This window comes from Monodelphis domestica, chromosome 3, assembly GCF_027887165.1.
Source record: "Monodelphis domestica isolate mMonDom1 chromosome 3, mMonDom1.pri, whole genome shotgun sequence".
In the NCBI taxonomy this organism is placed as follows: Eukaryota; Metazoa; Chordata; class Mammalia; order Didelphimorphia; family Didelphidae; genus Monodelphis; species Monodelphis domestica.
The window spans coordinates 303243767-303372723 of NC_077229.1; the positions used below are offsets into that span (position 1 = coordinate 303243767).

General features: G+C 34.9%; 2 protein-coding genes and 1 long non-coding RNA gene across 10 annotated transcripts; 1 reads left to right on the plus strand and 2 right to left on the minus strand.

The window, feature by feature from the left end:
* Positions 1-30820: 30820 nt before the first annotated feature.
* TMEM68 (transmembrane protein 68) lies at positions 30821-59860 on the minus strand. 8 transcript variants are annotated; one of them, XM_056823924.1, is made up of 10 exons: positions 59722-59810; positions 59304-59412; positions 58718-58837; positions 57259-57315; positions 53800-54195; positions 44096-44263; positions 40496-40689; positions 35575-35635; positions 34988-35127; positions 30821-32459 (listed from the first exon to the last, which is right to left on the minus strand). In XM_056823924.1, exons 5-10 carry the CDS (start codon positions 54122-54124, stop codon positions 32355-32357), a joined length of 993 nt encoding a protein of 330 aa, XP_056679902.1. In that variant the 5' UTR covers positions 54125-54195; positions 57259-57315; positions 58718-58837; positions 59304-59412; positions 59722-59810; the 3' UTR covers positions 30821-32354. The 8 variants fall into 8 exon arrangements, with proteins under 8 accessions (XP_056679902.1, XP_007487175.1, XP_007487173.1 ...); XM_007487113.3 differs by lacking the exon at positions 59304-59412 and having other exon boundaries at positions 59722-59860; XM_007487111.3 differs by lacking the exon at positions 58718-58837.
* A 336-nt stretch (positions 59861-60196) lies between these two features.
* On the plus strand, positions 60197-118639 carry TGS1 (trimethylguanosine synthase 1). The gene is made up of 13 exons (XM_007487118.3): positions 60197-60330; positions 66545-66612; positions 68867-69033; positions 69829-70651; positions 72593-72710; positions 75120-75206; positions 85751-85925; positions 87888-88200; positions 88498-88653; positions 92242-92385; positions 95711-95927; positions 97965-98043; positions 117905-118639. The coding sequence occupies exons 1-13, from the start codon at positions 60227-60229 to the stop codon at positions 118061-118063; spliced, it is 2610 nt and encodes an 869-aa protein (XP_007487180.1). The 5' UTR covers positions 60197-60226; the 3' UTR covers positions 118064-118639.
* On the minus strand, positions 63229-91821 carry LOC130458408 (uncharacterized). The gene is made up of 3 exons (XR_008917719.1): positions 91389-91821; positions 84344-84413; positions 63229-63630 (listed from the first exon to the last, which is right to left on the minus strand). It is a non-coding gene; the product is annotated as an uncharacterized LOC130458408 (long non-coding RNA).
* Positions 118640-128957: the final 10318 nt, after the last annotated feature.

The following is a 128957-nucleotide window of genomic DNA, read 5'->3' on the forward strand; positions in this document are numbered from 1 at the left end:
AACAGCTTCAGAGCTCAGAAAAAAATAACTGAATGCTGATTAAGGTTCTTACAAGGTTTATATAGTTTTCAACTATATTGGAAAAACAGAGAAATCTCCTTTGTTTTACAGCCCTAGGTAGGTTGAATCTCACACATTAACCAAGGAAAGGAGAAATAAGGTTAGTGTTGAACTTAAGGAAATTATTTTTCCAGGCTAGACTAAGTGAGCTTTAGACTTAACTATGCGATAGCTGAGATGGAAGGTTTACATGTCAAAAGAAAACGATGATGTTGAAGCAAGTTCAGATACTAACACAAATGAAGCAAATCAAATTACTTTATGAAGCCTAGTCTCTCTTTTGGCTTCTTATCTCAGGAAAGTCTGAGGGTCTTGACTAAGTTTTAATATCCTATGAGATATGTTCAGTCAGCCAAATGACCTCCTAAACAGAAGTATCCCTGAATCCCAGGGAATAAAGTATAATAAAAAAATGTAAAATTTCTTATGACACCAATATCTTTTTTAAAAAAGCATTTTTTATTATTCTATTCATTATGTAACCTCAACTTTCCCTTCTAGCTGAGAACTCAATAGGAAGAAAATTAAAGTTAGGAACATAAATTAAAATGTTAACATAATGGTCATAAAAACTTCTGGGAGAAAAGCATCGGTAAATACTTTCTGGTTTCATAAGTCTATACAACAGTTGTAACTTCTACTGAAATTCTAAAGCATAAATCATTATTTAGATTTGCCTAAATATATAATAAAAATGTATTTTGCAGCACAGAACAGTCAAACCTACTCTATATCAACTCTAAGAAAAGTCACAATTTGAAATGTCTTATCCGGAAGAACAAAATTCATCCATCTTACAGATTCCATATCACTCAGGCAGAAACCTCCTCCCTGCTTCTCACACCAATAAAAAAGAAACTCAATACAATTCAACAATTCAAACAAATATTTATTGAACATTTACTATGTTAGGACCTGGGGATATGATGCCTAAAAAGAACACAATCTCTCTTGTCAAGGACCTTATAAGCTAATAGCAGGAATTCTGCATATACAAAAATAAGTATATTACAGGGCTAAGTAAAATAGAGAGGTCCAGAAAAAAATGTTTTTTAAATTAAATTTTATCTTTATATTTATTCCAATAACAAAATTACACATAAGTTTTCCAAAGTTACATGATTCATGTTGTCTCCCTCACCACTCCTGGAGCTGACAAGTATTTCAACTGAGTCATATGTGTGTTATCACTCAAAATGTATTTCCAAATTATTCATTTTTGAAAGAGAATAATCTTGTGAAACTAAAATCCCAAATATACCCAACCATCTACCCAAATAAACAAGTGAAAAATCATATGCTTTGATCTGCATTCCTACTCCAATAGTCCTTTCTCTGGAGGCGGATAACATTCTTTTTCATAAGTCCCTCAAAATTGTCCTGGATCATTGTGTGCTGTTGGTAGCGAAGTCTATCACATTTGATCATCCCAAAATACCAAAAAAAAAAAAAATACTTTGAAGGAGGGAAATATTGCTTCCATCTGAGAAAGCATCATGGATAGTAGGTTATCTCCACTAGAAGAGAGTTCTTTCCATCCCCTCTCCCCTGTGCAAATTAGGTTAATTCTTTTCCTAAAAGCCAAGGAAACTTTCACCCAAGACTTGACTGACCCAGAGAGCTAAGGCTCAAGTTGTTTAGATATATAAGGAACTTCCTGGTAGCTTTCAGCTATATTGATTGTGACTCCTTTTCACGTAAAGGCATAAAAAATTCCTGAGTGGTATATCTTTTCTAAGTTAGGTAAATGTTGTGATGGTCTCACAATAGCAGTAGTCTTCTTCCTCATGACATGTGGCATTATAGGAAGTGTGAAAGAAAGACTTTTACAACAGACAACAAAAGCATGAATATCAGTGATTGCAGCAGGATTCAAAAGGAAAGTATGGCTGTTAGAGATAAAAGACTGAAGAACTGATGAGATTTTGCAATTAATATTGGACATATCAAGTAGAGTACAAATTTGACCTTGACTCTTGACTCCACTCCTTTTTGCCACAGTAATGGAAATGGCATATATTGTGTTTTCAGTTATTAGCTCTCCAGAGCAACTATACTTTTATAATTAGCAAGACATCTAAAATATAGACTTTTGTGGCTGAAGATGACATGTCAATTATGAAGACTCTCAGCAGCTGGTGGCCCAGTGAATAGAAAAGTGGACCTGGAGTCATGAAGACCTGATTTCAAATCTAGCCTCATTTATTAGCTGTATGATCCTTGGACAAATCATTTGATCTCTTTCTGCAAAATGGGGACAATTAATAGCACCTGCCTGACCTTAAAGTGTTGTATAAATTCCCATCATTATCTATATTTTTAAAAATATCAGAAACAGAATTTTCAAATCTATCCTAAACCTTTTAATTAGTTTGCAAAAGCAACCGGTTGCTATCGGCTTTACTAGCTTCATTTTATAAAAATCTTTATATAACTGGTAGTTGGTAGATTGAAAATTGTATCAGGTCCACCAATGTACTGCTTCTATTTGTATCCCTGCATCTTTGTGAAGTATCTTTTTTAACCTGTGAAAACTATTCAAATGAAATGTTGAAAACAAAACAAACACCCATAGATTATGCTACAAAGTGTTAAATCAAGACTTTGAAAGATAAAGAAGCATATTAAATCACCTTACTCTTATATAGAGTATGTATGTATCTGTATATATCTGTATCTGTATAAATGCATGTATCAGTATAACTATATTTATATAGCTGCATAAATATATTCATTCATATATTTAAATATCTAAAACATTTCTACATATAGATATTGGTTTTATTACATGTAAGTATACAAATATACATGCACATATGTAGTTAAATTGTTAGTGAAGGTTAAAAAAGGCTTATATTATTAAAGAAATGAAATAAAATTATATCATAAAATATTTCATCACTATCTCATTTTTAATTTCAATTTTTCTTTTATTACATATTAAGATATGTATATAGCTTAGAGATAACTATACATTCTTCAAGTGCATGAATTCAAACATTTCTTAGTGATAGGATATGTGAAAAAAAAAAGTTTGGAGATTATAGACATCTGTCCTCTACACAAGGATGTTGGGAAACAGGTTCCCAGTTCTTTGAGGAGCAACCATGACATTTTCCTGGAGCTCCCTCTGCTGTAGGATGAACAGTATAACTCCCAGGACCAATATGCGATTCCTCAGTTCCTGTTTCATTATCCAATAAGACCAGGTTAATGGAAGGTAGCAACTAATGATGGTTAAATACAGATAAGTAAACATCCCAAAGTTTAACGACCATCCATACCACAGGCAGCATTTTGTTCCTGGCGAATCTCCACACCTCACAAGTTTTTGTGTTTTCTAGTCTCATTTATCAGCTAATATTCCCTGAATCTTCAGATTTTAATATTGCCTTTGATTGTTTGATTCATTTCAATTTAATTAAATGATTATGATGACATGCTGGGCATGGCATATTAGGCATAGAATTGGATCTTGTAAGAATAAACCATTTAACTTACATTGTTAAATATAAACCATTAATATTTCATAAGCTGTAAAAAATAGTAATAATTTTAAGGTGCATTCCTCTAAAAAGCTCAAAAATCACTTAAATGACAATAAATTTCTGTGTGAACTGTGTCTTTTGTCAAAGAACTAAGTGCTAAATTGCTAAAAAAAATAGTTAGATTCTCTACATTTGAATGGAAATGTATATACTGTGTTTTCCAAGAGAGGGGAAAAAACAATCTAAAATGCCATGCCTTCAGAAGAGATATTATATGGGTACTTCTTATTTTGGGTTTATTAGTAATGTCATCAATAACCAAGAAGATTTTTACTTCTCACCAACCAACACAGGGGCTCTTTATCTGATCACTCATAGCAGTGACTATATTATAATCTTGTTGAGATACTTAATGAGATCCATTCATAACTGTCTTCCTCTAGTAGAAAGAAGACTAAATTAACCATCTCTGGTTTAATCTTTAGGAAATTAACTCTTCACTCTGAACTATATTTTCTCAAAAAATAGAAAGTGTTCTCTAAAATGAACTGATCCTCATAATAAAGGCTAATTGTATTATTCATAAATAAAGAAGAACCACACTATGATTACATATATGTATATTTGCATATGTATACATGCACACATACAAATAATATTCCTTAAAACATAGCTATATTCAATGTTAAAAACTTGTATGTGCTGGTAAAGAAATAGCTTTTCATTTGTATTTTTCAACCTATTCATCTCATTTTTCACACTGAAGAAGTGCCTGAATACCTGGTAAGGTGTTTGGTGTGTAAAATACCACTAAATGTGAGGTTTAGCTTTTAAGTGTTCACACTCTAACCCACCCCAACCTCTTTCTCTCCTACCAGTTTGGGAAGAATAAGAAGATATTCAAGAAGGTGGCAGGAGTGGGGAGAAAATGTTTCCTTCCCCCAGTAGGCTTTTTTTTTTGAAACCAGATTTTATTGATATTTTTATTTTTACATCATCTTCATTTCCAAATACATGTGGCTACATGCCTATATAAATATGTATATTTGTATAGGTATGTGTGTCCCAGAGAGCTTTACCTTGTAATAAAAAATGAAAACAATGAGAGGGGAAAAAAAGAATTTCTCTAAAACTAACCAGTCACAGCCAATATTATCTGAAGTGTTTCACACCTACTTCTATAAAGAAGGAATAGCCATTTCTCATTTCCCAGGTAACCCTAATCTATAACAGCAGTGTATCACTTTTTTTTTTTTGGAAGAAGGAAGGGGGAAGATAGGTTTAGTCCTTCCATTTCTATTATGGTAGTTATTATGTATGTTGTTTTCCTGGTTCTGATTACAGTAAGACCTCTTTTATGTGACCAGTATATTTGAAGATCCTTTGAGTAAGTTGAAAATCATGTAAAGCCTATTAGTTAAAAAAGTATTTCTCATACAAACATATCTAGGAATTTTATGACTTTTCTTAGATTTTTCAGACTCAGCGGCATCATTACTCTTGTACTTGGAAGCCACTATTAATAATGAAGTAGTGTTAATAAACAAAGAGAAATGCTGCACAACTCTGGACAATGACTGATATGAGAGCCAATATTTAGCAAAAAATAATGTAATGACTTATGCTAACTTTCCTCAGAGAAAGAATGAAAATGATTAGGTGAAATTCTGTGAGACTTTACATTGGAAAAATTAAACAGAGTTAGCGAATAATGACAAAATTTTATTTTATTTATTTTTCTGCCTTGGTTTTTTATTGCTGATCACATACATCTGAATTCACGTGTTGAATTTACATAAAATGAGGTCCTACTATACTTTATTTTGCAGCAGAAGTTTAAAGGGAAATATAGTTGTATATTTTAATATTCTGATGAGCTATTGATGAGATCATCAATATGGGTATTCCTTCCAATCAAATTTATAGCAATATATTATACCTCTGCATCAAGTTTGCTTCTTGTTCACATCATCCCATAACCACACCACAGGAATTCCATCCAATTTGCTGGAGATCCTTTCTCAAATTTTCTTGGCATTGTGAATATGTTTCTTCATGACTCCAGGAAAACTTCTTACTTGTTGTAAGGGGCAAGAAGAGCAAGAAGAATGAAGAAAAACAAGTGAAAACCATTTCAGGGTCACTTTATCAGGTATTACTGTATATAATAACTATGTTTAGAGAACATCATTTGACCAGTGATGTATTCAAACCTATAATAACTAGTTACATTGAAATGGGTTTCTGCTTTGCTTACAAATGATATAATTAACCTTTGTAACTGAGGCTGATTTGGTAATAATATAGCCCAGTAGTCTATATATCTTGGAAGGAGGAAATGGAATAGAATTGAGATATAATTGACAGAGGAAGACAACATGGTACAGTAAAAAGAGTACTTAGCTTTTGCTATGAACTTGAAGTCTTGGGGGTCTATGTACAACATCCAACCTTGCTATTGTTATTCAGTCATTTTTGAGTCAGAGATATTGGAGTGGTTTTCCATTTCTTCCTCAGCTCATTTTATAGATGAGAAAACTGAAGAAACTAGAGTTGAGTGAATTGCCCAGGGTCACAAAACTAATAAGGGTCTGAGGTCAGACTTGAACTTAGGAACCTTACTCCAGGCCAATAATTTCACTGGTTCTTAGTTTCCATATTTGTAAAATGAAGTAGTTCAGCTACCTAAACTTGGATAACTCTTGCTCATATATATATTAGGAACTCAATATATCCAAAACAATATTCTTCTTATCCCTTATGCCTGTCAGTTTCCCTAATTTTTCAACATACCAGCTGTCAAACAGTTATCCTTCATTCTTTCCAAGGTATCTAGCCCATCTTATTTCTCATTTCTTTATAACTTTGGGGACATTCTTTATACCACTTCTTCATAATTTCTTATTTATAATGTTTTGCAGTTTGTTCATCCTCTTCAGGGGCCCAAGTACCCTTTGGGTAAGAGTCAATTTCAATTCCTCTGAGTCTAGTATAGAGCTCATTTTCAGTCTTTTAAAAATTGGCACTTCTGGGGATGGAACCAAGATGATGGAGTGAACTAGAGCTGTCACCATGAGAATCTTCTCTGACTAAGATTAAACTATCACCACAAAACAAATACAGGAGTGAAAAAACCAACAAGGAGACAGAGTGAAACAACTTTCAAGAAAAGAAAAACCCAAAAGGTAGGCAGAGAACATCTGTGGCACTGGGGTGAGATGGCAGCAGGGTCCACAAGAGGCTGTAGCAAGGAGGGAAGAGCAAACCATCCCCCACCCCCACCCCACATCTGCTGTCACAGATTCAGAACCTAATCCCAAGCCAATATTCAGATTCTAAGATCCTGCCTGGGCAAATAGTAGTACAAGATAGCCCACACCCCTTGAAATTTCAAACTTGTGGAGAAGTCTTAGTCCAGAGTAGTCTGGGCTGAAGTGGGACCAGAGCAAAGCAAGGAATCCCAGTATGGACTTGAGATGAGGACATAGTTCACACTTTGGGATAAGGACACACTTCACAGAGGTGCTCCACCACATCTTGTTGTCCAAAACTAAGGGTGGACTTGAGGAAAGGACAATCAAGGATTGAATTAAATACACAGTGAGACCAAAAAATTGAGATCAAAAGCTTATGCCCAAATCTGAGGCAAGACCTTCAGCCACCAGCACCTCAAGGGTCAGTTGAATCAGCAGGGAGAAGTGGTCCTCAGACTATCATATCAGGTTCCAAGAACTGAAACTGGTAAAAAATCCAGAAAATAAACTAAAAATAGCATTAAAGAAGGACTAACATTTAAGAGGGTAGCCCAACTTCCCAGAAAACAGAGCCTACCTATAACTAGATAGAAAAAATAAGCAAACAACAAAAAATGTACCTAACCCTAAAGAATTTTTTATGGAGACAAAGAGCAAGATACAGACACAGAAGCAGACAGTGAAAGCAAAGCAAAATACACCCAAAGTCCAAAAGAAAAATACGGATTGGACACAGATTCTGGAAGAGCTCGAAAAATACTTCAAAAAGGGGGCAGCTGGGTAGCTCAGTGGATTGAGAGCCAAGCCAAGAGACGGGAGGTCCTAGGTTCAAATCTAGCCTCAGACACTTCCCAGCTGTGTGACCCTGGGCAAGTCACTTGACCCCCACTGCCTAACCCTTATCATTCTTCTGCCTTGGAACCAATACACAATATTGACTCCAAGATGGAAGGTAGGGTTTTTTAAAAAATACTTCAAAAACCAATTAAGAGAGGCAGAGGAAAAGTGATGCAAGAAGAAATGAAAATGAAGCAAGAAAAAAGAAAAATGATGCACAGAAAAAAATTGGCATCCCTAAGATTTTATACCCTCTATTTTTCTTGCTTGATAATATATTTTCCATGAAAAAGGTCTTGACCAAAGACACATATAAAATTCAGTGGAATTGTGCATCATATATGGGAGGGGGGTTGGGGAGGGGTGGAAAAGAACATGATTTTTTTAATCCTGGAAAAATGCTCTAAATTAATCAATTAAATAAATTTTTAAAAAGAAATAAAAAATAAAATCAGAAATATATATATATATTTTCCATGCATTATCTAGTCAGATTTTAGTTTTAATTCTCATCTAGTCTCATTCAAGTTAAGGAAAGAAGGATTTTCATTCCAATTCAACAAGTAAATATTTAATTGGGCAACTAGATGGCACAGTGGATAGATAAAGGCTGAACCTAGAGTCAGGAAGATCTTCCTGACTTCAAATCCAGTCTCAGACATGTACTAATAGTATGCTGCTGGGCAAATCGCTTAACCCTGTTTGCCTCAGTTTCTCATATGTAAAATGAGCTGGAAAAGGAAATGGCAAACCACTCCAGTTTTTTAAAAATATGATTAACACTTAATTGTGCAAATATGCCATAATGAATATAGAACCAGCCTTTGAATCAAGCAAGAAGACTTCAGTTCAAGCTTTGCCTCTAATACATGCAATTTGTGTGACTATGAGCAAATTACTTAAACCTTCCATAAGTCATTCAGTTCTCTAGACTAATGGTCTTCAGTGTGAGGGTCACACTCAGGAGTTTTGGCACAGTCCCAAGGGTTGGGTGATTGCACAATTGGGGGTAGAATGATAACCTTAGCCAAATCCAGACACCCATAGCAGAAGTTGTACAGGTACCATTAGAAAGCAGATTCATTTTTCTTTTTTTTAACTGATAGGATACATCATTTTTTAAAATTTAAAGACTCTTCTAGGCTATAAATTAAGCCTGAAAATTAAAGGTGACTTACTAATATGCATGCTCTCACACCTTTCCAGAACCAAAAGTACTGATATAACCACAAATCCCAACTCCCCAACCTCCATACCCCAAATGAGCTGGTTACTGGAGATAGAAAGTAAAACATTCCCTACCTTCAAGAATTTTTCTACTGGCCAGGACTTTAACTCACCATCTTCTCATTTCTTTGAGATTCAATTAATTTGGTTCCCTAGGAAAGCTAAAATGATAATTAGGAATAATCATTCATTCTTCCATTTCCACTGAAGGAAGAATTACATTGTAGCATGATTTCAGCTAGATGTAAAAGAAAGTAAAGGTATAGTGGGAGTCCTTTCGAGTTTGTTTATTACCCTCATTCAGTGTCTGGACTCTCAGTCTAACAGGACCACAAATTTGACTATCTACCTCTACAAGTATATTGCGCCTTACTTAAATCTTTCACACTATCCAAACTCAAAAAAAAAAAAACTGATTTCTAAAGCAGAACTCCAATTTACACATTTATATTGGGATATTCCTTTCTAGTGACAAGACACAGTACATCTTTAAGGCTATCTTTCTCACTGCAAATTCATCAGGAAAGTCAAACTAAAGATAAGAAAATGAATTGGTGAACTAGATTCAGAGAAAAGGAATTGAATGCTCTTTAAGTGACATTTCACATAAAATATGGAAAACTCAGTAAGTTTTTAAAGCAGAAGCTTGCTTTGACACTTCAAGAATGGGTTCTCAGATGGTAGATAAAGACTATGATTTCCCAGTGTAGCTTTCCTTGAATTCTGCATAATGCTGAACTAAAATTAGAAATGCCTTTAGAAATCTTTTGCAAAGTAAACTAACAAGTTGCTGGAACAAATGTGGCAAAACAAAATGCAACAAGTTATTATGCTACAATGCAACACAGAGGTTAACTTGTCCCCAATAGGTATAACCTAAACCCTTTTGATTTGATAAAGTATTTATTCATAGCTGGTGAGTATAACTTAGAAGATCTAACTAAAGAAATAATTTCATTCAAAAGGTAAATAATTATTCATATTAATTGACTTTACAAATTGGGAAGCATATTCCACAGAGTTCTCCAGTATTGTAATAGAAAACATCCTATGCAAATTCCAAATGGAAGAGCAAGTGTCTATAGAGGCCTTCCAGGTGCACCTATTTCTGAATAAGGTTGCATTACATAAATCAAATTATTGAATACTATAGAGTTCCCTCAATGGGATTCATGACCCAAAAGAGATTAGACTTAAAACCTCTATAGGAAAATCACAAAGAATGAAGTATTACAGTTTGATAGGCCGCTCATTGAACTAATATTACAATCCATATATATATGGATTGTAATATCTTTTATCTTTTAAATCAAATATCTTTTAAAATAGTACTAACTGTTCTTAAATGGATCTGTGATCTCACTGATTCAGGAATTCCTTCCAACAGTGTAGATCACAACCTATCCATGTACACTATCCAGGGCTACTTTTGTTGATACTTTCCTAAAAGTTCACCCAGAATTTCCACCCAATATGCTACATACATATATATATATATATATATATATATATATATATATATATATAGGACAGATACTATAAAGTGACCAAGAGGCGGGCTCCAGAGTTGAGTAGAAGAATGCGTGCAGGTTGGATCATGTTGGGAAAATTATGCAAGATTTCCAATGATCCCAACAACCCATAACAGAAAAAGTCATCTTTTTAATACTGGTAGCTGAGAATCATAGATATTAAGAATTGTTAAAGAACCAAAATTGCCAACAAGTCAAACAAGCAGCATATTTGGAGGATAAGTAGGCAGCATCCCATTACCAACAATGATATGCACACAAACAGACCCAAAGGATACCTTTTTTTTCAGAAGTATATAATTAAAAAGGAGGAGGGTAAGCATAGAGAGCAAGTTATTATATGAGGACTGGTCATGGTGCTAGTCCACACCACATAATGCTACAAGACTTAGAAGAAGGTCTCCTGAGCATTGAGAAGATCCTAATTAAGGAATTCATGACAGTTAATGAACAAGAACAACAAAGAATGATGTGAATTGGTTGTGATCTTTCACATCAGAGGGCACATCCAAGACAATATTGGAGTCACAGATTCATTTAAGAATTAAAGCATTTGTTTAAAAAATATGCCAATTCATTTTAAAATACCAACCATTTGGATATAGTGGTTAATAAGCTAAAACTAGTCCAAAAACCTGTCTAGATTTTTAAAAATATTATCCATAATTTTAATATACAAGTGTTTTTTCATTTAAGGTTCAGAGAAAACAAATTCTTTAATAAAAACATTTTATGACTTTCAGGTAAAAAGTAGCCCCATGGTGGGACACAAAAGCTTTCCTCTAGAACCCTAGAAAAGTCCTTATATATTTCTTGCCTAAAGAACCCACAGCTGACCTTCAGATAGATTCACTTTGATCAAACTGTCCTGAGTTTTTTCCAGAGTGTAATAGCCAATAACAACTAGACTTAGATGAACCAAAAAAATATCATTACAAAAACACTTTAGGGAAAATAATATTTCCTATAAATCAAATCTAAGAATTATTCATTTTTATTGGTTGACTCTGCTACTATGGAATAAGGCTGGGAAAAGATGTTCTGTATGTTGACATGTGCCTAACTAAATAGATTTCATAAAAAGATGCATGATGAATTACATTTGGAAATGAATCTGATACTGAGCAGCTGTTCCCCTCAAATGTGAAAAACTAAACATTTGAAAGGAGAAATTGAACTAGTTAGACTTTTTGAGTATTAGAGGACACATAGCATTGGAATAAACCATATTGTGAAGTTGAAGGAGGATCTTTGGTGTAATATTATGGATACTACATCAATTAAGAGAAATACTCCTTTAGGGGAAAAGAAAAATACCTTGATTACTGCAAACATATCTAAGGCATTATACAGCCAAATATCTTTTAAAATAGTACTAACTGTTCTTAAATGGATCTGTGATCTCACTGATTCAGGAATTCCTTCCAACAGGGTAGATCACAACCTATCCATGTACACTATCCAGGGCTACTTTTGTTGATACTTTCCTAAAAGTTCACCCAGAATTTCCACCCAATATGCTACATAATAGATATCCCTCCCCATGAACCATTAACCTACCATTTTTTCCTTTTTGGCAAATTTGGCTTCATTCATCTCCACCTAAAATTATCTTATTTTCATGCTAAGAAGGTGTTGAAAATCAGAGAATAAAAGGTATCATTGTTCAGGGCAGAACTAGATTTCTACCAAAAATTCAAGTAATTAGACTGACTGATAATAAGAACTTTATTATAATTTGCATAATGAAATGATGAACCGGAAGATCACATAAAAACCTGGGAAGACTTATGTGAAGTGATACAAAGTGAAGTAAGCAGAACCAAGACAATGTGCTAGACTGATGATCAACGGTGAATGACTTAACTATTATCCAGTAGTGCAAGGATCCAAGACAATGCCAACTTACTCATGATGGAAAAGGTTATCCATTGCCATAGAAGGAAATAAATGCAGATGAAGCATACCATTTTCCACTTTTTTTCTTCATGAGTTTTTTTCTTAGATAAGCAATATATCTATCTTCTTTCACAACATGATGAACTTGGAAATATGTATTACATGAGAGCACATGAAAAACCCATATGATATTTCCTGCCATCTCAGGAAAGGAGAACAAGGGATAGGGAGGGAAAGAATGTGTATTGCAAAATGCCAGAAAATTATTATTAAAGTTGTGTCTACATGAAAAAATAAAATAAGCATAAAATTTAAAATTTGCATACTACTTTATAGTTTCTGAAATACTTTTCCCAAACTATTTCAGTTGATTCTCAAATAAATCAAGGTTTTAGATAACCAGTTTTAAGTTGTTCCCAAAAAGGGATGCATGCTTTGAAATTTAAGATGTGTCAATGAAAAAGATGGCTTCTTCAGAAGCAATAGGAATATGTATTTTCAGCATCTATTTGGTTTTAGGGAATATATATTTTTAAAATATTTCTAGAATACACTCACCATAAAATTAATATTAAAATTGAACTATTAAATAATTTTAAATGATATAGATGTTTTTGTATTGTATACTTCTACACGTTAAAGAAAATTCTTGCTTGCTTGCTGCCTTACCCCACATTAAATACTGCTTCTCTAACTCTATATAGTATCCAAATCTCAAGAAACATTAAGACAAAACGAGAAAGACTATTCTCAGGATTCAACATTACACTGGCTATGTGTATGGGAATCATATGCCCTGGTAAAAGTAATTTGAAAGCCTTTGACAAGGGAATAAGGTTTTATTTTTACCTCTATAAGCTCTAGTTTCTATGGCATCTAATTCTTCTGCCTTACACATTTCACTGAGAAGCCTTTGTCTCTTTATTGACTACCTAATCTTGGCAATAGCCTGTTTTGTGCCAAAGATAAGTAAAGATCCTAAGAGGGAAGAAAAGTAATAGGCTATTCCTTCCTAGAGTAATCCTTGTCTTTCTTATTTAGTTCTTTTCAGAACGAGCATTAGTCTTGATTTTGATAAGATAATATCTACATAGTTAATTTAGAAAGCCCAAGGTTCCTTCTTGGTATATAGATCTTTCTGGCAGGTGGGCTAATCTGTATGACACTACCTATAAATTGAGTGAGTACTATATTGAGTATAAGAATTTACAAATAGGATAGGATAGGATAGGATTACAAATATGATAGGATGAGGGAATAGGGGAGGGAATTAACATTTATATAGTACTTGCTATGTGCCTGCCACTGTGATAGGCACTTTACAATCACTTAATTCTTATAACAACCCTTCAAGGTCAGTGTATTATTATCCCCATTTTATAGTTGATGAAACTGAGGCAAAAAGTGGTTAAGAGACTCACCATGGTGTAATAGGGGTATTTGGGGATGGGATGGGATTAAATGAAGTTCTTTGGGCCAGTAACAAAGGTTTTACACTGTGAGTCAAAGGGCAGGCTTGCCCAGGCCAGAGCCTGGTCTAGGGTCCCACCCACAGACCAATCAGTCACAGATTAGACAAAAGTTGTAATTTATTCTTTAAGAGAGGATTGGAAGGAAAAGGGAATTACTGTCTCTATTTTTCTAGCTAATGACCCCAGGAACTACACAATGCAAAAAGGATCTTCATAGAGTTGTTGGACTACTCTTATCACCCTCTCCTCTCTCACCTAAAAATCCCAAACCCTAGAACTAGCTATCCTATACTAACCCAAACCTCTTTTGATTGTTACTAGAGGTATTGGTCTGTGGAAGATTAGACAGGGACCCAAGGGGAAAGGTCCCAAATCCAGAGGGATTCAGACCTCCCACTCACTGACAGCTACAGATGACTGGATGTTGTTTCAGACTAAATTCAGGTTCAAAGATCTTCCGAGGGAAACACAGGTATCAACAGCAAGGACAGGTACAGAAACTCCACCAAGTATTTGGCAGCAAATCGTTCCAGGTGCTTGTAGTCAGCAAAACCCCAGAGAGACTCCCAGCTCCTGAGTTCTCAGCTCAACCCTTCCTTTTTAACATTCCAGAATCTTTTCCATGCATCTGTCCTCTGCAGACCATCATCTCTCACTATAACCTCTCTTCCTTGTAACAGTTCCCCCTTTGCACAAAGTCAAAATAGTGTTGAAAACAATGTTTTGGCAATTGTGCATCAACAAACCTAAATTCTTACCCAAAATAATAAACAGCCTACACTCACTTATCTTAGCCTATCTAACACTACCTTACTCTAGGGGTTTAAACTAAGAAAAGGAAAAGGAATGTATAATAAACAGTTAAAAGATCAAAACACAAAGCAAACATTTGCAAAAGCAAAACAAGCAAGAAAAAAACATTAAAATAGAAATACAAACACAAAACCTCATGTAAAACAATAAAGTCATAAAATACTATACTTTTAAACTAATACAGAAAAGAATCCTATCAAAACTATTGTAATATGTAAAATAGAAAACAGAAAACAGAAAAATTACAATGAACACAACATAGCATAAGGTTTTACAAAAAAGTCAAACCAATCCATCACAACTTACTTAAGCAATATACATTCAAACTAGATGAAAATTCAAAACAATCTTTTTCTAAACTACTTTATTATCATTATTATAATACAAAACTGAAACTGCTACATAAAACTGTGCATCGAACTATCCTATCTAAAGAACTTAATATCAAATATAAACTACATACATAATCTTATATATATGTACATGCTTTGCATGTATACACAGATATACTTTATACACATTACACATAAAGATATACATGTATGTACAAACACTAAAATTTTCAACCCCATGATGCATACTATTGACAGGTATTTATATATCTATCTACATGTTTATGTGGCATGCAATGTGTAATATGTTGCAATGTATTTCACTACCCTATCTTAACCTGTCAATCCTAAACTCTAATCTATCTAAATACATTCCCATATGCTTTCTAATATCATAAAAACAGAACATCTGAAATCAGACATGCTATCTTAATGTGATCTCATAAAAACTAACCTGTCTAGCTATGCTACTACTATTCTAACCTATCCAAAATCTAAATAGTATCCATTTATCTACATGGACACTCATATATAACTAAATCCTATTACTAGCAGTGAATCAATGTATCCTAACCATGTTTATGTTTATGTTGCATGCAAAAATACTTACCAAAACTTCAGATCCTCCATCTTCTCATGTTGTCTGATGAAATCTCTTCTCCAAAGTACATGGCAATAATATGTAATGTTTACTGCATTCTAATATGAAAATATGTTATGTTACATGACCCAAAATCTTACAAACATTTGTCCATGAATCACCTGATCCTCTTCACTGAAAATTCTTCTTTAAAGTCTCTATGTGTTTCTCCTCTGTGAATCATTCACTTTCTGCATGATCTCCCCTGTTGTCTCTAGATTCTCCTCTTCCACAGGAATCCTCCTGTCCTTACTGATCTTTATGACTGAAGATTCAATTTGACTGATGTATCTCTCAGCTTTCTGCTTCACAGTTATTCACCAACTCTTCTCCATTTCCTGTAATTTCTCCTTTTTCTACCTCCACTATTTCCACACTTTCATCATTAATTCTATGAGCTAATTTTACATGAGAACAATGGAACCAAGAATCTCTTCCTAATACTTTCAGTGATGAAGGTGAAATTAACACAATACTATAAGGATCAAACCAACTTTCTCATGTAGCCCATGTTTGGGCAAAATTTTTCATATATGACAGATCACCTGGCTGAAAATCAAGGAGAGAATAATCCAGTGGACAAGATTGGATCAAAACTCCCATATCATGCAATTCTCTGTCTTTGTTTTAAAGCAACTAAATATGAAACAATTTGACAATCTCCCCCCAAGAGAGAGAAGTAGACAGTCTTTCAAGTTTTACCCTGCAAAGGAGCATGACCAAATAGCATTTCATAAGATGATACATGCAAAACTGCTCTAGGTCTTTTATTCAGGAAAAACAAAGCTATGGGAAGAATATCTGTCCATTTTAAATGAGTTTCAGCACAAATCTTCCCCACCATAATCTTGAGTTCCCTGTTCAAACGTTTCACCTGACCTGAACTTTGTGAATGGTCAGGAACATGAAACTTGGGTGTTAGTCCCAGATACTCAAAAACTCTTTTCAAAATGTCTTGAGTAAAGTGAGACTGTCTCTCTGAGTCTATGGTAATTGGAACACCAAATCTGCAGACCACCATCTCTTATTATAACCCCCGCTTCCATATAACAATGGTCATACAACCAGTACCAGGCCAGATTGGAATTCAGGTCTTTCTGATTCCCAGCCCACACTATTCCCCAAAACTCCCTAGCTGCCCCAAATGAACATGTGAAGGTTCTGTATGATGAAATGGAATGATCACAAGTGAGAAACTCAAGAGACAGTCTTCAAAGATAATAGAATATAACTGTAAACTATAATATAAAACAGTATTCTGGAGGGAAGGAATAAACAACAGAATAATAAGATGGGCTGATAAAGAAGTGATTGTTATCTCATTTGATTTACAGGATTACATTTTGTGATAGAGGCTGGCACTAGAGAAAAAGTGCCAGACTGAAGAATATGTGAAATTGATCACCTCAATGTGGGAGGAGCCACAGGAGTGAATTTCCTGAGAAGAGAAGACTCTGGCTGGAGAGCAGTGAGGGTCTCTCCATCTGGAGATGTCAAAGAGAGAAGGTGGATAAAGACTTTCTCCTGAGGAAAAGGGTTTAGATAGAGACAGAGAATCCTTTTCCCACTTTCCTTTTCCCATTCTTCTCTGCCTGTTATTCCTTTGTATTACCCTGATTGAGTTAACATTAAAAGTTATCTGTTCCACCCCCCCAAAAAAAATGCACTGTTCTTTCTGAGGACAAAACCCAGAGGAGACTTACATATTTCCCCATATGAGATATTGTACGGACAGCCAGTATGGATACGAAGGACTGCTAAATCATCTTATCTTTCCATGCTGGGAGGGGAATGCCAGTTACACACCTATCTGACACAGATACAAAATAGGCTGGAAGAATTGAGAAGGCTGTGACTACTAGTGCAAAGGTCCCACTAGATTTCTCATTACATAGCATAAGACCAGGGGACAAAGTATATGTAAAAAATTTTGCCAAAGACAAACCCACAGAGCCCAGATGGATTGGTCCATATGATGTAGCTCTCACCACTCCTACATCGATCAAAGTAGTAGGAAAAGATTCTTGGCTTCACGCATCTCATGTTAAACATCACCATGCCCATGATAACACACCAAAAGACAACATAATGGAAGCCCAAGGATCCATTCAAACACAGACACTCCAAAAACAGCCCTTGATAAATAAACATGGAACCCATGAATCCAACAAAATTACATAAGAAGAAATAGAGATACTCAACAGAGACAGTGAAACCAAAATAGAATAATGCCCAAGAAAGATAGTATAAATGTGGGTTAGTTAGATCAGGGAGGATTAGAGTAGCCTGTGAAACACAGGAGAAGCGATTCCTTGTGGAACCTTGGAGTTTGTTTAGGGGGATTTAGAAGCCCTTAGAATTATTAAACCTATATATGAATTTCAATCTCAAGCCTAGAATAAAATATTATTAACCTCTACAATCAACCACATAGGAATAGAATAATTGCTTTACTATCACACATTAGTAAAGATACCTACATTCATTACATTAAAAAAAATCTCACTTGCAATCATGAGGATGGCACAAACAACTTATATAAAGTTTCACTGACATGCATCAAAATATTCACTCTTACATGCATGCACATGTTAATCTTACACACACTCATGATCCTGTTGTTCTGGATACCTGAGATCATCTTTCAAGGTGAGACAACAGGCAAGTATGTATACTGTAAAGGAGAAGGCACCCCGGACCTGTGACAAACTTCAAGCAATACCAAAGGATGGAAGATACACGGACAACTGTAAAGAACTTTGAATCAAAGACATTATGGGAAATGAACTTCGGGGAAATGGGTCACACAAGATTAATCGCCAATCACATTAACTTCACATATAAGGAAGTGCATCCACATATACATTGAAATAAATATGCATCCACCACGACATATTTTGAACACCAACAAATTTCACATTGATATTAGGGGCTGTGCCATAAATAAGGACAACCCATAAATTGTATATCTGTAAATAGATCTCTACTACCTGAAGTTATATATGTATATATGTGTTTAAATAACATGTGACATATGTAAATGTATACAAATAGTAGACATATATATATATATATATATAACATAATAATGATCTAATCCACTAATATAGATAGAAAGAAGAGTTAAAATACTAACCGTCAATAGACAGGGACAGAGTAGTTTAGGGTGAAAAAGGAAATATTGTAACTAGAGAAGTAACATAGGGACAGAATAAATCAGATTTCATTAGATATAAATTTATATATATATATATATATATATATATATATATACCTATAAATGATATGAATTGTTACATTGGAATTAGCATTATATAAGGCATAGGATAGTTCAATTTTACTTAAGATTTAAATTTTATGTTGATTGCAATAGGAATGACTTTTATATTAAGAAATTGTTATGTTGTAAAATACATAATCCTAACCCTCTTCCCACAACTCAGTCTTAGCATAAAATAGGAATTTAGATTAGCAAACAGACAGATTAGGATAAGATTGGTTTGGGGGAAGGGGAAGGTTAGATGGGAACAATAAGTAGCATAGATAGATTAGAATAGAGATAGATAGAATAGATAGAGAAAAGAAGATAAGTAACTGGTGTGGGCCAGGGTGGCACCACAGGAACAACAGGAAATGGAGGATTTGTGATAGAGGCTGGCACTAGAGAAAAATTGCCAAACTGAAGAGTAAGTGAAATTGATCACATTGATGGGGGAGGGGACGCAGGAGTGAGATTCTGAGGAGAGAAGACTCTGGTGGGAGAACAGTAAGGGTCTCTCCATCTTGAGACATGGAAGAGAGAAGGTGGATAAAGACTTTCTCCTGAGGGTTACCCATTTTTCCTGCTGGTGACTGGAAATCTTTCCACCCAACACTTCCCAATTGAAGGGACTTACTGAAGAGAAACCTGAACAGACTTTACCTCAGCTCCTATTGCCCAGGGGTAAGTCAACCTGACTTTCTCTCAGGGGGGTTCAGGCTGCCAAGGCCTGAGTTCCCCCCAAAACTCTAGGAGGGAGGAAAAGGGTTTAGATAGAGACAGGGACCTCCTTTTCCCACTTTCCTTTTCCCATTCTTTCCTGCCCATTATTCTGTTTGTATTACCTGATTGAGTTAACATTAAAGTTATCTGTTCCCCAAGCTAAGTATGAGTGAATGGATCAAGGGGAGACCTTTTGGTCTTGAGTAGCAGAGGGGGAACAAGAAGGACAAGAGCAAATTGGGGAGAGCAGCTTTAGCTATGGAGGGAAGGCAGAAGGGGGAAAATCTTCAATACCCCCTCTCCTCTCTCTGAGCAAACCCTAACGGGGTTTAGATAGATCTGCTATCTCCCCTGAACCCCACTTTGTGGAAGGGGGCTCTTTTCTCTTTCCCCCTCTCATACCATGGTACAAACCTCCTGTTAGGGGTACATCCCTTCCTTTCCTTTTTTAAAAAAAATTTTTAAACACCTGAGAGGTAGGTGCTATTATATCCCTATTTACAGTTCTCAGGTAGAGGTTAAATGACTTTCCCAGAACTGCTAAATAAGTGTTCCTGACAAAAAGTCAAGTACTCTATCTACCTTCCCAGGTCAAAAAGGAAAAAAAAAAGTTTTCATGTGTGGTATGAATTGTATTGCTGATTATGTTGATCTCTTGCTCATCAATATCCATTAGCAAAACATTAAGGTTGTATTGGCAAAGAACTGGAAATTAAGGGGATGCCTATTAACAGTGGAATAGTTGAACAAGTTGTGGTATATGACTGTGATGAAATATTATTGTGCTACAAAAAAATGGGGAAGGGGATTATTTCAGAAAAACTTGGGAAGACTTATATGAACTAGTGCTAAGGAAAATAAACAGAGCCAGGAGAACATTGTACACAATAACAATAAAATTGTAATGATTATGAACTGTGAAAAATTTAGCTACTCTGATCAATATAATGATTCAAGACAATTCCAAAGGACTCATAATGAAAAGAGCTGTCTACCTCCAGAAAACTGATGGACTCTGAGTACAAACTAAAGCATAATTTTTTACTCTTTTTCTTGCTTTTTTTTTTGCAACATGCCTAATATGGAAATGTGTTTTGCATGACTTTACATGTACAACATCATATTGCTTGCCTTTTCTTTTTTACTTTAAAAGATAATTGATTTATTAGCAAGGAAATAAAAATAATTTATATTTATTTATAGAGATTAAAATAAAAATTATAATTTTGGATTGGCATCTAAGATGTCTTTTTATTTTTGTTGTTTAAATAATTATTTTATTTTTCCCCAATTATATTTCCCCCTCACAAAATTTTTAACATTCATTTTTTTTTGTTTTGAACTCCAAATCCCCTCCCTTTTTCTGACCCTTTCACCTTCCTGTCCTCCCTTCCCTTCTTCCTTACTGATATAGTGAGCAATATGATATAGATTTCACATGTACAATCATGCAAAACATTTTTATATTAGTCATTTTGTGGAAGAGATCTCAGATGAAAAAAGAAAGAAAATGAAATATAATATGTTTCAGTCTGCATTCAAACTATCAATTTTTTCTGGAAGGGCAGATGGCATTTTTTATCATTAGTCTCAAGAACTGTCTTGGATCACTGCATTGCTGAGAATAACCACATCATTCACTGTTGTTCATCAAGAAATATTGCTTTTAGTGAATACAATGTTCTTTTAGTTCTGCTTACTTCACCTTGCATTAGTTCCTGTAAGTCTTTCCAGACTTTTCCAAAATCATTCCTGCTTGTCATTTCTGATAGCACAATAGTATTCCATCATTATCACATACTACAGCTTGTTTAGCCATTCCCGAAATGGTGGACCACACCTCAATTTTTGCTTCTTTCCTACCACAAAAACAGCTGAAATAAATATTTTTGTAAAAACAGGTCCCCCCACCCCTTTTTTTTACCTCTTCCGGATACAGACCTAGTAATAGTATTGATGGATCAAAAGCTATGTACTCTATTAGAATCCTTTGAGCATAGTTCTAAATTGCTCTCCAGAATGGCTGGATCAGATTGCTACTCCACCACCAGTAAATATTAGTGCCCCAATTTTCCCATATTCCCTCCAGCATTTATCATTTTCCTTCTGTCACATGAGTCAACCTGATAGGTGAGGTAGCACCTTGGTTATTTTCATTTGAATTTCTCTAATCAAAAGTGAGTTAAAACATTTTTAGGACCATAGACAACTTTGATTTCTTCATCTGAAAACTGCCTATTCATCTCTATTGCCCATTTATCAATTGGAGAATGATTTTTATTTTTATAAATGTGACTTAGTTCTCTACATATTTAAAAAATTAGTCCTTTATCAGATACTTGCTACTGCTTGTTTTTTTCAATGAGTGGTGTAGGAACTACACAGAAGGATAGAATTTGGAATGCAAAAATTTTTAAATGAATGTTTCAAAAAAAGAATTATTAGACTATGGGAAATGAATTTTTAGATGTATGTGTAATTGTCACATACCTATGTATGTGTTATTTTTCTATAGATTTATAAGTTTAAATATAAAGGGAGAGAGGTCTAGAGTACCAATAGGGCAAATGTCACTAACATCATCCTTAATCCCCTTAATCCCCTTGTTGCCCTTTAGAATGTCTCAAGATAATTTACAAGGACTGGCCCATACAAGGAAAAAGATCCAGTATCTTAGAGAAAATTCCAGCAGGTGGCAGCAGCAGCTTAGTACTGAAGAAGTACAGCAGCCCATGATAGCAGCAACAGGATCAGAGATGTATGCAACCCTAGCAGGAATTGTCTTTCCTACCAACAGTTTGGTAATCTATGAGTAACCGTAGCTATTTGATGTAGGGGGTATATTCTGTTATTTACTTTGCTATTTCTTCCTAATTAAAAACTTTAGCATGAGATTTAGGGTTCTTGGTATAAAATGTACTGGATAGGAATTTTTTTTTAAATTTTGATAATGATTACTTAAAATTTTACTTTAAAAACTGCTGTAAAATATTTGAAATGGGGAGATGATGTAATCTTTTTTCATACAACTCCTTCCCCCAATCAAAAGCAACAACAACAAACAACCTATCAAAAATGTTTCGTCAAACAAACAAAAATTGTTGCCGTTATCCAACAATGTTTCTGTAGTTGAATTCATTACCTTACTGTCAGGGATCAGGGAACATGTCTAATCATGAGTCCTCCACAGTCATGGTTTGCCATTGTGAGGAAATGAACTCTCAAGACTTTCTCAGATAGTATCAAATCTATCAAAGGGATATTAGAAAGGGGAGCAGTCACTATGGCTTCATAAAAACAGGTCACGCTAGATAGATAGATAGATAGATAGATAGATAGATAGATAGATAGATAGATAGATAGATAGATAGATAGATAGATAGATAGATACAAACATACATACATACATAGACAGATAAGATAGATAGATATGAAAAGATGAACAGCTGTGTACTATATAATTCAGACAGATTCAGGACTGATTGAATGGTTGGTTCCAGAGACTATTCATTAATAATTTGATGCAAATTTGAAACTGTCTTTGGCAGAACACTCAAGGTGTCTGTCCTAGCCTTGTATTAATTAACAATTGAATCAATAATCCTATTAAAGGCATAAGTGAAAAAAAGTATAAACCTAGGTTTGGGGGATGAGAAATCACTCTTTGGTAAAAATTGTTGGGACAACTGGAAAGTAGTTTTGCAAAACCAAGTATAGACCAATTATGATTCACTAAGAGAAGATCAAAATGGATAAATGACCTAGACAAAAAAAGTAAATTAGATTAGAGGACATGCCACCTATCAGATCTATGGATAGATTTTATGAGTCAACATAAGATGGAGAGCATTGCAAAATGAATAATTTTGAGTGCATTTAACTGAAAAGATTTTGCACAAATAAAATAAATACTGCCAAGTTAATAAAGAAAATTGTGTGTGTGTGTGGGGGGGGGGGATTTATAGACAATTTCTCAGGTAGATGTCTCATATCTAAAAAACATAGAAAACTTCATCAAAATTTGTAAGAACCACTCCCCCCATTAATAAGTGAGCAAAAGATAGGAACAATTTTTGGATAAAGAAGTTAACCACATTTATGGTAAATGGAAAAATGTTCTAAATCAATATTGATTAGAGAAATGCAAATCAAAACAATTCTGGGAGAAAATGACAAAAGATCAAACTGCCAAAAGTTGGAGAGGATTTGGAAAAATGGGGTCACTAAAATGGTGGGGCTTTGAACTGAACTAAACATTTTTGAGAGCAATTCAGAACTACACCCAGAGTTATAAAACTGTGCATGAACTCAGTAATGCCATTGCATTACTGTATCTCCTGTATCTCCAGGAGATAAGGGGAAAAAGAAAAGAAACTATATGCATACTTGCCTGTCGTCTCACCTTGAAAGATGATCTCAGGTATCCGGAACAACAGGATCATGCATGTGTGTAAGATTAACATGTGCGTGCATGTAAGAGTGAATATTTGGATGCATGTGAGTGAAACTATACAGGATGTTTGTGCTGTCCTCATGATTGCAAGTGAGACTTTTTTTATGTAATGAATGTAGGTAACTTTCTTAATGTGTGATAGTAAGATAATTATTCTATTCCTATGTGGTTGATTGTAGAGGTTAATGATATTTTAGTCTAGGCTTGAGATTGAAATTCGTATATAGGTTTAATAATTCTAAGGGATTCTAAATCCACCCAAATGAAATCCCAGATTCCACAAGGAACTGCTTCTCCTGTGTTTCACAGGCTACACTAATCCTCCCTGATCTACCTAACCCAAATATATACTATCAATCTTGGACTTATTCAATAACTTTTGTTTGAGTAAGATGTTCTAATAGCATCTTGGATGTTTTTCATTTACATTTACTAGGGTTCATGGACTTGTGTCAGGTTGTTTTTTTTTTTCAGCCAGGGCTTGTAATTATGGCTTAGGGGTTTTCCCAATTTGATTAAAGTTTCCTAGTGGATCATGTGTCAGATCTTATGCCTAGTACCAGTCTGGGGTCTTATAAGGTTTTGTGTTGTTTGCTACCCTATAGAATTCAAACCAGTCCTGGTACCAAATTCTCTATCATATTACTTCCAATTCAGTGTCACTGTCCCCTAAGTCATATTTCTTATGAAATTCTTCAAAACTACTGACTCCTGTAATATACAGTATTTCCTCTACTGATAAAGAGTTTCCTGTGTTTTCAATTGCTGAATCAGAATCAGAAAAGCTTGTTTGTTCTGAATTCAGGTGTTAGCTATGCCAATTTGTGTCCCATTCATCTAAATCTTTGTGAACTTTATCATAGAGCTTGATGTACTCAGAGGGTTCCTGTTCTTCATCACTTTTCTGTTCAACTATTATTGTACCATTTGGTACTATATCATCTGGGTCTGAGTCTGACTCTTGGTCACTGATTTCTGTACTCTCCAGGTCTTTCATTAGCTTTTGTTTAGTGACCAGTTGTAATTCTGTGTCAGGTGTTGTTAACCCAGGTTTTGGGTCTTGGTCTGACCCTATTTTAGTGATTTCTATATTTCCCAATTCTTTTTCGATTTATTGCCCAGTATATGCTCTAATTCTGTGTTCTGTGATGACAAATTTAATTCTTGTGGGTTTACTGCTTCCTTCATATCTGCTATTATGTTACTGGAGTGCATAGGTTCTACCATATCTTTTGGATCAGATTCTAGTGTTTCTACTCCCTCTTGTGAATCTGTTGACATAGAAACCATTCCCTCTATGGTGGTATCTTCTGCAAATGACTTCAATACAGATTCACTTGCCCCTATATCAGTGAGAGGTTGGTGCTTTTGTTCTCCCACTTCTGTCTCAAGATATGGTTCTGGAGTTTCCTGTAAATTAGCTATTATGGTATTTACATGCACAGATTTCCTATTATCATCTTTACTTTCCTGTCACAGGGTTTGTAATACACTTGTATAACTAGTAGGTGTATCAGGTTTTGTAGATGTCATAGTGCAATCTACCATCCCCTCTTCAGTTATTCCACCCTTATTCAATGCACTATTATTAACTAGCTCTGTATCACTTTGGACAACTGCTGTCTATGAGCTAACAGCTTGCTCAGAGGAAAGATTTGGGTTTGTATTAATTTCAGTTTGAGAACTGCATGGATGAGGTTTCACTATCAAAGACTCTACTGTTGTTTTGCAGTCTCTGGTTCAGGGAATATAAAGTCACTGGAAGTTTGATATTGATCTGTGCTAAACCAATCCCCAGGACTGGTATCTTTGAGCGTTATAGGATTTCTTGGGTAAAAGTCTTTGGCTTTTGGATTTAAGTTAGTTCTCCTCTCAATTTCCTTTCTTTCTCCTCTTAGATGTACAAATGTATCAGCTCCAAAGTCTCTTGCAACAATGTCTTGTTTAGCTATCTAGTCAGAATGGTCTAGATACTTAAGTTGCCATTTGAAAGATTTACTAGCCCCATTTGATCGTCCACTGCCTAGATCCATTCTGCAAGTTAAAAAATTTTCCAAAAAGGATTAAATCTGTGCCTTGCTTTTCTCCATGCAGTTTTGTGCCCATGTATTGTGAACCATAAATGTCATGTTTCATGTCTGCCATTATCTGAGCAATTTCACTCTCCATCTCAATTATAGCTTTCTGTTTTGTACTTAAGTTGCTTCCCTTGGCATCTTGCCCAAGTATCTGTTTCTCCACAACTAAAATTTAAAAATTTTCATTTTCCTTTCTACTATCTCCCTTTTTACCCTTTATGCTTATGCCCTCATGTTTTCTCCCTGGAGTACCCTCCATATTCATCTCTTTTTTACTAGATAATGCTAGGGCCTGGCATCATGTGGTATAATATTTATTTCTCGCTACAACTTCTGAATAACAGGGTTTTGCTCCAGAAGCTATTGCTGCTTCCATGGATTTCAGGTATGGGATCTCCTGTTCTTTAAATCTGCAGTGAGAGCAATACTGCTTGCTATTAGAGTCCTGTCTCCCATAGTTTTTCTTATGATGTACTTTTCCCTGATAATATGCATTTTGACCTTTCCCATCTCTCTTAATTTGGACCTGTTCATAGCTATGTTCCATTGGGCAGTTTCTTAATATGTGTCCTTGATGAGAACACAAAAAGCAAGGCCTGGTATCCCTTTGCACCCTCTGTTGACTTTGGGGTGTCTGCTATACTGTGTGGTTTGTCTGTTAAATGTCTTAATTATAGCCAGGTTTTTAACCTCCTCTAATTCTTTCTGCCTTAATATTTCAGAGGTCTCTTGGAGCTTTTTCTTTAGATCATTCTTTTATTTCTTGATCTACTTTGTTATCATGAAGATAGGTGGTGATATCTCTAACTTCATTAAGTGAGATGGTGTCAAACTCAGGGAAATAGTTTCTGAAGAAATCCCTCGAGTGCTTATCACAGTCTTTGAAAAATTGTCTCCTCACGTGTACTTCTGCATCTTTTGAATCAGGACGAAAACCTAACAGTCCCTCAGTTTTTTCAATAAGATGATTGATAATTTTTTTCTTGGGATAATCTGTCAAATTTTCCCCATGTATTGGGTCTTTCTGACAATTGCTTCATTCCCTGCAATAGATCCTCACAGCATTTTCTTACATAAGCCATTGATATTGGATTAAAAAAATCCAGATCTTCAAAAACTTCTGGCCAGCTCGTGAGTGAAGAATCTTTTCTAGTTTGCTCAATAAAATTTTTATGTTCCTGGGGTGTAAAAAGTTCAGATAAAAGAATTTCTACATCCTCAAAATCTGGTTCAAAGAGGCGAAATGCTCTCTTTAGTTCTTTACTTGTGAGATGAGGCTCTAATAAAAATTTAGGCATATGGTTACATAAAGACTCTAAGTAGGGGGCAGCTGGGTAGCTCAGTGGATTGAGAACCAGGCCTAGAGACGGGAGGTCCTAGGTTCAAATCCGGCCTCAGCCACTTCCTAGCTGTGCGACCCTGGGCAAGTCACTTGACCCCCATTGCCTAGCCCTTACTACTCTTCTGCCTTGGAGCCAATACACAGTATTGACTCCAAGACGGAAGGTAAGGGTGTAAAAAAAAAAAACAGACTCTAAGTCATGGGTGGTGAATGACTTATGAACCTTTGCATGTTAAGATGCCAGAGTTATCAATGACCTTAGCTATATCACGCAAAGGCATAATCTTTTGAGCCTTTGATGCATTTGCAAGATAGTTAGCAGATGCATTAATTGGTGCCTGTATGTTATTGGCAAGGTCATTTCCCCCTACTGCACCTAATGGTGTCCCAGTATTAGTAACTACATTGTCCTTATTAGTCTGTCTTGTCATGTCCCCAGTCTCCTCGTCGGTTCCCTTACCCATGCTTTGTTTTCTCTGCACATAATCCTGGCACATCTCAATTATAATAGGGATCTGACCAAGCAATGTCTCTAATCTATTATCAATGACTAGAGCATGCACGGTTTTCTTTGGGAAGATCAAGTTGGCAACAGCTTTGATATTCTTTAAGATGTTAGTTACTACCAAAGACAGAACATAGACTTTGAGTATGATTTGCCAGAGGTAATTTACATCTAGATAATTCATTGGTAACTGTGTCCATCCCATAATCATGTTGGTTCATGTCTCTAGAACATTGTCTATCATCCCTGCCACTGTATTATAAATGGTACAGTAGCTCCAATACATGGCAATTATTCCTAGCACAGTCAACCAAAGAATTAGTTGTAGCATGTCCCCCATTAGATGTTTTCTAGGCTCTAATTGCCAGGAGTTAACAGTTAGAAAATGGTTGTTGTCCCCACAAGCTTTGCTTCTAGCTAGATAGTAGTTTCCCTTTTACAATAGACTCAGTTTCGTAACTGACCAGAGTGGCACTTGGTAACTGACTTGTTCTCCCCCCCCCCCACCCCCCCCCAAGGAATCAAGGTGTTTTTGATCCTGTGTGGAAACTGCTAGGCAGAGTCAGTGACAAAGGCTGCTCGCCTCAGGAGTTGTAATTGACAACTGAAAGTTGATGGCAGTTGGTGACAGTCACTAAAGCTTTTTTTTTTTTTAAATAAATGGGGTCATTTTAAATCTGGGTGCCAACTGTCTTTAAAAAATAGAGGGAAGAGGGGAAGGGATGTACCCCCAAGGGAGGTTTGGGCCTGGGTACAGAGAGGGGGAAAGAGAGAGGAGAATCTCCTCAAAAAGCAGGGTTCAGGGAAGACAGCAGATGTAACAGGTTGGCTCAGAGAGAGGAGAGGGGGTTTAAAGATTGTCCCCCTTCTGCCTTCCCTCCTTAAAGCTGCTCTCCTCAATTCGCTCTTATCCCTCTTGTCCCCCCTCCACTCTTTGAGACCGAAGGGTCTCCCCTTGATCCGTTCACTCACACTCAGCTTGGGGAACAGATAACTTTTAATGTTAACTCAATCAGGTAATACAAAGGAAGAATGGGCAGGGAAGAATGGGAAAAGTAAAGTGGGGAAAGGGGGTCCCTGTCTCTGTCTAAACCCTTTTCCTCCCTCCTCGAGTTTGGGGGGAACTCAGGCCTTGGCAGCCTGAGCCCTCTGAGATAGTCAGGTTGACTCACCTCTGGGCAACAGGAGTTGAGGTAAAGTCTGCTCAGGTTTCTCCTCAGAAAGTCCCTTCAGTTGGGAAGTGTTGGGGGAAAGATTTCCAGTCACCAGCAGGAAAAATGGATAACCCTCAGGAGAAAGTCTTTATCTACCTTCTCTCTTCAAGGTCTCAAGATGGAGAGACCCTATCTGCTCTCCTCACCAGTCTTCTCCCCTCCGGATTCCACTCCTGGGGCCCTTCCCCCACCGAGGTGATCAATTTCACATACTCTTCAGTCTGGCACTTTTTCTCTAGTGCCAGCCTCTATCACAGATAAGGGGAAAAGGAAAAGAAGCTGTATGTTCCAAAATATTTATCGCAACTCTCTTTGTGGTGGCAAAGAACTAGAAAGTGAGGTGATGGCCCATGAATTGGGGAATGGATAAGCAAATTATGGTATATGGTTATGATGGAATACTACTATACCATAAGAAATGATGAACAGACTAGTTTAAGAAAAAAAAACTTGGAAAGAACTACAGGAGATAATGAACAGAAAAATGAGTAGAACCAAGAGAACATCTAACACAATTACAGATTTAATACCTGGAAGAATAAATTGTAAATGCTATCTCCAAGGAGTGAAATGAAAGATGAAAACATGAAAGATAACTTATGAACATGTTTGCCTCCAAGATAATGCCTTCTGTGATGGGGTGGAAGAGGGGGGTACTGCTCTGCTAAAAATCTATTTAAATTTCATCTACCTTATTCTCCTGATAATTATTTATAGGGCAATTAAAAGATTACAGGGCACCATATACCTATGATCAACTGTGATAGACTTAGCTCCTCTCAGCATACAATGATCCAGGACAATTATGAAGGACATCAAAAAGAATGCTATCCATCTCCAGAGAAAGAATTGTTGCTGTCAGAATGCAGATGAAAACATACGATTTTTCATTTGTTTATTTGGGTTTATGTTTTGGGGTTTTGATTTTATAAGATTACTCACTTACAAAAATGAATAATATGGAAATGCTTTGCATGATAATACATATATAACCTAGAAAAATAAATAAAAATAAAAAATAAATTAGGACAATCTATAATTCTAGTCACAATTGGAAGAAATATAAAAATGGCAGATATGTAAGGTAAAAATGGCATACAATAGCTTCATCTATATTCATGTTGGCAAACCTATGGCATGTATGCTGGAGGGGGCTGCTCCTCTCCCCCTTTCCATAGGCTCCTAAGGACATTTCTCCCATCACCCATCACTCTGCCTAGTGGTCCAGTGGAAGAGCTTCCTCCCTCCCTGTCTGGGGCAAGGTGAAAGGCTCACAAACAGAGTGAGGGTGGTAGTTTGGGCACCTAGTCTCTAAATAGTTCACCATCACTGATCTACATGATGGAAGAGCATTTTCTTTTTTGTCTTAAAGCACACACACACACAAATCCCACCATCTTTCTCATCTTTACTAAAAATATTCATTTAATTGCAAACCAAAAAATATTTGAGAATGGGCCAGACTTGCTTCATAATTGAATGTGACATAAAAGCCATTAGTAAAGAGTTTTTTTTTTCTGAAATTAAAGATATATTTTTATCATATAGCAATAGTGTGTTTGTTACCATTTTGATTAAAGCTGCTAACACAAAGGAAAAAATTAATGATTATAAATATTGAATATAAAAATGAGAATAAGATTATAATAATGTTCAAACCCCTATTGTAAACACAATGTCATGAGAGTAAAAACACTTGTAATTTCAGCTTTATTTTTAAATTGGCTTCTTTTTATGTACAATACATAGGACATAAATAGAGACTTGCATATAAAATCTATACAAATTAGAAGTACACTTAACACCTAAAAAGAAGTTATACTGCACTTGATTTTTGATACTTTTATTTAAATACTTTTTAAATTATGTTTTCAAGGAGACCAGAAATCTAGATTCTGATTTTTTTTGGAGTGCATTGATTATTCAAGTATGATCTGTCCAAACTATAAAGCATTTTATTGCTTACATATTAAAAACAAATAAGCCCTATAATTGTGCGAAGACAGATATTGTTAGTTCTATCTTAACCTATCTAAAACTGACCTCTAAATTTACAAAATTGCACCTGATTGTGATTTTTCTATTATGCTATTAAAGACCCTGTTACAGGGTTGACCTATTGTACAACACATCATATGCTGTGTGTTTCTGTGACTTTAAAAGAAATATAATAAATACTAAAAGGTAATACTTAGAAAAAGCTTAGATTTCCCAATTTCCTTTTTCATTTATTTAAAGAACACCACTACATTTAAATTTTTTTTTGATTGGCAACTTGGACTTCATGCCTAGAGAATTTATTTAAACAGTCATACTGAAACTGAGAATTAGCTTGTTAGATAGATACAGGAATGAATAAGTTAATTTATTTCATGTTCTACAGTAATTACAGAACACAAATATAGCACTTCAGAAGAATTAATTATTCTTAACTATGTCCTTATATAGAAAAAGTATTATGTCCATGTTCAAAATGGAAAAACTGAGGCACTGAAAAATTAAGGACTTGCCCAAAGTCACATAGTGAATCAGAGATAAAGAAGTATGTCTATAACTATAACTATAATGTCTATAACTTCAGTACCTGTATTTAGATCAAGAGACAATACTGCCTCTCAAAATTAGCTGAGTGCAATAGAAATGTGGAAATTAAAAACATAGCTTTCCTTATTCAGTCTTTCCAATTGTGTCTGACTCTATGACTCCAATTGGATTTTGTGTGGCAAAGATACTGGAGTGATTTGCCATTTCCTTCTCCAGCTCAATCTTCAAATGAGGAAATTGAAGCAAACAGGGCAAAGGACCTCACCCAGGGTCACAAAGCTAGTAAATGTCTGAGGCTACATTTGAACTCAGGTCCTCCTGACTCCAAGCCCAGAATTCTATCCACTGTGCCACCTAGCTGCCATACTTAGATATCTTAGGAAAGTTCATTTCATCAAATTCATTAAACTTAATTTTAATAATCCATGTATTTTTCAATGCCTTATTAGTGATTTATCAATAAGAGTATTACTATGTTTTGAATTACTGAACATTTGAAAAATTGTTTACAGTATGAATTTGACACTAAGTGCAAAAATAAGGTTAAAACAACACAATTTCTAACAAACAGATCTTGTGAAAAATGGTTTTTTAACATGATTTTTAAAACAACTATAGCAACTTATAAAATTTAGCAAATAGCATGATGGATTCAAACATATATTAGTGTATTTTTAAAATTCTAGTTGACCTCTTGTTTTTTATGAAAACGTTCCAACAGAGCACTCATGATGTTTCCAGGTATTCTTTGGTGTCTATCTATCAGTTCTTGAACTGCATTCTTTGTCTATTAAGAAAACAAAGGTAGTTATTTTTACAGTTCTTTATATACATCATATAATATGCCTTCATGAGAAAATCTGTACCAATTACTTTCTTTATAAGTATTTACAAAGAACAGTTTTTAAAAATAACTAGAAAAAATATTTTAAAGTGATACAGAAATTTCTAGTTAGCAAATGAAAGGGAAAATGTCTTTTTAAACCATGAATACATTCCAAAGCATTTTAATTTAATTTAATATCACACTCTAATTTTCTCTATAGATAGACTCCTGAGATGAAAATTTCATCTTGCTTCAAAATACAAGGAACACTTGAAATGACCTGACATTTTGCCTTATTATCTCTAATTCTCGACTACTTAATGGAAATTTTAAGAGTGGCATGCCTTCATTAAGTTATGGGTGAATTAAAATGTATGACCCGCATGACAAGAAAACAGATTATCTTCCAAAATCATTTGCTTCACATTAATTTCATAAAATTCAAGAAAATATGAATGGCACAACTCAATATATCTAAGATATAATCCAGTAGTTCATAAACATTAAATGAGTATCTGATGTTTAACCACTCAGCAAACATCAACATTTCCCAAGAGTGAATGAATCAACTCACTCATTCTTTTAAAACTGGAAATATACACTTTTTTCAAACCAATTTAACAAAAATTTATCAAGTACCTAATTATGTGCAATGGGCTCCCCAAAAAGGCTCTGCTAGCTTTCGAGCAAGGGAATAATATGGTCAGATATATATCTTCGGAGAGACTCTCCCAGAGGCTGTCCAACTTAAGGGTTAAGAGAGGGGATGAACTGAGAATCAGCAATGATCACAGAAAAGGGAGTGCTTGGAGAAGTGTCTTACTACTACTAGAAACTACAAACAATTCCTACTATTAGGACAATGAACTCCTTACTCCTACAGCTAGTGAGATAACTCACTAGCACTTAGTGTTTTAAGGCTGGCAAAGTCCCTTAAAAACAATATCTCATCTTTATCCTGCCAGCAATGTTAGGAGATAGATGTCATTAATGTACCTATATGAGAGACAAGGAAACTGAGGCAGAAAGAGGTTAAGTGATCTGCCCAGAGTCATATAGATATAAGTGTCTGCATCTGGATATGAGCTCATATTATCCTGACTCCAGGCCTCACTAGAAATGGAATAAGTAGCTAGATAACATCTCTCTCCTCCCTTTCTCTGAAAAATTAAAAAAAAAAAAGATTACCTCCATTTCATGTTTCCATTTCCTTATTATTCACTTTTTCATTAGTCCCTTGTAATTTGTTCTGTTCAAAGGCATAACCCTCTCCTAGGACCCTCTCACACCCCTAAAATCTGGCCTCCTTTTCCACTGACTGGACCCCTTTATCTCCCTGACAATCATGCTGCTTCCTCCACTTTTCCTAAGTAAATAAAAATGTTTGGGAGGGGGCAAGAAAAATAAGCCCTAAGTATATTTCAACGAGGACATAGGATGCCATATGGTCCTATGAAGGGAAAGGAAAAGGAATTCAGGGGAAATTTCTTGACAAGTGGGCTTCCTATATGATTAAATTCACTGACAAATCCACTGTCAAACTTAGAAATAATATTCTTCATTTTGGTTTTCTACCTCCTTACAACTCTATCATTTTTCTTTCCCTTAAAATTTGACTTTTGATTCTCACTCTAACCAAAATAGCTCTTTTAGAAGTTACCAAAGATTTCTTAACATGTTAATTCCAATTTTTTTTTAGTTATTATCCTTGCCCTCGCTGCAATTTTTGACACTTGGCCAAGAGAAAGAATCTAGGTGGTAATAGTATTTGGTGGAGTGGGTGGCAGTAGTGGTGGTGATGGTAGAAGGAAGGCTCCTTCTAGTCCTAAATCTTAACCTTTCTTTCATACCACATTCTTCATAAACTTCAAATTTCAGTCAGCTCTTACCCAAACATGATATTCCATCTTCCCTCCATGCATTCACACAAGCCATCACCTATGTCTAGAATGCACTGTCTCCTCATCTTTATCTTTCAGATTCCTTTATCCTCATTTAGGCTTAGTTTAAGTGTCACCTCCTTTATGAAATCTTCCCTGATTCCCCAAATTACTAAGAGTGTGTCCCTCCTTACTCTAATTATTTGTGTGTATGGTTTCTTTCTTCAGTATAAGCTCCTAAAGATCAGGGGTTATTTTGTTTTGTCTTTGTAGTCCCAATGCTTAAATGAATCTAGTGAATCACAGACACTCTAAACAATTTTTTGTTAAGCTGAACTAAGGAAGAGTTTCTCAAATTGTTCATTTGTCCTAACATTATTTAGTAAAGCCAGTTTCTTCAAATGTTCTTTTCTAAAAATAACAAATTCAAATTAGCCCATGTATTTTTTCCTAAGCAATTTAATGATATGGAATTCTTTTTCTATTGTAAATAAATCATTTTTCTAGAATGGGAAGAGAAAAACTGTGCCATTTTCCTTTTACATAAGCAATATAAAATAGGAAATGAAGAATAGATGTTCTGAAATATTAAAATAAAACGTGAATTACCTTCTCAGCTAGTTGTTCTGCTGTCACCTTTGGATCATATGGAATGGGATCACCTAAATAAGTGCGTAATTTAACTGGAAAGCCTCCATATATTGGGGCAAATGGATACCGGAATTTTTCATAAAGCCATCTGAATAACCCTGTTTTAAAGTAAACATAAATATTATTTACAAATCACCCTTCTAATTGTCCAGATGAACATAACTTTCTTAATTGCTAAAAATGGAATCAATGCTTTCAATTCTCATATAAAACAAATACACATACATGTCTATAGATATAGGTGTATACCAACACATATGCACACATACATGTGTACATACAAATACATTTTTTTCTAAGACTCAGCAACAAAGAGTTAGTATAACAAACTGAGAAATGAGAGATGAATTTTTCAAGGCCCATAATAGACATGTCTTAATATATGTAAAATGCCATAAGTGGATATCCATTACCATTTACTATTTAAATTTAGAGTAATTATGACACAACATAATAAATATGTAGTGTTTATTAAACAATTTTCAAATGCAAAAAATACCTTTTAAAATATTCAACTGAGAAAATTAATATGATGTACATCTTACTTGTTCCTCCAAGTGATCTAAATCCTTCTCGAATATTTTGTGTAAACATAGGAATGATGGGCTAGAGGAAAGAAATATCAATAAATAACAAATAAGCTAAAATATTTTAATGGACATCATGGAATTGTAACTATCATTAAAGTTTTGAGGCATTTATCTTCTGATTACCAAAAAAATGAGCTATTACAAGATAAATATCAGACAACATACTTCCCCAAGACAAGTTCAGTTTACTATCAAAGGTCTAAATTAGAAATACTGCCCTCTAGAGGTAAGAAACAAAATTTGTTTTAATAAAGTGGCTGACATTATGCAACTGCTTCTGAGATTCAGAATATAAATTCATTGATCTCTTCATAAACAGTGAAACTGACAAATTAAATTGGCTTAAATAGGCGATGGAAAGAAAAAATGCCTCATGTTTATTGGGGAAGAAAGTAAAGACTGATGACAGATTATACTTTCACAAAATTCTCCTCCACGTGGCGAATTAAAATTAAGTCTCAGAGATGCTAGGACTTCAAAAGATGCTATCAAATTTATGGAAATAAATATGACTTTTCTTTGTTCATGGTTATTAATTCCAAACTAACATAAATAATGTATACAAGTCAAATAGTAATATAACATTTAGAAAAAAATTACAACAAACATATTCAATCTATCACCAGTTTTAAACAATTCTTATTCCCTGATTCATTTTTACTTTTCTACATATGCATGACTTAGTATGTTAAATAATAGACTCTATAAAGATATTACAGAGTAATGGATAGACTATCTTATAAGTAGGTAGTGCAACTGCAAAGTATGAAATGTGAAGAAAAATTGGATGGCAAATGTTAACAGAGAGCAAAATATATCTTTCTCTAGAGTACATATCAGTTTCTAGACTTAGGAGTTTGTAGAAGGTTCCATATTATTCTTATTGTATTATCTCTTATATAGTAAATAGAGGTATCTGAACTAATGCAAATGAATGGGATTAGAATACCATTCATTAATATAATCAGCTTTAGAAATACATTCTATAATTTTGTTTGTTGTAGATTTACCTTTCTAGGCAAACAAGGTATGTGTTATGTGTAGTTTTAGAAAGACAAGTTCAGGGGGCAGTTGGGTAGCTCTGAATTGAGAGCCAGGCCTAGAGATGGGAGGTCGTAGGTTCAAATCTGGCCTCAAGACATTTCCCAGCTGTGTGACCCTGGACAAGTCACTTGACCCCCATTGCCTAGCCCTTACCACTCTTCTGCCTTGGAACCAAGATACAGTATTGATTCCGAGACGGAAGCTAAGGGTTTAAAAAAAAAGGCAAGTTCAAAGTAGTCTTTTAATATCAAGGGGGGTGGGGGGATAGTGTGGCATTTAGATTAAAGAGAAATCAAGACAAGGATACCAGTTAGATTGCTATTTAAATTATTTTACATGCCTTAAATGTAAAATAACTGGGTTGGGGCAGCCAAGAAATAAATTAATTCATCACAAAAAACCATACTAAGAGCTAAAAACTTGTGGTGAATTATTGACTTTATGCATTATCCCTACATGACTGCATCATTGAATTTTTTATTTTAATGTCAATTGAGCATTGTTCTAAAACACTGATAATAACAAAACCCAAAATTATGCTTTAAGACAAGAGGAGTCAAAATTATCCTTTGAAGTGATACACTTAAAAAGTCTGACAAGATACAGGATGTTTCATTCAGGTATCTCTGTGCTGGACTTGATAAATCCACATCTAGACAACAGGATAAACCTGAAGGATTGGCTAGGGATGGACCCTATATGCCATATATCATTACTCTTACTTGATGCGTCTGAGGGCACTGGATGGTTCTTTAGTTAACTAGCTTGACAAGAAATTCCTTGCCTTTTTAATTAATTCACACACGGTTTCTAGGCTTGTATTCTTGATTGGGGCATTAAAGACACAAAAATTACTTTCCACAGCTTGATTAAACAATACCATGAATTTCTAATATATATTTCTTGATTGGGATGCCCTCTACAAATAAGGCAATCTAATGATTGGCCAAGGATTTAATCCTATGTACATGCTAAAACATATGAAATAAAAGTATCTTAATTCTCAAATTATTGTTTAGAACAAATCTTTTACATTCAAACAAAGTCCTATTAAGATTTTCCCCCAAATAACAAAATTGCCCATTTAAAAAATCTGTCATCTAAGTCTACAATTGTTTTCAGTGATATTTCTCTGAATTTAGAATTGCTCAATATGGAAATTTCATCCACCCAAATATAACCATTTCCTCACACTATAATTCTAGTTAATTCTCCAATAATATCTACAACTCTAATTGCCATTATTCATGATTAAGAAGGCATATTTAAGAAAGGACATTCAAGAAATTATGATATACATGTGCTAAGAAGAGATTTCACTAAGTCATCTAGAAAAGCCCCTTTAACTACAGAGATCAAGAGACTCACTGTGTTATACAGTCAGATGCTGTCATAGATACCACTTGTGAGAAGTTTTGAATTCTAGTCTTCTCTGCTTCTTCACCTACCTGCCTTGTTGTGTGATCAAATCCCTTCCTCTCTCTGTGCCTGCGTTTCCTCATCTGTAACCTAAGCATAATTACATTTGTCACCTACCTACCTTTCAGGAGTATTGTGAGAATTAGCAAAATAATGTCTTTATTTTTAGTCCCTTTATGGCAGATGCTAATCCAACCAGTAAAGCTACTTTGTGAGTTAACAATTTTAGAAATCTTTTCTTCACTCATAAAGGAATGTTTCTGAAGTTCAATGAAGTTTTTCACTAAATCACTAAAGTCTTATTGACTTTTTTTAACATTTAACAGTTATTTCACCATATTGCTTTCCTTCAGGCTTTAATTATTCTATCTAAATAAATTAATTTCCTTACAACTTCAAACTTTGGGCTTTTTAAAAAGAAATTTCAAATCTATCTGTGCTATCATTATTCTGTAACTACTAGAAAAATCAATTCACTCAGAGTTAAATTACCTTAAACAATTATAGTTTTCCCCCTGAAATAGTGTTTAAGTTTTAGCTTTTCTTATTGCTTTAAATGAATAGCTCCCTAATGTGAAGTGCCATTAATTTCTGTGCCAGTATGCTGATATCATTTTCCTTTTTATCTCAGCATTCACAAATTTATGTAAAAACATAAAAAGTACAAAAAATAAGTTCAATATTTCATGAATATCATAATTAAATTAAATATAGAGTTGTATTTTTCCAGCAATATATGAACAGAATTTTATTTTTTTAAATAAGAAAGGTGGTTACTTGTAATTATGTATTCCCTAATTGCAAATTAATGTACTTAGAGCAACAAATCTAACTCTTTTTGGCCACTAGGGTACCATTAGGTACACTAAGTCAATGATGCCCTAAGGTGATACACAGCCACCAGAGAGAACAGAGATCAATAATTTTAATTTGATTGTAAATGTTATGGTTAGTAACATTATGTTATATATACATATTTATATGTATAAGTATGTATGTATTATATATACATATATTAATTAGGAAAGACATCTATATTCAGTTCTTTTTTCAAAGAGAAGAAATTAGTTGCATGTGATACCCTTTATTTTTATCCAGTTTTCTCTAATAACCAAAGACACCTTTTGACAAGATGGACAGTCAGCTTAGAATGCAGTTTATGATCATAGAAACAAGATTCTCTCTATATGAAGCTCATTGGTCTATACTAAGATTAAACTTAATGAACTGTAAACTCCATGTAGAAAAAGATGAACTCTAATTCAAATTTTATTTCTTACCTTGCATCTACAATAGTGTTCCTGCACATATTAAATTCTTAAGCTTTTTGTTAAATTGAACTGAACCTTGACTTCATAAGCACCATATTCTTAACTATATGAAGAAGAGGAAAACAACAAGAATAATAGTACTATCTCAAAGGTACAACAAATTATTTTTATACTGGATAGGCTTAAACTAAATCAATGAATGGAAAGCCAAAGGAGCAAAATCTCTAATAAAAGAAATTATGCTTTTTAAAATATAGAACATGGACAATGGAGAATATTGTTAATTGGCTAAAGTAAAAGGTTAAAAACCATGGTATATAGACTTCCTATAGAATGCCAGAGGAACAATTCATCTTATTGATTCATTCATTTAGGAAACCTTCAGAAATAACTAAAATTACACTAATTCATAAATCCTCCCCTTAATAATGTCAGATAGTTGTTTGCTATTCACAGGCAAAAATTGTGAGTTTGTTACCATTTGATTTCTATGCTTATGTTGCTAACAAGGTCATTGAGAGCAGAATTTTTCAGCCAATTATTGTGCCTTATGAAAACATATCAAAATCAATCAGACCAAATAAGTATACATATAAAATTATTTCTTACAACATTTACAAACATTCCTTTTTTTAAAAAAGGGTACTAGATAATCAAATATATTTAAAAGACTATGAGTACATTGTAAATTTGTCTTTTTGGTATATTTTGCTACACAGTTACACCCATTGTCCCTGGGTCAAATATATCTGACTGAAGAATGCATATGCTAAACTGTCTATAATAAATGGTGGTTTGCAATAAATCATATAAATCTAGAAATTTAAAATGTTCTCTGTTTTTCCCCTGTAAGTTCTACCTCAAATAGAAAGAATATGATAAATAAGAGTTATGAACAAAATTTTTACTATCTGATGGTAAAAAGTTGGATTCAGGACTGCAAAAAAACCTATTGTTGGTAGTGGGCAAATTTCCAGACTATTTTTAAGAAATGATTTTAGTTTTGAAGGAACATCTATTTTAACAGCACATTTATAAAAATCGCATTTTTATAGAAGTTTATCATACAAAGGAAAATCATGTAAACATTTTAAGTCAACATAGTTTCACCTTAGTAATACATTTTTGTGAACACAACTCACCACTTTTGCATCTATAGCAACCTGGGCAAAGCCTTTACGATCACCCCAAATTATGCTGTAGGTCTCATCACTAAGAAGAGCTTCTCGAACTCCACCTGGTGAAATAGCTAACAAATGGCCACTCTTCAACACTTCAACACATTTTTCTCGTGGTCCATGAAGAGCACAAAATACATCAAGTAACAGACTAAATCCTGTCAAAACATAATGATTAAGTTAGATCAGAAGGACTTCTTGTTTCAGCTCTCAAAAGAAAAGAAAGATTTTTAAAAAGCTCCACAGGATTAGATTAATGATAATTCTGTACTATTTTTTTTTTACTTCTCCCAATCAAAATTCTTGAGGGTTATATGAACTATATATTGGTGGGAGTTTTCAAACTCCTAAACTCGGTTTGAAACTATATTTTCTCACACAAATCTAAGAGAAAAAAAGGCCTTAGAAGCAACAAAAAATCTATAATTACCAATAAGTGTTGAAATTGATTTTATTCTACAATAGACAAAGAAAAACTAAGAAAAATACATATAAAACCATTAATAGTTTCTAGTGGAATTAAGGCATATGAACAGAATCAAATCTCCAATTTTCAAGTTCTACTACTGTATAGTCACACTAGTTAGATCTGGGTAAAGTTTGAAGGCACAGTTATAAATTAATGCTAATAAAAATTGAAAATAATTGGCCTAGAGGGCTTATTTTTTGTTAAATGTATACTCTCCCTAATACTAAGAAATAAGAAAAGTTAAGGAAAATTGTGCAGTCTAGTAAAAGTTCTAATATCCATGCAAAGAAATGGGATCCATTCATCATCCATCTCCCCTCTGACTTCCTAATTTTGCACTGGCCAATCCCAATGTACTTTCCTCACAAAATCACCCAATTCTTTCAAGACACAACTAAAGTATTACTTCTTTTCTTCACTATACTGTATTTAGGCAGCTAAGTAGCCTAGAAAAATAGAATGCTACATTGGAATCAGAAAGACCTGATTTCAAACACTGACTCCAATACCTATTAGCTGAGTGTCATTATTTAAAATCCCCCAACCTCAGTTTCCTCATCTATAAAGTGCGAATAGCTCCTATCATGGTTTCTGAATGGATAGAAGAGTATATACACTATGATGTATTTTGCAAACTTTAAAGAATTATAAAATGTTAGCTATTATCATATTCATTTTATGTTTATTCTCCTTATGCTTTTATATGTTTATATTTTATATATAAACATGTTATATAAGTTATTACATATAATTTATATACATATAAACACATATACACATTTTGTCTTTCTCCTTATTGAAGATAAACTTCTTGAGCACAAGTATTATTGCATTTTTGTAGGGTTTTTTCATTTCTCTAGCACCTATAATAGTGCCTAATACATAGTAGATATTTAATGGTTTTTGAATAATTGAAAGCTAATATTTATAACTAAGTATAATCTCATAGGAGACCATTAAAAAAGGGTTGTTTCACAAGTGTTTAAGTTGTATTTTTTCCGTTTGTCCTAATTACTGAGAAAAGGTTAAAATATAAACACTTAAATTGAAAAGTATTTATTAGTTTGGCAATGTGAGATTTTTGTTGTTGTTAAGATTCTCAAGAATCTTGAAAATTTTACTTTCAGCTACTTAGAAACAGTTTTTAGAATTGGAAAGGGCCTTGGAGATCATCTCATTTTCATGAGGAAATCTGTCTCTAGAAACAGTCAAAATAAAACATAAGTTACTTCAATAAAAGAGTCTAACATTACTATGATAAAATTTGCTTAAATAGCCTTTAAAGAGCTGTTGTCTTAATGAACACATATAAAGAATCAATTACTCTATCCAAAAGTAGGAAATCTACCAGTTTGATGAAATAGGAAATTATTATTCTTTGAAATAATTTTTTCACAGAATACCATCAAGAAAAAAAAATGGCACAATCTTAAGTTTCAATGTAATTTCCAAACTGGCAGCAATGAAAAGTTTGTAACAGGGTAAGACTCCATAAATGAATATCTGGCTAAGAATTTAACCACATAAAGAAATAATTGTCAGCTATGTCAAAATTATAGAAGATTAAGTTTCTCAAAAAATGACATTTTTAAAAAACATTCTAACTGAAATTTAAAAAAAATCTAAATAAGAAATTACAAAGTTACCAGAATACATTTTATGCCCACAGGATTTTTATGTGTAGATAAGAGGTAGTATGGCTTAGTGGTAAAAAAAAAAAATAAGCAGGCACTGGAAAGTCAAGAAAAACCTCAATTCAGTAAACATTTATTAAAGCATCTAGTATAATCAGGCTGCTATACTAGGCTAAGGACACAGAGACAAAAACAAAAATATTTTGGACAAGAAGCTTACAATGTACTAGGGATATATCATATTAAGATGTAAGAAATGTAAGATAACTTGGGGAGAGAAAAAGCAGCAGTTAATATGAAATGGCTGAGTATCCGCTGAAAAAGTTCTGTGCTTTCCTAGATTTAGATGCTGTTTCTAAAACTTGATAGCTGTGTGACCAGGGTTATGTCTCTGAACCTGAATTTCATTATCCTCATCTGAAAAAGGAACAGATATTCCCTATACTACCTTAGAGGGTTGTTTTAAGGATAATGTGAGATGAAATATATAAAGTCCTTTGGAAAGCTTAAAGCACTATAAAATTTTTAGTTATTAATATTTACTACTTGTAAAGGAGATAAATGTAAAATGTGGTTAAAAGGTGAGCATTCTTCTAAAAAGCTAGTTTTACAGAATGGGTTAAAATGTCAAATCTATAGACTACCATATTATTTTGATTAAGTAGAAAGAATTCATCACTAAAAAGATAATAAAAATGGAACATCCTTCAAAGTCTCCCATCCTTAAAATTCTGCAAATAAACTAAAACAGATATATAATCTTATTTAATAAAGCAAAATACAAATTTACTTAACTAATATTATACATGATTATTCCAAAAATTTAGCAATCTCAATCTATAAATTTTTGGCAGTCCTGTGAACCTTAGCAAAACTACTCCTACTCTAGCTGAATTAAAATATTCTATTTGAAAATGTAGTATTTTATTTGACCAGCACTAGATAATTTGATTCACTCCCTCACCCTACGCCTTTAATCATTTCTGTTATATAGAAGATACTTGCTATCTATGACTGAACAATTCAAATTCACATAAATCACTGAGTCAGGCTTGAACTACCTACCTCGAGGATACTACAAAAAATTTTGAAAAGTGCTATAAAAGCATTTATGTAAATGTGTTATTATTAGTATTAACATTCATATTAAATCAATGTTACTATTTTATTAAGCTTCTAAACAAAGGCAAAAATCATATTCAATGTGGCAATATTAATCTGACAAAGTCTGCTTAGAGAAGCAAGATTTTTTCTATCAATAAGCTAAGCATTTACAGAGAGAAAACAGGTTTTGAAAATCTGTCTACATCAAATTAACAAAACTTACTTCTTGTTCCATTTGAGACTATGATAAAAAACTAAATAACAAACTTACTAATTTGATTACACCATGAATTTCATCTATTATTAAACCTTCATCACTCTGACACTCAATATTCTAAAGTGAGAGTTAAAATTTACCTGGGACTTTAAAAACAAAATGATCAGCTACTACTCGGCAGGTTCTGCCTGTATGGATAAAGATTCTAGCCATAAAATAGTAATAATCTATAGGAATGGCCCCATGGTAAAAAATAATAAGTGCTGGTCCTTTTTCTGGTATTTTTTCTATTCCATGAACCTCATAACCTGTTAGAAAGAAAAAAAAACTAATTGAATAAAACATCAAGATTAAAACAACCTAATTGCTTACAATTACAAATTAAACTGTCAACCTAAAATTCATTAATAAAAATCCTTTAAACAATTTTGAAATGTAAAGGGGAAAATATTCCGAGATCAAATAAATCTTACAAATCTCCTGTTAATCTACAAGTCAATCAATAAATATTTCTTAAGAACCTACTATGTGCCAAGTACTATATTAAGCACTGGGGATACAAAGAGACAAAAGATAGCTCTTGCACTCAAGGAGCTCATAATCTAAATTGTTACATACAATATAATTTCCTTAAAGTCTATATAACAAGTTCCTACTCGAAAATTCAGAAGGACCTCTGCCCTCCTCAATTTGGGAATTAATTCTTCCCAATGGTATAAATCTTAACACATTCGTGTCTACCTATCCAGTGTGATTCTTGCCAAGTCTTTCCAAAAGTTTACCATGTGGGTTGGGGGAAAGGGGCAAGGACGTAAGGGTGGGGCATTTCCTAACATGTCAAAGACCTTCCTTGATCTCTCCTGACATTAGGATTCCAATAGGGCACTCCAGCTGTCCATATGTCCTCTCTAGGTCTTAGCATATTAACTAACCTATTTTTTTCCTTCTATATAGGAATGGCATCATCCTTGATGACATACATTCACCATATGTTCACTATTGATTTCTTGGAGCTCTTCATTGCTTATGTGCTGCAGCCTGCTCACTCACACCCACCAAGGACTTTTCCTTGCATGTAATATTCATCTTTAATTCTTCCAAAGTACTAGTCTTCAAGGTCTCTTAACACTGCCACCAACAGGGAAAATATTAGTATTGAAAAAAGGGAACTTTACTTTCATGAAAAACTTGGGAGGTCAGTAAAAGAACTCTAAATTTCTAAAAATAATCCAACCAGCTTTTTTTTCCCAACAAGGAACCCAGTTCACTGTCCATCTGCACTGTCTGTCCCAGACATACATTTGTGCAAGCTCTATAGTCTCCATTCATTTATGTCTGTTCAAATTTAGGCAATCAAAATTCTTCATTTACTTGGTTTTTCCTATATAGAAGGAAAGGTCAATTCTTTTGAGTGATAACAGTCAGCTTCTGGGAGGCTCTGCACTGTTTTAGAGATTCTTGCAATCGCACAATTTCATCTAAAAACAGGAGTATATTGAGGACCATCCACTGGGAATTTCTCCATGGTCAAGACTCTGTGCTGGATCTTCTCCATCACAGTATCAAATAAATAATTTTAGAAAGCATATATTTCCATATTTTATGCTTCATTTATTATCAAATAGTCATTGGTTATTTCTGTTGTTATATCTTCCAAGAAATCCTGAATGACTTTATTAATGTATGGATGGGAGTTACCTGGCTGCAAAAGAGTTTATAAGATGGAATCTTATTCTACTGAATCAAATGCTAGAATTATAATATAAAAAACACAAACAGCAAGGAGATCTTATATTTTCTACATCTTTCAGTTAAATACAAATTGGCCAAGACATGGTCCACTATTGAATACTGTTTGTGAAAGCCTTTGGGTTTTCTAATAATACCTCCATCAAGAAAGCTTTTACTTTGTATACAGATGATTCTCATAAAGATTTCATATATAGGTTACCCTTTTTTCTTCATTAACAAATTCTGAGGTTTTTTCCCAGGTCTTTGATATTTTTCCTTCCTTCAGATACCTTGTATTAGTCCCTCAGTATCTTCATAATTGTTTTAGTTTCAGAACTATCTCCTCTAAATAATCTTGGTCCCTTTTGGCTGTTTTCCCCATCTTTATTCTCTTCAGTGCCATCTGCTATCAGTGTCCACATTTGGCAATTGGCATTTCACTATCCTTGATATAGAAAACAGTCTGTAAACAAGGCTTTTTCAAATCATCTTCATTTTGTGTGAGGAACTAGACATGGAAGGCACCAAATAAAACCATAAAGACTAAAACAGATTCTATTTTAACATTTAAGATATTTATTTTAACAGACAGGAAGATTTGTTATTAAAGCAAAAGTTTCCCTGAGCCAGTTGTCTTTGTAGAGTCCAATCACTGACTCCTCAGAGTTAAGAGCAGAATTTGTTTCAAACAAATAAGAATGAGAAGAGGTATACATATGGAATTCCATTATAACAAATAAACTCTAAATTAAATAATTGGGGAAAATGGGAAATGGACAGAAATGACATCAACACAGATATAAATTTATCCTAAAGATTAATCAATGTAAATTAATTGCCATGAAAGCAAAACAGCTTAGAAAATGACTTAGCTGATAAAAATCTTACTCATTTGTGAAATCACTGTTAAAGTTAGAAAAAGATCTATCTCTTATGGGTCACAGGAATATAAAAATTTTTAAATTTTAACTAGCCTTCAAATAAACACTAAGATTATTTTATGGGCTTGACTAATGTTTTTATTACATTTTAAAATGTTCTTTGGAAACAATAAATTTTATTCATTTAGGCAATAATTTAAAATTTAGGTGTGATTATGCAAGAAACTAGTTATTTCAATAGTGTTACAATGAATAACACTGTTGGTCTTCAGGAATCTCCAGTAAGAAGGGGCAGCCATATGGCTATGTGGATAGAGAGTCAGATATAGAGAGGAAAAATTCTCAGACATTTGTGACCTCAGACACTTCCTAGCTATGTGACCCCAGGAAAGACATTTAACTCCAACTGTCTGGCCCTTAGCACTCTTCTGCCTTGGAACAGATACTCAGTATTGATTCTAACATGGAAAGTAAGAGTTTTTGTTTTTTTTTTAACTCCAGTAGATTCAAAATATTGTCTAGTTAATTTTCCTAGGCAAGACAAGAACAAAAGGAAGAATAAAAATGTTCTTTACTCCTGAATGATTTTGCTTGCTGGAATCTCAATGACTCAAAGATAATGGAAAGTTGATAAGAAGAAATATATCCTTCCATGATGTCTTCTTGCCCAAAGTAGTAGAGGTTTCCTTTAAGTTTAGCAACAGTGAAAATAAGAAGAGAGTAAATTATATCTAAACTAGAGTTTCCTCTATCATTCTACCAATCCCATCTCACTTCCTGCAAGAGACTTATAACCACCCTCAAGCCCTTAAACTTTCCCCCTTGTTAGTGTGAAATTGCTAATTGTGAACCTTTTCCATCAGACATAAGTTTTATCATTCAATTCCTCAGCCTCCTAAGTCAACTTAAGATGATAGATTGTTACATTGTTCTAATGCACTTTTCAGACTTAAAGTGCTTGACATTTAGAGCAGGAATCTGTATATGTGCCATTACATACAAAGAAAAATGAAGGGGTATAATTCAATTCAAAAAGTGCCTACTATATGCAAGGTGCTAGGGATAAAAGAGTCTGTCCTCAAGAATCTTACATTCTATTGGGGCAAACAAATCTACAAATAAGTAACAAAACATATGCCAAGTAAATACTAACAAATTGGGGCTGGGGTTAACAAGTTAGAGGATCAAGAAAGGTCTCTTGTAGGAGATCACCTGAACAGATTTGAAGGAAACCAGGAACTCTATAGTGTGATGGTAAGGAGGAGGTCACATTTCAGGCACTAGAGAAAGTTTTTACAAGGGTACATGGTTGGTAATTGCAGAAAGGCAAATTTATGTTTAGTAATAAGAGAAATTTCCTAACAATTAAAGTTATTCAATGGATTGCCTCAAAATGTAATGGGTTCCCCTTCATTAAAGATCTTCAAGCAGAGACTGGATGATCACTTTTCATGTTGTTGTTCGTTCTTCATTTTCAAAACAGACCTATAGAACTACAGGACCAATGACCACACAGGGTGATATCTTGATTTGCAAGTGAACTGGATTTATGTGAGGCAGAGTTGGCAAAGTCATCAGTCTCATTCTGTCTTCCAGTCATCCAAGTCCAGTAGTAAGACAAAAGTTAAGACTGCTAGTGATGGATACAGTAGATAACCTTAGTGTCTTCGATGTCTGACCAATCTCTAAACACTCCATAGCACTTGCTTCAATTGCCTTCATGGCCACTGGAACAAATTGGTCTCATCCACTCATTCCAATGGGGCAAGTCTTCTCATGTGCTTGGAGTAGACAGTCCCCCAACTCACTGAAGCTGTGGGTTACTCTTAACCTAGTATAGTCTATATGCCTCTGAGACATCTTATAGCACAATGGATTAAACAATCAGGAAGCCCTGAGTTCAAATCCATATTTAATTACTTATTAGCTGGGTAATTCTGGGCAAGTCACTTAACTTCCATTTGCCTCTGTTTCTTCATCAGTAAAAATAGGGATAATAATAGCACTAACCTTGCAGAGTTGTAAGGATCAAACAAGACAAAATTTGTAAAACAAAAACAACTTAGCCAAGTGCCTGACACATAATGGACACTATAAAATTATTATCTTTCCTCTAGGAGCTTACATTCTAATTGGGAAAGATACTACATCTAAGGAGGCTAAAGCTGTAAAGGGGAGAAGGCAAGACTGAGGGTTTATACCTCACAGCATTGTTGCCTTTTGTCAACATCCTCCCTAAAATGTGGTTCTCATAATTGAATACCATTCCTGATGGAGTCTAACCAGAGGAGAATATAATGAGGCTATTAACCCCCTAATTTCAAAACCCTTGCCTCTCAGGACAATCTGAGATCACATTTGTTTCTTCTAGCAACCATATCACATTTTGTCTTGTCAAAAATCTTGTCACATATTGAGCTTGTAAGTGATAAAATTCTAATCTTTTTCTATCAATAACCATTTTTTATGTGTTTATTATGTGCCAAGCACTGGGGAGCCATATACAAAATAAGACAATCCTCAAGGAGCATACATTCTAATGGGGGAAGATGAAATATAAAAGGGAAGCTAAAAAGTAGGGGGAGATTGGGAAACAGAAGGAGGTGCACCACAGCAGGGACAGAGGCATGGTCCATAAATCAGGGGCCTGAAGAGTGGCTAATCTAGGCTCTTCCCTAAAATGGAGGACCCAAGAAGAATTTGCACATGGGAAAAGCGGCCTGAAGCCAAGCCAAGAGACAAGGTGGCTAAATCTAAAGAACAACCGTTTATAGCTAGTTTGAATCGTCCCTCAAAATGGAGATTCTTTGAAGAACTCACCAATAGGAGAAGGGATGGACAACTAATTAAATTGTCAACTAATGAAGGGAATGAGGCAGCAAAACTGAATGTGTTAAGACTTTCGGTCAAAAAGAACTGAGTTCAAATTTCTGACACTTATTTACTATGTGAGCTTGGGCAAGTCACTTAACTTCTTCCTGATTAACTTCACCTGCTTCCCCATCAAAATGGGGACAATAAAACCTACCTCAAAGGTTTACTGATAGGATAAAATGAGATAACATTTGTTAAGCTCCTTGTAAACCTTATACTACTATGTTATCAATAAAGCCAAGCTGATTAAAATGTGATTAATCATGTTGGTCCCAGGTGATCACTAATTTCTTCTGAAGATGCACAATACATCATAGAATTTTGCTAGGAATTTAAATTAAATGTTACCCCCTAGACCAGTGATGGCGAACCTATGGCACAGGTGCCAAAGATGGCACATAGAGAGCTCTCTGTGGGCACCTGGCCACCCTCTCAATGCCTCTCCCTCCCCCCCACCCACCCCCACCCCCGCCACCAGGAAGACTTGGGTGAAGCTGCTCCCCTCCCCCACTCTACACTTGCTGAGAACATTCCTCATTCCTCCCACCCCTCTGCCCAACAGTCCAATGGAGTGCTTCCTCCCTCCCTTGTGTAGGGTAAGAGGGAAGCAGGGCACATTCAGCATTCTGTTGAGGGAGAGGCATGGCACTCTTGTCTCTAAAAGGTTTGCCATCAGTGCCCTAGACTCTGCAGACTCCACTCTTCCCTTTTTTGAAAATTGGGAAAACACCTGATGTGTTTCTAATCATGTGGTTCCTCGCCCATCTTTCATAATTTCTCAAAGATCATCAGCAATGATTTGGCCTTTATATCCATCAGTGCTTTCAGTAACCTAGACATTGTAGGTTTTTTGGTATGTAAACTTAAGCCCCAATCCATAGCAACTACTTTGAAATATAAGCAATAGAGCTTTTACTCCTTGTTTCACTAGTCTTTGAAATATAACTCCTCCTGGAAAATAAGAGAAAATTTTGAATCTGGAAATAACTCTGCTTTTATTTCCAAGTTTTAACATTTTTTAAATAAAAGTTTGTCCAAGAAATTCTAAATTATGTGTATATACACAAAAGATCATAGGATCAGAGAGGTAAAGCTAGAAAAGACCTTTGAGATCATCTGGTCCAACACCTTTATTTTTAAAATGAGGAAACTGAAGTCCAGAGAAGGTGAGCAAGGACTCCTAGAGTCAAGGAAAATATCATGGGCTCAAATCAAGGTCCTTCAGATCCAAATCTAGTACATTTTCTACCACATCATACAACTTGAGTTTTAGAAATATATTGTAGAGCCTTGAAAATATTAAGAGAATTTACCAGTTATGACTGAAAATCTCCTGCAGTGTGCCATGTTGCCTAATATATCATTATTTTTTGATATATTAAGGCTGCATCATCCTAAAGTAATTAAGAGTTGAAATTTACAAACACTATTTACTTGATTGTTCTGAATCATCACTCCTTAAAGTCCCTTCCTTCTAAATCTACAATCCTGTGATCTTCCTCATTGCTATAAGTCAGTATTTTGGTTTGATTAGATCACTGTGGTAATAGGTAGTGGGAACCAACAAATAAATTCTATGAAAAACTTTAGTAATTAAAAGATTTTTTTTGTTTGTTTGTTTTTAAACCCTTACCTTCTGTCTTGGAGCCAATACTGTGTATTGGCTCCAAGGCAGAAGAGTAGTAAGGGCTAGGCAATGGGGGTCCAGTGACTTGCCCAGGGTCACACAGCTGGGAAGTGTCTGAGGCCAGATTTGAACCTAGGACCTCCCATCTCTAGGTCTGGTTCTCAATCCACTGAGCTACCCAGCTGCCCCCAGAAAAGTTTTTTAAAAGTAAGGAATTACCTGGCAATTAAATTCATGACAAAAATTTTAAGCAGAAGGATTCTTAAATTCCATTCCATATTTTCAAGTGCTCTCTCATTTTAAAGAGACAAAACTCTTCTTCCATGAACTAGCATACCTATCTATATATAAATCTTTTGAGGATAAAGATGAGTTCTGTTACATTTTTGTATCAGTGACTTGCTCAGAGTAGATGAACAATAAATAATTTAACGGACTTTCAGAGCACTGCAGCTAATTCATTTTCTTAACTAGAGGCATAAATGATACCATCTCTGGGAACTTATCCAGGATAAAATTAGTGTTCCAACTCTGATCTCTATCTTCTATATAACTACAATATAAATGATAACTGATTCTCACAATGATGAACATGAGATACATTCATATATATGAATGAAAGTTTGGTCAAAGACATGTAAAAACATTGCCTGTTATTGGTAACTTTCAAATGAAATATATTACTCTGTACCAAGGAACTGAGTAGCAGCTAGGTGGAATAGGGGGTACTAGACTTGGGAACTGAGAAGTTTAAGCTTTATCTCAGAAACTAATAGCTTTGGTCAAATTATTTAACCTTTCTGAATCTCAGTTTCTGCATCTATAAAATGAGACTTGATAGCCTCTAAGGTCCCCTCTAAATCTATGATCTTGTGAGGAAAACTTTTTTTAAAGTATTCAATTTCACAGATATTAAGTGTTTTTTTTTTTTAAAGCCATAAAATAAGTACTTTGGTTTCAGAGTTGTAATTAAAGATATAGCATGCATATTATATTGAAGTACATGAATATACAACAGTAAATTTTAAATAATTTGTGTCTTTTTAACATAGAAATCTATTATTGCTAAGAATAGCATCAACTATAGTATAAATTTGATGGTACAATATACATAAAGAAATAATTGAATTATTCTTTTCCATATTATCTTAAAGACCAATGGGAACAAGTAGTAGAAATTACTTTATAGTCTAATAAAATGAATTCATGAAGTATTTACTTTAAAATCTTAGTAAACCACCAGCATTAGACTATCTGATACTAACAATCAATTCTATATCTCATTCTTCTTCTCCTGATATGTATTATAGAAAGTTCATGTTACAAATATATAAAAATTATACATATATACTATAATATGGCCCTTTTTTATTGGACTTAGATCAAATTATGTCTCTTGAAACATTAAACGGAACAATTCTAGTGGTAGACTCATCTCTCCATTATAAGCTAAAGCAACAAGCCACCCTGAAGGAAGAATGGAAGTAGTATATTTATCAGACAAATCAAATCATAGACACATTCTGACCAATCCTTAGATTACTAGGTCTCTAAGTCCAAAAGCCCTGAAAATAGCAGACTTCACTTCTTGCCTCCCAGTCACAAACCTTGTCTTATCTCATCTCCAATAGCCATCATCCAAGGAATCAAATCTTGTGGAGATGCAAACTGACAATTGCTTCTGCAGGTCCTGTAGCTCCTGCCACCTCAGAAGCCAATCTCCCCCCTCCACCCCCACCCCATATATGCCAATTGAATATCACTGGATTTGACTTTAAAACCTGGATTGAATCTCTAATAGAGTGCCGTGATCTACACTATAACTTTCTAGGACATCCTGTCAATTCCTTGTCATAGCAGTCATATCATTAGAATGCATTGCTAAAAGCAACTTTATTTCGATCACATATGCTAGCAATATCATTTTAAAATTTATGTTTCTTCTAATGTTCTTCCTGGCATATGCATATAACTCCTTAGTTTAGAGGATGGTAAGTATTTATTTACAACCTTTCTATTCTCTGAATTTTTACATAGTTTAATAATGACAAAGAAAAACAATAACCAATTGGGAGCAACTAGACAAACAGAGGCAGTTAAAGTAGGGAGCAAGAATATAAAGAATTCACCAATGACAGGCCCCATGACTTAAATTATATCATATCAGCAATCTAAAGATGAAAGGCTACACTCTTAACTGATTTTGGTAACTGATTGATTGAAAATAAAAATATATAATTCATCAACATATTTGTTTCTGAATATCTAAAGTTTCATATAAAGAATGTGGGGGCACACTTTGAATTGAATGGTAATGAAATCCTGATACTAAACTTAGCCCAGTATTTTTAATACTTTAAAAAAAGATGAATTCAGGAAAAAAATTAAAATTTCTTTTAAATATAAAGCTAAAAACAGCATTGTCAAGTATTTTCCAAACTGTTTCTATAATAACTAGCTTTTCTCATCTAAGCAATTCTTATATCTACAATACTGTCTTTTTATTTTGTTTGTATCTAATACTACTGCTCAATTTTTTTAAAGGCTATAATGACTTAAGAAAAATTAAAGCATAAAAGACACATAGATTTGCAAAGTACATGCAAATAAGTGAAAGAAGTTTAATATCTCATCCCTAAAATTTAAAAGCATTTTCCTAATCATTGAAATGCAATGATGATACAGTTTTAGTCCAATACAAACATACAAAAACAGAGGTAATCCTGCTTACCATGCCATACTGCTGCATGTCCATCCCAAACCGTTGCTACAGTTTTTCTTGCACCATCCCATAAATTATGGGAATATGCTTCCTTTAATACATTCTTCCTCTTATAAATATGTAAGAAAATAATAGTAAGGTAGAGAAGAAAAATGGTAAAATAAGGAAGTATCAAGACTATTAGTGGAGTAAATACCCACAAAAGATAGTTAATAAAATTCAAATAATCTTCTAATTGTTGGACACCAATCCATCCTTCCAATATGTGAACCAGACAAGTCATATAGGGTATAGAATCCTGCCCTACAGAACAAGTCTGATTTTTCTCTATCATTTTTTTCCCTAAGTAAAAATGATAAAATGAGTCGCTCTCTTCATAGTCACAGCAGCTTATGATTCTGGCACCTGAAAAGAAAGGAGGGGGAAAGTTTTATTTTATTTTTTCAGTAGAAAGACTCAATGATTTCATCTCCTTAACAACTAATCAAATAACTTTACTTTCTTCATCAGTACTAGAAATTAATGATAGTAAAATCAAAGGCAGACCATGTAAAAATTATATGCCAGCCTCCTATTCAAGAAGTTTCAGTGACCCTCTACTACCTCTATGATAAAATATAAACTCAAATTCCCATGATTATTTTTAAAGCTCTTTACTTTCAGTCTATAATTAAATCTTTCCATGGTTTTTGAACTTTATTCACCTTCATACTAATCAATCAATAGATCTACAAGCACTTTTGAAGTGCCTGCTTTATCCCAGGCATTGTGCTAAGAGTTAATAAATGTTTATTGGCTCAACTCTAGGTCCTAGGGATATAAAAACAAAAGAAAAATAGAACCTGTCTGCAAGGAGCTTATAGAGAAGAAAATATATGTATATATAAATAAAAACAGATTACATACAAAATAAATGCAAAGTAATTTTTAGAGAGAGGATACTAATTGCTGGGGAAATCATGTTAGGCTTCTGAGAGATGGCACTTAATCAGAGCCTTGAAGGAAATATAATTCACTACAGGTATGGAGACAGACAAAGAAAAGACGCAGAAATGGAGGACAGGGCTTTGTGTGTGCAAAATAGGCCACAATGGTTGGTTATGTGTATGGGCAGAGGTAAGAAAATTGGAAAGACAGGAAAAGATTGTTATAAAAGATTTAAATTATAAGAAATGAGTTTATATTTGGTTCTAGAGATAATAGAGAATCACTGGAGTTTACTGAATAAGGGGGAAGTGATTGGACTAGCACTTTAATTAAACTGCTTTTGTGGTTAAAGAAAGACTAGAATGAAGTAATGGAAGAGCTAAGACAAGGAGTTCAATTAAGAGACTTTGCAGTAACCTAAGAAAGAAGTAATAGGAATCCGAATTAAAGCTGTGGCTATATGAGGGAGTTTGTGACTAAGATGTTGTAGAGATAGAAATGAAGATTCAAGAATATCCAAAGATCATGAACTTGGATGAGGGGAAGAATAGTGACATACTTGACAGTAACAAGGACATTTGGAAGAGAGTTGTGTTTGGGAAGGAGATAAATTCTGTTTTGGATATACTGAGTTCAAGATACTTTAAGGACATTCAGTTCAAAATATCCAATATGCAGCTGGTAATCCAGGGCTAGAGCTCAGGAGAGATGAATTAAGCCTAGATACATAGGTACATAGATCATCTTTGTAAAGATGATAGTTAAATCAAGAGGACTGATGAGGCTACCAAATAAAGAAAAAAAAACAGAAAAAACAGAAAAAGACCCAGGACAGAACCTTGTACACTCACAATTAGTGGACATGACAAGGATGATGATCCAACAAAGGTGCCTGAGAAGTAGTAGTCGGACAGATAGGAGAATCAGGAGAGATTAGTGCCATGAAAACCCAAAGAGATTATCCAGGAGGAGATGATGGTTGACAAGAGTCAAATACTGCAGGGATTAAAAAGGATTAAATTAGAATAAATCATTAGATTTGCCAAGAGATCAATAGCAATGTTAGAGAGAGCAGTTTCAGCTGAGTGACAAAAGCCAGAAGCAAGACTGCACAGAATTTAGAAGAGGGCAATCAGAAAGGAGGTGGAAGCATTAAGAATGTGAATGAGAAAGAGAAACTATGGTTAGAACTTGAGAGGTATTTGTTTTTTAAGGATGAGGATGACATATTTGTAGGCAGCAGAGAAGGAAATGATAGAAATGAAGAGGATGAAGGTTAGAGTTGGGGAGAAGGAGGGAGAAGAGTGAGGGGAGAGGGGGAGAGGAATGATAGTGGCAGCAATCTGCCAGAGAAGTCATATTCTCAACATTCCAGCCAAACTGGTCTTCTCATTATTCATCCTACATCATCTCCTCAGTCTAGGCTAGAAATGCACACCTCATCTATGACCTTTTAATAGCCTTTCAAAGCATAGTCAAGTACTACTTCCTACACTAATAAGCATCCTTATAGCTTATAATTACTAGTGTCCTTCCCTCTGAAAACTAATTTGAATATATTTTGTATTTACTATTGTGCCTACTCATGGCTCTCCTCCCAGTGGAATGCAAGTTCCTTAAAGGCAAGGACTCTTTCATTTTTCCCTTTGTATTTCAAGTGACTAGCATATAGAACATGCTTGATAAATATATACAGATTGATAGTTTAGTATTACAAACTGCAGAGTAGGGACTGAAAAAGCCATTAAAGATTATCTAGACCAATGCCTTCCTCTTACAGTTGAGAAAAATCAAGCCCTGAGAGGATGTGACTTGCCCAACGTCACACAGGTAGAAAGTGACAGAGGCAAGATTTGCACCCAAAAAAAAAAAATCTATTTCTATTGCCATTGTATGAAGATGCCTCTCCATTATAATAGGAAAATCAATCAGTAACACATAAAAATTGAGGCCAGAAAGTTGATGCCAATTATCTAAACCTACTAATCTGACCTTAAATTGAGTCATACTGATATTCTTCTTCACCAATGAAAAGTGGTATTGAAGATTTAATACCTAGAGGTAGTTAGGTGACACACTGGCTGGCTAGAGTTAAGAGTTGGAAAGACCTGTGTTGAAATCCTGCATTGGACCCATAGCTTTGTGGTCCTGGATCACTTAACCACTCGACCTCAATTTCCTCATTTGTAAAATGAGGCTAATAATCTAGGCTAATATACCTATTTTGCAAGCATGTTCTGAGGATCAAATTGTTGTACATGTAAAAGTGCTTTGAGAATTTTAAAGTACCAGTTATCTTATCATAATGAGGAATAATAAGGAATAATTCTATTCCTCAGTAAAGCTACTGAAATGGGAAAAAACCTGAGCTTTCTCTATTACCAATAAGGAATCATAAATGCTGGTGATGTACACATAAAGATATTTAAATCATAAGTTTGTAAGATTTTTCAATTATTTCCAATTTAATCTCAATTTCTGGAAACCCAAATATATAATTTCTATATTCACCACTTCTACAACCAATGGTAATTGACTTGCCAGAAATCAGTCAAGGAATGTCTTGAGTCAAGTCTCAGTCACTTTGAAATGAACAATCTAGAAAAGATAATATAAGAAAGGAAGACATCTTAGAGAACATATGAAATGACAGAGTACAATGAGTTTTTCTTATCTACTTGTTTTCTGCTGTATAGAATGATTATGATTTGCATTAAGGAGTTTATGTTCCTTGCCTTAATCAGTCACAACAGCATCCTAGATATTCCAGAAGATCTTCTAAGAATTCTTATCAAACTATATTTTTCACTAAGATATAAATTTCTTAATATTGTACATAACTGATGAAGAATATGGTGCTGTCTGTATAGAATTCCATAAAGGGAAAAGCATCAAATGAGACTAGAGAAAGTGAATAAATCAAGGAGTGCCAAGGTACTCCAGTTAAAATTGCTCTCAACACTTAATAATCCACTGATACAGCATATATGAAAGAACAGTGGGGAGAAAAAAAGGCCTTTCAAGTAAAGGGAAAAAGGAGGACAAAGGAAGAATCTGAGAATTGGGTGAGAGAAATATTGAATCTAGAAAAAGAATCTAATACCAGAGTTCAAAGAAAAACATTACAAAATGGTATCAAATTCTTTTTATAATATAAAAATACCTGGACTTCAAAGAACAGAAATAAAAATCTTCATATATGAAAACTCTTTTTCTGAAGCCAAAAAATGTTAGAAAAACACTTTCCACCTTTAAGAAATAGTATTCTACGTACTGATAGTGACTTACAAACTTTTAGCAACTGGGGCAGCTAGATAGCACAGTGGATAGAGCACCAAGCTTGGAGTTGGGAGGACCTGAGTTCAAATATGACCTCTGAAGGTTCCTAGCTACATGACCCTGGGCAAGTCCCTGGACCCCAATTGGCCAGCCCTTGCTGCTCTTCTCTATTAGAATTAATACTAAGAGGTTAAGGATTTTAAAAATAAATTGGTAGTTACCTTGGATCATACAGTTTGCTCTATGGCCAAGTAATATTTAAAGAAGTATTCCTCTAACATTAACAGCCCAAGTTAGGAAGAATTAAACATAAACACAGGAAAAGGCAGGAATCTCAGGTAGAGAATTTCAAGAACTCTCAAGCAATGCCATACAGGTAAATGGTACAGCTTTCTCTTTAATATCTAAAATTGCCTTATTTTAATTGTAAAGGCAGATTAAAATTAGGGACCTTTGATGGCCCTGTAAAATGGTTATTTTATCTGTAGAAATGGCTTTAAAGAAATCTTATGGACTTTTCCATTTGACTTGCAGCTGAAATACTCTATGTTTTCTCTACTTTTAGAATGTGAGCTCCCTGAGAGCAGACTGTCTTGCTTTTCAATTTGTATTCCACAATGCTTCATACATAGTAAGCACTATGTACAAATGCTTTTTATTCAATCATTCTCATACCTCTTCCAGCTTTAAATTTATGGTATGATGCATCCCTCTTAATTACCTGTCTAATTATCCTATAGCACTGTATTCTCCTATTCTCTTGATTTTCTTCCATACTGTTCAGTGTTTACATGGATTTCTTCAGGAGTTCGAAGACTATCTTAGGGATGTTGCTATATGGCTGCAATTCATAAAACAAGACATTCTCTTAAGATCTAATTACCAGTATGTCACCATCAATAGGATGGTGTGACTCACGGTAAGAAGGTAAAATGAACAAGCTGCAGCATATTACTAACATGGAGTTTCTTGGAAACAGAATAAGAAATGGTATTGAAGAACAAGACACTACACCTCTAGCTCAGGGTATTTTCTCTATCAAGCCTGACTCTCTCCCACGCCTCTGGTCTTCCTTGTCCCAACCAAAATCTCACCTTCTACACAAAGATTTTTCTTCCCTTTCTTAATCTTGGAGCTTTCCCAACGTTAAGTATCTCCTATTTCTCTTAAAAATAGCTTGCTCTGTATCTATTTGTTCGCACGCTATCTCCCCCATTATTTTGTAAGCTCCTAGAGGGCAGAGGTTATGCTTAACCTCCTTTTTGTATCCACAGTGCCTGGCACATTGTGAGAGTTAAGATACTGACGGATCGATTGTGGTGATGGCGTGATGAGAAGGAGTCCAGCATGGCCCAAATTCTGTGAACGTGAGGTGAATGATCCGACTCGTGGGCTTGAGGATGAGGCCATCCTAACCTGAAATCAGTACACTGAGCAGCCTGGCCGCACAAGAGTGCGAAATGACAGCAGCCCCCGACCCCGCGAGACAGGAAGCCTGAGCCCTCTCGCCCCTCCCCCGCGGCCTCGAGACAGGAAGCACCCCTCCCCCCACTGCCGGGATAAACAACTCAGCCCGAGAAGGTGGAGGGGGAAGGGAGAAAGACCGGACCAAACTCAGAGGTACCTGCTCCAGCGGCTCTCCCTCCGCTTCCAATCGAGAAAGAAAGAAACGGAGGTAGACGCAACTCGTTTCCCCCTCCTTTACCTCATCTATCCGATACCCACCGTAGGCGATCTGGCCGTGCAAGCTGCAGAGCGAAGCGAGCAGTTTTCCCAAGCCCTCTTAATTAGGAACACGAGTTGCGTCTCCAGCCTGGACTGCGTTCTGTGGAACACCTTCCCCTCCTCTTCCCGCTCCCGCGTCCTCAGGCCGGAGAGCTACTTCCGGTCGGGAGGTGGGCGCGCGCGCGCTCAGTGTTGCCTACTTCTGCCGCTGCTGCCTCCGCGATCCCCGGGATTGCGTCCTTTTCTCGCCTCGGTGTGTGCGCGAGCTCGTTGTGGAGACCCTCGGGAGGCCTGACCCTCCCCACGGCCATCTAACCCCGAGCACTATTGCGCGCGAACCAGGAGGAAGACCCTGTCACCCCCTCACACAGAGCCTCCCACCCACCACAGCCAGGGCGGCCTCGGCTGGAACAAATAAGCTGGGAAACTCACGGCCTCCGACGCATGTCGAGGCCCCGAGCCAGGAAGGGTACCAGGGGCTGAGCACTGCGGGAACCACGGCGGGATGCTGTGCGGGAAGTGGAGCCTCGTGGCGGAAATGGTCCTGTTCATCGAAGATCTGGAGGAAGATTTTAAAATCCTCTGCCTATGCTCGAGGGCATTTGTGGAGTAAGTAGAAACGTGTTTTTCCTTTTGACAAAAAAATGTGGATGATGCAGACGGGGTCACGAGTGACCGAGTTCATGCCAAAAGCTACTGGGGAAGAAGTGATGTAAGAAATAGCATTTTTTTTAAGAACCGAAGAATTCTTCCAGCCACAATTAAGCCTCCCTTAGTGTAATTGTAACCCTGTCTTTGAGGCAGCCATTCTCTCCAAGCTGCTTCCCAGAACAATATTTTTATCCTATGTGCAAACTGAAATTAACCCATGTAGCTTTAAAACCTGACAGCTTAAAGGTGATATCTTTGAACAGATAGTTCTTGTTTAGTCGTTTCATATATATTGGGGGGGGGGGTATCCTGACCCAATTTGGAGCTTTCTTGGCAGAGGTACTGGTGAGGAAACTGAGGCAAAAAAGGGTTAAGTGATTTGCCCAGGGTCACATGGGTAGAAAGTGCCCGAATTAACATTTGAATTCTGGAGGATGTCTTCTTGACTCTATACTCCATCTACTAAGTCACCTACCTGCCCCTGGTATTGTTAAGGGAAAAATCACAAATTGGGAGAAGAGACATGCAATATGATATTGTTCCACTGGTTGGTACATCATTGTGAAACAAGACAGTGATATCACGTCTAGAAGTGAGAAAAATGTTATTTTCAGCCTCAGGAATTCAAAAATTGTTTTAATTCCGAAGTTTTTAACAAAATTTTACTGAGATATGTTAAGGCTCAAAAGATTCCTAATAAATATTATAAGAAGTATTTGTATAGTACTGCGTGTTCTCCAGTAATTTTAATGGAAGAGGAAACTGGGTACAGTAGAACAATTGCCCAGTTATGTTATCAAACCTATCTGGGCACTTTTAGTTCAAGGTAATTCTTTTACACCTCCCTAATTTATTACCCTATTCTGTTCTCCATAAAGGTTGTTCTCTCTTGAAGCCTCCTAAGCCTTCCATTCTCTCTGCCCCCCTCCCAACCCACCCCACAATTGAAGACCTGGACTCTCTAGGGACAACACTAAGATCATTAGCTGTGAGCCTCCTCATGGTGGGTGCTGCAACAAGGGTAGGGTAGCACTGGCTAGAGTGTAGGGCTGGGGATGTTCAAATCTGGCCTCAGATACTTACTGTGCGATCCTGGGCATGTCACTTCAGTAAAGTCAGGGAGACTCCAGTTCAAATTCTGCTTCAGACACTAACTAGCTTTGAGTTCCTATGTATGTCACCTAATCTCTCAGTTTCTTCTTTTGTAACATGGGGATACTTCACAAAGTAGTTGTGCTATATAAATGCTAGCTATTTCCTCCATTTTTTTAATTATATATACAGAGTTCTCTTCTTGAGAACTAGGGCTTTATTTTCTTTTGTATGCCCAGGACAATACTTGCCATTGGTAGGTGCTTAATAACTTTCTCAGTGAGTGATTGCATTAGGAGTAAATATGGTGTGTTTAAATTTTGTCTTTTCACTCCAGTAGACTTTAGGCTACTCTGAGCCTCCAATTCTTTAAAATGGTATAGAAGATTGCATTGTATTTCACCTCTAAATCTTAATCCAGTTTAAAGGAAAAAAAATTCTGAGAAGGCACATACAAGCATCTAATATTGTTTACTGATAAACTCAGATTAAGATCTGACTGTGATTTAGTATAATTTAAGTCCTAATGACTTCCTTGAGGCACATTGTGGCTAAATGACTTGCTTGGATAATAGAGCTGGTAATAAGAATCAGAAGAAGGCTTTGAATGCCAGCCTCCCTGATTCCAAAGCCCACTCTGTCCACTGAGCTGTATTGCATCTGTATCTCAACTCATAAATCCAGATAAATGTAACCCTTTGGAAGAATTCTAAGAACAATAAATGTTTATTAAATACCTACTATATTATGTTAAGCACTGGAAACATAGAAAACAAAACAGTTCTTGTCCTCTGATCACTTCCATTCTACTGGGGAAGTCTTGCTGTTATTTGGAATTGTAAAGATTGGATTTGGCTCTCTCCTAATAGTAACAATGAGGGTACTTAGCTCTTCCTTGATTGTGAAGATTGAATTGTAATCCCCTGTCTATTTGCTGATTTAATCCCCAGAAATGTAAGCACAGTACTTAAGTGGGAAGATCTACCCATGTTCCCATCTGATCACCAAGGGTGTAAATCTCCCACTTAATCTTGAGGTGGGAGGTCTGTGACCTCAAGTGTGTGATAGTGGGTAATGAATTAGAGTCCACTTACTGCCTTCTGGGCAGTCCTAGAGCAGAGCTTCAGCTGTGATTAGTAGACTTGGAATTAGGGGAAGTAACACAAGAAAAAAGGTCTTTAAAAGAAAGAGACAAAGCCTGAATGGGTTGGTTGTTGAGGGTTGGTCTTCTGGGAGCTGTTGGTGGTTGTTCTTCTGGGAGTTTGAAAGAGACACACTTGGAGTGGAGCCTACTGGAGTTGAGGCTGATAAAAGAATCTGCTGATTGAACTGACAACATGGTGAGTGTAAAGGCTTTCTTACTTCCTTGCCCTTTCTGGGGGGCTGAGTCTTGAGACTCCTTTCTCCAGGCTGGGGCCTTAGAATTTCTACCTGGCTCAGAAGAAGCTGGAGTACTCAGTCTCTGTCTGTCTCTCTGTCTCTCTGTGTCTCTCTCTCTCTCTGTCTCTCTCTCCCACCCCTCTCCCTCCCTCTCTCTCTCTATCCCTCTTTCCCTCTCTCCTATACCCTATCCCCCTTTTCTCTCTTCCTTAATATCTTCCCTCTATTGTAAAAAATAAACTAACAAATTCTACTTTAGTAATTCTTTTTTGGGATTTAGAAATTAAATCCCTGGAGACCAATTATATTCAGTCCAACCATCAATTTACATTTTTATTTTTTTTTTGTTTTATTTAATTAGATGATTTAGAATAATTTTCCATGGTTACAAGACTCATATTCCTTCCTTCCCCACCCCCCTCTCATATATGACGCACAGTTCTGCTGGGTTTAACATGTGCCATCAATCAAGATCCATTTCATTATTATTAGTATGAGTCCACTTTTTAACATAATTTAGCTTTCTTCTTTTGAAAAAGCTAATAATTTCTTCTCACTCCCCCAAAACACAGTGAATGCAAATTTTACCCCATAGAAATTCATCTCTACAGCTTATGCTTCAATTGATGTTTTGTCTTTATTCTGAACAATGTTGACTTTGTTCAAAACATTTTTAGAACTCCTGTTTGAGAATTGCCTCTAATAGTATGTGGCACAATTTTTTGAGTAGCCTGGGAGTTCTTTGTCCGTCTGGATTCAACAAATATTGGCAAGAGTTGGAAAATCCTATAAGAAAAAACAAGTAGTTCAATTTGGCTGGGAAAGAAAGTTAACTGAAGGAAAATCAGACCAGAATCAAAAGGAGAAACAGATTGAAAGATCAAATGGGAACTCAATTCTGAAATGCTTTAATTGGCTAACCTATATAGTAATGTATATTTTATGCTAAAGACAATGGGAAATCACTGAAAATATTTGAACTTGAAAGTGATATGGTCAGTTCTATAATTTCAGAATATCAATTTGGCAGCCTTGTAGATAATGGCCTGGAGAAGTGAGAAATTAGAAACGGAGATTATTTAGTAAAACTTCCCGGCCCGCGAGAAGTTTTAAGGTAGGAAAATAGAAACAGGATAGAAGTTTTGAATCCCTCGAAGGGCGTGAAAGAGCCGACCTTAGAGATGTGAATAAATGAGTCAGTAATCAATTATTAATATTCTTAATATTCGGGAGTCACAGCCCTGCTCTGGACGTTACTATTTAGGCTATTCCCATCCAATGATCCCAATTTAACACTGCACTGGTCAGAGGATAATACTAGCTCAGTAGGAAAGGAGATTAGAAACTACAGGAGTTAGATAATGCTAGGTATTAGCATTGGAAAAGAGAGAAAGACAGGAAGGCCTGACCGAAGGGCCAGGCCTCAGGGGAAAAGATAGAAAGGAGAAAGAAAGGGGAGAAGTTGCTCCTTGGCAAACCTGTCATGTCCCCCCATGTCATGGGGGGAGCTGGCTGCGTCCCTTTCTTTTATTCTCTTTGATATACAAATGAGCTCAATACATATTGATAAGTTACATGATGCCTCAATACATATAGATGTGTTACATAGTGTATTGCCATTGGATAATTGCAAATTATGACAAGGTGAAGGTGGGGTTATTATCCTCAGGTGAGTGAGACAAAGGGGAAGCAAGGTTTCATGCCCTAACTTCAGCCACGCTGGGAATAGAGTTCATTGCCATGCACAGATGGCCATGTGCTCACTCACAATCCTTGTCTCTCCATAATACCTATGGGCTGGACTGCTACATTTAGACTATATACAAGATGAGCATATTAGTTAGAATATGTAGAAGACTATTTTATCAGTGATATATCTGGCAAATAATTATAAGCAAAATCTTTGTTTTGTTTTTTCAATTCCCAGTTTTCTTAAGCTACATTAGGCCAGAAACAGAAAACATTATTCATAAAGAGAATTATTAAAAGCCTCATTACTTTCATGGTCTGAATGCAATTTTTAAATGACAAGTGACATTGATGTACACTTCACAAAAGATTTTTTTAATGATTTATCATTTTTTTCTGAATTTTGTCAAAATTTAATTGCTAAATGCTTGTGCAATAGCCAGGTTTAAAGTACTGTAAAGATGAATCTAGTTGTAGATTTTGAGGAATTGAGCAAGAAAGCAAGTTAGAATTTGTTCTATTCTGGCCTACTGTAAAAAGATTCATAAAACTTTTCCCAAAGTTGTTACATGAATATATTATCTCAGGTAATACCTAATTAAAAGATAAAATAATCATTTTTAAAAGTTCAACTTTACTACTATTTGTATGTGTGTGTGTGTGTGTAAAATTAAGGAGTTGGATTAAATGACAGCTGTGTGTTCCTTCCAACTCTAACTCTGTATTCCTTTATATTTGTTGTTTGGTCATGTCCAACTTTTCATCATCCCATTTGGAGTTTTCTTGGCAAGGATGCTGGAGCAACTGGCCATTTTCTTCTCTAGCTTATTTTACAGATGTGGAAACTGAGGCAAATATAGGGTGAAGTAACTTGCCCAGGGTCACACAGCTAGTATCTGAGGCCAGATTTGAACTTAGGAAGAGGAGTCTTCTTGACTCCAGGCCTGGCACTCTAATCACTCTTTGCTTATCTTTTTTACCTGATTTTTTTTTCTTAAATTCATCTTAGCCTCCTATTTATGTAGGGCATCACTGTTCTTATAGTTATCCAGGTTTATAATTAGAATCAACTTCTCCTTGATACATCACTCTCAGATTCCCATATATAATTAGTTGCCAGGTCTAGTCAATTCTTCCTTCTTGTGGTACCTTCTCTTCTCTCCACTGACACCAAACCATAATTTATACCCTTGTTACTTCTCACCTAGACTGTCATAATGGTGCCCTGATGTATCCATCCATTTTATCTATTGTGTTGTATAAACCTTGCTGCCAAAATGATAATCCTAAATCATAGATCTGACCCTTTCAGTCTGCTCAAGAAGCTTCAGTGGTGCTCCCTTTTGCCTCCAAGATTATATATTTATCATGCTTAGATCCCTTCACAATTTGGCTCCATCATATCACATCTTTCCAGATTTATTGTAAATTACACTGACTTAAGAGCTTCACTTTTCCAGCCAAACTGGCCTACTTGCTCTTTCCTTTACAGAATAGGTGATCCATCTCCTTTTGGTGCTAGTCAAAAAATAGCAAACTAGGAGAGTGGGGAAATAATCAATTAGCAAGATTCAGTTACTCTTAACCTCGGTTCATTAAATCAACAATATAAGAGAGCTTCATATTTTACAGGAACTGTTGAGAAAACTGAAAAACAATTTGGGAAAGTGAGGGTTGGGTTTTATTACCATTTTCTACCATATAAACAAGGGAAATAAATGATACAAAGTAAAACATATTTTGATTATATTTAGTTGAAAAGCTTTTGCATGAACAAAATCAGTGTTGCCAGTACGAAAAGGGAAACTGGGGGGAAAAGGGTGGATTAAAATCCTAGTTTCAATTACTTATTATAAGGATCTGATATCTAAGATATAGTTATAGAAGAGAGAATGTAGTTGATTTGATTTACATTTTTTTTTACATATCTTGAAAGCAAGCATTTCCCTGGATTTATAATTTCATTTGTTTTGTAGAATTGTTGCTAATGTGCCTTTGTTTATCTTTACAGGGATCGAAAATTGTACTACTTAGGGTTAAAAGGATTCTATGTGAAAGGCAATGACACCAGCAATACAGGTATATAACTTGAATTTTTGCAAATTGACTATAACAATATTTTTACTCACATGTAATTTTAACATCCATCATGGTATTTTTCTGTGATATGTATTTTTCTGCAAATCACCAAGTATTTTATGTGGTGGTTTTGCTGAAAATTGCCATAGAAACAAATTAATCATATTTGGTTTTTCCCCCTAAAGCCACTATATAATATAGACTACAGTTATCATCTTTTGCCACTAGATGGGGTTTTTGGTAAAGCAAAATTATGATTTTGGAAATTGAGGTAACCATCTGAAATTGACAGATTAATACATTAACATTATTGAAAGTGAAGTAGCTTTATGTAGATGCTTTTTGGTGCCAAATTATGAACAGATTGGCCATATGTAAAGTTGTAAAAAGTTGAATATGATAGTACTAGTACCTTTCAAGTTGGTGCTATTCTAGTACATTCCAATTCATTGAGATGATGTATACGTATAGATAAGCATACATACCAATATGTGCATATGTATATGTATGTAGCAGTTCTTGGACTAAGGAAAACTTCATTTCAGCTTTTTAGTAGAACCAAAGACTGGTTTCATCTTTCAGCTTCAGATTGATTTCTCAAGGGCAAAGGAGGTTTCCCTATACAGATAAAATCATAGATTGTGTAAAGAGTTAAAATTTGGGGGAAGCTGGGGCAGGTAGAAATTAGTTTCTCTCTGCAATGAGTATTATATTTTTAGAGTTTTATTAAAAGTTGCGAATTTAAGAAAATACAAGTAAGAAAGGCACGTGCTAGGTGGGCCGAGAGGCCCAATTCAATTTCACTCACATCATGAGAGATGAGTCTGCTCTGCAGCGAAAGTAGGAAAAGGGACCCTCAGTAGGCTGAGAACTCCTTTAAATAATAATTCCTGTTCTCTCCCAGGTGAGAATTCAGTGCGATTACAAAGCATTCTGGGAAGTGAGCAAGGATTTCTGGGGACTGGAGTCCTGGATTCAAGTCTCCATTTTTACAATTGGAACTTTCAAGAAATAGATATATCTGTAACAGTTTGAATAGATATTGTAGTCTATATCTATGGAAAATATATATGGAAGAAATTCTTTGCATATACCACTAGAATAAATCACTGAAAATTATTTCAAATAACTGGGCTATGAGCTGGAACTATTGTAATGAAACTTTAATAGAATTATACCAGTTGCTAAAAACTTTTAATTTTTTGGCTTCTTTATAACATTTATAGAATTTTCAATATGTTGAAAACAATTGTTTTATTTATCTAGACTTAAACAAGAACTTGAATCTAAAATTGTTGACTATGAATTAATATGTATAATACAGCCTATTAGGGTAGAGCATTGGACTTGAAATTGGGAGACCTCCCTTAGTTTGAATTCTGCCTCCAACACTTATCAAGCTGCATGAAACTGAACAACTTGCTTAACTTTTCTCACCTTCAGTTTTCTCATTAAAAAATGGAAATAATAATAGTACCTATTTTACAGGGTTGTTGTAACAATGAAAATATATATAAAACAACTGCTGCTGTCCACTATTAATGAATTTTACTTTTCTTATTAATACATGTAGTGCCTTAGATTATTAATTTAAGAAATAGCATTAAAATGCAGTAAGTTATTTTGTAATAAGTAGAAATTGGTTATCTTGGAGATTTGAGTAGTTTTAAGTGTATAAACAAATGTCCAACACTCATTATATTAGGAAGTATAAACAAAGAGATTGTGACTTCCCCAAAGTTATACCAATAGTGGCAGAGCCCAAATTAAAGCCTAGGTCTTCTGGTATCCAAAGTCCTATATTCTTTTTTTTTTTTAAACCCTTACCTTCCGTCTTGGAGTCAATACTATGTATTGGCTCCAAGGCAGAAGAGTGGTAAGGGCTAGGCAATGGGGGTCAAGTGACTTGCCCAGGGTCACACAGCTAGGAAGTGGCTGAGGCCAGATTTTAACCTAGGACCTCCCGTCTCTAGGACTGGCTCTTAATCCACTGAGCTACCCAGCTGCCCCCCTATATTCTTTTTACTAAACTTTTCATAGACTTGTTTTTTCTAGACATTCATAAAAGCATATATTTTCCTATGAGTGAAGTTAATAATTTTGTGGTGTTTTAAATTTTATAAGAAAATTCGTATTGAAAACCAGGTCAAGTCAGAGGCAAGGATCATTACTTGGAAAGTAATCATATAAGCCATGTATGCACATGAGCAAATTTTTTTTTAACTATAAACTTTAAAAAAAATTTTATCTATAGAACAAGCCACAGAGGAGAGGGAATATAATTCTCATGGGACTGTTGAATCAGAAGATGGCAGTACTTTGAAATCAGATGAAATTGAACTGGATTCTGAGGCCGAATTGATGAGAAGCATGGGACTACCCCTTCAGTTTGGAGGCCTGTCTTCTCATAAGAATTTTGAGGTAAACGTTACATTATTTCCTTTACTTCTAATCATTAACCATGATGCAGCCAATATACAAGATTAGGGAATTTTTCCCCAAGTCTTTTTAGTTTGGTCAGTAAACATATATTAAGTATCTACAAAGTAGAAGGCACTGTGCTGAGCCCTGGGGATTAAAAAAAAAAAGGCAAAATATAATCCCCATCCTCAAGGAACTTGCCTCTTAATGGAAGAAGATGACACACAAAAGGAAGTTAGGATACTAGGAGTTGGGGGCATAATGAAGAATTCCAAAGGAATGAAGCTGGGTAGGAAATGAAGAATAGTTGAGGTTCTGAAAGAAGCTTTCACTCTAGTCAGAGTGAGAACATAGAAGGTAATAATGAGGTATAAGGTCCAGAGCTGAAATGATCTTCTATCTGGGGGTGGGGATGGGGGAGGAGGAGGAAATAGTCTGCTTATAATTTTTAAAGATTCAACATTTTAAGTAAATTAAGCCCATAATAGTAATTTTAAAAATACAATCTTATATTTATGATTTCTTTTTTTTTTTTGAACCCATACCTTCCCCCCTTGGAATCAATACTGTATTTTGGTTCCAATACAGAAAAGTGGTATGGGCTAGGCAATGGGGGTTAAGTGAATTGCCCAGGGTCACACAGGTAGGAAGTATCTAGGCCAGATTTGAACCCAGGAACTCCCATCTCTAGGCCCAGCTCTCAATCCACTGAGCCACCCAGCTGCCCCCTATTTATGATTTCAAAAAGAAACATGTTAAAAATTTCATAATGAAATTGTTTTCACTTATATTTAGGTGTCCATGAATTCCAGAAATAAAAAAACTAAATTTAAAAAGAAAAAGAAAAAATCTCAAAAGAAATACTCAGATGAAATTCTGCAAGAGTCACAGAAAGAGATTCATGAAGATGATGACCACTTAATGTCAGATGATCCAGCTTTTGAGCAATATGAGGAGACTAGAACATCTGAACTTCAAAATGGGAAAGAAGTAGAAACTGAAAAATTATCTACTGAAAATGTATTACTTCAAAACTTAGAAATTACAGAAAAATGGCAAAAATATTGGAGTGAATATGGAGAAGGATTGTTATGGCAAAGCTGGCAAGAAAAACACCCAAATGAAATATTGTCTACTGAACCTTGGAATTCTCCAGAGACAAAAGAAAAATGGGAACAACATTATAGTCATGTTTACTGGTATTATTTGGAACAGTTTCAGTATTGGGAAGGTCAGGGTTGGACTTTTGATAGTTCACAAAGTTATGACACAGATAATTGTGTGTCTAAAATTGAAATTGATGAGAAAGATGATAGTAGCATTACAAAGAGATCATTATTGGACTTAGTTTCCATGACTAGAAGTGGGGAGGAAAATTATGAAGAAAGTTCATATGATAAGCATCATGAAGAAATACTTGACAGAATTAGTAGCCTAAATTTGAATTCAGTGGAAGTAAAGAATGACAGCTTAAACCCAACTGTAATTTGTGGTGATTATCAGTCGCTGAACAAGGTTAATGGTGAACAGGAGTGCAGTCTTTCCAATGAATGTGAGCCATGTGATGGAACAACCAAGAAAAGGAATTTGTCAGAAAATAGAAATACCAACCAAGCAGGTCAGTGTTAATATACTGATTACCCAAATGAACTTATAACACAAGAATTGACCATGAAAATGTCATAATGTGGTTTTAAAATGCTAAGTGGAAAAATGTCATACTGAGTAGTGGTTTAATAATTTTTAAAAATTTCATCATTGTGTTTATCATTCTTAAATGGAAACAGTTTGTAATGGTTTCCTGTTGCTACCTTCATGACTATATAAAACCTCATGTTTTCCAAGTCATGCACCCTAGTAAATAATATATCCACTTATAATTTGCAAGAAACTAAATATTTACTTGAGTGCTTACTTGATTTTGTTGTAACAAATTAAAAAATTATAGTTACATCTATTAATTGGTGTTTCAACCAACAAATAACTACTTGTCAAATACTTAGGATGTGACTATTAAAATATTTTCCACCTCCTTTGCCTTTGCTGGCTTTCTCTATTAATGAATAAGTAACTCAGAGCACATATCCTACTGACGGGTAAGTGGCTTTCATTCCCCTTTGTGATGGCTAAATTAATGTACTTATTTATCACTATAGTCTAAGCATTTGAGACATCAGGGATAGGTTAAGCTAAGGCTATCTGTGGGCCCAGTGGGATGCCAGATCATGAGTTATTTGTTTATTGTTTTTGGTTTGTTTTTGATTTTGGTTTTTTTTTTGGACATTTTACCTTCATTAATTCTAGTAACTCGTGATGAAGTAACTTCTACTAAAGTAGATCAGATAAGCCAGTTATTGTGCAACTTTACAAGTCCTATATAAAGTTCTTTGAATGATTAAGTGACTTGGCCAGAATCAAAAAAGCCAGTGGCTATCAGATAGCACTTATTTAACACTTACTAGTTGCTAGGCACTATGCTAGGTGATAAGGATTCAAGAAAAGTTAAAATAAACTATAGTTTCTGCTCTTAGGGAGCTTCCATTCTAGAAAGGTGATAATTTCAAGAAGATAGAGAATTCCTAAAACATATGAATTCCTCAAGTCCTAGTTTCAGCCTTAAAACCTAGATTATTTTGGCACTTTCTCATATAGTGAAATTTTTTTGCTCCCTGCCCTTGCCCTCAGAATGAACTCATCTCTCTTCTTTTTGTATGCCTGACCCTCTGACAAAAAAAATTGAGCAATGGGAGATCCTAGCCTCTTCTTCCTCCTGTGACTATGGATGTGTCATTTCTTCAAGCCTCTTTTTCCATCTGAAAAACCACCAGTGTTTGACTAAAAAGTCACTGCCAGGTCTAAACTATAAATTTGAATGTTTCTGGAAGTTCTTCCTGGTACTTACATGAAGACTTGTGAGTAATCAGAAAGGAAATGAAGGAATCATTTATATCAGATCTCAAAGTTCTAGACAGTATATCTTCATCATTTCTCTCTGTGCCTTTGTCATATAAAATTTCTCTCAATCTCAATTTTACAGTCTTTTCTAGCTGTTGATATAATTTTTATCATAGCTAGGTGGCATGGTGGACAGAGCATTGAGCTTACTGTCAGGATAACCTCAAATCCAGCCTTAGACATTTAGTACCTGGGCAACTGTAGGCAAGTCACTTAACTTCTGTCTGCCTCTCCTCAGTAAAAAGTTGATGGTAAAAGTACTTACCTTTTAGGATTGTTGTGAGCCAGTATTTATGAAGCACTTGGCATAGTCCCTGGTATATGGTGCCTAATAGATAAATATTTATTCCTTCACGGTTGTTTCACAGTAACATTGGCCTTCCTTAGTCATCTGGCATGCAGATATCCTCTTCTCATGTGAGGAAATTCCCTCTACCAGGGAAGGTCAACACTTTCTTTACAATTTAAAGTCTTAGAAAGTTGCCTGGGGCACCAAAAAGAAGGGACAGTGCAAGAAAGGCACTGAAACATTTAGACTGAGTTTGAGAATGACAAGAATTGTCAGAATATGGGGTGAAAATCTACTATATCTCTACCTGTCTAGATTCACAGGAGACTTCTGGAACAAGTACAAAGAAAGAAGTGTCATACAGCAATAGTAAGGATGGTGATGAGAGTGAGGAGGAGCCACCTGAATATAAACCAGCCAAATTGAAGAGGAGGTAAATCTTTTCACAAAAAAAAAATTTCTATTATTAGTAAACAGCAAAGCATTTAATAAATACTATTGAGAGCCTAGCACTTTACGAGTCACTGTGGAAGAAATTTTTTAAAAGTCATAGGCCCTATTTTAAGGAGCTTATATTTTCAATAGGAAGGTAGCATTTATCTCCTGAAAGCAACCTTAAAGAAAGTTCACTTCTCTTTGTACTCTATCATTTTAGAGATGAGGTCTTGTATTTTTAATTATTATTGAATACAATTCACAAAAGTAAATGTAGCTTCAAGAAACCTTAAAAACAGCAGCTAGATGAATCAGTGGATAGAAGACCAGGTCTAGAGATGGGAGATATTGAGTTCAAATTTGGCCTTAGATACTTCCTAGCCATGTGACCTTGGGAAAATCACTTGACAGAAGGTAAGGGTTTATAAAACCAAGAAAAGAAACCTTAAAATATCACCTGGTCAAGTCTACATATTTTATCTGTAAGAAACTAAATACCAAGCGAGGTTGTAATTTGACCAAGGACATAAAAACTATTCCATGCTGGTATATATATAATGAAGAGTTTGAGATAATATAATTTGTCCATTGAATATTTAAGTTCTTTTATCTAGAGCACTGGTGTAGGTGCTTAGAAAGTTACAAAATTTAGATAACATATAGTCTCTACTTTCACAAAACTTACAAGCCAATAAGAGTGCTAAAGTACAAGCAGAACTGTGTATGGTATAGGTATAAATATAAGTATACTGCATTACTATATACTAGTATGTGAATAGTAGCTATACTACAAACAGAAAAAGAATTATAAAACAAGTGCTATGTAATTTTTATAGGGGAAAAATAGGTATTTGAGGATCAGGAAAGACTTGATGGAAATAGCAATTTAATAGGAGCTCTAAAATATAGATAGGAATTCAATAACCAAAAAATGGAGAGGATAGAAGCTGTTAGAGGCATGAGAAATACCATGAATAAAAAACAGGTGTTAAGAGATGGTTTTGGGAAGGATACTAAAAAATAGTCCAGATATGCTAGAATGTATAGGTTATTCTGGCAGCATTTGAAGAATGGATTGGAGTGAAGGTGAAAATATCAAGAAAGGCAAGTTAATGATGGTATCACATAGAATGAATTCAAAATAATAGCAGTTTGCTCTCTGTACTTCATGTATCACTTCATTTTGCAATATATTAGTACAGGTCAATGCAGTGAATATGGAACTAGTAGCAGTCAAGAAAGTGTTCAAGTCCCACCTCTGACACATACTAGATAGGAGATGTGATCCTAGGCAAGTCTCTTAAAGCCTCAAAGACCCATGCAACTTTTTAAGAATTAAGAACTTTTTAAGATGAAGAATATAACAATCTGCATTGGTAGAATAAGCCAAACTTTTAGTAGCTGTCCATTCTGGTGTTATAATATTATTAATTCAAACCTGGACAGCATTTTAAGCTCTACAAACTTCCTTCATCACAACTCTGTTAGATAGGAAATACAAGTATGATCCCCAAGTTAGAGGTGAGGAAACTGAGAATCTGAGACAAATCTACTTGCTAAGAGTCACATAGCTAATAAGTTTCTGAGGTGAGATTCAAACTGAAGAGTCCTGACTCAAAGTCCTGCCCTCTGCCCATGGAACCAAGCTGTTTCCAAAGCGATTAATAAGTAGTAAGTTTCTTGAGTGTTTCTGAGTGGTTGAAGTTATCAACTAGTAATTTTTATTGCTTACAGTCAGGTTTGTTTTGTTTTGTTTTGTTTTACGGTTTTTCCTTGTGTGGGTGTTTATGTATAGTTTTGTAGCTTTTTATTTGTGAAATATTACTTTTTTATGGTCAAAAAGGTTGCTTTGGGGTATTATAAATGTGTCTGAGTAGCTTTTCCATTTGAAAATTAGATGAAACTAGTGGAAGAGGGAACACTATTCTCATAACCTTTATAGCCTTTGTATATATCCAAATATAAGTATTTTAAGTGATTTTTAAAGCCCTAATAAGTGAACTATCTCCACTTCCCAATTATTCTATACTTGATTATTATAGAAAAGGCATAGTATTTTGTTTATATTTTGCTAATTTATTTTTTTCAAACTATTGAAAATAATGGTGGTCTATAGAGATAATAGGGCTTGTTAGTCGGTGTTTGTTTTTTGTTGTGTTTTGTTTTTTTTAAAACCCTTACCAGAATCTGTCTTAGAATCAATACTTTGTATTTGTTCCAAGGCAGAAGAGTGATAAAGGCTAGGCAATGGGGAGTTAACTTGCCCAGGGTCACACAGCTAGGAAGTGTCTGAGGTCAGATTTGAAGGTAGGACCTCCCATCTCTAGGCCTGACTCTCAAACCACTGAGCCATCCAGCTGCCCTGTTAGTCAGTGTTAATAAAAACTTTCTCTTTTTGTATTTATAGCCATGAACTAGATATTGATGAAAATCCAATTGGGGACTTTGATGACAATGGCTCTCTCCTGGGATTCCAGCATGGCTCAGGACAAAAGTAAGTTTTTTATTCATGATTTCTATAATCCTAAATTTTAGAGTTTTTAATCCATATTTGATGGGTCAATGTTAATGTATTTTCATATATTTTAGACCTTGCAAGTTAAACAAGGAATCCATTTAGTCAAAATTTTATTAAAGCTGACACCCTCTTCTCCTAAGCAAGTTATAATTCTTCTCCTTGTATACTTTTACTGGATAATCTTAGGGATTATCATAAGAAAGGTATTAGTTGAAGAATTCTCTTGACTTCACATCCATTTAGTTAAAACGGTTTAAGAACATGGACCCTTTCATGTGTTAACATAATCTTGTATCCAGATAGGAACTTCCAGGTTATGAAAGCATTTTGCCAGTTCTTCCCAGTTTTCTGACTACAGCAGCTACATTGAAAAAGAACCAGTTTAACACTAGCATGGGTAGAAATTAAACCTTCTTAGAAAGTACTGAGCCACAGTAGAAAAAAGAAGACAAAGCTATGGTCTTCAGCTTTAAATAAAGTGGTATTAGTTACCATTTATATATTTTGAGGCCACAAATTTCACTAGTGAAACATTCTCTTTGACACAGAAATTCCATTATAGGGAATATATTACTTAAGAAAAATGTTTTTGGGGGCAGCTGGGTAGCTCAGTGGATTAAGAACCAGGCCTAGAGACGGGAGATCTTAGGTTCAAATCTGGCCTCAGCCACTTCCTAGCTGTGTGACCCTGGGCAAGTCACTTGACCCCCATTGCCTAGCCCTTACCACTCTTCTGCCTTGGAGCCAATACACAGTATTGACTCCAAGATGGAAGATAAGGGTTTAAAAAAAAAAGAAAAGAAAAATGTTTTTTTTAAATCTTTTCACAATTCTATGTCTAATTTTAATTGTGAAGAATTAGAATCAACCTGATGAGAGATTGAGGTATTGGTGTAATACATATATAGTGGGAAGAGCTTGAGATTCAAAGGATTAGATTCAAGTCATAACTCCTCAGTTTTCAGCTATGTTACCTTGAGCAAATCACTTACCTTTAGTAAGAATAAGAAAATTTAATTAGATAATTTTTTTTAAACCCTTACCTTCCATCTTGGAGTCAATACTGCGTATTGGCTCCAAGGCAGAAGAGTGGTAAGGGCTAGGCAATGGGGGTCAAGTGACTTGCCCAGGGTCACACAGCTGGGAAGTGTCTGAGTCCAGATTTGAACCTAGGACCTCCCGTCTCTAGGCCTGACTCTCAATCCACTGAGCCACCCATCTGCCCCTGAATTAGATGATTTTTAAAGATACTTTCCAGTTTGTAACATTCTGTGGTTCTGCAAATATTTGTTTGGTCAGACATTTGATTTAATTGATCTAAAGAACTCTTGGAATGGAAATGACCTCCATACCTTTGTATTGACAGCTCATCTACAACTTAGTCTTTGAGAGTTGTCTATAAGAATTAAAATGCACCTAAGGATGAAATGAGAAATATGAGAATACATATTATAGCATTACAAAGAAAAGAGATACAGAAGATATGTTTTTTTTTATTGTAAGAGATTACAACTACACACAAAAAAGTACACTATTATTACAGGGATATGTGAGAAAAGAGTGGAAAGGAATGTAAAACAGTACTAACTGACAAGTTGTTACAGATATCTGAAAAGCATTTTTAGTGTGCATAGTTTTAAATCTAAGTTTATTTAAGTTTGTGATAAGCTACTTAAAAACAGTATACCAAGTTGTGCATTCAACAAATATTTATTAAGCATGTTCTGTGTGTTGAGCTCTGCCAGGCATTGCAGATACAGAGAAAAACAAACCAGTACTCACCTTCAAATAGTTTGTGCTCTATAAGGGGAAAACAACCAGCATAAAAATATAAACAAAAAAATTCAGAGTAATTTCATGGGGTTCTGGGCCTTAGCTTCTTTTAAGGGATCAGCATAGGCATCTTCGTAAGAGGTGGTACTTAAGCGGAGCCTTGAAAGACTAATGATGTGGGATGAATCGTTAGTATATTCTAGGCATGGAATAATGCCTATGCAGAGTCCAATAGAAAAGAGCTAGGCTCTAAAATATGTAAGAGAGAGGTACTATCCTCCTGGAAAAGTAGACTAGAACCAAATGAAGGCTTTAAAAGCCAAAAGATATTTTCTTCAGGGAAGGGAATGACATGTCATACCTTTGCCTGAGGAATATCAGTTTCGTGGTCATAGGTGAAGGGTGAATGAGGGAGGGGAGAGCATAGTTCTACTTCTACTGTAAGTCTCTTCTTTGAGATACTAATTTTCTCATCTACAAAATGTAGAAATATATCTCATCACAGTCAGCTTTAAAATTCCATAATTATAAATGTCCCGTTTTTCCACTTTCATTATAGAACTATAAATTCATTTATTCACTAAGCATATTATTGATCACTCACTAGGTACATAGGTACTAAGGGAAGTACAAAAGAAATCTAAGGCATTATCTCTGTCTCCTAGGAAACAACAATAAAATTGGGAAGACAGTATATACACAAGTAAAAAGTATTGATTAGTGTCTGATTAGTGCCAAAATGAGCAAGAGCAAGAAGTATTGGAGTTCAGAAAAAAAGGACCTCCTGAAGAAATACTTGGACCTTAAAGGATGGATAAGATTTGGATAGACAGAAGGAAGAGAGAGACTGGCATTCTATGGAAGGTGAACACTGTTCCTTTGAGTCTCAGCTCAAATCCCACCTTCTGAGGTCTTTTTCCATCTCCCTAGCTGCTAGTGCCTTCCTCTGTGGAATTATCTCCCATTTACTCTCTCCCTCTCCTATCTTTCTCTTTACTTCCAGAGTCTCTCTTGAATTTGTATATACTTAGTTTTTTATGTATTATCTTCTCCATCAGATTGTCAGCTTCCTAAGGGCAGGTGTTGTTTTTACCTTTCTTTAGATTATCAGTGCTTAGCATAATGCTTTGTACACAGTAGGCATATAAGAAATACTTTTGATTGAGTTTAAATAAATATTTAGAATACCTCTAGGATAAAATCCAAGCTAAAATGGGCATTTAAAGCTCATAGTCTGCCATCAGGATTTTTTTTTTCCAGACTCCTGTCACAATAACTCCTTTTTACATACTCTTTTTCAGTCAAACTAGACTACTTGGCATTCCATTTCCCTGCCTCTGGGCATTTGTATAGAATATACCTTTATAGTAGCAGCACAGTACAGTCTCACCTCTAGGCTCAGTTCATGTGCCATTTCTATGGGAAGCTTTTCTTCATTACCCTAGTTATGAATATTGGGTAATCAAGCATAATTTTTGAGTCCACCTTCAGATTGTCATGTGTGATGCACACATTTATGTGCTGTGTTCCCCAGTAAAATATAAGCTTTTCAAAGTTAGGGGCTGTTTTTTCTTTAGATTACTGTATTATTCATTATTGTATGCTTTGCACTCAGCCAAAATGCATGTACATATGAAGCAAATTTTAATTATTTATACCATTGGATTCTTTCTTTTATATACTTACCTCATGCCTCTAGAAACATAGTTACAGCACTAGAAGGGGCCCTTCTATTCCAACCTCATTTAATAAGTGAGGAAACTGAAGCACCTAGGAAAGTTAAATGGTTTTCCTAAAGTCATATAGGTAGTATATGGCTAAGCTAGGAGGTAGTACGTTTCTCACTGTATCAGGCAGTGTTTCTGGTGTAGTTTGCCTAGTCTGTTGTGTCTTCAGTTGATGGAAGAGCTAATCAGTTTGTAAAAAGGAAAAACCTAATCCCAATAAAATAGGAGTAATTGTTTCATTGTAGAAGAGGATTCAAAGCAGTTTCTCTAAACAAAATTTAATATTCATTTATAGATTAACATTTTTACAGAGGCGAAAGAATAGAGAAATTTATAGCTAAAGAATTAGGAACCATGAGAAATTATAGAAGTAAAAGTATTAGTAACAAACATTTTACTTTTCTACACACACATATTGTATGTCTATGCATGTATAAAGTCCCCAAAGTCTTAGTGCAGTTTAAAGTTATGCAATTTTTAAATACCATATACACACTTGTATATACTCTTATATATACATAATATGTGTGTAATCAATTCCTGAGTGATAAGAAAACTGACAGTGACTTGCTTATTCATTATTTGACTAGTAAAGTAGCCAGAACTTAAACTCAAACCCAGATTTTTTAACTCAAAATCATGTTAATTCCATTTTGCCACAGAATAGTTTTAGAAATATGAAATACAATCTAATAGGGAAATTCTGTATGCCCTCTTTTCCCTTCCTTCCCCTTTCCCCCCCGCCCAAAAAATGACTCATTGCAATTTTTTAGAGTGCATATGTTTTATAAAGTAAGGTAAGGATGTGAAGATCTTTGGGGAGAAAATCATTACTTCAAATCATTATACTACTTGATATTGAAAATTGCATGTAAATATTCAGAGATTATGATGATAATGGATTTTGATAAGAATTATTGGAAGAAATGGTCATCGCTACATCAAGTTATTATTTAATAATTCAGAACTGCTACAAAATGGCAAATAAACAGGAAAGGAATAAAATCCCCAGGAAAAAAATCATCTCTCAGAAAATTGAAAAAAAAAAGTAATTAAAATTTGAAAGTACCACAGCTTCATAAGATTTTAGACCTTTATATAAATAAAGGTGGTAAAACTAGAGGATAAAAATAAGATAACATAAAAATGTCTTATTCTTCAAGAAAATATGAAGAAACAAAATCTGAATGTTTCAAGAAGTAATACAATAAATTTTCTTGGAAATGATGATAACAGAAGACAAAATATAACCTCATAGAATCAAGAATCATTCCCCCTCTCCCAGTTTAATTCACAAAAGAATAGACATCAGACTGTGACAGAAAGGATCTTAGAAACAACCAGTAAGGAATAAATCACATTAATAAAAAACAAATTCTTAAATAGCAAAAGATTTATCATCCAGAATGAGACATGAAAGGAAAATCTGGGATGTGATTTAGCAAAAAGAAGCTCTCTCCAAAATTAGCAAATTGTTAATAAGAGATTTTTTTTTTAGTGTAAACAAAGATTTCCAGACCTTAATGCAGAGCAACCCAGAACTTATCAGGGCCTTTGACATGCAAACCAACCATGAAGCAGAAACTTTACAAGGTAAACAAATCTTTAAAGCAAAGAATGAATGAATTGTGGCACAATGTAGTTGCACAGAATTTGAGACTTCTCTAATGTCTGGGTTATCCTCTTCAGAAGGAGAACTCACACTGTCCAAACAGCCCTATTCCATTTTTGACAATTTTAATTGTGAGAAAGTTTTTGTTATTTTTACATTTTTTAAATTTCCACCTATTGTTCCCAGTTCTGCCTTCCATGAAAAACAAAACAGGACTATCCCTTTTCTAAGTGATAGTTCTTCAGACACTTGAAGACTATTATCATTGTTTTCCTTAAAGTGTCCTTTTCAAGCTAACCATCCAAAGTTCCTCCAACATAACCTTCAGTGTCATGAATTTATGACCTTTCTTCATCCTAACAACCCTCCTTTTCAGGATCTCCCAAGTTAACAATTTATACAAATTGGTACATCTAGAATTAAATACAATCCACTCAGTGTGGTTTGATTAGGACTGAATAATACTAAGGAACTGTCCTTTCTTTTTTATCCTGGAAAACATGTTTTGTTTTGGGGTTTTTTTTTTGCATACTGCATGGTATAGTCTATTGTTAATTTGATGTTCCCCCATTTAAGGAAGGACACCAGGAAACTAGTTGCTCAGAAATAAGTGAAGTAACATCCTTTAAGAGGGACAAAAGACAAAAACAGAAGATAATTATATACTCAATATGGATACTATAGGTAAAAATGATGGACTGGAATGCGCAGTTCCTAAAACAGTCAGTCCTAGCAGTAATCAACAAAAGGCAGTAATCTTTGAAAAGAACCCCAGAATCAGTGTTTTGTTTTTATTTGGTGGGGTTAAGAGGGAAAACAATGTAATAGTATTACAGTGGGTAGAAAACCAAACAAAAGTTATATATCTAAATGTAAATGGGTTTAATTTACTTCTAAAAAAAAACTGGTTTCAAAATAGATTAGCAAATAAAATTAAACAGTCATTTATAGGAAATACCTAAAGTATAAATACAAATATAGATTTAAAACAACAGCCTGGAATAACATCACTTCAAATGACTTGCAAGGAAATTGTAGCATAATACTATATTATAATAAAGCTAAAATGAAAACAATTAAAAATGGTAAATGATCATCATAGATAGTAATGGATATTAAATAAATGTGTATATGTGTTTACACACCAAATGGCATTGTTAACTAAGTATTTAAAGGAAAATTTTTATTTTAAAAAATTCTGTTAAGGATTTGTTTTTGTTTTTAATTTAATGTTAATGTTTTCCAAAATGGAAAAAGAAAACACTTGAGGAGTACTGAGATTATTATGATACTTTATTGTTATTCATATTGCCAACTGAAACCAAGGCAACCAAAGAGGAAATTACAGATTGGAAGAGAATGTTGGAAAAATTGATCTGGTACATATATAAGAAGTCAATTTGACCCTTAAAGATTTTGCCTTTTTCTCCTGTCACTCAAAATAAGATCAAAATAATTCAACTTTTGTAATGAAGAAAGGCAGACATCTTGAAACACTTCTATTGCATGTCATAACAATAAAAATCGTAGTAAATAAGTGAATATAAGCAAACCACACATATGAATAGAGCCTTAAAATGATAAATAATTTTTGCAAATAATGAGCAAAGACCAAATGCAAAAAGAATAAAAGATAATCAACAATGGTAGTAGTAATAAAGCACACCAAAATTCATGGAATATCATTAACATAATAATCCTATGTAAATTTATATCTAAACACTTATTAAGAAAGAAAAAGAAGAAATTGTTTTATATTACAAGCAAAATAAAATGAATGGAGGGGAGAGGAAAAAGTAAGTTAAGACCAAGAAAATTAGAACTGTTAGATAAGTTAATCAAAAGGAAAAAAAAAGATTTATCAAATTATCAAAAAAAACCTAATCACACTAAATGAAGAGAAAATAAAGAAAATGACTCAAAACTATTGTTATATAAACACAAATTTGACAAGTAGGTTGTAAAGATTAAAATTTAGGGGAGACTGAGGCATCTGAGGCAGGTAGAAATTAGTTTCTCTCTGCAAGGAGTATTATATTTTTTAGAGGTTTATTAAAGGATAAAGATGAAAGAATATACAAGTAAGAAACATGTGCCTAGGCCAGAGGCCTAGACAAAATAACCTCACATCACGCAAGAGACCGCCTGCTCCAAAACGAAGTCCAAAAAGAGCCAGGAGAAAGACCCCTCTCAAAAGCCTTTGAATCAGCTTAAATACCTTCTCGATCTCGGCCCAGGTGAGATTACAAGGCATTCTGGGGAAGTGGAGCAAAGGCTCGTGGGGATTGTAGTCCTGTATTCGAGTCTATTTTTTACATACCCCGTGTGATCATTTTTGGAAAAATTAATTTTTCCCCAAAAGGATCATAAAAAGATAATAAACTTAAAAGATTACAATAGTGTGAGGATAAGAGAAAAAAGAATAAAACCAATAATTGCTGAACACATTCGAGTCTATTTTTTACAAGGTTGAGATGGATGACTATAAAAAATTTAAACTTCAGGATATCTGTAAACCAGTATCCTTTAAAAAATATTCATAACAAAATTACTATTAAACAAAATTTTAGTAAACAAGTTATACCAAAAAAGGTTATTTGATTTTTACCAAAAATGCAAGGATTTGACATTTCTTGTTCATTCTTCAGCATTAAGAAAACAATTATCATCAGATGTGTTATTGATTAAAGCAATAAAATTATCTAATTATATCAGCATAATACGTTTAAAACTTTTAGTAACATACAACACTTATTAACAGTGAAAAGCACGGGAATAAAAGGACCATTACAATGCTTAGTATGACAAAACAGCTTTCTAAAATTAAGAACTAACAATATTAGAGAAACACTAGATGCTTTCTGACTCCTGCCATTAAAATCAAAATGCCCATTATCCCCATTATTTCTAGAACTGTCACCTAGAGAAACAAACCTAAAATAAAATAAAGGAATAAACAATAACAAAGAACAGGCAGAATGATTTATCTCAGTGGATGATAAGGTAGTGGACACAATATTTGCCTGGGAATCAGAAATATCTGGATTCACTTCCTACTTTAACCACTTAAGTAATATATGTGTTCTGGCTGAATACTTAACCTTGGTTTCCTCATCTGTAAAATCAAGATGATAATACTTTCAGTATCTACTTCAGCAGGATTTCTTTTAAGTTCCTACCTCAGCAGATCATGAGATTTAAATCAGACAATGTATGCAGAGCTCCATACACCTCAGAATACTCTACAAATATCTGTTATCTGGCCCAAAAGAGTTGACAACCACAAAATATAGTTGAAATATTAGTTTCAGCAAGGTAGAAGATAGGAATAAATCCACAAAATTTTAAATGTAAGCAATTGTTTAGAACTTATCTATTAAGTTTTGAGTTTTAATCTGCTGACACATAGCCCCACACTGATGAAATATCAGACCCTTCATGTGTAAGTTTGAAAATAGACTCATGTCTTAAATTTGAAAGAATTCAAAGAAATACAGTAATTTACTCATATTGCACAATGAAGCAAAGAATAAAATGTAGGAAAACTATTATAGTATTAACATAACTCAAATACAATTAGTGGTGGTATTGCCTTGTCAAAGCAAACAGTCTTCCTGTTTTAACAAAATTCTAAATAAGCTTTTCCAATCACATTTTTTCATTTTACATATTTGTTGGGATTATGTTTTGAGATTCCTGGTTATAACAATTATAAAAGTAAGATAAAGTAAATTATTGATGTATTTTTTGCCTGATATTTATACAATAGTGCTGTTTAAAGTAGTTATGTGTACTAAATTATTTGTTTAGTTGGACTCATGTTAAAGTTCAACCCAAATTCAAATGAGTAGAAAGTTCACACTACAATAGAATAAAGATATTTTCCTCAGCTAACAATGAAAAGGCAGGTATGGTAGAGAATGCTAAACTTCCAGGGAAACTGAGTTAAAATCCAGGCTCAGGAACTTACTAGCTGTGTAACCCTTGGGCAAGTCACTTACCTTCTCTCATCTTCAATATCCTCATCTTTAAAATAGGGGTCATCCTGCCAGGGTTGTTGTGAGGATCAATCTAAAACATGTATATAAATATGTAAAGAAACAAAGAAAATATATAAATTCTATTAATATCATAATAACTGAATACTTCTACACATCTATGATATATGTAGAGCTGGAATTTGTCTAGTCCAATCCCCTCATTTTCTCAATAAAGAAACATGTTCCCAGAGGCTTAATGGGAAGTCACACAGGTTGTAAGTTTTAATAGATTTAAACATATGTTACCCTCTGAGCTAAGAGCTAATAATGTTTTCACTGTATCATACTAACATTTTGAAGTATTAAATACCATGTCATTAAAAAATCTAACATTACTCTTTAACCAACTTCAGAGTATTAAATTATATGTGATATAATTCACATTAAACATATTGTGTTGTATTTTAACTCCCTTTTTAAAATTGGTAAACTAATTTGGTCTGAATATAACCCTTAACCTTAAAATATCTTTGTGAGAAAAAATATATAAACATATATACCAACATTGATAATTAAACCATAGTTGGGCAGGAAATGGTAGCCTTTATTCAAATTAGTTTGATATATAAGAAGTTCTGATTAGCTGAAATTACTGTCTGTAAATATTGACTGTAAAATTCTTGTTTTGCACTCTACTTTGGTCTTAGAGAAATATAACACATGAAATAGTAATAAGTTTTAAAAATGGTCTTTTGTTATAATGAATGTGTTGATATTCTAGGATGTCAGAGGAGTGATCATTTAGAGCAGGGAAGACCAGAAAAAGACAGACTCTCAAATACTTTGGATGAATGGAAATTTACTTCACTTATTTTGTGATTTAAGATTAATTTTACTTCAAGAATTTTGTGGCAACTTGAGGTAATTAAAGGTATCCTTACCTGGGTTCTGTTGTGAAACCAGATTTGGAAATTAGTGCTGTAAGGCAAAATGTATAAATGTACATTCATACTAAGGGGCTGTGGAACGTTGCTATTTGTGAGTTACAGCATTTTGATTACACCTTTTTTTAAGGACATAACTAGGCCTTAGCTTAGTATTAGGTAATATGTTGATATTCCAACTTATATATTTAATTTTGCTTTTTTTTAATCAATAAACTACACCTTAAAGAATAAATTAGAAAGGAATGAGTCTTGTCTGCATTTTTAACATTTTTTGTATGTTATTTTTATTTTAAAAACAAAATGAAAACCCTTTCTGCGTCTGGTCAAATGAGAAAATATTTAAAGCTCTTTGCAAACATTTAAATATGATATAAATGTTTGCTGTTAGGGAAAACAACATCAATTTAAGTTTTTAGTTATATTTTTTCTTATCGTTTCCTAATATGAACTCTTTCCCAAATGTCTTGATTTTCATTTACAGATATGGTGGAATTTCTAATTTTAGTCGTCGAAAAGTTAAGTACCTAGAGAAAGATGTGAAGCATAAAACACAATTTCTAGATATGCGAAGACAAATAAATACAAAAAACAAGCATATCTTCTTTCCAGAAGAGTCAGAAAGACCATCTTTCCGGAAGAGTAAGACTTTGAGTAAGGTATAACTAAATTATGATTTATATAAAACGGAATATCCCATCTTGTTATTTAGACCTTTATTTTTCTAAACTGGATTTTGAAAGTCTTATGTGTGCCTTAGTACTTTGTCTTATGGATAAAACATATATTGTAATTTTAAATGAGATTTAAAACCAGGTCCTCTGACAGTATGATTGGTGCTCTTTCCACTTTATCACATTGCCTTCTTTCTCAAAGGAAATCTTTTTAAGAGTTAGTTCCCTTTTGTTTTATTTATTTTATGCCCATGCTCATTCTGACCTATTAACCATTAGGAAGATTAGTCCTACTGACAGTGATGATACCAGTCATGGAAGAAACTGAGTTTGAGGCATAGTTAACATCTCAGAGGGTAAGGGTTCATCTTATACTCTCTTGACTAATTTTCCAAAAGTATTATTCATTTACCATATCATATTAATAATTTCATTTTTCAAATACATAAGAATTTATTGTTATTTAACCTATTAGGAGCCAGGTACTAAGCTAAGCACTATAGATACAAAGACAAAAAATAAATTGTCCCTGCCTGTAAGCCTTCATTATAGCAGAAAATATGTACACACATGTCTAATTATAAAAATATATTCAAAGTAACCAATTTTGTAATGTTATCTTTGATGCTAAGTAAGACTTTTTAAAAAAAAAACCCTTACCTTCTGCCTCATAATCAGTACTGTGTATTGATTCTAAAGCAGAAGAGTGGTAAGGGCTAGGCATTGGGGTTCAAGTGACTTGCTCAGGGTCACACAGCTAGGAAGTGTTGAGGCCAGATTTGAACCTAGAACTTCCTATCTCTAGGTCTGGGTCTCAATCCACTAAGATACCCAGCTGCTCCGTAAGTAAGACACTTAATGTCATTTCTTTCTAGGGTCATTGAATGTAAAAGCATTTAATAAGCACTCAAGATACATGCAGAAAAGTTGAGACATTCCTTGCTCTTAGGAATTATGGTCCTAATGAAAGATGGCACATAAAGAAGGTTATGAGTCAAATAGAAAGGGCTCTGATGATTTATAGGGTTCCATGGCAAAGGAGATGGTAATGCACTTTTAAGGTCATTTTTAAAATAACCATATCCGTTTATGATATTGAACCAGTTGACAGTGCCACGGGCTTTGTACATGAGAATTTCTTTTTCCTGGTATTCATTATATGGCTTCTGAGAAAGCAGTGGCAGATGCACCTGCCAAAGTAGTTGTCAGGTTATATCTCTGCAGAGGCTTTTCCCCTGGATAATTGGTGCAAAAGTAGTGCTTTTAAGTATTCTTTGGGCTCTTGTGCTCGGTCTTGAGCTATTTCCTTTGAGGCTTCAGGGGAAGTGATGGTTAAAATGGTGGCAATGATTTGACTCATTTGGCATAGGCCACTTTTGGCCTCTCCCTCTTTGCCCCTTGCTCCTTTATCTAGGCTGTTTGCCTGCCCTTTAGGTAGTGACCTGGTCAGACAGTAGTGATTGATGGCCCTTAATCCACAGGAGTTATGTATGTCCTTGGATGGTAGCTAGGGAGGGGGATGGATAAAAGTGGATTGGACTGAAAGCCAGATTGTTAATGAGTATAGATCAATATTATTTTACTTTTTTTTAATCATTTGTCCAGATCTTCCTAAAATATCTGGATGTACCAATAAGATGGCATGTTACTTACAACTATATTGTAAGTTTTCTTTATGGTAGGCCATTTTTAATATCTCCAGTCTTCCTCATACAAGAGATCTGTAATGAGCCATGTGGTGCATCAGAGTAGCAAATTGCCCAGAATTGCTTCAGTGGGTTATGTTGAATGAATCAGTGTCCACTTGTCATTAAATATTCTTGTTAGAGTTATTTTTTATTTAAAACATTAGGCAATTTTGATGTCAATAATGTAAGAGAAAACATCCTTTGTGTACTTGGATTACTAGACCTGTATCTGTATAACGTGTTTGTGGCTTAATTCCAGGTAGAAAAATTCCTCAAATGGGTTAATGAACCAGTGGAAGAGGTAACATCACAGGAACTTCGAGATGATGCACAAGACACTTGCACAAGCAGTGATTCAGAAGAACAGGAAAGATCTGTTAAAAAATGTGATGACCTGTTTGAGATCAGTAATCTGGAACCTGAAAAGTATGATACAATTTCTTCAACCAATGAATTTGAAATTAAAAATAATAAAGACAACAAAACAACCATATCAGAAGAACAAAAATGTGTTCCTGAAAGGCAGCTAGTTACTCTAGATATTCCTGATTATCTGCAAGTAGAAACAGATGGTAAGAGCAAATGCATTCATTTGTAATAGATTTAGAAAAATATTTACTTAGTATTCTAAGAAATGATATTTTCATTAGTGTGGGTACTCCTTCCACAAGCACAGTTCACACCGTAAACCTTATGTATCTACCTATTGTTTATTACAGATATCCAAAGGAAGCATTAACTTGCTTTAGGACAGGAACTCCAAAGAATGAAAATATTTTGTATTTTTATTTTATTCTGTATTTTAAGTAGTTCTCATAATTGTCAGCCTTTTGGGAATTTTTTTAATACTGCTTATACTTTTACTATAGTTGAAGCAAAGAAGAAGAAAAAGAAAAGCAAAAAAAAGAACAAAACTGTAAATCCCCTCCCTCCAGAGATTGCTGCTGTTCCTGAGCTGGCCAAGTATTGGGCACAAAGATATAGGCTGTTTTCACGTTTTGATGATGGGATTAAATTGGACAAAGGTAAAGTAATATGTGTTGATGAAATGTAAAGATTCAGATTGATAATTGCTTTGTTATATCATATTTTGATTATAAGAAGTTTTTGTTTTTTCCAGATTGTCAGTATAATTTTTTAAGTATTCATTTTCTGATATATTGCAATCTATGTTCCTCTCCTTACCCAAGAAAGTAGGTAATATGATACAGGTTGTACATATATTTATGATATGATTCTTATTTCCATATTCATTATGTTGCAAATAAAGACATAAATTGCTTACACTGGAAAAAATTCTTGGTGGAAATGGAGAATGATATGTTTCCATTTGCATTCAGATTCCGTCTCGTTTTTCTATGGCAGTTAGATAGTCTTTTTTTATGTCTTGAGTCTCTGGGAGTTGTCCCAGATCCTTACCTTGTTAATGAGAGTTGTGTCATTCACATTTGATCATCATTCTTTATCATTGTTACTGCGTATAACGTTCTCCCTTTTCTGCCAACTTCACTTTGCATCATTTCATATATAAGCCTTGCCAGTTTGTGTGTGTGTTAATCTTGTTTGTAATTTCTTGTGGCACAATAGTATTCCATTACAAACATACACCACAACTTGTTCAGCTATTTTCTAATTGATGGACATCCCTTCAGTTTTGAGTTCTTTGCCACCACAGAAAGAACTGCTATAAATAGTTTTGTGCAGGTAGTTTCTTTTTCCCTATCATCAGTCTCTTTGGGATACAATCCCAGTCCTCGTTAGTGGTATTGGTGGGTCAAAAGGTATCTACAGCTGTATAGCATGATTGCAGATTGGTCTCCAGAATTATTGTATCTACTCAAAGCTCCAGCAGCAGCATATTACTGTCACAGTTTTTCCACATCCCCTCCAATATTTATCATTTTCCTTTTATTTTGTTCCCATTATCCCTTCTGATGGGTATTACCTGTTTTTATTTTCATTTCTCTTTAGCAATATTATTTGGAGCATTTTTTTTTTACAACTGAAGAAGTGTTAGCTTCTCCAGCTCAGAATTGCCTGTTCATATCCTTTGACCATTTGTCAATTGAGAAATACTTTGTATTCTTATAAATTGACTCAGTTCTCTGTATATTTGAGAAATGAAACCTTTGTTCAAGAGACTCATTTTAAGATTTTTTTTTTCCCAGTTGTATGCCTTTGTGTTGCTTTTGTTTGTGTGGAAACGTTAATGTAATGTAGTCAGTTACTTGTTTTATATCTCATTATGTTCTCTATATCTTGTTTTAACTTAAATTCTTCCCTTATCCATAGGTTTCATAGGCAAACTGTCCTGTGCTCACCTAATTTGCTTATAGTATATCACCCTTTATTTCTAAGTCATGTGTGCATTTTGACTTTACCTTGATATGTGGCATTAGGTGTTGGTCTATGCCCAATTTCTGCCATACTGTTTTCCAGTTCTTCTAGCAGTTTTTGTCAATGATGAGTTTCTTCCAAAAGCTTGGATCTTTGGGTTTGTCAGACTTTTAAGTTACACTCAGCCATTATGTGTTGAGTGCCGAATCTATTCTATTATTCTATTGTCCTTTGCCCTTATTTCTTAGCCAGTGCCAGATTGTTTTGTTGACTGCTGCTTTCTGATAAAGTTTGAGATCTGGTTCAGCTAAGACACTTCCCTTGGTACTCTAGATCTTTTGTTCTTTGAGATTAATTTTCTTAATTTTTCTAATTCAATGAGATAACTTTGGGGTAGTTTGATTGGTGTGGCACTGAATAAGTAAATTAAGAAAAAATAGTCATTCTTAGTATAATGGTTTGGCCTACCTATGAGCAATTAACATTTTTCCAGTTGTTGACATCTGACTTTATTTGTGTAAAAAGTGTTTTATAGTTGTGATTATATAGTTCCTTCTAACTCTTGCCGTTGGGCTTTATTGATAGTATAAGGTAATACCAATGACTTTTGTGGGTTTGTTTTATATAATACTTTATATAATACCTCCAACTTCTCTAAAGTTGTTAACTATTTCAATTAGTTTTTCATTGATTTTCTAGGTATACCATCATATTGTCTACAAAGAATGATAGGTTTGTTTACTCATTGCCTATTGTAATTCTTTCAATTTCTCCTATTGTTCTAGCTAGCATTTCTAGTATAATATTAAATAGTAGTGATGATAATGAGGATCTCTTTTTTATTCCTGGTCTTATAGGGAAGGCTTCTTTATCCCCATTATACTAAATGTTTTTAGATTGATGCTGTTTATCATTTTAAGGAATGTCTCATTTATTCTAATGTTCTCTAGTGTTTTTAATAGAAATGAAGTTGTATTTTGTCAAAACCTTTTTATACACCTATTAAAATTGTCATATGGGGGCAGCTAGGTGGCTCAGTGGATTGAGAGCCATGCCTAGAGATGGGAAATCCTAGGTTCAAATCTGGCCTCAGACACTTCCCAGTTGTGTGACACCCTGGGCAAGTCACTTAATCCCCATTTCCTAGCTCTTACAGCTCTTCTGCCTTGGAGCCATTACATAGTCTTGACTCCAAGATGGAAGGAAAGGGTTTTTAAAAAATAGTCATATGGTTTTTATTGGTTTTGCTATGTTGATATGGTCAGTTATTTTGATAAGTTTTCCTAATATTGACCTATCCCTGCATTCCTAGTTTAAAACCTACTTGGTCATAATATATGACATGCTTTGTTATATCATTCATTTATTATATTTTTTAAAAGAAATTGCAATAACATTAAATAGAATATCTGATCATCCTTACCTGCTTTTTGTTCTTTTTTGGTCATTTGTGATTTCATTGGCATAGGAAACTGCTTCCATCAACATGAGAATTGCTTGGCAACAGTGGCTTTCATTGTGGGGAGGATTAGAGAATATTAGGTCAGACAGTGCCAGAGGCAAGAATTGAATGCAGTTGTTCATGACTCTAGGTCCTGCTTTTCAGCCACCATGCTGTTCTGTCTCTATTTGCTCATACATACTGAACTGCTAAAAAATTTGAGTTCCAATCTCTTTGGCTTCCACCATAACCCTAAATAACCTAGTCTTTTCTTGTGAACTTTGTTTGTGGATTATCTAATAACTGTACATTGTTGTCTGTCTAAATAGTTTCTTTTAGGATCTCAGTTGCACAACGTAGGAAGATACAGTTATCAAAATCAATATTTGCTTATAGACATCCCCTAAAAGATCTGAAGTCCTCTTAGCAGAGGCCCTGAGGCTGGGGAATAGAGGGTGAAAGTTTAGATTTGAGAGGTTCAGGTGGATGTTTTTGTAGGAGTCAACTCCTTGTTTACTAAGATGATAGTATCTGTTAATTAAAATTCAAGCACTACATAACAGATTTAAAAACTTCAATAAATATAAAAATTATTACTGTTATTAAATGCAGTTTAAATGTCAAAAGGCTTGAATTCCAGTCCCAGACTCTTCCTAATTTGTAATTCATTTCATTTGTCTTTAAGTTTTTCCATGGAAATATCTTCTCAGTACTCTGAGTCTTATTCACAAATTCACAAATAAGTTGATACTTTCTGAAGTTATTTTTAACTGAAATTTACACTTGACTGGATTTCTTGTTGTTTTGCACACAACTTAATATTTTTCCCTTTTAGAGGGCTGGTTTTCAGTTACACCTGAGAAGATTGCTGAACATATTGCTGGGCGTGTCCATCTAGCCTTCAATTGTGACATTATAGTGGATGCATTTTGTGGAGTTGGAGGCAATGCCATTCAGTTTGCCTTAACAGGAAAAAGAGGTAAGTGGATGTTAAGAAAACTGTTTTCCTTTGATTTGTCTCTGTATGTGTTCACTGAAAACAGTTGAAAATTAAGCATCTTGCATTATTCTGTATTCATATGTTAGTCTGCAATGCTAATAGTGAAGCATATTTTAAACTAAAATATTTGCAATCACTTTTAAACAAGAGCCATGTTGCTAGCAGATGTCTAGTAGAATCTAAGCATGATAAATTCATCTTATTCAGAAACTCAGTGTCTTGAAAGTTATACTCAGAAGAAATATATTCATTTTTTACTTAGAAAAAGTTTCTCTTTTAAACAAGTTTCTTGTAAACAAAAGATTAATTTTAAAATGTCTTAAATTTTTGTTATGTTTAGTAGTTCTATAAAAGATAGGTAGTATTCTAAATAAGATAACATTTGATTGTCCCAGGCCTTTATAGCCTTTAACTGGGGTTTCATAAGAGTCAAACAAATAGTGTACCTAAAGCAATAGGCCTTCGTTATTGTGCCTTCAAAGGGGGAAGCTTAAAGACTAAAATAAAATAGGTCATGGAAGAGGCTTTGGGAAGTAGGAGCAATGAGGAAAGAAGGATTTCATGCAAAAGGCACCCCTGGATATCAGTCATGTGTGGATTTGGGTATAGCGAGGTTTTCGTTTTACAACAGTCATAATGGTCCATCACCAGTCTTATCAGGATACCTAGAAAAAGGAGAGTGAAATGGGTCACCCCTGGTTTTGATACATCCCAAGTTTTCTCTCATTCTTTTTCAATGCAGAGATACTTAAGTTTAACTTATATATAATAATATATAATAATAATTAGCATTTACATAGCACTGTGAAGGTTACAAAATACTTTACATAGATGTTCTCATTTGGTCACCACAACAACCCTCTGAGACAAATGCTTTTAACTCTGTTTTATAGATGAGGAATCTCAGCCTGAAAGAGGCATGAAGACTAGGTATGGACTAATGCAAAGGGCCTAGAAACAAATGGAGGATACAAACCTGGGGCTTGGAAATCTCAAAAGTAAATAGATAGAATATGAACAGCTCTACAGGCAAGCTTTATGAGTCTCAGCAAGTCATTTTGCATTATGAAAATTACATTTGTAACAGGATTTTAATATTAATTCTAGAAGCCTTGTTCTGCTCAATTGTGCTACTCCTGTACTTACAAGTATGCCATTTTGATGACTTTAAATGGTTTCCTCCATAGCTCAAATAAAAGTCATACTCCTACTAGAGTGGTAGCTTCTGAATCGAAAGTTGTAAAATTTCCCTTGAGTCCAACTGAAACATCTAACAAAAATGTCAGATTGGGAAATGTTTCATAGGTGTTCTAATTTTCCATGTGAAATATGATACTTGCATATAGGTTGAGTATTTTTGGTCACCTTTTACATCACCTGTTACATGTTCAGTGTCAGCTATAGATCACCCAAATAAATGAATGAGAGTATTCTTGCTATTTGCTTACAGACCATTCCATTTAGGGTAAGCTGAGCAGGTGTAATGATGGGCTCTGCCATACATTAAACTGCCAAGACTTCTGAGAAAACTACCCAAGTTTCTGTTCTTAACTTTCTGTCTCCTGATGTCAAAGTAATGGAAAAGGGATAATTGTTGAAAATGATTTCATTGTTTTAAAGCTTTCTGGTAGCACTAGTGGGGAACTAGATGGCACAGTGGATAGAGCACTGGCTCTGGAGTCAAGAAGACCTGAGTTCAAATGTGACCTCAGACACTTACAGGCTGGACCAGTCACTTAAATCTATCTGGCTCAGTTCTTCTGTAAAATGAGCTAGGGAAGGAAATAGCAAAACTCTCCAGTGTTTAAAGGAACGATAGAGAGTTAGATACAACTGAAACAACATCAACAACAGTAGCACTAGTAAAACATTTTGGTGCAAGGAGTAAAACTTGAGAATGTCTAGATCTGAGTGAATCTCATCTCTCCATGTTGTTCTTCTTCCTTCACTTCAGTAAAAGAATATGATGAATTTCTAGGGTTTTAGAGGCATCCCCCAATCCTCCCCAAAAAATGTATGTGTGCAGAAATAGTGTTATAAAAATATTCTTCTGCATTCATGTCATTGTTTTTCTCATTTAGAGAACTATCCAAACACATTTATTTACATTCTTATATTTGTGTAGATAGTAACATTTTAAACTTGTCTATGATTTTCTGTATTCTAATAGAGATTTAGTGTTTAGCATTTGTCAACATTTCTTCACAGGCCCAAACCCATGCTTACAATTTCTGGTTCTTTTAGGCAGATCTTATTTTCAAATACAACTAATCAAAGCATTCAGTTTTAAAGAACAGATTTAGGAAGATATTTTGTCCTTTTGCATTTTCATTAATACCAGCTTTTTTGTCATTCTGCTCCTGGACCACAAATGTAACAGATTAAAGAGCTGGTAAAGATATGATCTTTTCTCTATATATCTAGAAGAGAAATAGGCCTCCTAGAACTAGAACCATTCCTTTTAAGTGTGTTTTTATGTCATTATTTATTTTTTATTTCAGTAAAGTTAAGTAGTTGGTTGGTTTGTGCATTGTGCAGTGATTTTATTATTTCTCAAAAATGTAAACATTTCAAGACATTTAATACATTTTGAAACTATTATTTACAAGTCCCTGCCTCCTTGGCATGTAAAAATCAAATGAGCTTGTTTTCTTAATGCTTTGCAAATTTTAAACCAACATATAAACAGGAACCATTTAAGTTGTTTTTTTTCTTTTTTAATGACATTTACATGACTACCATGGAAATATGTTCCATTTAACCTTTCAAGTATAAAATAGTGCTACTAGCTTTTTACAGTGTATTTTGTGGCAAGTAGCTCATTTGCATTTGTGTGGATAAGCTATATTTATTATTTCTGATGTCTTTTTAATCCAACTATTTTTGGCATTCCCTTCTTCAGAGCTTTCTTATAAATCACTGAATACCATAAAGGTAATATGATTCAGAAAAATTTAGCAAGGAAGGTATAATAATTATTTTCCATTTTGGACAGTTTTAATATTGAATATTATGTATTAACATCATTATTCTTCTACGTCTAGGCTTTATCACCAAACTTCCTATCATCAAAATGTTATAAAAAGCTCTTGAATATAACCTACCTGGCCATAAATAATACTCTAAATAGTTTCATTTAAGTCTGCATTTTAGGCATAGGTAACTGGATAACCCAACTGTAGGCAAAGTTTTCTTTTCATTCTACTAGGATTCTTTAAAGGATTTATTCAGAACATTGTAGAAATGAAATGTCATCTCACAGGGCCCATAAAATTGACTTATTTTCCTTTTTTTCTTTCTTCAGTGATTGCCATTGATATTGATCCAGCTAAAATTGATCTTGCTCACAACAATGCAGAAGTATATGGAGTAGCAGATAAGATAGAGTTCATTTGTGGAGACTTCATGCTTTTGGCCTCAGATTTAAAGGCAGATGTTGTATTCCTCAGCCCTCCTTGGGGAGGACCTGACTATGCTACTGCAGAAACCTTTGATATTAGAACCATGATGTCTCCAGATGGATATCCTTTTCAATTCCTTGTGATTTAACTTGCAAATGATGATAAACTAAAATTTTATTCCCAGGTTTTGGGGGATGGGGAGAGAAGACAGATATTCTGCATATATCTGTTATGTACCTGTTTTGGGGTTTGTTTTGTTTTTGCCTAAAATAAATGGAAAAAACTAAGTAGTTATTGACTTTTGGGCCTGTTGACACTGCCAGCTTAGGAGCTTAGGTATTGAGTTTGAAAGGAACCTCAGTGTTTCTCTTATCCAGCCCCTTCAATTTTTATATGAAAACACTAAAGTCTAGAGAGGTCACACCTAATGAGTGGCAGAGTTTTGATTCAGAGGAACAGATCCTATGCCTCCAAATTTTGTGCCCTTTTCCCTTTGCACTATTTGCTGGTGATGTCCCTCACATTTGGCAGATTAAAACCATAGAGCTTTTATATGGGCCCTGTCATTCCAAATTCTGACTTCCCTTGGAATCTGCCAATTGAATCTAAATAGCCCTACTTCAGTGTTATGTAGACTTAGAATCTCAGCATGGCTACCATACTTTGTGCTTGTCTGAAGCCATAACAGCAGACTCCCTAGGAGAAGGAAACTGGTTTTGGAGTCATTTGTCTTCAGTTTATCACTTGTACCCTGAGTGACCAAGAACAAATCACATAAACTTTCTGGTCATCAGTTCTCTTCATCTGCAGAATGGGGGGTATATATAGATTAGATGGCCTTAAAAGAATTCTTCCAGTTCAAAATCTGATGCTATGGGTAAACTTTTTTTTCCTCTTAGCAGATTTTAGTACTTTTATTCCACCTAGACAGACAATGAGCAGACAAAGAATCAGTCACAGTGAGTCACAGGAAGGGATCTTTCAAGACCAGATCTAATCTATCACCCTAATTTTATAAATGAGACACTAAGGCCAGGGAAGCTCACCTGATGTGCCCATAGTCACACAGGGAGCAGAATAGTAAATGAGCATCAGAGATGGCATTGGAACCCAAATTCTTTTACTCCAGAGCCAATTCTCATTACTTGGTACCTCCTTGTATCCATTCTTAAATAATAATGTTAATTGGGAATAAACTAAAATCATAATTTTAGGTTAATAAAGAATTGGGGATTTTCTGTAATCTTTTAATTAAGTTATTTTTCTAGTATTATATCAAAAAACAAATATATTCCTATGTAATGGTTTGAATAATTTAGGTTTGTTTAATATTTAAACCCATACTGTATTATTTATATACATATAATTAAGGAAATTATATAAGTATTAAATCATATAATGTCCCTTCCCACCAAAAAATAGAATTCCAAGATAAAAGAAACAACTAGTCATATTTGGGTAATCTGTGAGGGTTTACAATGTTATAACAACTTTGTGAGGCAGTTACAACTGTTATTCCCTTTACAGGTGAGGAAATTGAGGCTAAAAAGTTAATGACTTGTTCATTGTTGCATAGGTTTGAAATATCAAATGTAAAATAAATTCACATCTCCTAACTCCCAGGCCTCAGGATTTTCTCTCATAAGTCACAGTGCCCTTTCAAATGAAATAATTCTTTGTAAGCATTAGCAGACAAAATGGGCATTTTGTAAACTATAAAGTCCTATAAAGAAGCTTTACTACCTTTTAGTTTGTTTGGGGGGGTTTTGAACCAGACTTGTGATTTCTTTGGTACAAGTAAGTAGCACCTTCTCTAACTTGTCTGGGCCACTGCAACGTTAAGGGATATTCCCAGTGTCACATAATAAATGTGTCAGCAACAAATCTCCAAATCCAGTGTCATCTTCTGTCCACTAAACCATAGCTTCCTCTCATGTCAATCTATGGCTTTTGTTATAAATCTAGAAATAGAGATTTTTGTTTTTTAAATGAGGTGATATTCTGTAGTAAGGATTTTGTCTTATTAATGATGATTATTATTAAATTTATGAATAAAAGCATTATCTTATATTGGGGACTATCTTTTAACTGACTAAATTAGGTTTCATTTAGTAGCAATTAACTCATGTCAGTTATTTTTCCTTAACTTATTTCAACATTTGAAATTTTCAGGTTATCCCAGATGATCACTAAAAATATTGTATATTTCCTTCCAAGAAATGCTGATATTGATCAAGTAAGTTATAATTGAAAGAATGTTAATAAACCTGGCTCTGGTTTAACTTGGTTTCACAGGTACATTGATTACTAATTATTGATACATTTGATATCCTCCCATCTTTCTCTGCTAAACATTGTAGATCCATTCTTAATAGTCTCATTGCAGCATATTTAATATTACACGATTAGTTTGTTGAATGGTATGTAATATAGTTTGATGAGATTTAGTTCATTAAGTCCAACCCCTTCATTTTAACTAATGTGATAAACTTATCTGATGAAATAAATCTTCAACTGCCTCGGAATAGTAGGTATTCAATAAATATTGTTGAAAGAGGAGAAAAAAATTACAAATTCTTGGACAGTATTGCACCAGGCATGCAGCTTTCATGTAATGAAAGGCTAATGTATTTGAACTGAAAAAAAATTACAGACTCATATCTGTAAAAGCTTGGGTAGTAGAAAGGGGTATAGCAATGAGATGGCTCTGTTATGGGGAGTTTTAGGGTTTGTGTGCCTGCTAAAGCCATTACTAAATGTGTTTACATCCTTTAAAGCTTGGGCAAAAAGACTTGGTTTAGCTTAACCCTTGAGTTTATGTATGTACCAGCATAATGTAATTGTTGACAAATTCAGAAGCATAAAAGGGAAATTTAGTGATCTTCAAATTAACTCTCATATTACACTTTGACTGTTTTCAGAAAAAACTAGAAAGAAAACTCAGATTTTCACACCCTGCTTTCTTTCCTCAATTAAAATCATCATAAGTCTCAGGGGGAAAAAAAAGGGTATTCTGTCACATTATTGGGTTTAGTTGGAAATAACATCTGGGTAGAATACATCTGCTGTATTTGATGCTGTTGACCATCTTTTCTGGACACTTTTATCTAGTAGTCCTGGTTCTCTTCTCTAATTATTCCTGTTTCCTTTTGTGATTCCAAATCCAAATCAGGCACTTTCACTACTGATGTGCTCCAAGTCTCTGTCCTACGTTCCCTGCTTTTTTCTTTGCATATTCAGTGACTTCAGTAGTTCCCATGCATTTGATTATCTATAATTTCTATGTCAAATAATTCATTGGTTACCTATTAATCATTTCAAATGTTGCATCCCAGAAATGACTTCAAACTCAACATGACTAAAAATTTTTTATTCCCTACCCCACCCTCCCCTCTTCCAGACCTTTTTTTAATGTCTAAAGTACTACCATTCTTACAGTCTCCCCAATTTACAAATTTGGTATTATCCTTAACCACACACTATTGTTTTTTCATATATAAAATCAGTTGCCAGATCTTGCCATTTCTATTTCTATAACATCTCTCAAATGCAACCTCTTCTATCTTCTTGCACAGTTATCACTTTAGTTCAGGCCCTTTTCACTTCATACCTAGATCATGGCATTTTAAATGGTCTGTCCTTCAAGTCTCTTCCTCAGTCCAATCTGTCCTCCACATTGCTGCCAAAATGATTTTCCTTAAGAACAGATCTGACCATATCACTCCCTTGCTTCCTATTGCCCCTCAAATCAAATACAGAGTTTATCTATTTAATTTTTAAAGTCATTTCAATCTTGCCCCAACTATCTTTCCGACCTCATGGTACATTGCTCTCCATCCATCCAGTTCTCTTTTGTTCTTCATATATTCCTTTCCATGTCCCATCTCCATACCTTTGCACTGGCAGTCTCCCAGGTCTCAGGTGTGTATCCTCTTTACCACTACCTCCTAGAATCCCTTTCTTCAAGACTTAATTCAGGCAGCACCTGCTATAGGAAATTTTTCCTGAATTAGGAAATGGTGCCAACTGGTGATTTCTCAAACAGCTTTTAGGTAAATATTGTATATTTGTGTGCTACTTATATATATATATTTGTGTGTGTCATTTGCTATTTTCATTTAATAGAATGAGCTCTTTAGAGTAGAGATTTTGTTATTTATTATATTTGTATCTACTGTGCCTTTCCTAGTGCCTGGCATCTATTAGCTGCTTAATGAACAATTACTGATTAGGTTGCTCGATGATGGAATAATGGAAAGGTTCCTAAACTTGGAATCAGAAAAGACAAGGATTCAAATACTTCTTCTGACACTTAAAAACAGTATGTCTATAGACAAGTTATTTAAATCTTACTGAGCCTCAGTTCCTCATACAAAAAAAATATGGTTAATACCTGTCTTTACCTACTGTAAGAGAGAAAAACAGATCCAGCAATGCAAAGGAAAAATAAGATAGACTGAAGGATGCTCTTTTTGCTCCTGCCTAAGCCTCTCAAATTTCCCCCATGCATTTGGTTGACTGCAGAAGGATTTTATCACTTCTAGGAGGTTCTCACGCACTTTTCTTAGTGAGGTTTTGTGGCCTGAAAAATTCGACATCCGCATGAAATTCTGGCTGGCCGGTCAGGTTCTCATCTTCCCTGGTCTTTCTTAGGAATTGGACCTGTTCTTGGGGGCTAAAAAGTTCATTGAGCAAAATATCTACGTCCTCAAAGCTAGGCTTGAAGACTTTGAATGCCCATTTCAGTTCATGCAAACACTGGAAAATTGGCATTCTTTTTTTCAGGGTTTCTAAGTTTTGTGCACCTTCATATATAAAACTCCTGAATCTTGTGTGAATTTATCATAGTCCCTAAGAGACATGGTTTTCTGTGCCTGTGTAGTTCCCTCAGATTGCATTGCTTCTGTGTGTGTTTGTCCACCATTATCTTTTCTGTTACAAATTCCTACATTCAGAGCTATTGTTGTTACTGTCTCAGTGTCCTTGTTCTTGTCTTTGTCATTGTCCCTGTCAGAAGCATTTTTTCCCATTCCCAGTTTCTCCATCTTAGCCATGAAGTTTGTCATGGCTGCCATCTGTGAGAACACTTTGTCAAGTCTGTTATCTAAGTTGTTGATGTCCTTACTCAAGATTACCTCAAGTTCCTTTCTAATTGGAGTATAGAATTGCCAGATCATCATGACAGATCCATATACAGCTGGGAAGGTTGGCCACAGATTTGATATCTCTAGTTTAATTTGATCCCAATACTTTGTGATGTTCATAGCTGCCCCTATAAAATCAGTAAACATGGTTGTAATCGTTCCAAAGATGGAGTAATACCAGTGAGCCAGAAGTGCTAACACTACGGTAGTCCAAATTATCTTTTGGTACATTTTTCTTCTTATGTCTAACCCTTGTCCAGTTATTTGTTCAAGCTTCCCCTCAAAGGAAAATAAGATGATGTTTAAATCTGCTTGTTCAGGTTTCTGTGCTCAAGGTGGCTGCCCCACCCCCCCCAGTCTCTTTCAACTGCCAGGTATAACTGTTGATAATAAAGTCTTGTTCTTGTCCAGATAACTGGGGTACCAATCTCTAATATAGGACAGAATGAGGTCACCTTCAAGGATGCTAAAGAAATGGGGGTGGGGGAGTAGCACAAATTGTCTTCCGGAGGGACAGAATATATTTCCTCAGAGACAAGAACTGACCCACTGCCTCCTTTCTTTATCTTGGCTATTATTGAGAAGGAAGATAGCTTTCCTGCCTCTGGATTTTCCCCAACCTCCCAACTACCACCTTTCTCCCTTGAGACCCAAGATTCTCCCCAAATCTTCATCCCCCTTACTTTCTTGATGTTAGAAAATAGGCAGACCTGTTCTAAAAAGGATAATACTTTATTCTTGGGGACACAAGACAGGGAGAATGGGATTGTTGGGGGAGGAAAGTGGGAGATGGGAATCCCTATGACTGACAACTGACCTCTCCCACCCCCCCAAGTCCTGAGGGGTTCAGACTATCTTCCTGACCCTCCTAAATTTAGGTCAGTTGTTGGGTATGTCCTTCCTCCTAAGTTGATCTAGCTATGAGATGAAGTTCAGGACTATTTTTGAGGGGATAGAGAGAAATCTTCTTTAGTAGACAGCTAAAGTAGACAAAGTCCCAGTCTACTTTTTGTCTTCAGCAGGAAACAGAGATTTAGGGGTCCACTGGAAGGTAGTCAATGTCAGAGGGATCCTCCGTCTCAGAGGTCCTCTCTCAGAACTTCCACTCCAGGAGAGCTGACAAGAAGTGATCTGGCAGTTTCAACTTCCCCAGCTCATCTGTTCCTTTCTGGAATCTTTGGTCTTCTTTGCCCTTCCCCCACTTGGGCTGTTCCTTTGCATTGCTGGATCTGATTTTCTCTTTTACACTACCTCATAAGGTTTTAAAGAAAGAGAGCTCAAATATGTAACATCAGAATCAGCCTAAATTTAAAAATATTTTCAGTTCAGCTCAGTGCTCTATTTCAAGAGAAAGAGTAATGATAAAATTTAATCTAAATAGCAATTAAAATTAATCTTACCTAATAGTATTTTGTACAATAACAAAATATTGCACTCGCACAATGTGCCAATAATTTTGTTGGTCTTGAATTATTGAGCATTTCATTAAGTCACCTTTTGAGATAAGATATCATATTCATTCAGTGATTTACACAGTCCATGTAGTTCACTACTATATACATTAAATAATATGAAAATAGATTGTTAACTTTGCTAAAAATGTCTGGTGTGCTGTGACAAATGCATAGGCTAATTTGAATACCAGGTTAACTCTAGGAATTGTTCTCTTCATTGTATTTGACCATTAAAATAGTACTAAGCAGTGAAAAATTATTTTTACATAAATGATTATAATCTTTTATTTGGGAGAAAGAAGGGTTAACATAAATAAATAATAATTTGCCCTTTACTAGTTCTACTGGAAATAAAACTTTAACTTGCCAAAGGTCTTAGGACTTGTACTTTATGATTTCTTCCTCTAGAGGGAGTAGCAATACTAATAAATCATTGAAGAGGATGAGTGAAAGTAAACACTTTTTCAGGTACTTTGGCTAACATTTGATTCAAATAAAAATTTCAATGGGAGTATTTCACTTTTACTCTGTTTTATTTCTTTTTCATTCCCCACTAAAATGTCATTGGTTGCATAGGTGACATGCAAACTGCTTTTTCACAAAGCAATACTAATTACATTGATTTTCATTTCCTTTTGATAGTTAATCATAAAATTAAAATATTCTCAAAAGCCACAAACTAGTAAAGAAAAATCTCTTGCCCTCACCTATGTGTATTTGCTTTTTAATTCCATGAATAAAATAAAATGGTATTCAAATTCTAAACCAATTTCAATGGAGAACATTTCTATTTTTTTTTAAACCCTTACTTTCCATCTTAGAATTGTTACCAGTTATCAGTTCCAAGACAGAAGAGTGCTAAGGGCTAAGTAATCAGGGTAAAGCAACTTGCCCAGTCATATAGCTAGTAGTCAAAGGCCAGATTTGATCCTACTTCTCCCATCTCCGAGGCCTGGCTCTCTATTCACTTAGCCACTTTAGCTACCTCATTCCCATTATCTTTAACTTAACTTGTACATTTAATGCACCAGAACACAGGGACCTCATTTGGCAGTCACGGTTCTTTTTTAGGTGCCAACACAAAATGGGAATATTTGTCTTGGTTTTAACTTTTTCGTATATAAATATCATATCAACATGCTTGTAACTTAAAAGGAGGAAATAATTTTACTTATGAGTAGAAAAGAAAAAGAATCTGTAAATTAAACAATAGAATATGAATAAACAATAGAAATGAAGACTATTAGCCAGAATATTATTACAGTTCCTACTGAAGAAGACATAGATACAGGCAACTTTCAGTTTTGAAATGTATACTAAAAATTATTGATATATATTTTTAAAATTTAGAATACATTTATTCATAAAATCATGTTATAAAAAGTGATTAGCTTCCTTTCACTGCTCACACAAGCCAATAATCATTTCATGTGTGGCAAAGCATGAGTTCCAACTGGAATATACAAATTTTTATTTCTCCTCTTTCCCCCAGCATTCAGAAAGCATCAGCTTATTATATATAGAATGCTGTCTTTGATTGGAAACAGTAGCAGTGGCCACTCATCTGCACAGATAATTCATAAGTCTAATATGCCTAATTAGAGGGCTATAGTTAATAAAAGGAGACATAAAGTATAATTTAAAATTTTTACTTTTTGTAACTATTGTTAAAAGTTAAAATTTTTTAACATGGTCTTTTCCTTAACCTTAAAACTTTTCTAAAGTCTATAATAGCTAATAGTTGCATCAGAACTTTAATAAAATATAGCACAATGGAAAACTAGAGCCTATAAAAAAAGTAAGGATTAAGAGTTGACACACTGGCTTTTTCCTCATTTAGGAACAGTTACCACTACCCTGCCCTGTTGGTGCTCCTCATAGACCACGGAGGCAGGAATTTTAGAAGTTCTGTAGGTTCAGGATTAGAAGACAAAAAAGGAATCTGAAAAACAGTTTTAAAGAGCGGGCTCATAGACAGTCTCCACATAGAATTGAATTGTCTATAAAGTCCTCATAATTAGAGAGGGATTCATTTCATTTGATGAGCATCCTCTTTAAAATACAACTCTCCTTAGGAAAACTAAATGACTATCAAGCAGTCATCTATTAATGTTATATTAATTAGATTGTTTTTGGGCAGAGTTTTGGTTGAAGGGAGGGGATAAAAGGTGAATAATTTGGAACCATGGAAAACTTTAAATAGAATTGTCAAATTAGAATTGGCATGTAGAGGAGAAGATAAGATACTAAAAATAAACTTATCTATTTGATTGTATTCAGCGTAGGATAGGGAAAGGAAATTGTACTTCATGTGCCCTGTGTTTCTCAAACCCAGAGTAGTAGCAGAATCACCAGAGTGAGAGTCTAGAGAACTGCTTTTTCTATTAACTACTTATATGACCTTAGAATATTTACTTTTTCTGGGCTTTGGTTTCCTTTTAGCTCTGAACTCTAATTCTGTTTCAACTACTCTGGAAGTTGATACCTAGCCATTTCTTCTATGAGAAATAGTCTGAGCTGATTTTAAAATTAGATAAGTACCTACTCTATGTAAGTAACTATTCTTATTTTAGGATAGTTTAGATATATAAATCAGCCTCATCTCTGAGAGCTAGAATGAATGGTTTCCATTGTTTCTTTTCTGAACAAGAAATCTATGGGGAAAAGGTCCCAGGATTTCTTATGTCAATGTTTTTGGGCATTCTCTATTAAGGGTGTTGTGATTGTACCAATAAACAAGCAAATACTGTAGGACAATTATGTCAAACACAAATGGTTTTAAAATATATTATCTAAATTATTTTTTTTATTTTGCTAAATATTTTTTAGTTACATTTTAATTTGGTTAAGGCTGTACTCAGGAGTGTCGTGGGCCACCACATGTTTTATCTGGGGTGATTTATAGCCTTTGTTTTTTAAGTGCAAAAAATAGGGGGGAAAATGCGTGCGTGCGTGCGTGCGTACACATTTGCCTTTTCTCTAAGGCTTACCATAATGCTATTCCCATAGTAGGTACATGATGTTAGTTGAAAACATTATCATTTAGGATTACTCTGTCCTAATTTCTAATCAATCATCCTCTTTCAGTAAAGAAATTTATCAGGGAAACAATGGATTTTTTTTTTAGTTAATTGGTTAATTATATTTTATTTTTTGTTGTTTCATCTCAAGACATACACTGAATAAAAGAAATAAGAAAGAGAAAAGTGATAGTATTTTCTTAACAGTAGTGATGAAGCATTAGAACTCAAGCAGACGTCTTGACTCCTGGTCTTGTGCTCTGTGTAACAGATGAGGGGAGGCCACCTTTAGCCCTGACAGCACTGTGTGGCACCATAGTGTGTTGTTATTGGGCATTGTGCTACTTACCATATTTACTTCTCCCTATACACATTTTCTTCCTTTCCTTTCCCTATTTTCCTTTGCCCCCTCTTTAAACTTGCCCATTGTTATATGCACACGTTATTTAGATCTAAGAGTGGTAGCTAGAACTAAAGAAGTCGCTGATCCTTACAAATCAGAAAAATACATCAAACATGGAACAGCATCACGCACTACTGATGCGAATGGTAGGACTAATATCTAACCAAAAACATCACAGTTGCTAAATAGGAAAAAAAAGTTATTCTTTTAATATTTGTATTGCAAAGTTTTCGCTATATTTAGATCAAATTAATTACCTTCAGTTAGATATATATTTAAATGTGGTTACTCAAACTGTGAGACAGATTCTCATTTTACAATAATAGTTGGGTGGAATTTCTACATTGGAGTGCTGAGAAAATCTCTTTTGGAATGCATATCCTATTCCTATCAAAATGTTTAATACCATGTGGCTTTACTTAAATCCTTGCTTGCATTCCAGCCTTTATATTAGACTCTATTAAAAACCATAAAAAATCTGAGATTTTAAAACTAAATCTGTGATGGATTTAGGAAAAATACAAAGCTTTGTTCCTTTCACTACTATTTTATTTTATTTTTCAAGTAACCAAAATAAATGTTGAAGGAAACCTTTGAACTGAGTACTTTGCACATATGTACTTGTATGTATACAGTCTTTAATCTTTAAGATCCAAATTCTAGATATCTGCTTTTGAAAACTCAGGATGATTTTTTTTAAGTCCAGAAACATTACTGGCTGGGATTCTCAATATATTGTACTGCCTTAGAAACTGAAGTTGATAATTACTTTTTGTACTTTCAGTTATACATTTTGCCATACCATAGTGAAAATTAGAATAAATGTAAGATGAAGTTTCTTGAAGTCACCAGAATCAGATAACTTTACTTGTGATAGCCAACTATCTGTTATTCATATCATAATTATAACATTTCTTTTTATATCCTGAGATCTGAATCTCTTTCAGAATAGAACTGAGCTGTTAATGGTTTTGTTTTTGCCAGAGACCAGGCATGCTAAAATATTTCAGAAAAGATATATTCTAGAAAAAGAACATTCTCTAAATGAACCTAGTACCAGCCTTCACATAGGAGTATTAGTAGGAAAAATGATCTGTTCCTTCTCAGAGGAAATGCTGGAACATTGGACTCTGCTATAGGAAAAGTACTTTAAGTATACTGAATGTGTGAGGGGTAGGGTGGGGGAAAGAGGGGCAGGACTGTTTTGAGATATTTTATTGAGCAGTCCATCTCCCTGGTTTCATAAATAGCAAACTAACATGTGAAACTTTTTTTCTTAACAAAAGTTGATACATTTAGGAATGAATTCTGTCTCCATGATTTTTCAGGTATTATAGAGCATATTAACTTCTGTTTGTCCATCCCCTAAAAGATGAATTCTGCAATAGCTTTTAGCTGTATCATGAAGGGTGTTGGTAATGGCATTTCCTAGTGAATCTATAGGGGTAATTTTAGGATATAGGGTAGGTTTTTCTTTGCCAAAACATAATTCAAAACAATTGTGATCTTAATAGTTCTCAAGGACTTAAATAATTCTATGTAATCAACCATTCCTAATAAACACAGTAGCTAAATTGATACAAAATTAGGACATTTTAAATTAGCAACATAACTTGATATTATAGAGTCTGTTGCCTCATTAATCTCTTGCATATTTTAATTTAAAAATTTTCTGAATTACCAAAAATACCATCTTCCAGCTCCCCCATCAACAAAGGGAAAACAGTCCCTGTTGTGAACCTAGAAAGTTGAGCAAAACACTTTTGCACTGACTACCCTCACATGTAGACATACCTCACCCAAATGGATAAGTGGGGGGTGGTGTGCATAATTACTTTTAATTTCCAAAAAAAATGGCTTCATGATGTAGAGATAACTATGCAGGAAAAACATCAGTCAAATTTTGAGGTTGTTACATTCTCTGGACACATTATAAACAAATTTATATAGGAAAACTTAACCTAGACACAGTGAAAGAGGCTCTTGGGGTAGATGAATTTGGGTTCAGAGTACTTTCAGGTAGAACTGAGAGTTCAGTGCTCCTAAGTGACCTTTGGTCATATTTCAACCATCTGGCCAAAAGAGCCTCAGACAGGAGACTTGAGGTTTCTGGTCCCTGTTCTGAAATTAACTGAAATATTTTCTCCTTTGAAAAATAAAGGAGTCTAAAAAGTGGTTTCTAAATCCCTTCTTGCCCTCTTGGTCTTGGATAGTTGAGATTTGAATTTCATTTTATGAAACTCGTGTCAGCTTCATTTTTAGTAAGAGTAGAATGGGTAACTCTAGGCTTTTCTGGGACTCGGTTTTCTCATCTTTAAAAAAAAAAAAGGTGCTGGGCTAAATACAGTCAACCCTCATTATTCTGAGATTTCTTATTTGCAACTCCAAAAATCAGTGTTCACACCACCACTTTAATGGTCATATGCAAACTGACAAAAACTTTGAATCTCCTAATACACAGCTGTGGTTGAATAAAGTGATGGCCTGCCTTCATGATTCTCATATACTTTTCACAATCTCTTTAGTAACATTTTTCACTTTTTGGGGCTTTTTGTTAGTGATTTCGCTTTTGTAGATGGCCTCCAAACAGTGCTTGAATTGCTCTCCTGAGCAGAAGGCTGTGATGTATGTATCTTACAGGGAAAATATTTTTGTTAGATACCTTTACTCAGAACATGAATTATAGTGCTATGGCCAGGAGTTCAATGTTAATGAGTCAGTAATATGGTACATCCAGAAAAAGGAAGAGGAAGTTTACCAATCTGTACATGAAGCTACTCCGGAAACTGCTAATGTAAATGTTGTGACCAGAGGTTCACAGGAACCTAACTGTATTTTCCCCTAGAAGCAATGGTTTGGAGATTGTAGTAATTTTATAGAAAATAACTGCCACGAATGATTAAAATCTACTGCAATTCCTAAGGCCCCTTCCAAGTCTACCATTCTCTCAAAATTCTTTGAAGTTCTAATAGGAATTGGCTTTAAGCCTTCTTTTAGTTTCCTCCCCCAAATTATCTCTCTGCTTACTCTAGTAATTACCAGTTAACCCCTGAGTAATTGAGATTCCTAGATGCTTAATGTGAAGAAACAACTATCTTGGCACCTAGTTAGCAAAAAATAGTTAGTTCAGATAAGAAACTATTTTAGGAATTAGTTCAAATAGGAAGCCACCAAACATTATATTTGCTTTTCCTAGAGTTACCCTCCCCAGCAAATTGCCTTGTCGTATCCTAGGATCACTCTCTTCTACCCACTGTGGAGAAGTGGCCCAAAAAAGGGAGTAACTGAAAATTCTTTAATTGAAAAGAATTTGTTTTACATAGCTAGTACTCTTATTTAGGTAATACTCTAATATATAACCTACTTCAAATATTTATATTAGGACTTTTTTCCTGCTGCATAAAATATGAAGTTATTATTGTTTTTTATCTTATTTTAGACTATTACAGCTATAAAATAGATTTTTTTAAGTAGATGTATTAATCTTCTGTTGTAAATGATTGCATTACTAAAGAAAGACTAGTGCAATACTGGGATATAGTTGACTTCTTTGCATTCCCTCTCATGATGTGACCAAAATTTCATTTATTTGGATGCCAACTCCTATAAACTGTATTTCTATACACAGTCTTAGGACAAGTTTTGGGGACTATGAGAAATGAAGAATGAGCAAAGAGTTTCTTTTTCTCTGATCAGCATATTGTAGAGCTTTAGCCATAAGAGAGATCAACTCTTAAAAATTGATCAGACAATACAAACTTTAAAAAGCAATATTGAACATGAGATCTAATATGTGTTTTAATTTTCTCTGAAAAAATTGTTTCATCAGCTAATTGTTAAAGATATTTTATTAATTTTTTTACATCACCATAACCATTAATTTCTCCTTACCCATACCCTTATTAGAACCCTTCCTCATACCAGATAAGTCCAGCAAAACAAATCAGAAATCTGACTATTTGCTATTGTATGTTGCCTCACTGTTCTCCTGCCTTCCATTATCTCTGCCAAGAGGCATGATAAGAGTTATGAAGCCTTTCCATTATTGTGGGTGTCATGTAAACTCTTCTCCTGGTTCTGCTTGAATTAATCGAGGCATCGATAAAAATCTTCCCAAGTTTCTCTAAATTCTTCCTATTTTGTCATTTCTTATGGCACAATGATACACATTCATGTGCCAGTTTGTTCAGCCATTCACCAATGAGAGGGAACCCTTACCTAAATTAAGATGATTAAGAAATCATCTAAAAGTTGTGACACACCACCACCACAAATTGATCTATGTAATAATCTCCTCTGTTTTTCCCTTACTCTTTCAAAAGAGTAGTCCCCACCCTTTTCAGGATTCAGTCACTGCATTAAAATACTAATCTCAGCTCTCAATTCTTCCTTTCCTCCTCACTTCCTAAGCAAATTTAAAAAAGAAAGAAACTTATAGAACTAGAATATGTAATCCAGATGATTATATAACTTAACAATGGAGTTGAGTAGATTTTATTACAAGTGACATTAGAGTTTTTCATTACCTTAAAAATACAAAAGGAACCCATATATGCATTTGTTGCCATAGCTATTTGCCTTCCTAAAAAGTGGAGTGGGTGGGTGCAATTTGGTGATTCCAAGAAGAATGCCTAGTGGGAAAGACTTCAGAATTTTTAAATCATAAAAACAGGAAGCTTGTGCTCCTAAAAGGAGAGAGATGGCTTGTGTTGTGTGCTTATTTTATAGGTCATGAAACTAGAATCAGAGATTGAATTTTCTTGCCCAAGGTTACAGAGCTAATAAGAAACAAAACCTGTACTCAAACTTGGATATTTTTATTCCAAATTCAGTGATATTTCCATGTGGATAAAGCAAGAGGACCTTCTTAATTGATCTGAGGACCATGAACTTGTAGAATTTTTAAAAATATGTTTTGATAACTATTTCAATAAAATTGGTTTCCTTTGTAATCCTACATATTTTATATATTTAAAGTATTACAGTGAAGGCCTATAGACATTACCATATTGCCACAGCGGTCCATCACATACAAAAAAGTTAAGAATCCCTTCTTAAAAGTAATAGAATGTATTATAAAGCTCTAGGGGAATTTAGAGTCTATCTGTGCTGACTTTGTTTTACATGTGAGGAAGTGAGACTCGGAAAGTAAACAACTATAGTAAGTCTTGGCATCAGAATTGAAGCCCGGCTTCCTGACACCTAGCTCTTAAATGGATTTTCTCTAAAATAGAATGTCAGAAAAATATTGAGAGGCACACCAGTCTTCTGTGCTGTATGTAATCCCAATATGAATAGCCAGAGGCTTCCTTATAGTCTAACTTACTTTGTTATATAAGTTTTAGAAATTTGTTCCTGGTATCCAGTTCTGGGAATTTGTAGGAAAGAAAAGCTCTTTCTTTGATCAGTGAAATCATTCAGTATTAGTATCCTTCACCAAGAAAATAAAGAGAAAAGTAGATTTGACTTTTTTTGGAACTGTGAAGATGTCCATGTTTGCCAGTGATACTATCCTTTCTAGAAAGGAAAGAATGAGTTCAATTCACAACCTTTTAAAGATGTTGTGTAGTTGATTAGTTGTGTCTGACTCTGTGACCCCATTCAGAGTTTTCTTGGCAAAGATGCCAGAGTGCTTTGCTATTTCCTTCTCCAGCTCATTTTACAAAAAGGAAACTTTCAGAAATACTCTCATTTTATTAATCTGAAAAGGAATTTTTAAACAAAGAAACTAAAACATCTGTGATGATTGAGGTAGTATCAAAAAGTTATTTGGAAACCTAGGGAAGAGATTAAAATTTATACATTTCATTATAGGAATCTCATTTCTCAACAGATAGGCCTTTTGCCCTTTTTATCTTTAAAAGAGGATTCGTTTGGATTGGGGAGTAGGGGTTGTTTTGTTTTTTCTCTTTTGGAGAGAAAGAAGACTAATTTTTATGAATTTCTTTTCACAAAAGGAAAAAAACATCATTTCCTGTTACAGATCCCAAAAAACTATTCATCAGAAATTCCTGTCCCCAGCTATTTTTCCTATATAATTTTTAGTTGCTTGTTTGAAAGGAAACATTGGAAAGGAAGGAGTGTTGTTCTTCCGTTTTTTTAAAGTACATTTCTAAACACAATCATTGTTTCAGATGTCTTTTTCCTAATGTTATTGTAACAATGATGAAATCTGTAGACAATACAAAAGTCATCTCATTCTAGCCTAATTTTCTTCTAAATAGACTTTTGCAAGTTTTATTTTAATCATCCTGCAATGAGATAGGTTTTTTTTTTTCTCTCCTCCATTTCTCCATCTCTAGGAAGAAAATGCCTTTACACCATAGTAGTTTAAGATTCATCAGAAAGATTATTGCTTCCCTTCTTGAAACTTTTACTTCTGTTCACATAACCAAAAATTATTTCATCACCTTTTTACTTGCAGATTAATTTTTGGTTCTAAATGCTTCATGTAACTCTTGCATTCATTCTCTGGTGTCTTTATCCCTAGATGCTATCAGAAAGCTAAAGGTGAATGTTTTATTTTGTTCCAGTTTTCCAAAAAATGAATATTCCCATATTAGCCCACCCTCAAAATATATCTAAAAATCATTTTTTTCTGCCCTTCCATAATATTTTTCTTGAAACTCAGTTCAGTGAGCTTCCAGTCCTTTGTTTAGAAAGCAAACCAAATTGATGTTGAAATGATTTTTTTGCTAAAACTAATTTACTCTATACTACTCAGTCTTTTTAGTTTATATTCAATGTGATTGCACACCAGCTTACTAAAATGTATTTTAAAATATTTAAAATGTAAATAGGAAAAGAAAAAGGGGGAAGTAACTAAACAATACATAGTCAGTTAAGCCTGCAGAGGAAAGATAAGGATAGCTTAAAACATGGTAAAGAGTAAAAGTTTGCTTTAAAACACAATCCTTTATTGAGTTGAACTAAGTCATCTCAGAAGTCCCATAGATTTAGAATTAAGAATCCTTGGAAGTCATCAAGCCCAACACTAAGTATGTTGCATGTAGGTAACAAGTGGCAAAGACTTCAGCCCCAAACTTCTTGAATAATGCTTGAAATTGAATGGCTATGACCATTAGATTGGGGGAAAGGGAGAAGACAATTCCACAAAACTAACCAACACATCTAGTATATATCCAGGAGTATGTATGAAATGTTTCACAAATGTAACCTTTTTTCTTTCTTTTTTGTTCTTATGATACATAGTTTACAGCTAGCCTTTTCCCTGTAAAGATATTGATTTATGGACATTAAAAATGTCTTAAAACAGTTTAATTTGAAATATTTCTTAACTGGAGTTAAAATAATTACTAAATACATTTAAGTAATAACCATGAGCACTGACTTTCAGTATCACATTTTCTGTCCTGTTAGTTAAAACTGACAACTTACTTTTGCTTATTCTCTATAAGTTCAATTGTGGTATTTGGATATTTGAAAATAACACCATTTAAGTGTTTCTTAGAATCATACTCTGAGTTGATAGTTAATCTCTGGATATATAGGTAGAAATCTATAGATAATATAAAGATAAGGTGTGGGTATGTATTTTTAAGTACCTGTCTCTACAAAGTTTTAAGTCTGATGCTTCATTGTGGTATAGAGATCATTTGGGGGTTCTCAAACTATACCAATGAAGTATAAGCTCTATATGGTTCTAGTTAGACTAAAAAGACTTTTTTATGTAAAGGTTCTTCAACAAGCTTCATAACTTTCATCCAAGGGCTATCCTAGCTAAGTTTGGAGAAACTTATTACCAAAGACTTGGCCACTAGGTGAGATCTATTATCATTTGTCACCATCTTCATGGCCACTAACCATTAGAGACCCACAGAGCCTCATCTTGGTCCCTCTTCTCTTCTTCCTCAATGATACTTCACTAAGTGATTTTATCAACTGCTATTAACTCTACTCTGATTTTTCTGAACTCTCTTTATCTTATCCTAACCTCTCAAATGACTTCCAGACTCATATCTTAAAATTCAGCATGTCCCAAAGTGAACTCATTATCTTTGCCCAAAGATTCTCCCCCATACCAAGCACCTACCACCACCAAGGGCCCTCCCATTCCCCAAGCTTACAAAGCAAAGTGTCTTTCTCATCTCCTCGCCATCTCTCATGCCCCATATCCAGCTGTTGCTAAGGCCTGTTGGTTTCACCTTTGCAACATCTCTTATAAGTGCAAATCTCATTGCCTCACATTTGGATTATTGCCATTGCCTGCTGGTGCATCTTTCTGCCTCAAGTCACGCCAATCCATCCTCCTTTGAGCTAGCAAAGTGATTTCCTAAAGTTCAAGTCTGAGAATTGTGTGTGTGTGTGTGTCTCTCTCTCTCTCACTTCTTCCCTCTCCCACATGTGGCCTCTCCCTTCTTCCTTTTGTCCTTTCTTCCTTCTAGTGGCCCTCTATCACCTCTGGGATCAAATACAAAAATTATTTGTTTGGCATTCAGAATCCTTCAAAACCAATACCTCTTCCACACACCCCATCTTTCCAGTCTTCTATCTTCACACTTGGCTACATAGTCTTCAATTCAGTGCCACTGGCTTCCATATTGTTCTTCAATTCAGACACTCCATCTCCCAACTTTATGGGATTTTGTGGATACCTAATTATTGCAAGTTGTCTTCCCTATTGTGAGCTCTTCAAGAGTAAGAGCTGTATTTTGCCTTTCTTTGTATCCCCAAAGTTTAACTCAAGGTCTAGGATGTAGTAGTCACTCATAAGTGGTTTTTGGCTCTTTGATTATCCCCTATACCTTAAATGCACTCTCCTCACTTCTGTTCCATGGAATCCCTCATTTCCAAGGCAAAGTGTTCATGCACCACTTTTTGATAGTGCTTTTCCTCCTTGAAGGTAGAGAAAGTTTTCCTTTTTTTGTTTTTATATCCTCTGTGCCTGGGGTAGTGCTTAAGATATTTATAGCAGGGACTTAATAAATGCTTATTGATTGATTAGTAGAGGGAGAATTTACACCAAGATTGGGAATCACTGAAATATTTAAGCCTCTACTTGATGGAGAGAAGAGTTTGGAATTTGGATTATTGAAACAAATCTAAGTAATTATTACAAGCAGTTTCATTTGGTAGTTTTTGGAAAGAATATTTGTAACAATTGATGCAAAATAATTTCCTATAGCTAGGCATGTGGAAAAAATCAGCCTGACATAGAAGTCCTAAATTTTTTAAAATGTAACATTTCTTATCATTTGTGAATTGAGCCTCCTGACCTTCTTTTAACTTCTGGTTTTATCCTAAATGTCAGGTTCCTTACTGGAGAAAATAGTATGTTTTTGTCTTAGGGTCTATTTTTTCTTCACATTATAACTGTTGTTGCTGTGCACTTCATGTTTATCTCTGCCTATAGTTAAACTTGTTTTCCATTATTGTCTTTCTTGTTTGGCAGCTCTTGTCTAATTGTAGCCTTTGAAAAGTCAAAAATGTTAAATAGGTTATGCATTATGTTTTCCCTATTTCTTTTAACGTATCTTTTTTTTCTCCTATAGTAGAGGAAGTTGAACAAGTTTAAATACATACTCATTAGTAATGTATGATGAGCCTTTTACCCTCTATCAATTGCTGCTTTGAGTATTTGACACTTGTGGCCTGCTGAAATTGTTTAGTTCATGTAACATCATCTTTGTGTTGGTGAGTGCTTAGTTAATAATTTCTGCAAGGTATAGAAATAAAGAAAAAATTATGGAGTCATACCAACCAGCTAAACTAAAGTAGGCCATAATTTCTTTGTAAATACTATCAACCACAATTTTTCCAGTTGGTTTATTTGTTTCTGTGTGGTGATGCTATGCTATCACAATTGCAGAAAATGTGTGTATGCTATTGGTCATGCTTATAGATCATCTCTGAGCAAAATCTTGAGAGAAGTTTGGCTTCAGTGTGTTTCCTTTTGCCCTCACCAGAAGTTGCCCATTGCCCTCTTGTAATCGCCGGGCTGCTCAGGGCTGCTCACTGTGCTATTCCTTGCCTTTGACATTCTTTCTTCTATCCTGAGATATGGTTATCTGCTCATTTAACTTTTTCTTTTTAATCAAATTATCATCTACAATCCTCTGTTCAAAATACACCAACATAGGCCAGTAAGAGAAGTATTTAGAGGCAGATAAACCTTGCAACAACAATACTGTCCACTCATAACATAGACCTAACTCCCAGATAATTGATATTTTGGCATATTAAAATAAATGCAATCATCATATCTATACCCAAAGAGCCAAAGCCATAAATTATCAAGCCTGCTTTAAGTCTGGCACTTTTAACAGTTACTCCACTAACATACTCTCATTCAATTATTTTCTTTCTTTTGACTAACAGTAATAGCTGATATATAGAGTCCTTTGGGATTCTCGAATGTTTTACATAAAATACCAACTTGACATTTAAGGATGCAATCAGGAAGTTTTCTCCCCTTTTGTATCACTCAGGATCAACATTACAATTCAATTAGATAAATATTCATTAAACCTTTTGTTTAAGGGAAAAAGCAATGTGGAATGGTAGATACAGAATTTCCTGGGGAGTTAGGACAACTTAGATTTAACTCCCATCCCTGAAGTTTACCTATATGACTCAGAGCAAGTCACTTGACCTTTTCTGCCTCAGGCAATTCTGCCCATATTCCAGGGAAGATGGGAATCCTCTAGAGCTCTCTCATGAAATCACCAGTTCAAACAAAGTAAGTGTTGGAGGCAATGTGAATAAAGAGGCATAAATTAAATAGTGCTAGTCCTCAAGGATTTTACAATCTACCAGGAAGATGATAAAATATATAATAAGTGGTAACAAAAGCTAATATTTGCATGCACATTAAAGTTTGGAAAGCATGTTACATGGCCTCATTTGATTCTCCTAGCAGCCATATAAGAAAGTAGTATTTCCCCCATTTTTTAGATGATGAAAAAGACTCAGAAGCTGTGACTTGCACATAGTGAAGCCAATAAGTAAAGGGTTACTAATAGTTACTAATACCATCTTACAGTGTGGATGAGAGTTAGGAGAGAATCCTGCTATGGATCAGTAGAAGTTGGTCAACATTTCTCAGGCTCTTAAATGTCCGTTTTAATAGAGCAGCTGCCAGAAAGGCCATCCCAATGGAAATGGTTAGGCACCTGTTTATATCGTAATGGTTTCACTAAGAGACCTATTTCCCATGCATACATACATACAGGATAATTTGAGAATGGTGGTCAAAAAACCATGGTGGTGAGCCTATGGCATATGTGCCATGGGGCACTCAGAACCCCGCTCCTCTAAAAGGTTCACCATCACTGGTCTAATGGATCAAGAGTTGCCCTTGAAACAAAGAGATTGGATCCAATACAGACTTGTGTGGCCTTCAATAAGTCACTTAAATGCTCAGTTCTCTCAAGCAATTATTTGATATTTCCAGAAAAGGGGCCGAGGAAGCTCCTGACACATAGAGCTTGTTTAATTCTTTAATTTGTATCCTGCAGTGCCTGGTGCATAGTAGACACTTAATAATTGAGTTTCTTGATTGATTTAACTTGCATTGATACAAAGAGCATCCTCACCTCGTAATTCCCTATGCCACTGAAATAATAGGTCTAATCCCTATCCTTTTTCATTTGAGAAGAAAGAGAACATTAACAACGGTAAAATGTCAAAGTCTAACCCTCATTTTACAGATGAAGAAACACACACAAAGAAGTTGCGTGACCTGCTATGAATTGCATTAGTATTCACAGTGAAATCTGAACACAGGACTTCCTAGTCCAGTGCCATATCTATTTCTCCATGTTTTCGTGATTCTCTTACAGAGATCATAGTAACCATTTTTAGATATCGGGTTCTTCAACAGAGTGACTCACCAGAACTTTACCCATTACCTTGCAGCATGCAGAACAATATTTCGTCTCACAGTCTTTCCATTAGTAGTTATTAATTATTGAGAAGCAACAATGAGTATTGGATATCCCCCTTTTTTAAAGAGCATAAATAAAGGCCTTGTTTCTATTTCATAAATAGTATGGGGAAAAAAGATTTGTTCTGAATCTCTTAATTATCCATGTGTTTCTTCTGTTTCCTTTTTTAGGTGGCATCTCTAGCTGGCCCCGGAGGACAAGTTGAAATAGAACAAAATTTTCTTAACAATAAATTGAAGACCATCACAGCTTACTTTGGTGACCTGATCCGAAGAACAGTGTCTGAAAAAGCAGTTAAAGATAACTTAAAAGAAGGAAATGTAGAGTAGTTAACTAGATTATCATTCAAGTCGGAAAACTTGCATTTTATTCCTTTATCCATCATGAACTTTATTTGGCAACCAAGAGTCTCTTTCTAGCATATAAAATAGAGCATGACTCTTAGGGCTGTTGTCGGTATTAATTCTGAGATTAAATAACCTCATAAATACTGAGAATTCATTGGAATCTTGAACTTCTTAATATAAAAGAAGGTCGATTTGCCTGTGTGACTCACATATGTATACTTATGGTGTATGTTTAAGATTTTTTGTCTGCTTTTGTTTAGCAGCCTTTTGTTTTTTAATCAGTATTTTAAATGTAGTGTTGTTACTACAGTTTTGTTTTTTTTTTTTAAGTTTTGGGGGTTTTTTAATTACATTGAATAGAAAACCTGGTTTTATTTAAATTGTTGAACTGCCATTTCCTAAGCAAAGAAAAATTATCTTTAAATCAATTGGATAAAATAAAAAATTTTGGTGGGGCAAAGGAGAGCATTTTAAATGATGGAAGTAATATTGCTGTATCCTAATAATTCAATGGCAACTTTTCATCTTCCAATTATAAAATAAAATATACCAACCACAGAGCATTTGTTCTTCCCTATTAATTTCCCGTGACAAAACAAATTCAGGAAGAAATTTTGATCTTCAGAGAAAGTTAATAACCAGCAAGTAATTGTTTGTAAAATATCACAGCAAAGAATAAATAAAAGCAATTATTATGGAATAAAGTGGCTGTGAGTCAGGAAACATTTATAAATAGCTTATTTCTGGGGCCACCAAGAAAGGGCAAATGATTCTTGTAATCAGGTAGCCTATTTTAATGGAGAATATGTAAATAACTACATACACGACATACACACAAGAACAAGAGAAGGGCCATCTAAAGAAAGTGGGAAATCAATTTAGTTCTGAGGGAAACTTGAGAAAACTAACATATGGAGGTGCAGGAAAGAATTCCAGGCATGGGAGAGGGAACTAGCAACAACCAAGAGAGGAAGTATCACCCAAAGAACTACATAGGCCAGGGTGGGGATCACAAAGTTCCTGGAGGGGAATAAGAAGGCTCCAGGAGATAGGAAGGGGCCAGATTGTAAAGAATTTTCTTCAAATGCCAGAGGCAGTCTGTAACCAGGAATAGATAGATATTGTGGACAGACCTCTATGCTTTAGGTATATTGCTGGCAGCCCAATGGAGGTGACTGATTGGAGGACTGTTGATCGAAGTTCAGGTGAGGAATGAGGGCCCAAAGCATCTCAGTGGTTGGTGCTGGGCATTAAGGGCAACCCTCCAAGACATGTAAAAGGAAAAACCAACAAAATTTGGCAACACCTTGATTCTGTAAGGTGGAGTTAGGGATGTCATCACAGCTATGGACAAACAGGATTAGATCTTTGTACTAAAATACGGTCACAAACAAGCAAGGATTGAGCGCTGCTATGTGCTGGGCCCTGCACTACTCACTGGGAAAGGGAGAAACGCAAAAGCCTGCCTGGCCTAAGGAAACAGCCCAAGGGGATGGCCACCTCAGAAAGAGGAGCTACAGGAAGGCCACCAAGGACTCTTGGCCCAAGGTGGGAAAAGACTATTCCAGGAAGAGAAAGCGCAACTGTGTCTGAGGGAGATGGAGCAGCTTCTTCGGGAATGACATGGCGGCCTCAACATCCAGAGTGCTTGGAGGGGAGGAAGCCACTAGAAGAATGGGAAAAGAGAAGCCCCCTTAGGAAGGCTTTTCTGAGCCAAATCAGATTCTCATTGAATGCTCTCATCTCTGTGAGGCAGGTGATTCTGGCCATGTGGGCATTCTACTTTGTCCATATCCTTCTTCAAATGCCAGACCTGAGGCTGGACAAGCTACTTCAGAATGCTGATAAGGGAAGCCAGAGAGACCCCCTAGAGATGAAAAGGCCTGGGTTCAAATATGGCTTCAGAACTTCCAAGCTATGTGACCATGGACAAATCACTTAACCACCATCACTCTTCTGCCTTGGAACCAATTCTTAGAAATGATTCTAAGACGGAAGGTAAAGTGGTTTTGTTTGTTAAATTCAGATTGAGACAGTTTCATGGTGCAGTGAATAGAGCATCAGGCCTGGAATCAGGATTTGAGTTCAAATCCAGCCTCAGACATTTCTGGCTGTGTGACCTAGCACTCTGGGACTAGAGTCAGAAAGACCTCACTTCAAATCTCTGCTCAGATACTTACTATCTGTGTGATCCTGGGCAAGTTTGCCTCTGTTCCTCATCTGTAAAATGAGCTGAGGAAGGAAATGGCCAACCACTCCTGTATCTTTGCCAAGAAAACCCCAAATGAAGTCACAAAAAGTCTTACACAACTGAAAAATGACTAAATGATAGCAATAAAAAGAAAATTATCATGATGAAGTGACATACCAAAATTCCAGGGTTGTGGCTAACACAAAAGTTAAGAAATTAGAAAAAGATGAGTTAACTGAATTTTTTGAAATTAGGTTTTAAAAAATTAGAATGCCAACAAACCTAAAATAAGTACAAACAGGCTATATTAAATCAGAGGGGCAGTAGATAAATTGGAAACAAAAAAAATTTTTTTTTTAAATCTTGAGACTAAAAATTTGACAAATCTTTAGTTTATCTGATTAAGAAGAGAGCATAAAAACAAATAGCAAATGAGCAAGGTGAAATCTCAAAAAAAAATTAAAAAAACACAATCAGAACATAATGTACACAGTTAAGTTACAACTTAATCCTAAAAAATGAGTGGATCAGAGAACAAATTATAGGCAAAAAAAAACATACTTTCAATAAAGATAATAATAACTATTAAACAACACACCAAGGTTTTGGGAGATACAGCCAAAGAAGAACTTAAGAGAAAATTTGCTTCAAAACACTTTCATGAGTAAAAGAGAGAAAAATAGGACAACAAATTGCATTTGCAACTATAAAACTGGAATTACCAAATAATTAAAAAACCCCAATTAAATATCAAAATAGAAACCCTGGAAGTTAAAAGAGAGATAAAGACTGACAACAGAAAACAAAAAACAAAAAAAAAGTGGATTAATGAAACTAGGAGATGGATTTTGGGGAAAAAATATAAAATAGAAAAGCCATTAGTTAACTTGATTAAAATACAAAATTATCCATAAAAAAGATGAAATAAAAACAATTAAGTGCTATTTCATCCATCCAAATGCCAATTAATCTGACAATGTAAATTAAATAGGTGGGTGTTTTTTTAAATACAGTTTGCCTAGAGAATCTAAAGAAAATAGTACTTCACGTAATCTTATCTGTATTTTTAAATAATCTTATCTTTAAAAGAAATAAATAGGTTATAAATTAACTCCCAAAAGGAAAAAAAAAAGACCAAATACATTTATTTACAAGTGAATTCTACCAAACTTATAAAAAACAATTAATTCTAATATTATATAAAGTGTTTTAAAATAAGAAAATTGAAAGGGGCCTACCAAAATCCTTCTCTGACATAAATATGATCTTGATACCTAAACCAGGAAGAGTAAAAACAAATAGACCAATATTCCTAATGAATATTAATACAAAAATTTTAAATAAAATTAACACTGAAACAGCAGTAACATATCTCAAAAATTAAGTGCTATAATCAGACTGAAAATCAAAATTGCAGGAGTGGTTCCGCATTAAGAAAACTAAGTATATTGACCATATTCAGAACAAAAACAATAAAAATCATATAATCATGCCAATAGATGCAGAATTTTTTTTTTTATAAATTACAATAGCCTTTCCTGTGAAAAACATCAGAAAGCAAAGGAATAAATGGAGATTTCTTTAAATTGAAAAGTATATCTAAAACTAAGAATCAGTATTATCTGTAATAATGATAAGCTAGAGGCCTTTCCAATACAGAGATAAAGCAAGAATATCCATTGATTTGTTTGGTCTTACAAGCTCAAGTTAAATAAGTAAATGTCTGGGTTTGCAATTTCTAGAAATCTGATACTCGAATTATATAATCACAAGATGTATTGTCTTGCAATGCAGCAAGCAAGCAAGCATATATATGTCACTATATGACAACAGAAACAGACAGAAATTTGTCCTCACATGCAGCAAGATTATCTAATCTAAAAGTGGGTTAAATTGAGAACAAGTAATTAAGTGCCAAATGTAGCAGGGAACATTTCTAATCAGAGCCAGATATGGTGGAAAAGTTCTCAGAGCCATAAGAGATAAGAGACTTGGGTAAAGCTCAGGATAGAGGCAGTTTCTTTATCAGGACCACAAATCAGTGAGAGAATCTAATTCTGATTAAGGTAGCAGAAGAATGGCTGTGGCAGGTCAAGAGTTAATTTAATCAAAAAAATCAAGTCATATCCATTTAACTCAGTTAACAGTAGAAACTACAACTGGCTGTTTTGCCTATCTGTTTCTCCAGGTATTAGAACCATTTAGCCTAAGTGACTGCATATTAGAACCCTATCAAAAATATAGTAAGAAATGACATATATAACATCAATTAATATGACCATACAATACTGTTCTCTGTAGGAAATATCAATACAGTTGTTGCTCCTTTCTATTGCCATCTACTGATGTTTTAGCTACAGTGTGACTGCTTCCTCAATAGCCAAAGGGAATGTGGTGACCAGGTAGTACAGTGATTAGAGCACTGGTCCTAAAATCAAGAGGAGCTGAGTCCAAATCTGGCCTCAGACATTTACTTCTGTGTGACCTGGGCAAGTCACTTAATTCCATTTGCCTCAGCTTCCTCATCTGTAAAATGAAGGAAATGGCAAACCACTCCGGTATCTCAGCCCAGAAAACCCAAAAGGAGTCACAAACCCTCTGATACCACCAAATGACTGAACAGCAACAATAGCTATTAGATTATGGTGGCAGGGATCATTTAGCTCTTTTGTAATACAGACCTTTGCCATCTCCTACAAAGCAGCTAACTAAAGAATACCCTTTGGCAGTTCATGTTTTCCTATTTGTGTCAGGCATTATGCTAAGTTCTAGAGATACAAAGAAAGACAAAAGCAGTCCTTGGGTTTAAGAACTGTAAGGAGAAAGACAAGATACAACAACTATGTTTAAAAAATGGATACATACAGAATAAATCAGAGAATCATGCAGAGTCATATAGTTTATACAGTAACAATGAAATAATTAATGCAATTGTTACATATCAAATAAAACGGAAAACCCATGAAGATTCCAATTTTGCCACATTGCTCCCAATATTTATCACTTTCTTTTACTATCACATTGGCCAGTGTGATAGGTGTAAGGTGGTACCTCAGAGCTGTTTTTATTTTCATTTCTCTATTCGAGTGATTTAGAATATTTTTTCATATGATTATTGATAGCTTTGATTTTATCTCAAAATTGCTTGGAGAACCCTAGAGATTTTATTAAAATTAACCAAAACAACTTGAGTAAAATAGCAGGATAGGCAGCTAGACAGCACAGCAGACAGAGCACTGAGCTTGAAATCAGGAAAATTCATCTTTCTGAGTTCAAATCCAACCTCAGATATTTATTAGATATGTGACCCTGGACAAGTTCTTTAACCCTGTTTTCCTCATCTCTAAAATGAGTTAGAGAAGAAAATGACAAACTATTCAGTGTTTTTGCTACAAAAACCCCAAATGGGGTCACAGAGAGTTGGACTTAACTGAAATGACTAAACAGTAGTAGGATATAAAATTATCTACCCAACCCAGTAGCTTCTCTGCATTTTATCAATAAAATTCAGTAGAAAGAGTTAGAAAAAGAAATTTATATTAAACACAGAACATATAAAATTCCTGGAAATTCACTTACCAAGATACACAGGAAAGATGTGAATACTTCTTCAAAACACTGTAGAAATAAAGATAATAATTGGAGAAAGATTGGTCCTTTATGGTTAGATCATGCTAATACAATTAAAAAATGATAATACCAGGAAGATTATTTTTTTAAAATTCAGTGCCATACCAAACTATCAAATTACTCTATCAAAATGTATGAATAACAAAACTCATCAGGAGGAACAAAAGATTAAATGTGAATCTCAAGGGAAATAATGGGAAACAGGGGAAAGTACTATTGCCTAGCAGTACTAACTAGAGCTCAAAATGTACAACAGATCAATAATAATCAAAACAATTTGGAACTGGTTAAAAAAGAGAAAATTTAATCAATGTATTGGAATAGATACAACTACTGGTTGTAAGTACTCCCTATTGTAAAAATAGAAATTTGAACCCCAGACTTCAATCCCCAGAAGTCCTTAGTACTTCCCAGAACTCCCTATAATCTCACCTGAGTCTCCACCTGGGTGAGATCACAATTAGTATTTAATGGGCTCTCTGCCTCCCAAGAGCTCTCTTCCTCTCTACTCGGAGATTGCAAGTATGTAGTGAGTAAACTAAGCACGGGGGTTCTGAATCTGGCCAATCAGCTATGGGCACATGGTTTATTATTTTGTATCCTTGATTTCTAATAATCTTTAATAAACCTCATATAAAATATAATACTTTTATTATTAGAAACTAAATTTAATTTTAATACTCTTTGACAAATGTTACTGAAAAAATTGGAAAACGGTCTGGGGGAAATTAAGTTTCACCAATATCTCATATGTAACAGTTAAAATTTAGGAAATACGGGGAGACTGAGGCAGGTAGAAATTAGTTTCTCTCTGCAAGGAGTATTATATTTTTTAGAGGTTTATTAAGGATTAAGGATGAAAGAAAATACAGGATAAGGAAAACCTGCCTAGGCCAGAGGCCTAGACAAGACCTCACCTACATTATGGAAAGAGCCATGTCTGCTCCAAAACGGAAGTCCAAAAAAGTGAAAAGAGAGCCCCAAAAACCTTTGCCACCAGCTTAAATCCTTCCTTGATCTCAGCCCACCTCAAAATTCCCGTGAGATTACAAAGCATCTTAGGGAAGTGGAACAAAGGCTTGTGGGGATTGAAGTCCAGAATTCAAATCTCAATTTTACACATATCATATACTACAGTAAGTTTCTTTCTTTTTTTTTTTAAACCCTTACCTTCTGCCTTGGAATCAATAATGTATATTGATTCCAAGGCAGAAGAGTGGTAAGGGCTAGGCAATGAGGATTAAATCACTCACCTAGGCTCACACATCTAGAAAGTATCAGGCCAGATTTGAAACCAGGACCTTCTTTCTCTAGGTCTGATTCTTGATCCCCTGAGTCACCTAGCTTCTCTTACTACATAAGGTTTCAAAAAGATATGTCCTAGATATGAGAAAGCAAATTATGAACAAATTACAGAAGGGAAATATATGTCTTTCCCCCTATGACTATGAAGAGAGTTTTTAACTAATCAAAGGAGAGAAAATCAGAGAAAGAAAAAACAACAATCTTTACATAAAATTGAAAACATTTTGGCACAAATAAAATCAATGCAACTAGAATTAGAAAGAAAACAACTGAATGAACTGAGGAAAACTCTTTGGAACGATTTCTCTAATTAAGGTCTATATCTATGATGGTGAACCTATGGAATACATGCCAAAGATGACACAGAGACCCTTCTGTGGGCATGAATGCTATCCCCCATCAGAATTAGTTACTGGAAAGGCAAAGGTACTTGGGTGGAGGTACTCCTTTCTCCCTCTCTCCATCACCCCTCCCTGCCCCTCTTCCTAGCCACCCAGTGGAAGCCCTTACTCCCTCCCCTGAGCAGAGCACTTGGGCCACCCCTCCACCCCCACCCCCATCTGGGTTAAGGTGGCAGGGAAAGGTGGTGGGCACTGCACTCAATCTCAAGGTGGGGGCAGGGCATGGCACTCAGTCTCAAAAAGGTTCTTCATCACTGTTCTATATCTAATATTTCTAGGACTTGCTATCAATATGTGAAGACAAGACCCATTCCCCAATAGAGTCAAATGATATGAATGCCTAGTTCTTAAAAAAAGAAATGCAAATGATGTACAACTATATGAAAAAATGTTTCAAATCACTGATGAGAAAAATTTTAATGAAAACAACTATGAGGTTGATGAAGATGTCAAAATGGAAAATTAAAATTGATGGAGGGGTTGTGAGAGACTAGTGTAAAAATAATAGGCAATGAATTGATTATTGATCATAAACTGATTAAATACTCTGCTTGCTGTGCTTACAAAGTATCTTCAGTTTATATCAGTGAAATAAAGCTCATAAGTGAACTTCTTTTCAGGACCAGCTGCAAGGATGCTAAGGAGACTCTTGTTATATATAAATAAAGTATTTATTGAGAATATAAGGGGGGGTGGGGAAGGATTTCTAACTCTAAGGGATTCTAACTCCACCCAAATAAAACTTAGTGGTTCCAAAAGGAATAGCTTCTCCTGTTTCCACCGACAACACTGATCCTTCCTTATCTGACTAACCCAAATTTTCACTATTCTACAATAAACTAAACACTATTATCCTTATACAAAGTATATAACTCTTAACTTTGTCTCCAAGTTATAAAAATAACAAAGGCTAGCTGGCTGAGCCTCAGCCAGAACCAAGTTAGAACTCTGAGCCTTAGCAGCAGACTCAGAGTCCAAAGCAAAGACCAGGTCTTTCTTTGGTCTTCTCAGATATAAAAGCAATTTGTGTAATAGCAATAGATAGTCACTAGTGTTTCCCAAGTTGGAAAAGGAAAATCACTTGGCTCCTTCAGGTTTTTCCCTCCTTTCCTTCTACCTCAGACAGTGAGGAGAGAGAAAAAATGTCACCTCTTCCCAGCACTCAGAGAGAGAGTAAGTGCTATTCCCTCAGAGTAACTGCCACTCCCAGATTCCAACTGCCAAAGAAAAACCATTAAAACCCCCCCATACATGTTCAACATTTGAAATTGACACTTGTCTTAGATCTGTTTCAAACTCCAATTCTTTCTCAAGCCAGCTTCTCTACTTCTTATCTCTAAACTAATATAACAAGTCTTAATTTCTAATATCATCTTTTACTAGTTACATTAATGCACTCTTGGTGAAACTGGGAAGTAGACCAGTCATTTATGTAAAACAATTTGGAACTATACTTTAAAAAAAAACTACACTTAGGACTTCCGGTTAAGATGGCGGCTTAGAGAAAGCTGAAGTTCAGATCTCCGGAAAACCCTTCCCGACCGATCTCAAACTAGAAGCTCCTAAGGCGCCGAAATTCAAAACGATCAACAGCACAGACCCTGGGAACCCTCCTCCTGGACCTGGACCCGGTTCAAAAGGTACGGCTCCCCTTAAAAGCCAGAACCCGAGATCCCTCGGACCTCAGGGGTAGGAGCGCAGAGTCCAAGGCTCCCGGAAGCGGCAGCCGCGCCGGGCTCAGAGAGCAGGGTCTGAGGAACAACAACCCTCAGGGTCTTCTACCCAAGTCCCAGTCTGGGTGAAAGTTACTGCCTGGGGCTTCCGCTGCAAAGAGCCGGGGTCAAAGAGCCGGTCGATCCGGGTGAAAGTTACTGCCTGGGGCCTCTGCTGCAGAGAGCTGGTCAAAACAACAGCAACCCTCAGGGCGGGCAAGACAGCCTCACGGGCTGGATCCTGCTATCCAAGTCTCAGTGAAAGTCTGTGCTCTCGGAGCTTGGGGAAGCGGCAGCCCATCCCCCCGCAGGCCGACGAAACAGCCTCACGGCCAGGGATTCTGAAGGCAACTTCCGGAAATCGAGCCAGGAGGAGAGTGTGGCCTCATGGTCCGACCCTTCCATTCCAGTTCCAGTGAGGCATATTCAGTTTAACCCAGGGAACGCTCATAGAACCAACATCTGCCCAGGACTAAAGCCTCTGATCACCAGACAAAGACAAGAAAAGCCAATCCTCCACGTTCAGAGATGACAAATTCCACAGAAGCACAGAAGCCCCAAAATACCAAGAAAAATAAGAAGAAAGGGGCGACTCTGGACACATTCTATGGAGCCAAAATACAAAATACAGAGCAGATAGAAGAAGATATACAAGAAAATTCTCCAAAATCTTCCAAAGGAAATAGAAACTCTCCACAAACCCATGAAGAATTTGAATCAGAAAGGACCAAAAAGATGGAAGCCCTCTGGGAGGAAAAGTGGGAAATGATGCAAAAGAAATTCACGCATCTACAAAACCAGTTTGACCAAACTGTAAAAGAAAACCAGGCTTTAAAGCAAGAACTAATAAAGCAAAGCCAAAACACCAAGAAATTAGAAGAGAACATAAAATATCTCACCGACAAGGTGATAGATCTGGAAAACAGGGGGAGAAGAGAAAATTTAAGAATAATTGGACTCCCAGAAAAGCCAGAAATAAACACCAAACTGGACATGGTGATACAAGATATAATCAAAGAAAATTGCCCAGAGATTCTAGAACAAGGGGGCAATACATCCACTGACAGAGCTCACAGAACACCTTCTACACTAAACCCCCAAAAGACAACTCCCAGGAATGTAATTGCCAAATTCCAAAGCTATCAAACAAAAGAAAAAATCCTACAGGAAGCCAGAAAAAGACAATTTAGATATAAAGGAATGCCAATCAGGGTCACACAAGACCTTGCAAGTTCTACGCTGAATGATCGTAAGGCATGGAACATGATCTTCAGAAAGGCAAGAGAGCTGGGTCTCCAACCAAGAATCAGCTACCCAGCAAAACTGACTATATACTTCCAAGGGAAAGTATGGGCATTCAACAAAATAGAAGACTTCCAACTTTTTGCAAAGAAAAGACCAGAGCTCTGTGGAAAGTTTGATACCGAAAATCAAAGAGCAAGGAATACCTGAAAAGGTAAATATTAAGGAAAGGGGAAAAATGTTATCTTCTTTTACTCAAACTCTCTTCTATAAGGACTACATTTATATCAACCTATGTATACTAATATGTGGGGAAAATGTAATGTATAAATAGGGGGTAAAGAAAGACCAAATAGAATAATGGTTCTCACACAAAGATTCACAGGGGAAGGGGA

What these genes read in the sequence shown, in the direction of transcription:
- TMEM68 (XM_001379631.4), bottom strand. An exon ending in TTTTGTTTTTAAAGTCCCAG is followed by an intron (nt 40,690 to 44,095) that starts GTAAATTTTAAC and finishes ATGTTTTGACAG; the next exon opens with GATTTAGTCTGTTACTTGAT. An exon ending in TTGCTATAGATGCAAAAGTG is followed by an intron (nt 35,636 to 40,495) that starts GTGAGTTGTGTT and finishes TCTTTCCTCTAG; the next exon opens with CCCATCATTCCTATGTTTAC.
- TGS1 (XM_007487118.3), top strand. Translation starts at nt 60,227, where the DNA reads ATGCTGTGCGGGAAGTGGAGCCTCGTGGCGGAAATGGTCCTGTTCATC. An exon ending in TGCTCGAGGGCATTTGTGGA is followed by an intron (nt 60,331 to 66,544) that starts GTAAGTAGAAAC and finishes TTATCTTTACAG; the next exon opens with GGATCGAAAATTGTACTACT. An exon ending in CCAGCCAAATTGAAGAGGAG is followed by an intron (nt 72,711 to 75,119) that starts GTAAATCTTTTC and finishes TTGTATTTATAG; the next exon opens with CCATGAACTAGATATTGATG.